The sequence below is a fragment of the Lynx rufus genome, unplaced genomic scaffold (genome assembly GCF_022079265.1).
Source record: "Lynx rufus isolate CCGP_SWC_20201006 ecotype Redwood Valley unplaced genomic scaffold, mLynRuf1.p SCAF_18, whole genome shotgun sequence".
Classification (NCBI taxonomy): Eukaryota; Metazoa; Chordata; class Mammalia; order Carnivora; family Felidae; genus Lynx; species Lynx rufus.
In genome coordinates this window covers 29,337,908-29,447,730 of record NW_025814832.1, presented here as the reverse complement: position 1 = coordinate 29,447,730, position 109,823 = coordinate 29,337,908, and the positions used below count along the sequence as shown (strand labels likewise).

General features: G+C 54.0%; 5 protein-coding genes across 7 annotated transcripts; 4 read left to right on the top strand and 1 right to left on the bottom strand.

Moving 5' to 3' along the window:
- The first annotated feature begins 3,039 nt into the window (after positions 1-3,039).
- Positions 3,040-35,147, top strand: MYO15B (myosin XVB). Its single transcript, XM_047080430.1, has 63 exons — positions 3,040-5,096; positions 5,501-5,564; positions 5,823-5,932; positions 6,103-6,179; positions 6,501-6,607; positions 6,869-6,972; positions 7,145-7,208; positions 7,401-7,514; positions 7,660-7,821; positions 8,641-8,754; positions 8,878-8,936; positions 9,012-9,144; positions 10,115-10,210; positions 10,463-10,594; positions 11,015-11,140; positions 14,804-14,881; positions 15,179-15,294; positions 15,384-15,429; positions 15,550-15,674; positions 16,091-16,208; positions 16,415-16,584; positions 20,254-20,347; positions 20,902-20,958; positions 21,265-21,322; positions 21,540-21,670; positions 22,380-22,475; positions 22,589-22,824; positions 22,908-23,086; positions 23,239-23,311; positions 23,663-23,824; positions 24,071-24,171; positions 24,273-24,349; positions 24,466-24,550; positions 24,715-24,813; positions 24,938-25,047; positions 25,147-25,344; positions 25,553-25,631; positions 25,793-26,225; positions 26,307-26,394; positions 26,511-26,712; positions 27,167-27,279; positions 27,487-27,546; positions 28,101-28,176; positions 28,293-28,411; positions 28,594-28,712; positions 28,793-28,934; positions 29,127-29,238; positions 29,352-29,518; positions 29,916-30,067; positions 30,245-30,305; positions 30,392-30,464; positions 30,879-30,955; positions 32,196-32,269; positions 32,362-32,477; positions 32,570-32,664; positions 32,779-32,856; positions 32,968-33,064; positions 33,481-33,623; positions 33,821-33,936; positions 34,271-34,404; positions 34,580-34,713; positions 34,828-34,968; positions 35,088-35,147. The coding sequence occupies exons 1-63, from the start codon at positions 3,040-3,042 to the stop codon at positions 35,145-35,147; spliced, it is 9,189 nt and encodes a 3,062-aa protein (XP_046936386.1).
- Positions 35,148-35,557: 410 nt separating this feature from the next.
- On the bottom strand, positions 35,558-71,130 carry RECQL5 (RecQ like helicase 5). The gene is made up of 20 exons (XM_047081390.1): positions 70,979-71,130; positions 70,366-70,500; positions 69,200-69,321; positions 67,731-68,249; positions 66,918-67,023; positions 66,343-66,454; positions 64,982-65,144; positions 57,169-57,248; positions 40,203-40,421; positions 39,850-39,949; positions 39,677-39,713; positions 39,496-39,554; positions 39,342-39,415; positions 38,625-38,718; positions 38,205-38,339; positions 37,351-37,886; positions 37,109-37,199; positions 36,659-36,883; positions 36,366-36,435; positions 35,558-36,273 (listed from the first exon to the last, which is right to left on the bottom strand). The coding sequence occupies exons 2-20, from the start codon at positions 70,484-70,486 to the stop codon at positions 36,173-36,175; spliced, it is 2,964 nt and encodes a 987-aa protein (XP_046937346.1). The 5' UTR covers positions 70,487-70,500; positions 70,979-71,130; the 3' UTR covers positions 35,558-36,172.
- Positions 42,323-49,975, top strand: SMIM5 (small integral membrane protein 5). Its single transcript, XM_047081391.1, has 3 exons — positions 42,323-42,884; positions 48,733-48,926; positions 49,386-49,975. The coding sequence occupies exons 2-3, from the start codon at positions 48,800-48,802 to the stop codon at positions 49,493-49,495; spliced, it is 237 nt and encodes a 78-aa protein (XP_046937347.1). The 5' UTR covers positions 42,323-42,884; positions 48,733-48,799; the 3' UTR covers positions 49,496-49,975.
- SMIM6 (small integral membrane protein 6) lies at positions 48,849-55,125 on the top strand. Its single transcript, XM_047081393.1, has 2 exons — positions 48,849-48,926; positions 54,651-55,125. The coding sequence occupies exon 2, from the start codon at positions 54,657-54,659 to the stop codon at positions 54,837-54,839; it is 183 nt and encodes a 60-aa protein (XP_046937349.1). The 5' UTR covers positions 48,849-48,926; positions 54,651-54,656; the 3' UTR covers positions 54,840-55,125.
- A 159-nt stretch (positions 71,131-71,289) lies between the features above and the next one.
- Positions 71,290-108,219, top strand: SAP30BP (SAP30 binding protein). 3 transcript variants are annotated; one of them, XM_047081389.1, is made up of 12 exons: positions 71,290-71,426; positions 73,539-73,648; positions 75,899-75,946; positions 93,445-93,567; positions 94,174-94,216; positions 100,500-100,588; positions 102,835-102,926; positions 103,721-103,781; positions 104,256-104,307; positions 105,172-105,230; positions 106,224-106,308; positions 106,560-108,219. In XM_047081389.1, exons 1-12 carry the CDS (start codon positions 71,321-71,323, stop codon positions 106,739-106,741), a joined length of 1,050 nt encoding a protein of 349 aa, XP_046937345.1. In that variant the 5' UTR covers positions 71,290-71,320; the 3' UTR covers positions 106,742-108,219. The 3 variants fall into 3 exon arrangements, with proteins under 3 accessions (XP_046937345.1, XP_046937343.1, XP_046937344.1); XM_047081387.1 differs by lacking the exon at positions 93,445-93,567; XM_047081388.1 differs by lacking the exons at positions 75,899-75,946; positions 93,445-93,567.
- Positions 108,220-109,823: the final 1,604 nt, after the last annotated feature.

Here is a 109,823-nt window from a genome sequence, read left to right as displayed (position 1 = left end):
GACCTGGTGGCTTCTTCCAGACTTCAGGGAAGGACTGTGGGGTGCTGCTGAGGTCAGAGGCAGTTCCCAGAAGTGAAAGCTCTTACCCCCAGATGAGGGGCTGGATCAGACCACTGTTATGGTCTTTATAAGCCAGGGGGTTGAGTCTACTTGATTCTACTTCATTCACCTGTCTTTGTTGAGTACCTATTATATGCCAGGCGCTTGGGGTCAGAGGTGGCCAAGATAATGTGGTCCCTGCCCTCTGAGGCTCACAATACTAACAAGGGCAGGAAATCTTAGGATGCAGGCAAGCCGGGGGCCTGTGAGAGATGCGCCTGGGAAGGTGACGTTAAGCTGGGGCAGGGACGTGACCAGGAATGGGCTGGGTGCTCCGTTCTACACAGAGGATAGAGGGGCAGGCAGCACTTGAACTGGTCGGCCTGCTGTGGGATTGTGTTAAGAGTTGAGGGTAGCTGGCAGGAAGTGTGCCAAAAATGAGACCACCAAGTGGCCGGGGCCAGACTGGGACCTCCTAGAGCCTGGCGAGGGTAAGGGTACTGCTATGTGCCACAGGAGCCCACGTGGCCTGTTGGAAGGACATGGATTAGCGCACAGGGTAGAGGAGGAGTCCAGGCCCAGGTCCCTGGATGGATACACCATGGGAGAACCCTACCCATCACCCTCCCGCCAAGCATGTGCAGCTCAAGAATCTGGGTTGTGTAACTTGGGCCACTCCAGCTCTCCTGTTCTCCTTAGAAGTGGGGGTGAGGGTGGCACTTACTGAGGCAGGAGTCCCAAAAACCACAAGGAAGGGGGAATAGTTGCCCCAAAGGGAAGAGGAACACAGACCATGGTCGCAGAAGCAGTGGAGAAGGGATGCTGGGTAGATAAAAAGACAAAGCTACAGACAGTGGGGAGTGCTGCGTACCCTGCAAGACAGTCTGGACTTGATCCTGAGACTCTGGAAGCATCTGAAGGGCTTTGAGCACAGAAGTTCCATTATGAAGTTCATTCTTCCGAAGACCACTGTAGTTTAAATCCCAGCAAGTTCCACTCGTGTGACAGGCACATTGCCTTCCTGTTCTGCACCCCAGTTTTTTCTGGGGGAACGGGATGATAAGAGTATCCCCTCACGATCTGTTGTGAGGTTCATGGGAGTCCACGAGGTTCAGGGTTTCGTGATGGGGGTGACCCTCTGTCAGGGTCAGGGAGAACATGTTAGAATGCACAGGATCTTTATTTTTATCATAAAAGAAATTAAGCCTTGTGTATATCCTGGACTGGCACTCGGTCCTCAGTCTTTCTGGAGAGCTGGACAGCTACACACACACACACACACAAGTATCAAGACTCTGAAAATGGATTTACCTCTGCCCTCATTCAGGATGAGCATTGCCTTAAGTACTTTGGGCTACAAAATATTAACTCATGTTGGTGGTTCACCTGTTTTGGTTCTAGGAAAATATTCTATTGGGAGTGTGAGATCAACAATTTTTATTGATAGGTGTGCACAAGTGGAGGAGTTTGGCACCGTCTAGAAAGTGGATTAATGGAAGCTCAGCCGGCATGGAGGGAGGTTGGAGGGCCCTGCCGCTTCTGTCCAGGGGGAGGTGGCCATAGTGGCCAGATGGAGATACTGAGGGGTTGGGTTGACCAGGGCCACTGCCAGATGGAGAAGGTGAGTGGCAGAGGTCACTGCTGACACCAAGGGCCCTGCGATGTACCACAGACAGCTGGGCACATGGTCTGCAGACTTGGATCTGAGGGTCTTCAACATCGACAGGTGGGAGACTTAAGTGTTCACTTAGACTTGGAAGTCAGGCAGACCCAGTCCTCAAACACTGGCTTCACCTGTGACTGACTGTGTGACCTTGGGCAGATGACCTCACTCTTGTGCTCTAGTTTACTTACCTATAAAACAGGGCATAATCATAGGGCCTGCCTCAGAGGGTGGTAAGGATTAAATGAGAGTCTGTAAAATCGCTCGGCACCTTAACACCCAACGAAAGGAGGTGAAAGTTACCAAGTTACGGTGGCTGGTGGTAGGGGCCAGGAGAGGAGGAGACGGTTCCCAAGGGAGGGAGGGAGAGTGGAGCATGTTCAGAGGAGGACTCACAGACTGGAGGAGCAAAGCAGGTGAAGGAAAGAATGGGGAAAGTGGGAGCCAGAGGTGAAAGCTGGGCTTGGAGGGAGAGTCCCCTCTCCCTGGGAGGCTCTGGGAAGACAGCTGGCCACACCCATGCAACTGAGTGAGCTACAGGCCCCGGTCTGGATCAATAGGGCAGAGAGGAGGGAGGGCACCAGGAAGGCAAGAGATTGGAGATACATCAGATATGTTGTAATGGGCCAACGAAAGTCAAGTTTACTGCTGACGGTAGCCCCTCACACCTGTTCTCCAGCGGGCCTTGGGAGCCGGACTGCCCGGGGTTGGCGTCCCACCTCTGACCACCACTGACACTTGGCTGTGTGCCTCAGTCACATCAGCCATAAAACGGGAATCCTTAGGGCACCCACCTCTTAGCATGCTTCCAAGAATTAAATGACTCCATAGTAAAGTGTTTAAAACAGTGGCTGGCATATAATAAGCCCTGAAGTGTTAGCTCTTTGCTGATACTATTGAGGCCAAGGGGACGAAGGAAGGAGAGTGGGTATCCCTTAGAGTCCCCAGGATGATGGCCCAGACAGGCTCATTGAAAGGGGGGCAAGCAGTGAAAGGGGAGCAGAGCACGTGGGTCCCTGCAGCTTGGCACAGTGCCAGGCTGGCCTGGCTGGCAGTGCCTCCCAGGTGGCACAGTTGCCCCGTCCTCGGCCTTTGATGCTGAAGCGTCTCCTCTTTCCTGGGCGGCCTCCACTCCTTTGTTGGTCTAAGGGGTCAGGACCCCGCGGCCAACTGCATAATTAATGCTCTTGAGTAAGGCTGGAGCCCCCAGGGGGTAGACTGCTAGTAGAGCCAGAGCAGAACGGGTGTGGGCGCTGCCAAGAGCTGAGGGCACTGCGGGCTAAGGTCTTCAGGGCGAGGACAGAGACGCCGAGAAGCCCCTCTTCACTGGGCCCGCCATGGGTGGGAGCAAAGGCAAAGCGTCCCAGCGCCAAGAGGGCCCCAGGAGGCCGGTCTCAGGGGAGCAGGAGTCCCGGTCGGGCAGCGCCCACTGCGCGCCCAGCCAGGAAGGCGGACAGGGTCGCGGTAAGGCCCGAAGGACCAGACCGGTCTTGGAACCGGTCACTGCGGGAAGCCACAGGACCCACGCTGGCCGCCGGAAGCCCACCGCAGAGCAGAAGGGCGGCTGCAGACGGTCAGGGGCTGGGCCGCCAGCAGAGGCCCAGGGGAGACTAGGCAGTGCGCGGCGTCGGGGACGCGGATCTAAGGAGAGCCGCGAGCCCCGGGAGGACCGTAGCGGGCGCCTGGAGGAAGAGAGTCTCTCCCAAGAAGGGACAACGAGTGAGCTCTGCCGCCGCAGGAGGAAAGGAAAAGGGCGGGGACCCTCGGCTCTGCAGGGCTGCCGGGAGACTCGGAGCCTGCATGGGGATACGTCGGGTGGAGACGGGGGCAGCTCTTGCCCGGACAGCGAAGCCCGCGAGGCCCAGGAGAGCGACAGCCAGAGCACTGGGGCCTCAGAGCTGCGACCCAAGCCGGAGCAAAAGGACACGGTCCCGGGAGACACCCAAACCGAGTCGGAGCCAGAGTTGGAACCCGGCGAACACCCCAGCAGCGACGGCGGGGGTAGCGCTGAACTCCGGAGCCGGGAAGGGTCGTCGGGGGTGGGACCCCAGGGAGAGAAGGAGGATTCCGGGACAGTCACGGAATCGAGTCTGGAGGGGGCCGGACCTGGAGGGGGCCCACGGACAGCCCCAGGAACGGCGAGCCAGGCCACCGAAGCCGAAGAGACTAGGCCGGGCAAAAACCCCAAGGCCCCCAGCCCCCTCGAGGGCAGCCCAGAGTGCGTCCCCCGGAGCTCGAGGGCTTCTCGGGACCCCAGGCTGGCCCGGGACACAAGAAACAGCGAGGCGCGGCCGGAGGCTGAGTCGCAGGGCGCCGAGCCGGGAAGAGCCGAGGCCTCCGGGACTCGGCGCCTCCAGGTCGGAAAGGCGGTGGGGGAGGTGCAAGTGGCGGCAGGTGAGAGCGAATCTGGGGCTGGAGCGGGAGACGGGCCCCGGGCCCCAGCGCCGCTGGCCGCCCTCGTGGCGCTCCGCAGGCTCCGCGCGAAATCCCCGGCAGGCCCCGCTCCCCAGGCCGCCGCTTCGGCTCCCCGCCGCGCCGGCCTTAAAGAGCGGCTGCGGCGCGTGGCGCGCGCCCTGGGTCTGCTGCGGTGGCTTTGGCTGCGGCTGCGGCGGCCGGAGGGCGAGGGCCGGGGGGCGGGGTCGCGGGCGGCCGGGGGGCGGGGCCGCAGGCCGGGACCCAGGCGCCGTCTCGCGCTGCGCCTGGCGGGCGTAGCGAGACTGGGGGCGCGGCCCAGGCCTCCCCCTGGCGGCGGCTCGAGCTCCCCACAGCCTTCGAAGAGCCCAGCTCCCGAGGGCCCTTCTGAGGATGAGGACCGGACTCCGGACCCCAAGTTCGCGGTCGTGTTCCCCAGGATGCACAGGACCGGGAGGGAGTCGAGCAGTCGGAGCTCAGAGGAAGCGTCCGCGGACGCCCCAGCCCGGGGGGGACGCGTTTGGCCTTGTGAAGGGGCTTCGGGGGACAGGGAGGGGCGCAGGGCGAGTGGAGAAAGTGTGGCCGGCCCCCGCCGGGGCTCTCTCCTCGGCCCTGCTCCCCGCGACGAGCCCCCACTGGACGAGAGCGGCTCCAGCAGTGAAGCGGGGCCGGAAACCTTGGAGGCCGAGGCTCCGGTCCACTGGACTCAGAGCTCAGAACCCCGCGAGGACCCCGGACTTGACACCGACGACGCGCTGCTGCCTCGACTCACCTTGGAGGCCCACCTGCGGTGGGAGAGAAGCCCGGGCCCCTGCGGGCCTCCGAGGGGGCGGTGGGTGCCAGGAGATGAGGCTGAGGAGGCGCTGGAGAGGGACCTGGAGCTGAGCCTCGGGCCGGGCCTGGAGGTACCGCCCTCCCTGGGAGCGGAGGGCAGGAGCCTTGCGGAAGGCCTGGAAGACACGGACGACCTGGCTCGGCTGCGGTGAGCAGGCGCAATTCCAAACCTGTCCTGTCTGGGTCAGAGTTCCTCATATGTCACCCCCACCTCCATTTTTATAAATTGTATTCTTAGACGGTATTGTAACTCACAAAAGGTCTTCCCGCGGGAAGAGGCGGGTGAGGGGTGAAAATCAGGTGCCCCGGCCTGGGACTTTCTTCTCTAACTGGCACAAAGCTGCCCTCTGGGTCAGCGGCCTGGTCCTGCTTGTAGCCCCCATGGAGCGGGTAACTCACTGAGCAGCCACACCCCTGTGTTATGGTCGGGGGCTCAGGGAGGATGCACGGCTTGCCCAAAGTATGTCTCCATCCGGTGACAGCGCTAACCTAAGACCTCCTTCTGCCCACCCCACCCCCATTCCCTGCCTCTCCCTCCTGCTGTCCCCACAGACCAGTGTGTAACAGCTCTGTGCTGCTGTGCCTCAAGAAGAGGTTTCACCTGGGCCGAATCTACGTACGGGGGCACCTGGGGAGGGTGGGTGGGCTGGGATTGCCTGTCCCCTGGGATCAGAGGGCTCTCTGGCACTTCTAGAACTTCTCCTTCCTTCTCCTCCCTGGGCTGGGTGCTGAACCCTCTCTGGGGACCTGCAGAGCGGGGGGGGGGGGGGGGGGGAGGAGCTGGGGGGCTGGGCTGGGGAGCACAGCAGCCCCACTCCATTTGTAGCCCCTGCTTCCTCCATGCTGTGACGACAGCATCTGTTTTTTTCCCCAGACATTTGGGGGACCCTTTCTGCTCTCCCTGAACCCCCGCCGGCCCCTGCCTCTCTTCTCAGCTGAGGTCCTGGCCAGCTACCACCCCAAGAAGGCCCTTAACACCACCCCGTACGTGCCTTTGCCCCCATCAACCCTCTGCTCACCCCCTGGGCGGCTAAGCCCCAGCATGTGCCACTGATTGAGATCCTGGGAGGACCGAGGGCATGTCCTGCCTACATGTAGGAGGGCCCAAATGCCCATCTCTGGCAACCTCATTTGCTCCCACCCCCTTCCCTCAGACACATCTTCGCCATCGTGGCGTCAGCCTATCGCTTGTCTCAGAGCACTGGGCAGGGCACATGCATTCTCCTCGGGTGAGCGGTGGGGCCCTGCTGAACCTACGGGCCACTCTGAGGGCTGGGAGGCAGGGACGTGGGGTCTGCATTTGAAGCTGTTGGCCTGGTGCCCTGCTGGGTGGCACCGCTGGACTTTGTAAGGGCTGTGCTCCTGGCTGAAGTCACCGCACGTGCCCCTTGACTGTGGCCTCTTGGCATCATCCTTCTCCTTGGTCTCCATGCCCTGGGTCTACCTTTCCACATTTCCGGGGGTAGGAATCACTTTCAGGTGGGCATGCCCCAGTTCCTGGGCTCCATGGGGTGTCCTATGTGCCCCTTCCTGAAAACCCTGTCAGCCCCTCCCTCCCACAGTGGGCACAGTGGCTCAGGGAAGACAGAAGCTGCCAAAAAGATTGTGCAATTCCTAAGCAGCCTGGAGCAGGAGCAAACAAGGGACAGAAGATGTCAGGTGAGAGGCAGCTGGGCATTTCCCAGGGTCCAAGAGGAACCATCCTTCTCCTTTGGGCCAGGTGGGCGGTCTTCAGGCCTCTGGCTTCTCCTTGGGGGCAGCCCCAGGCATTGCCTCCTGGAGGCCAGGGTGAGGTGGGGTGGGACTGACCCTCTCCAAGGATGGGCGCAGCCCCTAGGCACAAAGTATCCTCAGCTGGGATGCCTGATCGTGACCCGGCTACCACTCCTGGGGATACTTGAGTGCCCCTCCCCCACGCAGCTGGACGGTGTGCTGCTGATGCTTCGCAGCTTTGGCCACGCCAAAACAGTCCTCAATGCAAACGCCAGTCGCTTCGGCCAGGTCTTGCGTCTCTGCCTGCAGCGGTGAGCTAAGGGGGTCCTGGTGGGCACAGGGGGGCACCCACGATCAGTTCCCTTTACTGGGAACCAGAGGCTGCTGCCCTTGGGTCCAGCCCATAGTGGGTCCCATTCTGAGCAGGGCCCCTGGGTCACATGCACCCTGGGCACCCCCCCGCCCACTGTCCCGTGCCCACAGTGGGGTCATCGTGGGAGCTTCTGTGTCACATTATCTGCTGGAGGCCTCGAGGGTGGTGTTTCAGGTAAGACCCGTGCTGCTGCTCGCCTCTCTCCAGCTTCCCAGAGTCGGAGAGGGAGAGGGGCCATGCAGGGAGTGTGGTTGCTAACCCCCTTGCCCCCCACCCTGCATCCCTGCCTTTCCCAGGACTTGTCCTTGCTCCCCTGAGGCACAGGACCAGAGCCCTGCTCCCCCTAAGCCAGTCCTTCTCCCCAAGGCCCAGGCTGAGCGGAGCTTCCATGTTTTCTACGAGTTGCTGGCGGGGCTGGACCCTGTGGCACGGGAGCAGCTCTCCCTACAGGGGCCGGAGACCTACTACTACCTGAACCAGGTGGGGGCGGGGCTTGCCTGGGGAAAGGTTTGGGAGCAGGGGTCTGAGGAGTGGCCGGAGTGGAGGGAAGCTATGGGCTGTCAGGCCCTGCCCCCTCACCCCTGCCCCCTCACCCCTGCTCCCTCACCCCTGCTGTGCTCTGCAGGGCCAGGCCTGCAGGCTCCAGGGCAAGGATGATGCCCAGGACTTCGAAGGACTTCTGAAGGCCCTGCAGGTGCTGGTCACGCGCCCTGAGGAGCTGACCGCAGCCTGGGCCATGCTGGCCGCCATCCTGCAGCTGGGCAACATCTGCTTCTCCTCTTCAGAGGTGGGCTCCCGCTGTGGCCAGAGGCCAGTCTGGACGCGGCTTGTTTGCACGGTCAGGGCAGCCATGATACCGAATACCTGTGGGCCTCCCTCCAGGCCTCACGGCTGCCCCGGGAAGCAGGCAGGTTCGTTGTGTAGATGCGAGAACAGAGACCTGGGTCATCTATGCCAGTGCCAGTGCCACCAAGCTGCCACCCTGGAAAGGGAGACCTGCACTAACTGAGTAGCTCCTATGTACCTGGCTCCGTCTAAATCACTTTATATATTTGTTTTCTTTTTCTAATTGTTTTTAAATGCTTATTTATTTTAATATAATTTATTGATTAATATACAGTGTGCTCTTGGTTTTAGGGGAGTGTTTATTTTTGAGAGAGAGAAAGAGAGAGAGGGACAGACACAGTATGAGCGGGGGAGGGGCAGAGAGCGACGGAGACACAGAATCCAAAGCAGGCTCCAGGTTCTCAGCTGTCAGCACAGAGCCCCGCATGGGGCTCGAACCCATGGACCGTGAGATCGTGACCTGAGCTGAAGTCAGACGCTTAACTGACTGAGCCACCCAGGCGCCCCTCTATCTGTTCTCTAATTCGGTTCTCACGACAACGCTGGAACTTAGGGTCGTTGTTTCCCCTTTAACAATAAGACAGTGGAGACTCAGAGAGGAAAAGTCTTGCCAGAGCCAGCCAGCTAGTGAGGAAGTAAAATTAGGACTCGCACTCAGGGCCCCCAGGCTCCAGAGTCGGCTCCTACCTGCCCGGAGCTACCTGTGGGATGTGGCCGTTCCCCTGCAGAGCTGTTCCTGTTCCCTCCCTTCTCTGTCCAGTGGGAGTCCCAGGAGGTGGCTGCTGTGTCCAGCTGGGCCGAGATCCACACGGCAGCCCGGCTGCTGCTGGTGCCACCAGAGCGCCTGGAGGGGGCTGTCACCAGGAAGGTCACGGTGAGCCCCGGGGCTCCTTAAGAGGCAGGGCCAACCCCCACCACCCGCAGGCTTGGCGTGGGCCCCGTGTCAGCCTCAGTCAGACCTGATGTTCTGCATATACTTACCTCCCCTGCCCTCCAGGAGACAGCCTATGGCTGGGTCTGCAGATCTTTGCCAGTGGAAAGCGCCATTGATGCCAGGTGGCCCCAGGGGCGGGAGAGAGCCATAGCCGGGCCCAGCTCGCTTCTGCACTGGCTCACTCACCACGCCCACAGGGACACCCTGGCCAAGGCCCTGTATTCACGGCTTTTCACTTGGCTTCTGGGGAGGACCAACGCGCAGCTGGCACCACCCGGGGAGGGAGAGAGCATGGACACCGTCACCGTCGTGGACGTCTATGGCTTTGAGGTCACCCCTTGGGGTGGGGCCCAGGACCGGGTGCCCACCTCATCCTGATCATTTCTGGGGTCAGCTCTCCCTGAGGGTGGCACTCGTGAGCCCTTGCCTGCCTAGCCACGAGACAGGACACAATCCATGGGTGTGGCCTTTCTGCCCTGCTCGGTCCAGCCCTGATATCGCTTCTGGAGAGTTCTGTCCTGCTCAGCCTTGCTGAGTCTCACAGGAGCCTCTAAGGCAGCCGGGAAGGCACAGGCCCTAGAATGGGTCTCACCTCCTGTGCACCAAGAGGAGCAGGAAAAGGGACAGTGCCCTGAATGGCCCTGAGTTTTCATAAGCAGGGAGGAGGGGGCTTGGGCAAGAGGAGGTGGCCTCTTTCCCTGGTCGGGCACTGTTCACTGCTCCCTGCTCTCTCGTCTCCAGCGTGCCCTGGGGGACCAGGCCCTCTCTGAGCAGGGGATGTTTGTGGCAAGTGTGGGTTCTTGTGTGTGTGTTAGAGCGTGGCAGGGCTCTCCGTACAAAGCTGCGTGGAGCGGGGGCTCTTCCGGGCTTGTGAGTGAAGTGCTGGGGGGCACAGAGGAAGGAGCCTGTAATCCTTATGGGAGGAATGCTGGAAGGTTTCCTGGAGGCAGCAGCCTGAGGCCCTGTTTATGAGGATGTGGGATTCTGAGAGCCAGCGAGCTACTGGGCCATAGGAAAAGGCACCTTCCAGGCCACAGGATGGCTGTGACCAGAGGCCTGGAGGCTCACAGTTGTGCTGAGGCAGAGGGAAGGGTGTGGACTGAGGCGTGGGCACACTCTGCGCCTAGGCCTTTGGACTTGACCCTGGAGGCTGCAGCATCAGCCCCCGGGCACCACTCCTCCTTGAGTTCTGGGAGGAGAATGAAGGACACCAGGCCCATGTGCAGCACCGCCCCTCACGGCACCTGCCCCATGCCCCCACCTCGTGCGGGTGCCCACCTCACTGCCCACATGCCCCTAGGCCCTGCGGGTGAATGGCCTGGAACAGCTGTGCAATAACCTTGCCAGCGAGCGCCTGCAGCTCTTCACCAGGCAGACGCTGCTGGCCCAGGAGGAGGTAAGAGGAGCTGGGCCTGGCGGTGGGAGGGGGCACCCAGGCATTCCCAGAGCAGAGGCCATCCTTGGGAAACCGAGGGCGCTGAACTGAGAGCCCTGCCCCAAAGCACCCCCGGCTGTGGGCCATCTCAGCCTTCCTGGGCCTCATTTTACTCATCTGTACAATGGGAGAGCCACCCCTGCTCTGGCTCCGATGAGCTCCCCCATGAATGTGGGCATGCCCTGTGACTGGCCCAGTGCTGGCTGTTCCCAGGAGGCCTGTCAGCAAGAGTTGCTGCCCTGGGTGCCCGTTCCCCAGCCTGTGAGGGAGACCTGCCTGGACCTCCTCGTAGACCAGCCCCACAGCCTCCTGAGTATCCTGGATGCCCAGACACGGCTGTCCCAGGTGAGCCCCCGGTGGTAAGGACAAGGTGGGGGCCCTAGTGGCCAGGCCAAGGCCATCAGGGTCTCCCAGAGGAGCAAAAAGGTGATGGGGTCCAGAAACCCTGCCTATAGCCTCTCAGCAGAGCTTGGGAAGGCAGTGGGCAAACTAGGTTCAAATCCTGTCTCTGGGTGACCTTGAGCAAGATACCTGACCTCTCTGGGGTTCTTCAAGTCCTTGCTGCAGAAGGCGCAGGGTGGTGGCGACTGCACAGGGCCTATGTGGGGCCTGTAGGGGTCCCTCAGGCCTCCAGCTAGTAGAGGGCAAGCCTCAGGGCTGTGGTACAGCCATTCCACAAATACTGATGGACCCGGAAGGGATGCACAGTCCAGGCAGGGCGACGTCACGTGCAAAGGCCTGAGGAAAACTCATCTCTCTTATCAGGCCACAGACCACACCTTCCTCCAGAAGTGCCACTATCACCATGGCAGTCACCCCTGCTATGCCAAGCCCCAGCTGCCCCTTCCTATCTTCACCGTGAGGCATTACGCTGGGACCGTCACCTACCAGGTATCAGGGTAAATCAGAGACAGACTCCCGTGTGAATCAGTGGTGTCTGCTCCCCAGAACTGAGTCACTAGACAGGTAATAGGTGAGGGGAGGCCCCTTCGAGGGCTTGACTGTTAGGTTTCTACCTGTGCCCTCGGCGCTACGCAGTGTTTTCTTTTTTAAAAAAATATTTTTTGAAGTTTATTTATTCATTTATTTATTTAGACAGGGAGGGGCAGAGAGAAAGGGAAAGAGAATCCCAAGCCCGATGCAGGGCTTGAACTCACGGAACTCAGGAACCGCGAGATCGTTACCTGAGCCCAAACCAGAAGTCCAACAGTCAACTGACTGAGTCACCCGGGCGCCCCAATGCTACACAGTTCTGAGCGTGACTTACTTACCTCAGGCTGAGCACGATGGGGTAGAGGCAGTGGAGGCCTTGGGAACCTTAAGACCAGGAAGGGCAGAGCAGGCGTGTGGGACCTGGCTCTGATAACCTCAGGCTGTCTGCGCCTCCTTTTTTTTTTTTTTTTTTTTGTAAGTTTGTTTATTTTTGAGAGACAGAGCACAAGCAGGGGAGGGGCAGAGAGGGAGGGAGACCCAGAATCCGAAGGAGGTTCCAGGCTCTGAGCGGTCAGCACCAAGTCCAACGCAGGGCCCGAACCCATGAACCGTGATTTCATGACCTGAGCTGAAGTGAGACACTTAACAGACTGAGCCGCCCAGGCGTCCCTCTGCTTCTCCTTCTGAGCCTTCATTCTCTCAACTGTGAAATGGGAGTGGGAATCTGTCCTATAACATTGTTGTGAGGATTGAATGCAATAATGTGGAAATGGTCAGGCAGCTGCTAGGTGCCCACCAAAGGCACCCTCCTTTCCCCCTTCTGAGTTTCACAGAGGCTGGGTAGGGGCCTGGTATATAAAAGGTAGGACCATGTGACTTGTTTGAAGTAGGGCAAGTCAGGGAAGGCTTCCTGGAGGAAGTGACATGCTTTGGTTGTAGAAGAAAACACAAACTATCCAAGAGTTACACAAACCCAAGGGACTTATGTCAATTAGACCTCTCCCCGCCACCCCCCAAAAAGCCAATCATGCCTGGGAAAAAAAAAAAAAGAAACACAGGGAGATTGAATAGAGAAAAACGACAAACTATATTGAAACTCACAAAAGAAAATCTGAAAAAAGAGGGTCAAACCACATTGCTGGTGGGGAACCCTAATACCGTTCCTCCTTTCTCAGTTAATCTAGAAAAGCAATACAATTCCAGACGATACCCCAGTCGGGTTCTTATGGGAGGAGGAGGAATGAATTTTGACAAAATTGTTCTGAAGTGTTACCTGGAAAAGCATTGCATGAGAATAGCCAATAAAATAATGAAAAGCAGAAGGTTAGGGAGGAATTTGCTCTACCAGATATTAAAACATAGTCATTGAAAGAGTATGGTGTTGATAAGGAACAGAGCCATCAATGGAACAGAATTGTTCCAGATAAGTGAGATCTTTGTGTGTGCGTGCGCGCGCGCACACACACACACACACACACACAGTCCTTTTGTGTCTGACTTCTTGCACTAAGTATGATATTTTCCCAAGGTTCATCTATATTGTAGCACGTGTCTGATTTCCTTCCTTTCCATGGCTGAATGATAATCCGTTGTATGGATGGACCACATTTCATGTATCTGTTCATCAGTTGATGGATACTTGAGTTTCGGCTTTTTTGGCTTCTGCGAATAACGCACGGCTGTGCGAGTCTCTATTCGAGTCTCTGCTTCCAATTCTCTTGGAGTATGTACCTAGGAGTGGAAGACCTGGGTCAAAAGTAGTTCTAGGTTTACTTTTTTTCAAGGAGCCGCCAAACTGTCTTCCTCAATGGCTGCACCATTTCGTATTCCCATGAGCAGCGCGTAAGAGCTTCAGTTTGTGTCCTTGCCAGCACTTGTTATGTTCCATTTTTAAATTTTTTATTTTTTTAAGTTTATTTATTTGTTTTGAAAGAGAGCGTGAGCTTGAGCTGGGGAGGGGCAGAGAGAGAGAGAGAGAGAGAGAGAGAGAGAATCCCAAGCAGGCTCCACACTGTCATTGCAGAGCCAGACGCAGGACTCGAATTCACAAACTGTGAGATCATGACCTGAGCTGAAATCAAGAGTCAGATGCTTAACCAACTGAGTCACCTGGTGCCCCCTTATTTTCCATTTTTTAAAATGATAGTCCTCCTAGGGGCGCCTGGGTGGTGCAGTCGGTTAAGCGTCCGACTTCAGCCAGGTCACGATCTCGCGGTCCATGAGTTCGAGCCCCGCGTCAGGCTCTGGGCTGATGGCTTGGAGCCTGGAGCTTGTTTCTGATTCTGTGTCTCCCTCTCTCTCTGCCCCTCCCCCGTTCATGCTCTGTCTCTCTCTGTCCCAAAAATAAATAAAAACATTGAAAAAAAAAATGATAGTCCTCCTAGTGGGTGTGAAATGGTGCCTCACTGTGGTTTTGATTCATGTTTCCCTAATGGCTCATGATGAGAATCTTTTCATGTGCTTCTTGGCTAGTTGTGTGTCTCATCTGGAGAAGTATCTATTCAAGTCCTTTGCCCATTTTCGAATTGAGCCGTTGTTGTTGGGTGTAGGAGTTATTTATATAATCCGGATATTAATTCCTTATCTGATACATGATATTTTCCCCTACTCTGTGGGTTGTCTTTTTGTTCTGTTATCTTTTGAGGGGCACCTGGCTGGCTTAGTCCATTGAGCGTCTGACTCTTGATTTCCACTCAGATCATGATCCCAGGGTCTTGAGATCAAGGCCTGCATCAGAGGTGCACTGATCGTGGAGCCTGCTTAAGAGTCTCTCTCTTTCCACCTCTGCCTCTTCTCCCTGCCTTGCACGTGCATGTATGCACTCTGTCTCTCAAATAAGAATAAATAAATAAAACAAAAATGTCTTTTGATGCACGAAAGTTTTCGTTTTTAAATTAATTAACTTATTTAGTCATCTCTAAACCCAACATGGGGCTCGAACTCACAACCCCGAGATTAAGAGTCATATGCTCCACCGACTGAGCCAGCCAGGTGCCCCACAAAAGTTTTTAATTTTGATGAAATCCAGTGCATCTATTTTTTTTTTCTTGCCTGTGCTTTTGGTGTCCTATTCAGCAAATCATTGCCAAGTCCAATGTCAGGAAGCTTCTCCCTGTGTTTTCTTCTAAGAGTTTTAGAGTTCTAGGAGTTCTAGGTCTTACATTTAGATCTTGTTTTTTTTTTTTAATTTCACTTATTTATTTTGAGAGAGAGCAAGCAGGGGAAGGGGCAGAGAGAAAAGGAGAGAGAGAATCCCAAGCACGATCTATGCTGTCAGCACAGAGCCAGACGTGGGGCTCGAACTCACAAACCGTGAGATCATGACCTGAGCTGAAATCAAGAGTCTGGCGCTTAACCGACTGAGCCACCCAGGCTCCTCTTAAATTTAAGTCTTTGATCCATCCATTCATTTTGGGTTAATTTCTATATCTGGTGTGAGATAAGAGCCCAGGTCCATTCATTTGCCTGGGGATTTCCAGTTTTCCCAGAGGCTCTAGTTGAAGAGACAAAGGAGGCCCTTTAGCTCAGTGGGGAGAGGCTGGGTTACTTCACCAAGACCCCAGCCTCCACCCCAGCCTCCCTCCTTGGCTTCCCCTCCGCTCCCCACATTGTCTCTTGCAGGTTCACAAGTTTGTGGACAGAAACCGGGATCATCTTGACCCTGCCGTGGTGGAAATGCTTGCTCAGAGCCAGCTCCAGGTGTCCCTGCCAGCCTTCTCTGGGCCCCCACCCCTCCACACTGTGGCCCCCACTCTGCCCCGGACACTCTTGCCCAAGGGCCAGCCCCTGGCACTTTGGACCATGGGCTGAGCTCTCCAGGGTCTGGATGCTACGGACTGCTCCCTGCCCCCAGTTCTGCAAAGACAGGGCGCAGGCCCACCCCAGCTCCGCAGGGACAGGGGCGCAGGCCCACCCCAGCTCCGCGGGGACGGGGCACGGGCAGGGCTATGGAGAGGCCTGGGGGGCAAGCCAGCTCAGCCTCCTCTTGCCCTGCAGCTGGTGGGCAGCCTGTTCCAGGAAGCAGAGTCCCGGTCCCGGGATGGGCGAGGCAAACCCACGCTGGTGTCTCGCTTCCAGCATTCTCTGGAGGACCTCCTAGCCCAGTTGGGCAGGTGAGAACAGTGCCCCCCACAGGAGACCCCAGGGAGTTGAATGGAGGGGGGCTGGTCTATGCCCAAATGACCCCCTTTCCTCCCATCAGGAGCCATGTCTATTTCATCCAGTGCCTCAACCCCAACCCGGGAAAGGTGAGTTCCCCTCCACCCCATGCATGGCCCTGGAGCCTTCCCATCCACCTGCCCCGCCTTTCTCAGTGGCCCCTGCAGCTTTAAGCCCCAGCTTTCATTGGCTCTTTCCCACGGCCACAGCTTCCGGGTCTCTTTGATGTAGAACACGTGGCAGAGCAGCTGCTCCAGGCAGGCATCCTGGAGGCAGTGTGTACCCGCAGTGCCAACTTTCCTGTGCGTGTGCCCTTCCAGGCTTTCTTGGCCAGGTAGGGCCCCAGGATGGGGGCGGCCAAGGGCCCGGGGACCTCCGGGCCCGGACCCACAGGGACGGCTGGCAGACCCGGGGTTCCTTTGGGGCGGACATGGACCCACTTTCTTAGGGACCTTAGGCCTGGCTTCTGTCCTCTTCCTCGAGCTGTTCTTTCTCCTTCTCTCCTCCATCCCTCTCTCCTTCCCTGTTCATTACCCCCCCCCACCACCACCACCACCACCAAGCCTCCATCTGTCCCTCCTCCATACAGCAAAACCCTGCTGGGTGCCTGGCACAGAGTAGGTTGTTTCCAAATCGCTGTCGAATGACTTAGGGACTAAGTAGACTGAGGGGGGGGGGGATGGTCGAACAAGGGTGGAGGGAGGTCCTCGCTGTGCTTGTTCTGACCTCAGCTCTCCATCTGAGGGGCAGGTTCCGGGCCCTGGGGACAGAGGGGCAGGGAGAGTCCTCAGACCGGGAGAGGTGTGGCGCCATCCTGAGCCAGGTGCTGGGGGCTGAGTCGCCCCTCTGTCACCTGGGAGCCACCCAGGTGGGTGCACGTGTGCAGAGAGGCAGGCGTGGCTGGAAAGGGAGAGGAGTGTTCGGGGACAAACTCGGGATTTGGAGTGGGCCTGGGTGGCAGGTGTCCTGGGCTCCCCGCAAGAATGGGTTGTCCCGCTGGAAGGGAGGAGGCTGAGGCCTCAGGAGAAGAGCAGGGTGGGCCCTGGCTGCCCGAGCCCTCCCCTTTGCCCCCAGGTCCTGCTGCGGGAGTCCGGCTGGCGGCAGCTGGAGTGGCACTGGGCCCGGCGACGCTCCCAGGCCCTGCTCGCCCTGCACCGCAGCCTGCGCGCCTGCATCTCTCGCCAGCGCCTCCGCCTCCTCCTCCTGCCGCGGATGCAGGCGCGCGTGCGAGGGCTCCAGGCCAGGTCTGCAGGGGTGGGATGCGCAGGGGGCAGGGTGTGGGAGGGGTAGGGCCTCACGGCAAGTCTATCTGCCCCAGTGCAGTCCCCGCCCATACCCCTGCAACCTCTGCTTGAATGCCCCTACTCACAAGAAGCCCACTACCTGCTAAGGCCACCCAAAACTGCAGTCTTGACTCCTTGAGTGTTTTTTAGTCTGTTCTTCACTCCGCTGCAAAAAATGCTCTTTTAAAAGCATGGATCGGGGGGCGCCTGGGTGGCTCAGTCGGTTAAGCGTCCGACTTCAGCTCAGGTCATGATCTCACTGTTCATGGGTTCGAGCCCCACGTCGGGCTCTGTGCTGCCGGCTCGGAGCCTGGAGACTGCTTCAGATTCTGTGTCTTCCTCTGTCTCTCTCTGCCCCTCCCCTGCTCGCACTCTGTCTCTGTCTCTGCCTCTCTCTCAAAAATAAATAAATATTAAAAATTTTTTAAATAAAATAAAAGCACGAATCAGGCTGTGTGAGGCCCTGCCTGCCTCTCCAGCCTCTAGGTCAGAGTTTTATACTCCAGCCTCTTTGGGTTTCTTGATCCTATAACACTCCCTCCCCCTTCTCACATAATTAACTCCCATTCACTTTCACAGCCTGTCTTTGCTTGTTCACCCAACAGCTGTTGGTTGACCTCCTCCATCACCACCCACCCTCCCCCCCACCCCTAGCCAGGCACGGGGACACAGGGATCAAGGCAGAGATAGTGCCTACCGGGCTCACTGGGGAATCAGGTGCAGAGGGTAAACCAGCCACCAGGCACCCCAAAGGTGGTGTGAAAGTGCTGAGACAAAGTAAGGGCAGTGTCGTGGACACCAGGGAAGCCTTCCGAGGCAGGGCACCCATCAGCGCTATCCATTTCCAAAAATGTTTTCATCACCGACAGTAACTTTGCATCTCTTATGCAATTATTCCCCACTTGCCTTTCCCCCAGTCCCTAGTAACCTCCAGTCTACTTTCTGTCTCTACCAACTTGCCTGTTCTAGATATTACATGGAAATTGACTCATACAGTATTTCCTTTTACACCTGGCTCACTGCGCTAACTGTAATGTTTGCAAGGTTCATCCATGTCGTAGCCGGTATCAGAACTTCATGTTTTTTAAATCTTTAAAGAAGTTTTTATTTTTGAGAGAGAGAAAGCATGAGCAGGAAAGGGGCAGAGAGAGGGAGACGCAGAATCCGAAGCAGGCTCCAGGCTCTGAGCTGTCAGCACAGAGCCTGATGAGGGGCTCGAACTCACAGACTGTGAGATCATGACCTGAGCCGAAGTTGGACACTCAACCGACTAAGCCACCCAGGCACCCCTCATTTCGTTTTTTTTTTCTTTTAAATTAATTTGTTTATTTTGAGAGAGAGAGTGTGTGAGCAGGGGAGGGGCAGAGAGGGAGGGAGAGAGAGAGAATCCCAAGCATGCTCCCCGCTTGTCAGTGTGGAGCCCAGTGTGGACCTTGAACCCACCAACAGTGAGATCACGACCTGAGCTGAAGTCAAGAGTCAGCCGCTTAACCGACTGAGCCACAAAACTTCATTTCTTCTTTATGGACGAATAATGTTCTATCGTGTGCGCAGACCACACCTTGTGTGTCCGCTCATCCATCAGTGGTCATTTGGACTGTTTCCACTTTTTGGCGACTGTGAGGAAGGCTGCTCGGAACGTGAGCGTGCGAGTATCTGTTCAGGTCTCTGCTTTCAATTCTTTGGGAATTGAAAGGAGTGGAATTGCCGGATCACGTGGTAATTCTCTGTTTCGTGTTTTGAGGAGCAGTTTTCCACGGCGGCTGCCCCGTTTCCTGTTCCACCAGCATGAGCCAGGGTTACGGTTTCTCTACAGCTTTGCTGATGTTTATTTCGCACTATTTATTTATAAAGGTTATTTATTTATTTTTGAGAGAGAAAGAGAGCACGAGCAGGGGAGGGGCAGAGGAGAGGGAGACAGAATCCGAAGCAGGCTCCAGGCTCTGAGCTGTCAGCACAGAGCCCAGTGCGGGGTTCAAACCCATGAACCACGAGATCGTGACCTGAGCCGAAGTCGGACACTTAGCTGACTGAGCCACCCACGTGTCCCTATTTTCCACTTTTTAAATTAGAGCCATCCTACTGGGCGTGAAACAGTACCTCACTGTGGTTTTGATTTGCATTTCCCTAATGACGAACGAGGTTGAACATCTCGCTTTTCGGCCAGTTGTGTATCTTCTTGGAGAGATGTCTAGTCAAGTCTTCTGTCTGCCTTTTGATCGTACAGTTTGTCTTGCTGAGTTGTAGGAGTTCTTTATAAATCCTGGATATTAAACCCTTAGCAAATCTGTGATTTGCAAACGTTCCCCTGCCTGGTCTGTGGGTTGCCTTTTCACTTTCTTGATAGTGTTCTTTGAGGCCCCAAAACTATACATTTATTTTATATATTTCTTAAGATTTTATTTTTAAGTAATCTCCACACCCAACATGGGGCTCGAACTCACAACTCTGAGATCAAGAGTCACACTCTCCACCGACTGAGCCAGCCAGGTGCCTCCTATTTTTTTTTTTTTTTAAGTAAACTCTACCCCCAACATGGGGCTTAAACTCATGACCCCAAGATGCTCTACCAGACTGAACCAGCTGGGCACCTCAAAACTGTACATTTTTTTATTTACAAAGATTTTTTTTTAACGTTTTATTTATTCTTGAGACAGAGAGAGACAGAGCATAAGCAGGGGAGGGGCAGAGAGAGAGGGAGGCACAGAATCCGAAGCAGGCTCCAGGCTCTGAGCTGTCGGCACAGAGCCCGATGCAGGGCTTGAACTCAACAAACCGCGAGATCATAACCTGAGCCGATGTCAGACGCTTAACCGACCGAGCCACCCAGGCACCCCACATTTTTTTACTTTTTAATGTTAATCCTGCTTGTGACTCCTTTACTGAGGAGTCTGGTCTTATATCTGGAAAATTCTCAAAGACACAATCTCTTCTGCGATGTCTTATTGGATTTCCAGTGACGGTATTTTTTTTTTTTTCATTTTTAGAAGTTCTTAAATAAAAACATGTCAGGGGCACCTGGGTGGCTCGGTCGGTTAAGCGTCCGACTTCGGCTCAGGTCACGATCTCGCGGTCCGTGGGTTCGAGCCCCGCGTCGGGCTCTGGGCTGATGGCTCAGAGCCTCAGCCTGCTTCCGATTCTGTGTCTCCCTCTCTCTCTGACCCTCCCCCGTTCATGCTCTGTCTCTCTCTGTCTCAAAAATAAATAAACTTTAAAAAAATTAAAAAAAATAAATAAAAATATGTCAGACTCTTCTCAACATGTCGGTTGATTCAGTTAATCTTGTGGTGGGGCAGGTATTACACAAATCCTCATTTTGCAGATGGTAGGGAAAAAACAGAGAGGGAAAGTAACTTCCTCATGACCTCGAGGACTAAACAGGAGGGAAGTGAGCCCAGTGGTCGGCTCTGCTGTCTAAGACCTTAATCTCCTTCGCTGAACACCTGCTCAATGCACCTGTCCTTTCAAAGTGTCCTGTCCCTTCCCTGCTGCTTCTGTTAAGCACCTGGGGTGGGGGGCCGCTGGCCTGGGGTCAGTGTTTACGTTCATGTCTTGGCTGGGGGATTCAGGTACTGGACTAAGTTTGGACTCCTCACCACGCCCTCCTCCCCCACCCCCACCGGCCTCTAGGAAGCGGTACCTCCGGCGGCGGGCGGCTCTGGGACAGCTGAACACCATCCTGCTGGTGGCCCGTCCCCTGCTCTGGAGGTGGCAGAGACGGCAGGTGCAGCTTTTGGGTGGGGCAGCTCGGGGTAGAAGTTAGGCCGCCTTGCCGGTCCGGCTCTTCCCATTCCCCGCTGCCTGCCGTAGGCCGGTGCCTCCTGGAGGTCGCTTCCTTTATCCCTGCCCGTCCTCCAGAGTCTGACTCTCCCCTGTCCGTCTGGGGTGCCTTCCTATCCCCTCCAGGCCTTCCTTAGGGCCTGCCAGCTCCCCTCTTTTGCCTGATGATTCCAATGTGAGGGCCATAAAAAAGCTCAAAGGTCAGTGTCCACATACTGCTCCCCTGGGGCCCCTCCCTGGATGGACTTTGTCCCCTGGGATCATTTCTTCCTGCCCTCTCCTCAGTGCCCTGGCAGACGGGCAGCGACGCCCACAGCACTAAGGCTGGTGAGGGCTCTGGAGGGCCGGTGGCAGGTGGCCGGCCCCTTGGGGTCTGTGCTTGTTTCTCTGCTGGGGGCTGGCGGGGGCAGCTGAACTGCCGAGGCGGGGAGGAGCTGCTGGGAGGTTTGAGGAGACTCCTCCCCGGGACCCCAGCATCTCCTGCGTCTCCCCGAGCAGCTTGGGCGTTGGCGTGGTTGGCACAGCAGGGGGACCTCTGAGAAAGCGCCAAGCATGGTAGGTGGACTGGAAGCTTGAGGGCGTCCGCTGGGTTATGAACCCACTGAACCTGGCGTGGCTCAAGGGAGAGTGTGGGGTCCCAGCTAAGCCACCGTGGCTCCTAGCTCTCAGGGGCATCCTACGCACCCCCTAAGAAGAGCCCTGGGCTGCCCTATTTTCCCTCCGTGGGCTCCTGGGGTCTTATTTGTGTCCAGGATCAGAACCCTCGGTCTTTGGAGACGTTTATAGTCCTGGGGGTGAGGAGGGACACTGGGTCCCCGTAGCCCCTCCCTTAGCACCTTGTCAATTGCTCCTCTGTGCCAGGAGCTGGGACGCTTGGAGATCCCGGCTGAGCTGGCCGTCATGCTGAAGGCAGCAGAAGGTGAGTTTTGATTAGTGTCACTCTTGCCGTGACCCCTCTCCCCACCCGGTCTGTCTGCAGTGTGGTGGCTCTGACCCCACGGTCCCTCCCTGTGATGCGTTTGGCTCCCCTGAGCTCCCTCTGCCCCGGGGGCTGGTGGCTGATAGTGAGTGGGGGAGGCGGTGCCACAGCCCGGTGCCTGACCTGGTATTTCGGCGCCTCCCCGTGCTGTCCCCAGGCCGTCAACATGTTTTGGCTGATAGCATCACGGAGTCGATGCCCCCGGAAGTGCCTGTCCGGCCCAAGCTGACCCTCCCCCCCGACATTGACCAGTTTCCGTTCTCCAGCTTCATATCCATTAGCTTCCAGGTGGGTTTCCAGCCCTTGGCTCTTCCCGGCTGACCCCCAAGGCTCCCCAGATGTTAGCCCTGCCAGGCAGGGGCTGTGTCTCTTCTTCCTTCTCCCCTGCAACACACCCAGCCTCTCCTGTCACGGGAGTGATGGGTGTGGCTGCACTTCTAGGAGACTATCCGTTGAACCTAAACGCCTAGCCCTCTAGTGTCACTTAGATCCATGATGCCTCACCTTTGTTACCCCTGTGGCATCCCCCCCCCCCACCGCCGCTCCCGTTGAGGTCCTCTGGTTAAAGCGTGTGTAATGACGAGGCAAACGTCTGGGCTGCAGTGTTGGATACGAAACAGGATTCGAAACTGCACATGGAGTATGATCCCAATCTTGTTGACAGTGATAACAGGTGTGGGAGGGTGATGTGTGTTATCTATGCATAGAAAGTAAGACTAGAGAGACTAAAATGTCAGCTGTGGTCACGACGGGCAGTGAAATATTAATGGTGTTTTTTTATTCTTTATCCTTTTCCATGTTTTCTGAGTTTCCTGCATGCACGGGTGTCAATTTTCTAACCAGAAAGAACAATTAAGATGCACATTGCAGGTGGTTTTCCTGCCGGGCCCCCTCCGCCCTGAGGGCGCTCGCTCCTGCGGGCTCTGCCGGGCTCTGTCTCCAGCAGGTCAGCACAGACCAGCACCTGCTCAGGCACTGTCACCCTCCTTGCTTGCAGGAGCCATCCCTGCCCCACCCTGGGCAGCCACTGACCAAGCCCCTGACCCGGCTGGTCGGGGAGAACCCTCAGCATGCCCTGGATATCAACAAGGTGGTGAGTGGCACATCGGGGAGGGGACGGGGTGAGCCGGGCCCTGGCTCCTAGGTGCTGGCTGAGCACAAGGGAGGTCTGCACGTCCTGCACTCGTCCCCGCTCTGTGTCTACAGCTGCTGCGGCTCCTGGGGGACGGGTCCCTGCCCTCCTGGCAGGAGCAGACCATGGGCGAATACCTGGTGCGACAGGGGCAGCGCCGACCAGGGCTGCGGGACGAGATCTTCAGCCAGCTCGTGGCCCAGATCTGGCACAACCCGGACGAGCAGCAGAGCCAGCGCAGCTGGGCCCTCATGGCCATGCTGCTCAGCGCCTTTCCCCCAATGCCCACCCTGCAGAAGCCGCTGCTCAAGTAAGGGGCCCGCCACGCGGGGGCCCAGTGACCGGGGTCGGTGGGCTGCCCACCCCCACAGCAGCCGCGTGCTGTCCCCACAGGTTTGTGTCCGACCAGGCCCCCACAGGCATGGCAGCACTGTGCCAGCACAAGCTCCTGGGGGCCCTGGAGCAGACGCGGCTGGCCCCCGGGATGGCACGCGCCCACCCGCCCACGCAGCTCGAGTGGACAGCCGGACGGCGGCGGGGCCGCATGGCACTGGACGTCTTTACGTTCAATGGTGATGCTCACCTTCCGCTCTCCAGCGGCACCTCCTGTGACCCTGATCTCCCTTGTGTCCTGCTCCTTGAAGTCCCGTGGGGACAGCAGCCCCTTCCTGTCAGGGAGGACCTGCTGCCACTCACGCGGGCCCCCCACCCCTTGTCCCTGCAGAGGAGTGCTACTCAGCCGAGGTGGAGTCCTGGACCACGGGGGAGCAGTTCGCTGGGTCTATTCTGCAGAGCAGGTACTGGGGCCCGGGGTGGGGAGTGTGGCCAACGCTGACCACTGTCCCATCCTCCTGTGTCCCGCCAGGTGCCTCCTGCAAACCCAGGGCCAGAGCCTGCTCCCCCGAGGAGTGAGGCTGGGTGGGGGTGGGGACATGGAGGGGTAAGTGGGCTCCATAAATAAATGAGCACGTCAGAGCCGATGTAGAGGTAGAAGGCTGTGAGGTGCAAATGAAGGAGAGCCGTCTGAGAAAACCAGTTCCTAACCCAGGTTCCGCCAGCCACCTCCGCTTGGCCCGCACTCAGGTCCTTGCCCCTTCCCCGGGGGGGGGGTCGTCTTCCTGGCTGACCACTGCCTCTGTCCTTCCCAGAGGCCTGGAGGTGCCCCCCCGTGGCTGGTCCGTGTCACTGCACTCCAGGGATTCCTGGCAGGATTTGGCGGGCTGTGACTTCGTGCTGGACCTCATCGGCCAGACTGAGGACCTGGGGGACCCCGTCAGTCCTCGCAGCTACCCCATTGCCCCCCGTGGCTTGTAGGTGCCGCCCAGCGCCCCTGTCCCCAGCCTGTTCCTGTCTCAGATCTGTCATAGGTGACCCCCCGTAGCTACCCCATCACACCCTGGGGTTCATAGGACCTGCTAGAGGGCCAGCCCCCCTCCAACCTAACCTTCTCCCACCACACGGGGATGACCCCCCACAGCGGCTTCTATCCCTTGCCTCAGCCGGGGCACCACCCCCATCCGAGGCACCCCCTTAGCTGGGCCCTCTGTCTCCTGCAGACCTGAGGACATCCCCCCCGCCCCTGGCATCCAGGCCCCCTCACTGCCCCCAGATCCACCTCCGGGTCCGCCCCCAACACTGTCCAGCAGGAGCCACACAGGTAAGGCAAGAATGGACACGGTAAGGTTGGCACGTGATGGGAATGGGGGTGCAGGAAGCCCCATTCCCTAGAGTGACACTAACCCGCCTCTGGCCCCACAGCCGAGTCTCAGGTCTCAGGGAGTCTGGACGGCTTCCTGGACCACCTCTTCGAGCCGGTCCTCTCCCCAGGCCGCAGCGTGAGTGTTCTGCACACACACCCGACCCCCACCCGCCCCTGCCCCACTCGATGCCTCTCCCATCTCTCCCAGGGCTCCAGTTCTGACCCCACGGCCTATGGCCTTTGTCCCTTCAGGATCTGGAGCAAGCCTGGGCTCTGAGCAGCCGCATGAAGGGAGGGGGCGCCATTGGGCCCATGCAACAAGGCAGCTACCCCATGGGTGAGTGCAGGGCTGAGCACCTATCCGGGGTCTCCCCAGGCAAGCATGGCCTGGGACCCCGCAGGAAGCACCCGTGGCCCCTGCTCTTCTTGTTGTCTGGGGCTGGAGGGAGGTGGTCGTTGGGCCTAGATAGGAATCGACCTGGGAAGGCCCTGTGCCCTCAGTTTACCCAGGGATGATGCAGATGCCCGGATACCAGCCGGCCATGATGCCTGCAGCCATGCCCATGATGCCGGCGGTGGGCGCAGTCCCTGCCATGCCCGGTAAGGTGGAATCCCGGGTCCCTTCTCGGGTAGGAGCCGGAGGAAGGGAGGTCCGACCAGGGTCCCGGAGGGGACGGTGGGCGGAGGGCCGTGAGCAAGCTTGGCACTCGTATGCCACTTGCAGCCATGGTGGTGCCGCAGCAGCCGCAGCCGCAGCCCCTGCTTCCCGGTGTGGACCCGAGGCAGCTGGCGGCCCAGCAGCAGAACTTCATCAACCAGCAGGCGCTGATCCTGGTGAGGGTGGGCAGGGCCCGCAGATTGCCTCGTGGGGACAGGTCCGCGGGGCAGAGCCAGACCGGCTCTCACCGGGCCCACTGCCCCCTCCCTCTTCAGGCCCAGCAGATGACCACCCAGGCCATGACCCTGTCGCTGGAGCAGCAGACGCATCAGCGTCAGCGCCAGGCAGAGGCCCAGACCCGTGGAGCTGCTGCCCCGACCTCACCCCCAGCCGTCACCCCCAAGCCCAAGAAGCCCCTGGTTCCACGGGAGGAGCCGGAGCAGGAGCTGGAATCGGTGGGTGCTCGTCTGAGGGTGAAGAGCTGAGGCCAGGCAGGTGGCACGGCCTGGGGTGGAGACAGCGGGCTCCAGGACTGAGTGGCCGGGAGACCCCACGGGAGCAGGAAGATGAGGAGAAGATGCCCGGGGCCCTGGCCCCAGAGGTGGGGTGGGGGTGCAGGTGCTGGGAGAGTGGCGCCTTGGCTGGCCAGGCTGCTCCTTCACTCCCCCTTCCCGCCCACAGGAGATCTCCCAGGAGCCCCGAGACAAGCCCCGGAGGCCCAAGAGCTTCCAGCAGAAACAGGACTTTTTCCAGAAACTGGGTGAGGCCGCTCGAGGTGGCAGGCCTGTGCAGAGACCCGTCCGCCCCAGCCTGTCCAGGGCACGTGGGGCACATTCTCCTCCCCTGCGTCAATGTAGCCTGTCCAGGAGGCCGATGGGCAGGCCAGGTGGAGAGTAATAGGGCCATCTGGGGCACTTTCAGGGCAGCAGCAGATCAAGGTGAAGACAGTGAAGCCTCCGGCCAAGATACAGATCCCCCAGGACGAGGAGCAGGACGAGGAGGAGCCCAGAGCAGGTGGTGGGGAACACGGGGGGTGGGCAGGGCCCGCCCTGTGGGCGTGCACAGGGTCTCACCTGTTCCTTCTCCTCCGGCCAGTGCCATCCCCTCCTCCTCCCCCTATAGTGAAGAAGCCACTGGCACGAGGGGGGGCCAAAGCCGCACGAGAGGCTGAGGCTGAGCCGGCCCAGGAGGCGGGGCCTGGTGCTGATCCGGAGCCCGCACAGGACAGAGACCTGGTCCGCAGCTCGGACCCCGCGCCCCGACGGCGGGCAGAGCCCAGCAGGGAGATCCGCAACATCATCCGCATGTACCAGAGCCGCCCGGGCCCTGTTCCTGTGCCAGTGCAGCCATCCAGGTGGGTCCCGGGGGTGACCAGGGCTGCCCACTCCCCAGGGAGTCACCCTGTGGACTCGTGACCTCTTACTTCTCTCAGGAGGCCCCCAACGTCTTTCATGAAGAAAAACAACCCCAAGGATGAGGCTCTGGCTAAGTTGGGGATCAGTGGTGCCCACACATCCACATCGGTGAGGCCCTATCCTGTCCAGGGCATGGCTTCTCACCTTGGGAGTCCAAGGCTCTCTGGGGTAAATTTAGCCTCACCCCTAGAGCCAGCTGTGCAAATTCTCTGTGCCTTCTCCAGGTGCTGTCCCCCAGCCCAAAGAAGGGCCCCCCGCCACCTGTGGCCCCACGACCCAAGGTCCCAACACAGCTTGGGCCCTCCAACTCCATCAAGGAGGACCAGGGTCTGTTTGGCCAGACTCCGCCCACTGCCGATGCACCCCCACCTCCTCCAGCGCCCCCACTGCCTGGGGAACCAGGGACCCTTTCAGCGGAGCCCCGTGGTGAGGAACCTCTTGTCCCTCGGTGGTGGGCTTCGTTGAGACGGCTGGGTTCCGAGCGGCCTGTCAGCACTCACGGCTGAGGTCGGCCGCTCGGGGTGCTCAGGCTTCGGGACTTTGGAGCCCCAGCTTCCTCATTCCCGTCCAGGGCGGGGCCCGGGCACTCCTGGCGCCCATGTGGCCCTGAGGGACTGTCACAGGGTGGTGTCCTCAGTACAAACCTGGCAGCTCCATCAGGAATTTAGTGGCCCTGCTGACCTGGTGAAGGACAGCAGGGAAGATGAGGGCTGGAGACGGAGGCAGGAAATGGGACATGGGCAGGACGGAGGCAGCAGAGGTCGAGTGGGCAGAGCCCTCGCAGGGCCCCAGGGAGGTGAGGGTCTTCTGTCCCCATATCCCTGCCATTCGGGCCCTGGCAGCTCGTCGCCTGAAGCTCTCTGGCCCTTCCCTCTGCCAGGCTTGATGGAGCCCATGGGGGACCAGGGGGTCTCCACGCAGCTGCTCGTGCCCTCTGGCAGCGTGTGTTTCTCCTACGTCGGTGCGCCCTGGAGGCTGTTCCTACGCAAGGAGGTGGGCGCGGGGGTGGGGGGTTGGCCGCCACGGCGGGGGTGGCAGGTGGTGGGCGGGGGCCCAGCGTCTCCCCACACACGAACACTGGGGCTGCCTCCCCACAACCCACCTCCTCAGGCCTGGTTTTCCTTCTGGGTCTGAGAGGGAGTGGGGGGCCAAAGAGGGGCACCGTTGCCGACTCTTTTCCATCCCCGTGCTCTCCGACAGGTGTTCTACCCCCGGGAAAACTTCAGCCATCCCTACTGCCTCCGGCTCCTCTGTGAGCAGGTGAGGGCCCGGGCCACCTGCAACACGGACAGACAGACTGCTCCTGCGTCTGGGCCAGGTTACCGTCAGTGCAAGAGGCAGGAGAGCAGCAGTACTAATGGGGCAGGGGCTGTGTTTCGAGCCCTGCCTTTATTTAACATCCCTAAGAGCAAGGACCACTACTAGCCTGTAAGGAGGATGCAAAATCAAGCGTATATAGTCCCCAACATGGGCTCCGGCACCCGGCAGACGCTCCCCGATGCTTCTTTGCCACCGCCGAGTGCTCCCAGGACCCTAGCTCTTCCCCCAAATTCCAGAGCGGCCTCCCCCAGGTTCTGTTCCTTCAGGGGGAATTTATCTCAGGTGACTGAGGAACAGCAGCCCGCTCACGCAGGCGGCCGTGGGGAGGCGAGTGGGAGCTCCAGGTGGAGGTGGCCCTGGGCTCAGAAGTCCCACGTCCCTCCCTGCTCCACCCATGCCCACGGGGCTCTTTAGCTTTTCCTCCGCATGTGGCTGCTTCCACGGTGAGCTCTGGCTTTGGGATCTGGTGGTGACCACTTGGCTCTGCCCCCCAGATCCTGAGGGACACCTTTGCTGAGTCCTGCATCCGGATCTCCCAGGATGAGCGGCACAAAATGAGAGAGCTACTGGGTAGGGTCCAGGGACCCTGGAGTTGGGGAGCTGAAGAGCTGGAGGGGGGGGGAGAAAACTCTGGGGTCCCCCTGTGAAGGAGCCTGAGGACAGTCTGGGGCCGTTCCTGCCCACAGGAGACCTGGAGGTGGGCCTAGATTCGCTCAGTACCACCGAGGACAACGTCAAGAAGCGCATCGTGGTGGCCGCTCGGGACAACTGGGCCAATTATTTCTCCCGAATCTTCCCTGTCTCGGTCAGGGAGGCTGAACGTAGGGCTGGGGATGGCAGTACCACAATCTGGCTCCTAGCGTGGCCTGCGTGGGCCTTTGTGGCAGGGATGAGAGCTGGGGGTGGGGTGGGCACAACGGAAGGACCCCCCGGGGCATCTTGGATGGCGGTGGGGAACCGGGAGCCTGTCACCTTCCTTCCGGGCAGGGTGAAAGTAGCAATGACGTGCAGCTGCTGGGCGTGTCCCACCGGGGGCTGAGGCTGCTCAAGGTGACCCAAGGCCCCGGCGTCCACCTCAACCAGCTGAAGACTCTCTGCTCATACAGGTGAACCTGGGCCGGGGGCGGCGCTGTGGATGGCCCCCGGGGTGAGAGGGCTCCCGGCTCATGCCTCCACCCGTGCACAGCTTTGCCGAGGTGCTGGGCGTGGAGTGCCTGGGCAGCTCCACTCTGGAGCTGTCACTAAAGGCTGAGCAGCTGGTGTTGCACACGGCCCGGGCAGGTGCCATCAAGGCCACGATCGAGCTGTTCCTGAGTGAGCTCAAGAAGGCAAGCGCAAGCTGGGCAGCGGGCTGGGTGGGGGCAGGGGCTGGTCAGCGGAGCTCCCTCAAGCCACCAGGGGTCCTCGGAACTCTGGAGCGCCGGGTGGCGGGCGAGGCCAACAGGGGGAGCAGGCGAGGCGGGCAGGACCAGGGCCACAGGCAGCCTGGCTCCCTTACCTGCCCGCCCTCTTGCCTGCAGGACTCTGGCCATGTCGTCGCCCTGCGAAGCTGCATCACCGATGACCACAGCCTCCTCAGCTTCCACCGTGGGGACCTCATCAAGCTGCTGCCAGTGGCCGCTCTGGAGCCCGGTATCCTTGGGGGGCAAGCAGGGTGGCTGGCTCAGGGAGGGCAGCCCCTGGCAGAGCCTCTGAGGGGGCAGAGGGGCCAGGCGGGTGAGCCACCATCCTTGGGTGCCTTCCAGGCTGGCAGTTCGGCTCCACCGGGGGCCGTTCTGGACTCTTTCCCGCCAACATGGTTCAGCCAGCTGCTGCTCCAGACTTTTCCTTTTCGCCGGAGAGGAGTGGCCGGCGCATGAGTCAGCTGCAGCACGGAGAGCCGGGGCTGGCTCGGTGGGAGAGGGCCACGGAGGTGAGGAAGATTGGGGGGAGGCGGCGGGGGGAAGGCGAGGCCTGACTAGGAGTCGAGGAAGCAAAGGGCTTGATTGCCCCTGAGTGGCCAGGTCCACCTGCCGCCTGGCAGGTGGTGCTCGGTCTGATGCTGCCCCTCTGCCCTCTCCCAATTTCTTGCCTGGTCTCCTCAGCAAGGCTGTGAGCTCCTTGCGGGCAGGGCCTGGGCCGTATGGCCTTTGTGTTCCCTCGCAGCGTTGGCGTGGTCCCCTAGAAGATGCTCAGTAAACACCTCTTGACCCTTCTGGTGGTGTGCTCCCTCCAGCTGCTCTCCCTGGGTTGGGCTGGGTGGGGGCTGGGCATGGCCTCTGGACAGGCCCGTGGGCACTCGGGTGGCATGAGACGCCCTGTGTTCCCAGCGCCATGCCCACCCCCGGAGCCGGACACACAGTGACAACTCCGAGGCCACCAGCTCGACCCACTCTGCGGCCTACCTCTCTCTGTCCACGGAATCCCACAACTACACCATGCAGGAATTTGCCCTGAACCACTTCCGGAAGCCTCAGACCTTGTGAGTGCCCCGGGCCCACCCTTCTGCTTGCCCATCCTCAGTCTCCCTGAAGTAGGCCTTCCTGCTCGGAGCCACCAGGCCCGTGCTTTTAGCACTCTCCCTACACAGCCTGCGATGGGGGGGGGGGGGGGGGGCGGGGGCAAGCAAGCAGGGCTGTCTTCCTCTCTGCCCCCTCAGGCTGGACCAGACACATGGAGATGCTAAGAAGGCCATGGCCAGCCTGGTGCAATACACCAAGGTGAGGGGGATAGGTGGGGAGGAGTCGGGCCAGCGGATCTGCCCTCTGGCCCCCACAGACCCCCAACCCAGTCTCTTTGGCCGCAGGCTCCCGTACAAGAATCGCTCATCAGCCTCAGTGATGAGGATGCCAACAGGCAGGCTGTGGAAAGCTTCCAGGGTGAGTGGCCACAGCATCCTGTGTCCCCATATCCGTGGTGCCTTGGACCCAGGTGCCAGGTCTCCTTCCCTCCTCGAGTTTGTCAACTCAGGGAAGCTCACTGGTGGTTACTGTACCTCAGCGCCCTCACCTCCTTCTACACACACCCAAGGAGTGGTGGGTCGTGTGTGGTCTGGACAGACAGGCCGCACTGTGTCCAGCTGGCTCTGGGCCGTATGCAGCCACAGGTGCCCACGGCACCCCTCTCTCTCAGAGCCCTGTCTCCTCATCGCTGATGTGGAGATTGCTCTGCTCTGCCTGGCTGCCGTGCATTTTCGAGAGCAAGGCAGGAGACGATGGGGAAAGCCCTGTCTGGTGACAGGAGCCAGGGCCAGGCCCCCCACCCAGCTCACCAGCTTCTCCTCCTGCCTGCAGTTCTGATGCAGTTCATGCAGGACCAGCCCAAGCCCCGGGGGAAGAATGAGTCGGAGCTCCTTTACGAGCTGCTGAGGGTAAGCAAAAGCTTGTGTGCCGAAAGCTGGTTGGGGGTGGGGGGCGGGTACCATGTGCCCAAGGGTCTGTTCCGGTCTTCATGCCCGGGCCTGAGTGAGTTCCCCTTTCCCTTGGCCACTAGTCTTTCAAATGATCCAAAATTTACTGAGTCCCCATTACATGCTGGGGGCATGGCCGTGAACCAAGCAGGCCAGGTCCTCGCAGAGCTTACAATCTGGTGAAAGAGGACAGTCGCAAAACCATGACACAATGTATCCAAGAGTTCAAAGTGCTGTGGGGAATGACACAGCAGGGAAGGGGCTGCTACAATGCAGAGGTTTGGTGACAAGGTGACACCGGAGCAGCGGTCTGAGGGAAGCCGGGGAGAGAGGCACGTGTGCATCCGGGCAACACATGCAGGCGGAGAGAGGGGCAGGGGTGACGGTCCTGATCAGGGCGAGTCTCTAGCACCAGCAAGGCCAGCATGGCTGGAGCCCAGCGAGCCAGGTCAGGGTGGAGGATAAGGCCTGGGAGGGGTGGCAGGTCCAGGTCATGGCAGGCCATCGTAGGCTATTACTGGCACTCTGATTTCTCAAGAGGAGGGGCACTCGAGGAGGTTGCAGAGGGACTGGCTTACACTTTGAGATGGCTCTGGCTGTTTGCCACCCCTCCCAGGGGGGTGTAAGGGCCAGAGGAGGTTATGGCCACGATCACCAGGTGAGGGCGGTGCTGCTGGCTGAGCCCACAGGTAGCAGCAGAGGGGAAAATGCTCAGAGCAACAGGGTTTGCTATGAATTATATGTGGGGTGTGACAGAGAGGGGCCAAGGGTGTCACCGAGGCCCTGGGCAGAGCAGTGACCATCTTCAATACGAAGGCCCGAGGGAGGAGCAGATCTGGGCTGGTGCGGGAATGTTTTGGGCATGTGAAATCTGGGGTCCACTCTTCCAAGCAGGGGGCCTGGGTTCAAGGGAGAAGTTTAGGCTGGAGGCAGGCACCAGCAGACAGCAGGTGGGAGCAGCTGAGATCATCAGGACGCGTAGACAGAGGCCCGAGGGCACGGTGTTCCCTAGAGGTCAAGGATAAGGGGAGCCAGCAGAGAAGACAGGGCCGAGCATAGCCCATAAGCAGACGAAAACAGTGATTTAGAAAGTGACCACTCGGACACAAGCTGTGACAAAGACCAAGAGCTGGCCGCCTGCCCGTGGCCGTTAGCAGGATTTCTCCCTGACTTTAGACCCCATGCCACCCTGCCCCCACAGCTGTGTCGGGAGGAGAACCTCAGGGATGAGATTTACTGCCAAGTCATCAAACAGGTCACAGGACACCCTCAGCAGTGAGTATGCTGAGCCAGGGGGAGCAGGGAGGACAGCCCGGTGCTGAGGCCGGGATCTGGCCAGCCTGAAGCCCAGGCTCTCTGCCCTGCAGGGAACACTGTGCTCGTGGCTGGAGCTTCCTCAGCCTCCTCGCAGGCTTCTTCCCCCCGTCAACCACGCTGATGCCCTATGTGACCAAGTTTCTGCAGGACTCAGGCCCAAGCCAAGGTGCCTATGGGAGGGACTTCCAGCCTGGGGTCTCAACAGCTTGGCGAGGGGTTTGGAGATGCCTGTGACCCCAGCCTGCTTCCCCTCTGCAGAGCTGGCCCAGAAAAGCCAGGAGCACCTCCAGCACACAGTCAAATATGGGGGGCGCCGGCGGCTGCCCTCTCCGGGTGAAATTCAGGCTTTCCTGGTACTGGGGGGGAGGGGGGTACAGGTGGCTGGGCATCTTGGGACTCCCTGGTGGGGCATACGAAGTTGGGGCCTCTGGCCACTGGAAGACTGACCCTGCAATCTGTCTTGGCAGAAAGGGCAAGCAGTCCGCCCGCTTCTCATTCACTTGCCAGGGGGTCTGGATTACAAAACCAGTATCCAGACTTTCACGGTGAGCATGGGGCTGCTGAGGAAGAAGGGCTGGAGGAGATGGGAAAGCTGTGGCATCGGGACCGCCCCCCCCAAGTCCCCTGCCCCCCCATGGCCCTGTCTCTGTGCCCAGGTGGCAGCAGAAGTGCTGGAGGAGCTGTGCCGGCAGATGGGCATCACTGACCCCCAGGAAATGCAGGAATTTGCCCTCTTCCTCATCAAAAAGGAAGGTGAGCGGGGCGCCTGGGTGGCTCAGTCGGTTGAGCGGCCGACTTCGGCTCAGGTCACGATCTCACGGTCTGGGAGTTCGAGCCCCGCGTCGGGCTCTATGCTGACAGCTCGGAGCCTGGAGCCTGTTTCCGATTCTGTGTCTCCCTCTCTCTGACCCTCCCCCGTTCATGCTCTGTCTCTCTCTGTCCCAAAAATAAATAAACGTTAAAAAAAAAAATTTAAAAAAAGGAAGGTGAGCCCCTTGCCTGGGGAGAAATCGGGGTGGGGGGGGGGGCAGGCTGGATTCCAGGAGGTGGCTTACCTGCCAGCTGTGTGCCCGTGAGTGAGGCAGGTCCCCACGCTGGGGCTGGCAGGCCTGCGGGCAGGGTTGACCCTGGACAGCAGGGCAAGCTGTGGACCTGGGTTCCCCACTCAGGCGAGCTGGTGAGGCCCCTGTGGCCCCACGAGTACCTCAACAGCGTGTTGGATCAGGACGTGAGCCTACACAGCCGGCGGCTCAGCTGGGAGACCCAGCTGCACTTCGATCACCCCACCTACATCACCACCCACTACAAGCAGGTCAGCTGCCACCCCTGGCCCCCACCCAGCCCCGGGCAGCAACTTGCAAGCGAGCCCCTGCCGGGGTGAGGGACCTCCAAGCCTCCCTCCCCCGAAGAAGAGATGGTGACAGGACCGAGCTCGAGCCCCAGGAGCCACCACCGAGTGGGGGCTTTGAGGCACAGCTGTCCCCTCCCCTCACTGCCGTCCCTCCTCAGGTGCTGCGGGACTATCTCCAGGGGAAGCTGTTGGTCAGTCCCCAGGCAAACGCCCAACTGGCCAGGCTGGCCGCCCTGCAGCACCGCAGCCAGACCCAAGAGGACCGGCTGTCAGAGTGAGTGTGAGGGTGGCCCCGCACCTCCCGTCACCCCCCGTCCCTGCCGGTGCCGAGGCCCACCTCAGCGTGCACCCAAGGTCCTCTCCTTCGGCCCCCCACCCAATCCTCCAAGGTCAAGGCCGCTCAACTTGCACCTTCCTGGCCTCAGTGTGATGGGCCTGGAGTAGTGGAGGCTGTGTACACCTGACTTCCCCATCCCAAGCTCCTCAAGGGCAGGGCCCAGACGTCATTCGTAAGACCGGATTCCCAGCCTCACCTGCCTGTAGTAGCCTTGCTCGTTTATTTAGCACCTGCTGTATACCCAGCCTCGACTGACCAGTCTGTGTCGCAGGCAAGACCTGTTGGCTTACTTGCCAAAGCCGCTGCAACGGTTAGCGAGCACGTCAACCATAAAGAACCTGATGGAACAGGAGTTGAAGTGGATGCGAGCATGCAGCTCCCGAGAAGCACAGATCAGCTTCATTGGTGGGTCTGGGGCCTGGGCGTCGCGAGGGCCGGAGCAGGAGACCGTGAAGGGAAGGGGTGAAGGTGCAGGGCAGCTTCTCTACCTGCCCTGCCTCGCTCATCCAACCTGGAGGCCGTCGGGCAGGTCCCAGGGCCACAGCGACCAGAACTCCTCTCCCGGCCCCTCCCTTCCCAGAGGCTGTGAGCCAGCTGCCCCTCTTTGGCTATACCGTCTATGTGGTGTTGCGGGTCAGTCAGCTGGCCCTGCCCGGACCCAGCCTCCTGGGACTCAACCGCCGGCACCTCATCCTCATGGACCCCAGCTCCCAGGTGGGCCAGGCTCCCGCCCCGATGCTGGCCTGAGCACCTTGCGCCACTCTCCCACCATCCACGGTGACCCCTCCCCTGAGAGGGTCCAAGCTCTGCTGTCTCTACTGCCCCCAGAAACTGTACTGCTCCGTCGCCCTGAAGGACCTGCAGAGACTCCACCTGCTGAGCCCCCTGGAGAGCGATGGGCCCCCTGGCCTGGAACTCAACTACGGCTCTGCCGACAACCCCCAGACCATCTGGTTTGAGCTGGTGAAGGTGAGCGGCCAGGGCCTCCGATGACATCCTGGGAAGGCAGCACACACGTGACCCAGGCCTGGCGTGGGGTGGGGGTGCAGAGCGGGGAGCCCTGTCCTCATGTGCCTGTGCCCCGGCAGGCCCAGGAGCTGAAGCACACCATCGCCTTCCTGAAGGACAGCGGCACCGCTTCCAACTAACGGCTGGCCTCACCCAAGAAGAGGGGGAGAGGGGAGGAGACGAGGAAGGGGCCCCTCCCACATCCAAGTCTGACTGGGAGGGTCTCCCTTGGGTGCCATCAGGCCATTTTGGTTTGGACTCCACTCCCCCACCCCTGGCTGTTCTGGAACCTCCCACAGCACGGAGCTCCTGGCCCACGTGGAGGCCATGAGGCAGGAGCTACTACGGTGACATCAACTGGGAAAGAGAGTAGCAAGACTCCCCCCTGGGGGTTCCCGGAGTGGGGGCTGCAGGAACTCGCTTGGGCAGCTGATGCTGCCTACCCTGGGGGAGATGCCCGTATGGTGCCAGGCCCTGGCTCAACACCAGAACGATCCCAGGCCTGGGAGAAGCAAATGCTGAGGAAATAAAACTCCCAAGAGAAAAAGGCTGTGTTTGTGTTTGGCGGGGGAGGGGTGTCAAAACCAACAGGACTTTTATTTCTCAGGTACGTCTCAGTCCGGCCCGGCCTTCCTGACCAGGAACTGAGCAGAGCACAGGGCGCGGAGGCTGCCCTTCTCCTGAGCTCTGCACCCAGGGCCAGCCTGGAAGCTGGCCTCGCAAGGGAAGGGGGGAGTGGCCCAGGACCTGAAGGGGCCAACGCCTCAGACGGGTGGGCTTCACCCTGGCTTACAACTTGTTAAGAACAAGAGGTGGAGGGACCACGCCTTCCTCCTGTTCCCCTGGCAGCAGCGACACCGCCCCACTACCTCCTAACCTGGGGATCTGGCTCAGAAAACCCAGCCAAGAGAAGAAGGGAGGCTAGGAGGAAGAAGACCTCAGATTTTGCAAGCAGAAAGGTGGCTGGCCTCTGGCCTCCGACCTTGATTTAGGAGGCATCTGGGGCCATCTCCAAAGCAAGCATGGTTGGAGGGGGGAGGGACCCTGAGCAAAGAGGATGCTCCTGATGGCTGCGGGCTTTCCACCTTCCCAATCCTGAGCGAGGCCCAGGTTGGCCCCCGGTTGAGGCCGGAGGAGCACTCTGGCCCTAGTGGGCAGCAGCCGGTCATCTCTGTGGGTCACACAGGCCGTGCCAATCAGCTTCACTCTCGCACCGGGCCCGGCCATGGAAAAACTGCTTGATGAAATGCTGGGCCTCTTCCTTTACTACAGATTTGAGAAGGGGAACATGAGAGCCAGTCCCCTCCCCACCACCGAGCCCCGCAAATGCTCCCTGGCCTGGTGATGCAGGCACTCACCGCTCTTTCCGGGAGGAGTCTTCTGAGTCAGCGAGTGTGAGAGGTGGCGGGCGAAGGCTTTAAACAATTCCTGGAGGCGGAGGGTGACAGGAGCAAAGGGTGCAGACCCCTGCCCTGCCCCCACCAGTGGCCCATAGCCATGACCCAAGGGCAAGGCGGACCCGGGGAAGCAGGCAGCCGGCCTTAGGACCTAGCCTGCTTCCGCCCCGCTTTGTCCTGGCTACAGGTAGGACCTGTCCTGCGCCCAGGTATCCCAGGCCCAGGAGAGGGCAGAATCCACCCACCTACCCTACCTTGGATGCAAACTTGCCCTCCTTGTAGAAAGGGGTCAAGCATTTGACCACAACATTTGCAGCCTCTTTGAGGGAGATGCCAGGGACTGGGAGAGGACAGGAGCCTTGGGCTGTAGGGTTCAAGGTGTTCTGATCGCTGGCCGAGATGCTGTCCTCAGCTTCAGCTAAGATGGAGGCGTTGGCTGAGAGGCAAGGCCTCTTCTGAGCCTGGTTCTCTGGGCTCTCCTGTGCAGGACCCAAATGGAGCATCACTCTCGGGCTCCCTGTCACGGCCCCTCCCCTCCTTCTGGAAGACTGGGCCTCAGCATCCGCTGGCTCCCTCCAGCCCAGCCCATCTAACTCTGGGATGTAAAAAGAGGGAATGTTCCCCAAATCCCTAATCGGGAGAACAGAGCAGACACCAGCCTGGTCTATAGGCCTCCTCCCCTGTGGCCTCATCCCTGTCAGTACCTGCTGGGTTCTGGGCCGCTTGCCCGTGTGTGTCTCCTTTGTGGGGGTGGGCTGGCCTTCAGGGGACCCCTGGTTTCTGGGTGGGCAGGACCTGGCCAGGGAGGAGAGCAGGCGTCAAGGGCTCCAGGCACCAGCTGCACCCTCAGCTCAGCTGGCCCAGCAGAGCACACCCTGGCCAGGGCTTCAGAGATCCAGTTAGCAAAAGAGATTCCAAAGAATTTCAGAACTATCAGAGCCCTTACCTTGACCTCTCACTGGTGCACTCCTTGGTCTGGGGGGATGCAGCCAAACACCCCAGGACTCCATCCTCCCCTGCACACTTCTCTGGGACTGCTGGGGGTCCCCGCATTCCCTCACGGGAAAGGCTGGCACCTCCTGTCCCTGGTGCTGAGGTGAGGGGAGATGGGCTCTTGGCCCTTTGGCAGAAGCGGGCGATGTTCTGAGAATCTTTGAGGGCTGCTGCGGCTAGGAGCTGTTGCTTCTTGCTGGCCCGGGCCTTGGCAAGGGGACCGCCCTTAGAGGGAGTTGTTGCCTTCCTCTCAGGGGAGGACCCCCCACAATGAGCACTGCTTCCAGGGGCCTCTCCTCTGGGCCTCGGGAGGCACTCACTGCAGTCCTCACTCTGGAGGCCGCGGGGCTGGCTGGGGAGCTCCCGCTCACCTCCCAGCACAGGCTGGGGGGCTTGCTTCTCGGCCCACGTCTTCTCCATCAGCTCAGTGGCTGTCTGGAATGGGCAGGAGCCTTTGGGAAAACCAGCTCCCACTCGCTTGGGTTTCAGCTGTGAAGAAGAGGAGAGAGGGTTCTGACCACCAGGTCCTCGAGGACACTTACGGGCTGGTCTGGAATGGCTCTTGGGAGCGGAGGAGGGAGAAACCAGGCAGGACACTGCTAGGGGGTCAGGCTGATGAGAGAAGATCTGTGGGGGCTGCAGAGGTACAGCTGGGAGGGCAGGGAGGCTGGAGGGCCTGCCCCAGGGTGCCTAGGGCCGGGGCTACGGCGCCCAGAGAGGGCCAGTGGCCATACTGTGGCTGAGGACAAGGGGAAGTGATGCCTTTCCCAGACCCAGGTTTGGGGTGGATGCCAGGACACCACTCACCGAGTACACTTGGGAGGCCGGCCGGATGTCATACTCGGTGGGCTCTGGGGGCTGGGCCTGGGCATTGTGACTTCTGGTGTCGCCTCCCACGTCATAGAGCTGCCCCTCCTTGGAGGCTCTGTGGATCTCGGCCACCTGAGTCATGGACAGGTTGGGATGCCGTGGCACCCATTAGCTCCTGAAAGCCCCAACCCAGGCTTTCCACAGGTGGGATTCTGGGGCCTGTGGCTGAAGGTCACTGGACACTGGACAAGTTCTAGTCCTCAAGGGGTTGGCTAGAAACATCTTCAGCTGGCAAAGACGGGAGGTCAGGCTCCCCTGTGTAGGTGGCTGCCTTGCAGGGGGCAGGCAGACAGCCTGGGAAGGTAGAGGGGCCGCCTCTCCCACCCTAGCCCATAAGCATACCCTGCCTGGGCCCACCTTCTTTAGCACGCTGGCCTTGTACAGGTTGGCCACCTTGGCATTTCGGAACATCTCATATTCCAGCTCCACAGCCCTGGGCTGGAGATCGGGTCTGAGGGTAAGAATAAGCATAAGGCGGGGCGCCTGGGTGGCGCAGTCGGTTAAGCGTCCGACTTCAGCCAGGTCACGATCTCGCGGTCCGTGAGTTCGAGCCCCGCGTCAGGCTCTGGGCTGATGGCTCAGAGCCTGGAGCCTGTTTCCAATTCTGTGTCTCCCTCTCTCTCTGCCCCTCGCCCGTTCATGCTCTGTCTCTCTCTGTCCCAAAAATAAATAAACGTTGAAAAAAAAAAAAAATTAAAAAAAAAAAAAAAAGAATAAGCATAAGGCGTCAGGGGGGCCTGAGCCCTCTCTCTGTTGAGCTCCTGCTGGATTCCATCTGGGGACCCTGGAGATGGCTTCACGGCCTGGTGGGACTGGCCTTGGGCACAGGGATTCCAACCCGGACTCTGGGCACCCTGTGGCTTACTGCCCTTCAGCAGGCGCTAGCAGCCCCTTAGTCCTAGCTAAGCCTGCCCCCTGGTGGGGCGGTGAGACCTGCTGCCACTGGGAGCAGGATGCGTCACGATCCGGGGAGGGGGTACCCAAGTAAGCCAGGAGGGATGGGGGCTCTTGTGGTCTGCAAAGGAACAAGGGCTCGGAGAAGCCTCCTAGGCCTCCGTGACCTGAGACACTCACCCATCGGCGGTCCCTGTGACCTGGCGATTACTGCTCAGAGCCTCTTCCAGAAGCCCCAGGCAGTGCTCACGGGCCTACACAGGGGAAGGAATTTTGTCACTCAAGCCTTAAGATTGGGGGAGGAGTCTGGGGGACAGAGTTGCCCACCTCTTACCTTCACAGTGAGCCTGGGGATCTTCTTGCTGGAAGCCTCTTTCAGGGGACAGTCCTCATCTGTGGGGAAGAGGGGTGGGTCACTGCACTCTACTTTCTGCTTTGTGGAGTCCCCAGCCCACCGTGAGGCATCTACACCCTGGGAACAGCCCCAAAGTCCCTGAGGACACTTCGGTACTGACCTGGAGGTACGAAGTCTTCTATCTTGGGGTCTTTGCCCTGGAAGGTGACATGAAGGGCCTATGAGGCATCTTGCTTGGCTGCAGGATGGCCCCCCATCCAGCACCAGGGTAGGGGCCGAAAGAGTGTGAACGGGGGGCCACTGGAGACCCCATCAGGCCCCCATCCCCTTCACCTTGCGTAGGCTCATCTGTCTTTGGTAGAAGAGATTCCATTCCCGCTTGTGGGCCTCGTCTCTGCCCTCGTCCCCACTGCCTCCAGACCCTTCGTCATACCTAGGGGACAGACTAGGCGTGAGCAGCCCTGGGCCTGGGCTCTGCCCTCCTGTCATGCCTCTCTAGCGGGGCACTGGTTGTCTCCGAGAGCCTGGCCTCCAGCAGCAGCATCAAGCTCCTGGCTCCACCACGGCCCCCAGGGGCAAGGGGTGAACTACGACATTGGGGCGCCTCTGGTCTGGCCTTGGCACGAGGAGGAGAATGCCAGCCTATCTGCAGTGGGTTGGGGGCCCCTGACTCCACGGCCCCTCACCTGCTGAAGCCCCCATAGCCCCGGCGGCCTCCCTCATACAGCTCAGGGTCAAAGCCATTCCCCTGGGAAGGCCCGATGCAAGTCTTGCTCCAGCTGCTTCTGTGCTCCAAGGCTTCCAGCTGCTTCCGCAGGGCCACAGGGTTCCGGCAGTGGTCACAGCCCTTGGTGCAGGCAGGAGGCGCATCCCCAAAGTACTTGGCGATGGCAGCATGGCGGCACCTGACAGAGGCAGCACAACAGAGGCAAGGGGTGAGGGACCCAGACAGGCCAGCGTTCACTCGCCCGCTCCCTAAACTCTGTCTGAGGAGCGCTACGTGCTGGGCACCACACTCAGCATCTCGTACGCCTCCTCTTGTGCGAGCCTGACAAGCAAGGCACCATTTAGTTGCCCATTTTACGGATGAGGACAATGAGGTGAAGTGGTCCCAAGGTCGTATGACATATGGGGGAATCCGGAGAAGACAGGGTGGGACCCCCACTCCGTCCTGCTTCTCTATGGCTTCCTCCCCTCGGTCCCGGCCTCCCGCTCTGTGCTCTGTCCTCTGCCCTCTGGCAGTGGGGTGCCCCGGGAATAGCTCCAGCTCTGGGTACAGATGCTGACTCTGCTGCTGAGGCTGCCTCCTTAGGGAAAGCATTTGACTTCCCAAAGCCTGCACGTCCTTGGCTGTGAGACGCGCAAGAGCGCCGGGGCGTGGGGCGTCCATGGCCGGGGCGTGGGGCGTGGTGCCTGGCACACACAACAAGGGTTCTTTTTAGCACCTTCACCCTTGCCCGGAGGTGGGGGAGGGAGGGACCAGCACGAGGTAGCCCTACCCCAGCCTCAGCACTCGGCTCTGCCATCTCTTGACGGCCTCTTCCTTGTCCCCAAGAAGACTGTGCGTGCGTACGCAGTCTTGGGCCGGGGGACCGCCCAAGAGCTGGAACCGGCAGCACTGAGAGCTGCCAGCGTATGCTGGTCGCTGCTGAGGGCAATGGGAGACCAGCCTTGGCAGGAGTCTCGTCACATCGCCCGGCGCCTCAACTCCACTGCCACGGCCCCGCTGCTGGGGTACCAGACTCCAGCTGTCTCTGACTCCCAGGAGGGGGGCACAGTTGGTCCTTGAGACAGGTGCAGAGGCCCCCAGGGTGGGGGGTAGGGTGCAGATCTAATCATGGCCCTTGCAAAGGGCCAGTCTTGCCACAGGAATGTAGCAGGAGGTGGGAGAGCACGAGAGATTGGGCAGCAGAGGCAGGGCTGTCCAGGCGCCATGTCCCGAGGACAAGAATAGGTGGTGTCACCCTCCGGCCAGAATGCCTCTCGATGTGAGCACCGCAAGAAACACTTTGAGGAGCTGAGACCCTAAGGGACAGGCAACAGGAATGAGAGCTGATGTTACACAGATCCTAGGAAGTGGGGTCTGGCTGCCTTGTTTAGAGAAGGCAGCTTTGAAGGCAGCAGATGGCAAGGAGGCCCAGGCAGCCACCAGGGGGCACTGTTCCTGCCACTCCTAAAACCAACATGCGACTCCTTCCACTGCTAGTCTGTGCATCTGCACAGTGGCCGCCTGTCCAGCCTCTGGGAGGCTCCGGCACCCAAGTGGTGTGGCTATACGGTTGGCTTCCTTCCCCCCCCCCCACCCTCCCTCAAGCCCAGACTCACTGGGGTTTTGTGCTCACACTCAAAGGGCTCCATTGAGAGCTCACAGATGCGGGCTGGGGTCAGCTCCTGTCCTGCTCCTGTCCTGCTCCGGGCACAGCCTGGTCTGCTGGGGTGGCACAACCAACCAAATGTCAAAGGGCCCTGCCAGCCACTGAGCTCTGGAGCCGGTCCCTGACGGCCAGGGCCAGGAATGAAGAGACAGCCCCAGCACTCTTTGGAAAGAAGGACATCGGCAGTGTCCTCCCTCCTGGGGTGGTGGAGCACCAGACACTTCCCCCGGCAAGCAGGCCATTCTCAAGTCACCCCTAAGTTCCTCCCCAAGGGCCTGGCCTCGTGGGTGGTCCGGCAGCTCCCCTAACTATTTACTTCCTAGGAGGGGCCAGAGGGCGGGACCAGCCAGGGAGTCTCGAGAGAGACAGGTTGGCTGGTCAGGCGGATGGGCTCAAACCCCTCCTGAGGGTAGGGAGGGAGCCAAAGAACTTGAGCGCTGTGGGGCGTCCCTCCCTCCTCACTCCACGGCTCAGGTGGAGCCTCCCAGAGGGCATCTTTGCCAGGGAAAAAGAGAGCCGACCTCTTTTATCAGCTCTCCGCCCAGGCCCAGCCCACGACGGCTTAGCACACACCCGCCAGGAGGGAGAGGAGAGGAAGAGGAGGCACAGAAGAGACGGGTTCGCCCTTGCAGACCTCCCAGGGGCAGGGCAGCCACAGAGGAGTCTGAAGCCACCCTCGGAGGTCCCAGCAGGGATTCAGTCGGCTGGGCAGGGGCAGCGGTGGCACTGGCTCCCCTGCTTCAGTGGCCGCCCCTTGTAATTTGACACTTGGATCTCCAGGACGACCAACAACAAAAAAGCTGAGGCCGAGACAGCAGCTGGCTGTCAGCAGCCAGGAGCTCCACTCCTCTGAGGAAGGCGCCCAGCAGCGGGTCAGGAAAGAGGCACCCGAGAAGGAAGGAAGAGGTGGTGGCCGGGCGAAGCCAGGCAAGGGAGGCTGCCGGGCTCCCCAGCATCCGCGGTTGCCCCTCAACCCAACACCTGAGCTCCCAGGTGAGTGGTGCCGGCCACAGATTTTGGGCGAGGGGGCCAGCCAGGGCCCCCTGCCCCAAGGGTGGAGAGCCACAATCTAGCACGATCACAGGGGCTCGTGGGGGTGCACTCGGTCAGTCTCCAGACAGCCCCATTTCAATCTGGGCTCTCCCTTCTTTTGTGGGGACCCAGCACTGGAGGGACACAGGCTGAGGCTGCAGCTCTCTGCTCAGAGTGCTTTCCTCCCTGCTTGCTGAGCAGGCAGAGGGGCCCCGAGTGCCTGCTTACTCTGCAAGTTAGTTTAAGCTTTTTCTATTCAGGGGGCTTAAACAAGGGATTTGGCTGTCCTGGCCTGGGAGAGAAGGGCTGTCTGCTCTCTGGGCCTCCCTTTTTCCCAGGATCAAGGCAGAGCCCTCTGTCCCTGCTTTCTCCCAGCGGAGGAGGCTCAGGGCAGGGTCTGCCCCACCACTTCGTGCCCCTCAGGACGTGGCAGGACCCACAGCAGCTCTGCCCATCTGTGTCCTGCATCAGAGTGGCAGCTGCCACCCCTTGAGAGGGGCTTGGCCCGCTCATTGCCAGGTGTTCCTAGCTCAGAGCCAAGCCCGGGTGCTCCTCCCTGGGTCCATTTAGAATCCCACGACCCCCCAGGTCTCTCCAAATGCTGTGCCAGAAGCATGAGGGCCTGACCCTGAACCCAAGGTGGGGTGGGGGAGGAGGCGATGGTGAAACTGAGGCCAGTGAAGGACGCACCCGGTATGTGGCCCTGTGACACGCCATTGGAATGCTGACCCCAGCATGGCTCTCCAGCAGCCCCGGGAGCAGCCCCCTTGGGCAGGGCCCCATGAACGGAGGCTGCCTGCTCCTCCTGCCTTCTTGTCCTCACACTAGGGCTAAAGTCTCCCTTCCCCGCCCCCCAGATGTTTCCCCCAAAGCAAACAAACTAGTATCTACTAGGAAAGAAAAACAACAATCCAGGGAAAAGTGGAAACCAAGAATCAGTCCAAGTGTTCTTGGCTCAGCAGAGTCTGTGAGATTTGGCCTGAGTCGGTGGCTGGAGAGGCTAATGCCCTGCAAAGACGGCCATGCAAGGCAGACAGGGGACAGGCGCTGGCCTGTGTTGGAGGCAGCAGACAGGACTGGGTAAGGGACGGGCACAGTGGTGAGCCCCGGGCTACCCCTGCTGGCTCTGATCTGTAAGACGGCCCAGGCAGGCGTGCGGGCAGGGATCAGAGTCCCTGCGGCCACAGGACATACGTGGGTGGGGTCCCCAGAACCCAGGCCCTGAGCTGGAACGGGAGGGTGATACCTAGCTTCTGGGGCTACGGGAACCATCGCTAGCAGCCGGAGGTGCCTCCTCCGGTCCTGGAAAGCAGGACTGCTCTGGGTTCAAGCAGCTACTTCCCACAGCAACTTGGAGCCAAGGCAGGAAAGGGCATCGTCTGAAGGCCTGATGCGGTCAGTGCACAGTGGACACCTCTGCCTTGCTGGTCAGGCCCCCAGACGCCGAAAATCTGCCACAACCGTCAGTTTGCCTCGTGACAGCTGTTTCTCAAACAAGACAATGCCCTGTGGAGCAAGGGTGGCTACAACTTTCCATGACAAAATGACAGGGGCAGAGCAAGAAACCCTTGGGGCCCTGAGCCACCGATACACCACTTATCAGTCACAAACACACCCGCCTGCCGCCTGTTCTCTTCCACAAGGGGCCTCTGGAGTTGAAGTATCAGTTTTGCAAGGAGGAAACAGGGAAGCTTCAGTACCAAATGGCAGTTGTCCGGCCTGCAGGTCACCCGCGTGCCCTGTCACAAGGCTCCCTGTGGCAGGAGATGCCACACAAAGGAATGTCTTCTGGTCCCTCCAGCCCCTCCAGCCTTCATCTCTGCCTGGCTCACTTTCCCTCCTCCACTGGCTGCCATTCCAGCCACAGAGCACCCTTCACAGGCTCCAGGAAGGGCCATGCAGGCAGCCAAGGTTGCTCTCTCTTCCCGGGGCCGTGGGAAGTCACTTGCTTGGCTGCCTCTGACCAAAGTACTCCAGAGCACAGGGCCGGCAGGGACTAGGATTTCCCTGATTCACAGGCAGGAAGTACCGTTTTGGAAGGAGTCGGGCAGAGCGAGACAGACCAGAAAGATATATACAATATCAGTATATATATACTGATACGTACAATTATCAGTACCCCTCTGGGCTTCCCTGCCTTCCTCCCTCCAAACCTGGGAAAGTAAAAGAGATAAGAGGCAGCCAGCCTCAGAGCACCCGCTTTCCCCAGACCACAGCTGGGAACACTTACTCCCTACAGGGCAATGGCCAAGGAACATGCCGCAGGGTCACCTGACGACTGCTGGTTATATTGGGCACCAGGCGTCAGGCACCCCCTGGGCCTCGCTTTAAATAGCCCACTGGGAAGAGCGCCTGGGACCTGCTGGAATGTGCCTCCTCCCTCTTAGGAGCACAAGGCCCCTCCAGCTCCCACGGTCCCCACTAAGGCTTCTTCTGCTCAAGCCCAAGCTGGAAATGGCAAAACATCAACTGGAAAACAAAGGGCGTTCCCCTTCAGCCTTTGGGGCAGAACATCAGTGCCCAGTGGCTCCATTCCAGTTCACAGATGGACGGAAGCAGTGGGCAGCCCTGGGTGAGACCCCAGGGCTGGTACAGCTTGCCAATTCAGCTCACCAGAGGCGCCCTGGGCGCAGAAGCATGATGCCATCTGTCCGCAGCCATAAGGCCTGCCTCTGTGTGGACGGGCACTCCTCCTGGAGCGGGGCCTGGGCCCCTGGGTACGACTGCAGCATCCCCACTACACAACACCCGGAGGATGGCCGACTTCAGAGCCGAAGCTTCTGATCGACAAAGTCCACCTTTCCCGTACAGCAGAGCAACCTCGGCTCCACCTGCCTCCCCCCTGCTCTGGAGATCACACCCCTCAGACCGACAGGGTCCCCACACCACTTCTCGCTCACAAGCGGAGGCCTCCCCTCTATAACCCCTCCCCGGGGCTTTGGATGTGGAAGCACAAGTGACAAAGCTCCCGCTGCCCGCTGGCCTCCGCCCGCTTCCTCTTTCAAGGAGTCTCTGCTGCTACATTAGGCAATGCAGGCACGGGGCCAAACAGGCTGAAAAAGCCAGACCAAGTGTAGACGGGGAGGAGAAGAGGAGCCCAACTCCTGAGCCCTGTGCAGACTCTCCCCCAGGGCCTTGGCTGGCACTTCTGTTCCCTCCTCCAGGAATGCGGAGGAATATTCTCCTGGAAACGGGAAGTGGATGAGCAGAGAGGCTCCAGAACGAGAGGGGACTGCCCTCCTTGTGCGAGCCAGCTTCGTCGGTCAAAGAAGGGGGGCGCTGTTCAGTGTGACCAGAGAAGAGGGGCACCATGCTCGGGAAGGAGTTTGGTGAACCTGAGACAGACACGTGCCATCTGTCCCTTTGGCAACAAGTCACGTGTGGTTCCCAAAGAACAGGTGTGGCCCTGGCCTCGTGAGTGATGTGCCTGAATAAAGACAGTGCCCCAGACTCCTGAGCGTGGAATGGGGCTGATCGTGCAGAGCACACCTGTGCTCAAAGAGTCCCGGGGCCCTCGTCCCTGCACTGGGCCCACCGCGAGGGCAGTGTCCTCAGAAAGCTGCTCCGTGGGCTGACTTGACCTTGCGAGCCACAGAGCAGGCTGCCTGAGACAGGTCTCCATCAAGAGACAGCATGGGGAAGTAGGGGGAGCCTGGCTAGGCCCCCATCCTGCTGTGCCACCTCAGAGGAATCACTGTTTCCCATATGTAAAGGGAGGCAGGAATGAATGACGCATGGGATTCTAGGATCTCTTGCCTCTTTGCATACTTGAAAACTGGGATCTTGATCGCCTTTACAGAAATGCGCTAACCCCGGGATGGGGCATAAGAGAAGATAGAAGGCTCTACCAGGAGACTCCCACTTCTGACAGGAAGCCCTCTAATCCTCCATGGACCCATCATCTGCCGGCTACCCCCAACACTGCTTAAAATACAGCTCCCATCTCCAGCTTGCCCCCTCCCGCCCCCCCCACCTTCCTTTACCTTACACACCACAAATATCCTGGGAATGAAAGACACAGACGAAACTCCCCAAGGTGTTTGGGGAGGGTCTTTGACAGTGTACAGGGTGGGGGTGTGACTGTCCCCAAAGGCTTCCTGTGGTGGCCAGACCCCCCCTCTCCACAGACACACACCGCAAGAGGGGAAGCCCACCTGCTGGGCACAAACGTGTGCCAGGATCTGTGCTTCCTGCCGCTGTGCTTCCGGGTGTCAATCCTCCCAACAGCCTTGAAGGATGGCTATCTCATCTTATGTAAGATGAGGAAAAGAAACAGACTCAAAGAGACAAAGTGACGCGTCCACGTCATGAAAGCAGAAAGGGGCAGGCATTCAAATCCAGGATGATCCAATGTTCCACGGGGTGCAGGCGACCTTGTGGAAGAGGAGACATAGGAGGCACATGCCAGCTGCCATCCAGGTCCGGAAGGACTATGAGGCAGAAGGTGGGGTAGAAGCATCCTGTGTGACCACAGGCAGGACCAACGAGGTCAGGAGGGGGTTCCACCTTCCAACGATCAGCACTGCTCCAAGGAGGAACAGGGCAAGCTGCCGTAGCAGATGGGGCTCCCCATCTCACCCGGAGGGGGCTCAAGCAAAGGCTGCACACCAGAGGGAGTGCAGAGAGCCAGGTACAGGGTAGGGGGTTCAAGCAGATGACCTTCATAGCAGTTCTAAGACAGCTATACTGTGGCGATAGTACCAGGAGTGACCAGCTTCCAAAACTGCAGTCATCTCGGAAGAACCTGCCTGGCTAAGGCCCAGGACAAGGCGGCAGTAATTAGATCCTGAGGTCTGGCACAAGACCTTGGCCACCTGTTACGCTCTCTTGGATTAGAGCTGCCTTGGTGAACAAGTTCAGGCTGGGTTGGCACCAGGCTGTCCCTGGTCCATCCCTGAAGAGGCACTGGCTCCCTCATGCCCACAGGGGAGGCAGAAGGGGAAAGAAACTCCTGATGTACAGCTGGCCCAACTCACAGACTCAGCCGGGACCTTCACCGTCAGCCTATTGGGCACCCTTAGACAGGAAGAGGCTCTCAGTCATCACCTGGAAGGCTGAGTTGCTACATACCTGGGGCGAGGGTGGGGACACAAGGGACTCTCCTGGTCAGGCCAGAGGAGCAGGTCTGAGCCAGCAGAGGAGGGCCTGGTAAACCAGCCATGGGATGTGTGATCCCGTCCCGAGAGGCCTCCTTGGGGAAAAACTGCAGGGTACACAGCATCATCTCTGCCTCTTCAAAGAATACCATATGAGTAAAGAAACTGAGCTGGTGGGAGAAGTGGAGGGCCCTAGAGGGGCTCAGACCACCTCCCCCAGTTAGTTCTCACCCAGCTGACCCCTGCCAGGAGCCCCATGTGCCCACTCGAGGAAAAGCCTGACTCCTTCTGCCCCACTTATGATGAAAGGCAAGAGCACCAGGCTGGAATCCTAAAGCCCGGTCTCCCCACTGGGAACCCAGGGGAGGCACCAAAGTCCTGAAGGACTCAGGAGTCACCAGGGGAGCCGTGCCAGCCCAAGGCGCTCAGCAAACCCAGGAGTAGGACAGTGAAGCCACCCCACCTCGAGGTCGGAAACCTTGGCCAACCGTGGCCAGCTGGCAGGCCTCTCCTGTGTCTGGCAGTGCCACGCAGCCTCCGGCGGCAGGGCCTCAGGCTCCCTGCCATCACCAGCCTCCCTCAGTCCGGGTGGTGCCAGGTGGGTGGGGGCTGAGGGCCGCCACTGGGTGGAGGGCCCTGATGGCTCCCTCCCCAGTCATGAGCCACCAGGGGTACAGGGGTGAGACCCGACTAACTCGTTCCACTGGCTGCAGGTGGGTGGGGACTCCCAGCCCCGTCCCGGTGAGGCCTGGCAGGAGCCCGGCAGGAGCCCGATGCACCATGGCAGCCGCCAACTTTGTGCAGGAGATGCGCTCCATGGGCGAGAAGCTGCTGCTCAAGCTGCAGAAGCTGCCCCAGGCCGAGCCTGTGGAGATCGCGGCCTTCTCGGTCATCCTCCTTTTCACAGGTAAGCTGAGGCTCTCACGTTCTCCCCAGCGCCCCTGGTTCTTCCTGGCATCCGGGAAAGGTGAGACCACAGTGCTGGCCAGAGCGCTGGCCGAGGTGGCCGGGTGTCCCCCAGACAGAGGAGAGGCAGATGTCCCTGGGGGGGAGCCAGAGGATTTCCCGAATCCTTGACAATTTGCTGATGGGGTGCAGAGGCAACCCCAAATCCCAACCAGGGGTGAAGGGAGAGAAGCTCAGGGCAGCAGAGGCGGCATGACAGGGAGGTCAGTGCCTAGTGGCTGGCACGGGGACAGTCGACACCTCTTGCCAGACTCTCAAGTATTTCTGACGAAGCCAGGTCTCTGGCTAAAGGCCCTTCCCACACACCTCTGGAGGGCTTTATTTAGAAGTAAGGCGTATGTTCTTTCTCTTCCCTGCCTGAGCTTCCCGTGCTCTCTGCTTCTCTCTCCTAACCCCCCAGCCACCGTGCTGGTGCTGCTGCTGATCGCCTGCTGCTGCTGCTGCAGGGACTGCTGCTGCCCTGAGCGCAGAGGCAGGAAGGTCCAAGTGCGGCCCATGAGCCCATCGTGAGGGACAGAGACGAGGAGGAGAAGCTGGAGAGGAAGCTGCCGAGCCATGATCCCACGTGCCAGCCTGGCCCCAGCCCTGGCCCTGCCCGGGAACCCGACACCTGCAGCCTTATCAAGGAAACAAGGGCTGGTACGGCCACCAAACTCTCACCTGCCAGTGAATACTGGGTGCCAAGGAGGAGTCACCTGTTTAAAACCTGAGGAAACAAAAACTGGGGATTCTTTCCCAACTCGCACTTTCTAACAAAACACAGAAGTGGGGGCCCCATACCTGGAAGGAGAACAGCCTGCAGCGGTGGGGAGCCAGCCCAGAGGAGCAGGCCAACCAGAGGGGCTCTGTGCAACAGCTGCTGGACCCCAAGCTTCCCACCGGAGGGGAGCACGTCAGTATTCTATTCCGGTATTTGCCCATTTCTATCTCAGTAAAAGCTTTCTGGTTGTGTTTCTGCGGCGCCAGACTCCCTGGCCTGGGCTCTGTGCTTCTGAAGGGCAAGGTGCCAGAATTCCAGGGGTGTGGCCAGTGACTGTCCTTGCCAGGCCTCTATTCTCCCTGTGCCCACGAACGCTGGAAAAACACAGGCAGGAATGCCATGCAAGAGGGAACCAGGGGAAGGAGAGGGTGGAAATCCATCAGCACTGGCTGCTACCAAACTCTGGCTACAGGTGCCCCCTCTACAGTGATGGGGCAGCATTTGCCCAGGTGCTAGGCTCAGAAACGCCACTCAACAGCTTCGGCTGCCATTTACTTTAGCCTGAACACCCCACACCCACAGGCTCAGGCCCCTGGGTCTTTCCAAACTTCTAGAGTAAGAGAAGTCAGGCCCCTACTATTGCCTGCATATATATATATAGCCTGCATATATATATAACCTGCATCCCAACTCCTCTGTCCTTTCCCCCATTGTGTCCCAGGCTGTCTGGCCCCAAATCCTCACCCTGCCATTCACCAGCTGCATGAACATAGGTTAGTGACTCGACCTCCCAGAGCCACGTTTCCTCCCCTGTGGGTCGCAGCCAATCCCGGTAGCTGCCTCCTCGGGTGAGCTTATGAGGATAAACTAAGGTGACCTATAGGGAGTGCTTGGCATGGCACGGAGCATATCCTAGTCCTTATCTGCTCCTCTAAACAAGAGGGGCATGGACCCCAGGAATTAGGGTAGGGGAGGCAGAAAGCTCCCGTAGTACCTCCCCCTCCTTCCGCAGAGAGGTCTGCAGTTTTTACATGCCTCCGTCATCTTGCCCTGCCAGCCCGTGCTCTGGCTGCCTAGGGGCACGGCCCCGTCTACCCAAAAACCAGGGAGCGGAGAGGGGGATGCCAGGCTCTGCCCCTGCCCCTGCCCCTCCCCCCATCTCCAGCTGGCAGGCAGGTGAGAGAAACTGGCTGGCTGGTTTCACTTCCTGGTGTCCACTGACTTGTCTGACGGGTTTGGTTTAGGTTGAAGAAGCAGAGAGGAAGTTCTTCCATACAAAAGAAAAGAAATTCAAGAACCGGCTGTACCCTCCACCCCACACCACCCTACAAGAAGGGGATTCAGAATCACAATGATACCGTTGATAATGATGATGATGAAGGTGGTGGTGAGGATCAAGTGAGTGGAAATTTACTGAGGGCTTCTGTGTGCTCCGCCACCACCTAAAGTGTTTTCATGCAGGTGATTCCGTATAATCACCACAGCCTCAATGCCATAGATACGATCATTATCCCCATTTTGGAGATGAGGAAATTGAGCCCTAGCAACAATATGCAACTTGCCTAAGTTCAACCAGCTAAATACGGCAGAGCCAGCCTCTGGGCCCAGCCCAGCACAGCCCATCCAGCTGCAGAGCCCCTGCTCACCACACCGAGGGCCTGCAGTGCAGATAAGGCGCTGATCCCATTATCCTCCATCAACCAATCCTAGATCCCACACCCTAAAGTGTGCTAAAATCATCTCCCGGTGAGTGGGTGGAGCCCAAGAGGTAAGAGCTAGGGTGGGGCCCAACTAGGTCTCCCTCCCAGAAGAAAAACAGGGAAGGCGGGAGGGACTAGATGGGAAACCACTGCCCTTTTCAGTCCAGGCACCAATAGCTTAACAGCTGAGTCCAAATACGATGGATCCCAGTAGGCATCAAACTGGTTCACGCTGAGCCCTGCCACTAATGGCTCCCCACAGCAGTCCTGGGCAGGTTTCCATCCCATTCGGCTCAACAAACCACATCTGTTCCAGAGTGACAGCAGCCTGGCACCCTCCCAGCAGAGGTCTTCTCGGAAAGAGAGGCATGGAGAGGAAGCAGCAATCTTCCCATTGTGGGAAAGGACAGAGAGGTATAGCCACGGTGGCCACGGAACGGGAGGCCAGTAGGCTGTCTGAGCCCCAGAGAGCATCTGGCTATCACAGGTCTCCATTCCTGCCACCAGCCGCCCTGCAACGATCTCCCCTCGACGTCTGCCTGCGCTCACTGCCACACTGGTTTCCTAGCCTCTTCAGGCCTCCCCTCCACAGTAGTCTCTCAGTTCCTCCAAAGGTCTGCACTGGAGATCTGTGCATTTCACCGTCTGTATATTCTGCCTTATCAGAAACCACAGAACCGCCAGGGCAAGAATCTCATTAGCAAAAACTGGCAGAGAGCACATAAAACACTCTTCCCCTAAATCTGTTTTCTCAAGCATTAACATTTGAGAGCAACCTACAATAAAAAGTCTTGAGGACATATGTGCATGCCGGTAACACAAATCCAGACCACACAAAACGGAAGACAAATTAATTTTGTTCTTAAAGGTTCCTCACCCTCCTCGGGACCCGCTGCCTGCCATGAAACACTGCGTCCTAATCCTACCTCTCACGTAGTCTTCACATCTTGACCTAAACCTCACTCCTATAGGGTTTCCTTCAGCCCCCAGGTCAGGCTATGCCACATATACTCCAGCGCCCTCCACCTCTTTCCATATCGTTCCCTTTGTGATACTCATTTCCGTAGAATCTTCCGATCAGGGCCAGCAATTGACTGAGTTGGCTAAAGCAACTTCTGTGTACATGACACATACATTCCCCACACATCTCATTTTAAATAGAAACATATACATGCACATTCCTTGGCCAATCTTTTTGATGTAGGGCCAAGGTCTTTTCTCTGAGTGTGGGTTTGCCGGCCAGAGTTCCTAAATTGTCTATTTGCTAACTGTGGTTACTGTAAAGCAGAACAAGAACTTAAAGACATCCACAAAGAAATCGGAGTGTGAAATCCTGGATTTTTACAAAACGTTTCCATTTGTCTTGCCACATCCGTTTTGACAGAAATACTGAGTGATTCCAAAGTCATTCCAAGTGGTCAAATAGGTGCTTCTAGAAATAACGCTCTCCCTCCACTCCCTTTGAGGTGCAGCACAGAGCTTCAGAGTACAGACTGCAGCGGAGCTGAACAGCTCGGTTTAAATCCCAACACAGTTACTTCTTAGCCGTATGACCTTGGGCATGTTGCTTAACCTCTGTGCCTGTTCCCCAGCTGTAAAACTGGGGTTTCAACTATTACTGTTGCTCCATTTTCTTGTTTTATGTAATGTTAAATGCAATTATGTAATATCAATAACAAGTACAAATGCCACAAACAGGTTTGGGAACAAACTACTGACTCCTGACAAGCATCCAACTTAACTGAAGGAGGAAGTACGTGGGTGTGCTAGCGACCAGCCTGCTGGCTGGGAGCACTCAGCAGTCAAAGGCATGAGTCAGTAAGTTTTAAGGAGGGAAACTCGAAGCATCAGGTAGGACCATGATAGGTAAAAAGGACTTTACTGAACTTCCTTGTCATCTGTCTCCTCCAACCCTGGATGTACGTTAGAATCGCCTGGCAAGCTTTACGAGACCGGGGCTCTGACATGCCCAGACGGAAAGAAGTGGTACCAGGGAGGGCCTGGGCACAGGTTTTAGAAAAGCTCCCAGATGATTCTAATGAGCAAGGCTGAGGACCAGTGTGCTAGAACAGAAATCTGGGCAGGCAGGACCTGCCTCCCTTGGTTCACAACTGACACGCGGTACCTGCCGCAGTTCCTGGCCACACCAGGCACTTCAAGCCTATCTTTTATGGAATGAATGGTGGCTACCAGGTTCCCATTCCCACTTTCTAGCTGCCCATGCAGCAGCTGAGGTCATGCCTGGGAGGCCAGCAAAGGCACTAAGGAGAAATTAAGCCTCCAGGACCCTGGGGCCTTAATGGTGGTAAACACCTCCACAAAAAAACTCGCTCCAGGAGGCACCAGCCGGAGGCTCGTTAATCATTCACCAGCACCCTAGCACCGCAGGGAAAAGCCTGTGTGCGGCTCCAGCCCAGGGCTTCCCGGAGTCCTGGGCTTCCTGCGCTCTGGTGGGGGCCTCCCGGTCTACAGGTCAGCAGCTGGACAGAGAGGAGAGAGAGGCAGGACCCAGCCACGGGTGAGGCGGACAGTGGCTTGAGGCAAAGGTGCTGGATCCAGTCTCCTTCTCCACCCTACCCCAAGCCTGACTTCTCTGAGGACGCCAGAACATAGGTACCCTGAGCAACCCCCAAAACGACATCACAAAAGAACAGAACGCAGCTGAAGAGGTAAGTATGGAAGGCAGAGGAACACAGTTGCTAGGCAACAGGCCCTGGCCCACCTTTGTTCGCTCTGGTGACTGCGATGAGGTCTGATCAGGGACACTCGACAATGCCAACACCTTTTCCTCCCAAGAGTTGCTTCTTTGAGTCAGGGCGTGGCTCGGCCCCCAAAGTGCAGGGCCTGAAGGATTACCCTGATCGGCCCACTCTTAGGACACAGGAGTGTTAACAGCAGAATCAGGTAGTGACGCCTGTCTTCTCGCCATTACTCCCTCCAACTGGCTATCGGCCTGCAGCCTGCCGACGTTAGCTGTTTCAAGATTAGCTGGTTCTGTTTCCACCTGACTCCAAGGGAGTTTACCGAGGCCTCAGCTGGAGTCAGTCCACCCCTCAACTCCTATGCCGATCTCTCAAAATTCTCCCCAAATGTTTGGCAATTGAGGCAGGGAAAACAGCAAGGATCTGCAGCGGTGCATTTTAGATCCTAGCTGAGTAAATCTCAGGGATGGTCAAGTTCTGGCTCACACCAGGGCTGTTCAAAATACAGAGGCAGTCTCTGGGAGAAGCCCCTGCACTCAAGGACTCTGTCCCCTCTTTTCCAGGTTCACATGGACAAACTGATGACAAAGCAGGACATCTGGAATGATGAGTTCTGGCAGAACCCCTGGGACCAGGGAGGCCTGGTAGTGATCATTTTATTCATCACCACGATCCTGTTTCTCATTGTGTTTGCCATTGTATTTGGTTTTCTCCCTCCGCTTGAGAACATCAACCAGTGTGAAGACTTGTGACCTGACTTTCTGGAGGCCAAGAAGGGGACCACCTGTTAGATACTCTCAAAACACCATGTACGTTTTCTTCAAAGCCTTTTCAGAGTCTGCAATTATACACTTTTACTAATGTAATTAATTAATTTGTTAACTAATATTATCTGATAAGTGCCTGCCTTCCCCACTGGACCGAACACCACAAAAGCAGGTGATGGGTTTCTGCTCACCATTGTATGCCCATATCCGATGTGCCTCACATACAGTCCATTTCAAACAATATTTGCTGGTTGAATAAATGAATGAATGAATAAACGAGCAAACAAATGGATGAACAGAAGGGTGCTGGGCTTTGGCTCCCCTAGACCACAGCCCCCAGATGGACAGAGCCCAATTCAACTGAGGCCTAAACACAAAGCTATTCTGTCTCAGACAAAGTACAGAAAGGCCTCTTAGCTGGAAGTTGCTTCAAACCTAATTACTGTTCATTTCAACACTAAAAGGTACAGGGCGCGGTCACGAAGGAACAGATATACTTCACGGCCACAGTGCAGACAAACTAGCTGCACGCAAAGAGAGGAAAACCGCTGGATGCCCCACCTTGACCCCATTCATACTGAGTGTCTTTTCTGTTGGTCCCAGAGCTGCCCGTGCACCGCAGACCCTACAACGGCACTTTTGTAGAAATATACCTGCCTCTGCCAGAGCCACCATACTGGCCTGCCCCTTGCTGCCAGGTGCCCTCCCTTAGCAAACAGCTGCTTCAACTTTAACCACACACCAGGACTATTCTTAGAAAAGGAGCAAATATGTGGTGAAGGGGCGATACACCATTTATGTAGTAATGAAATGTTCCTTTTTACTCAAAGAGCAATTCCACATTCAGCTACACCAGCATTGTTTATGCCATCCTGGGAAGTCCTGGAATCCAGAACCCTCGCACATAGCAAACAAGGTAGGAGAAATGAGGCCGCACGTGACACAGCAGGAAGCACACTGATGCCCAGACCCCCTGAGGCACTAAGGGGCCCCAACTCCCGAGTGTGACACAGGAGATATAAAGGCAGAGCCCCCAGGAGGACCTGTCCTGCTGTCTGGTGGGCTACTGCAGCCCAGAGGGATACGGCAGAGCTGACCCTCCAGGCAGCCCTACAGAGCCTCCAACTTATCCCCGAAAAGAACCCAGCAGGGTTATTTCCAGCAGAAGGGACTCTGACAATTAGCAAGGATACTCGGCCCTTTCATTACGAGTGCTTTCTTCAAGGAGCCCGAGGGAACCTAGTTTAACAACTCCCTGTACTAGTGCCTGAGAAGGACTCTGGTAGTAATCGCTGTGGGCAAGGGGGCCAACCACCTCTGCTGGGCACGGCTGTGCCACAGAGGCCCAACGAGAGACTCAGTCCGGGAGCCACCAACTCTTCGGTGAGTCGGAGGGGATGGGAATCAAAACATGTGGCCCAGCCAAGTACATTTCTGATTTCCAGAGGAGAGCCCCAAACATCTGTTAAGATACCAGTTCTATGTACCTAATCAGCTCCATGCTTCAAGAATCTAGTCTTGCAGATACCAAGATGGGATTTGTATATGAAATGTGCATGTCACTAAAAATCAAATACCAGGATTAGTGGTATCTGTCTACTGTGAGCTCTATGACTGTGACCTCACTGGATATCGGTCTGTTCATTTCAAAGTCTGAAGCAGTCCCTTCTGCCTCATCTACCTCACAGGATTTTCCAACAAGGTCTGACCAAAGGGCTGCACACATGCAAAGTGCTCCCAGCTTGTCCAGAATCTTCCTGGGTGTCCCTTGTGTCCAAAACCTGTCCTGCCACAACCTGCCTGTCACTGAGCAGCCATCAGGCTCTTTCATTCCTCCACCACCAGCACATACAGATAAAATACAGAAATGGATTCCAAGTGGGTGGGCTGGCATTACGACAGAAAAGCTGACTTCTATTCAAGCTTATTATCCACCCCCAAGACATAAGCTGGGCCATGCGGCTCTGTTTGGGTCCAGGATAAGAGTGACCCCTACTCAGTGGTCCAGTGGCAAATGGTGATCACATGCTAATGGCACAGGACCAGTCACATGATTCATGACTGAGCCACCCATGGGACCAGCCACTCCAGAAGTGGAACATAATGTCGCCACACTGCCAGTTTCTGGGGCCTTCCTGGGAAGGGTACTGACTTCCAGGCTGCCTGATGGGCAACACCCCACACAGTCGCCTTCAGCAGGTAGAGGTGCCTTAGTCGCCCAAGAGCTGCCCTACATTAGCTGGTTAACTAGTAGGTGCTGGGGGAGGAAAGAGCTCACTAACACATGGCTCCACATATGAAATAAGTCACTCACCCCAATTCTTCACAGAAGGCCACCAGGGCATCAAAGGCCAAGACAGCAGCTTTATCAGATGCTTTGCTCCCTCTCTTTTCCTGGAGACAAGAAACGACCACTTAGCAAAAGTCTTACATAATTGACGTACCTTGAAGCCTAAAAGATGATGAGGGAGAAAAATATCAAATGACAGTAAAAAGGTCACTTATAACATGGTGCCCCCAAACCTGACCATGCATCAGAATCACCCAGGTAATTTTTCTTTTTAAACATTTATTTATTTTTGAGAGAGACAAAGACAGAGCATGAATGGGGGAGGGGCAGAGAGAGAGGGAGACGTAGAATCCAAAGCAGGCTCCAGGCTCTGAGCTGTCGGCACAGAGCCTGACGTGGGGCTCAAACCCATGAACCGTTAGATCATGACCTGAGCCGAATGAAGCTGGATGCTTAACCGACTGAGCCACCCAGGTGCCCCTCATGTAGGGCCCACACCCAGACCTAAATTGAACTTTCTGAAACTGGAGCTTTTGGGAGTTTATTTTCAAAAACTGCTCAGGTGGTTTCACGCAAAGGGCCCAGAGACTGGCATTTGGAAACCACTGTGTAACATGATCTGAATTTTTTTTAAACATTTTATTTTTAAGTAATCTCTACACCCAAAGGGGCTCGAACTCACATCCCCAAGATCAACAGTCACATGCTCTACGTACCTAAGTCAGCCAGGTGCCCCAATACAATCCAATATAATAGTAAATTTAGTAGTAAATACACACACAAGTGTGCGTACTTAGATTTGAAGGAACACACATCTATGTGTGTATGGAAGGATGAATACTACAGTGTTAGAAGTGATCTCTGGGCACCTGGTGGCTCAGTATGTTAAACATCCGACTTCAGCTCCGGTCATGATCTCACGGTTCGTGAGTTCAAGCCCCACGTCGAGCTCTATGCTGACAGCACAGAGCCTGGAGACAGCTTCAGATTCTGTGTCTCCTACTCTCTCTGCCACTCCCCCATTCATGTGCGTGCGTGTGCACTCTCTCTCTGTCTCTCAAAAATAAACATTAAAAAAATTAAAAAGAAGTGATCTCTTGTGTTGGGATTGTGCATCATTTGCCTTTTTGTACATGTCTATTTGTCAAAGATTCCTTTCAAAAAAAATGTGAAATTTTTTAAACTACAGAAAAAAAAAACCCCAAAAGTAAAGAAAATAAAACAGATACTGATATCTGAGATCTATTGACTCTCTGCTTCTGGAAGGTGGATCATCCCCACCTCCCAAATGCGCACAAATACGTGTACTTCTTTCACTCTGCCAATCTGTTTATATCACAATTTCTTCTTAATTTTCCCTACAGTGAGGAAACTATGGCAACATTGATCAGAGCTAAACCATTTACATTTTCACATTTTCCATGATCACATATCCTTTCTTGTACAACTTTGTTCCCTAAAATTAATAGCTGTTTCATTTTTTACTTAGATTTTAGTATATTACTACTTCACCCCCAAATGTTGTGCTATAATGAAAACTGCATGTCAACAGGGTCAAAGATAGTAGGTTCCACTTTTATTTTTAGAAACTCCTCCCCTGGAGCCCTTTTGTCCCCCTGATTCAACCCGAACTGCTGTCCTCTAGGTCTGGAGCACAACTGAGACTGCCCTTCAGTGTCGTTCCAGGACATTCCTCTTGACTCGCTGGGGGTCAGATCTCTATCTTTCCCTCTCCAATTACTGCCTCTGTGGTGGGGGACATCCTTCAGTACCTTCTCCACAGGAGGGAGCTTCTTGAAATCTTGTGTCGGAAAATGTTTTTTTTCCCCCTTAATCATGAAGTCTAATTATGGTTCAGAAAAAATTGAGCAAATAACTTTTTCTGAAAACATATACTGACTGTGTGTAGACTGCAGTTATTTGGGAGAAGGGAGCTGGTAAGTTAAACCACCCTATTTTCTATTCTGAAAATCATATAAAGTCCCAATTCCCATCTGATTATAGAGATACATGTGTCCAAAATGGCTGAGAATAAATACAACAAGAAAGATAAAAGCTGCAAAGCTAAGAGCATGTAACAGGCTCCAAGAGAAAGTCTCAGAAATACCCAAAGTGGCAACAAGGAACGTTTGGCTGGAACCTGAAGTTCTTTTCAGTCATCCTTGTCTTTGGCTCCGTGTTTAACGATGGACATGAACTCAGTGGAATTGGGATGTCCCTTCTTGTCCACAGCTGCTCCTCCGTGTAGCAACTCCACTTCCACACCTATAACCCAGCCTCCCAGCATTGTCTGCAGCCCTTAGGTAATTCCAGCTGGTGCCAGTCACTTCTTCATCAAAGCAAGCAAAAGCATTTCTTCTGGATCTGTGCCATTTAACTTTTCACCGAATACAGTGAGGAACGTGGTGAAATTTATGGGCCCTGGAACCTCACTCATCATGGCATCCAGATACTCATCAGTTGGATTCTTCCCCAGGGAGGCAAGCATATCATGCAAATCTTCCTTGACAATGAAACCATCTCTGTTCTGATCAATCACGTTGAAGGCCTCTTTGAATTTCTGAGTCTGTGACTGATCAGACATGGCGAACATGTTGGATTTTGCACGCTGCGGATGCTTCTTGGTGGTCTTGGTGTTTGCCTTTCTGCTTGATATGGTGGCAGTTAAATCCCTGCACAGCCTTGAGAATCTGAGCACTTCCGTAACACCCCCCCCCCGCCATTATCAACACCCTTCTATTCCCAGAGCTTCTAAAAACAAACACTTCCAGCCTCTGCTTAGCAAACCGGAAGTTGAAAATGTCTTTAACCTGCCTTCACACTAAACTGGCTGGCTGAGTAGGAAATTCTAGGTTGGAAACAGCTTATTTTCTAGGTTGGAAGACACTGCTTCATAGTTTCTCATTTCTGGTATTATGATGGAGAAAACTGGTGCTGTTCTGGCCCCCAGTCCTCCACATATCACCTCTCTGGGAGCTTTCTGATCTTCTCTTTGACTCAAATGTCTTAATAATGAGTCTAGTGTGAGTTCTTATAACTCACTGTATAAGTTTTAAATAAATACCTTATACCCAATCACCTTACTAAATCTTTTCCTTGTCTAATTTGAATTTCAGATAAAAGGGACAAGTTAATCACACCCCCTTTGTTCATGGCAAAGTATCATTCTTGGTCCTTGCAAAGCCCCTTCCTTCCCAATCCCTACTTGCATTCACCTTCCCTCCCCATTTATTCATTTATTTATCTATTCAAAAAACATTTATCATGCATTTACCATGTTCCCAGCACTGACCTGGGCATTACAGATACACAGGAAACTAAAGGTCCCTGCGCTCATGGAATTTACATTTCAACAGAGCAGATACAGAATAAGCAAATCTACAATGCCAAATCATAAACATGATTTACCTTGTGACTTTTTTTTTTTTTTTTTGCTTTTTAATAGTAGTTTCAACATTTTACTATTATTTATAATGGGGTTTGTTTTCACAAATTTAAAAAAAAATTTATTTAAATCTAACTTACTTGACACAGAGTGTAATAATGGTTTCAGGAGTAGAATTTAGTGATTCATCACTAACATGTAACACCCAGCGCTCATCCCAAGTGCCCTCCTTAATGCCCATCTTCTATTTAGCCCATCCCCCCACCCAGCACCTCTCCAGCAACCCGGTTTTCCGTATTTAAGATTCTCATGGCCTCCCTCTCTTTTTTTATCTTATTTTTCCTTCCCTTCCCCTATGTTCATCTGTTGTATTTCTTAAATTCCACATGTGAGTGAAATCATATGGCATTTATCTTTCTCTGACTTATTTTGCTTAGCATAATACACTCTAGTTCCATCCACGTTGTTGTAAATGGCAAGATTTATTATTTTTTATTTCCGAGTAATATTCCACTGTATATAAATACCACATCTTCTGGGGCACCTGGGTGGCTCAGTCGGTTAAGCGTCCGACTTCAGCTCAGGTCATGATCTCATGGTCCATGAGTTCGAGCCCTGCGTCGGGCTCTGTCCTGTCAGTTCAGAGCCTGGGGCTTGCTTCGGATTCTGTGTCTCCTTCTCTCTCTGTCCCTCCCCCACTCAAGCTCTGTGTCTTTCTCTATCAAAAAATGAATAAACGTTAAAAAAAAATTTTTTTTAATAAAAAATAAAAAATACATCTTCTTTATCCATTCATCAGTCAGTGGACATTTGGGCCATTGTTGACTGTAAACATTGTTGCTGTAAACACTGGGGTGCATGGGAAACGTTGTTGTTTTTTTTAAAGCAAGATACGAGCTCTCCTGGGCCCTCAGCTATGTCTATGGCCCCATAGTGAGCATGTACTATAATTTCATCACTGCTTGTGGCTGGGTATTTAATTTGTTCCCCAGCTGCAGTCCTCATGACCAATGCTACCACACAGGCCCTTGAGCCCATGAGCCTGTGCATTGCCACTTTTATTTCAGGTGATCTGATCCCAGAAACAGGGTATCTGGGGTCAAGGGTACCTGTATGTTAAAGAGTAATAATACTCCTAGAGTGCTTCCCCCAAGACTGCAAACACTTCCTTTTTCTCCTGGCAAAGTGCAGGCCCTCTCCTGCACATGCCCCAAGCAACAAGTGTTAGAGCCCTTTCACAAGTGTGTCACTTTAATTTGCATTTACCTGATTATTATTGAATTTGAACATCTCTGGACGTGACGTTTGGCTGAGCTTTACTGGGAACTTGCTTTCATACACTTTGCTTCTTCCCGTTAGCTGGTGAAAGCTCTCCATTTATCCTCAACTTCAACCTCTGGTATGGGTTTTACAGTAACTAGTTTTCCAGATCTGTTTATCTGCGGGCTTTGTTTATGGTATCTTTTGCCACATACATTCTTTTTCATGGGTTGAGGATTTACAGAAGTTCAAGAACTTCAATTAAAATACTTTTTTTTAAGATAGATTTCTGAGTTTCTAATTTTCAGTACAAAACTATTTCAAGCCTAAGGTTACACACTGGAATAAAGTCTCTTGTAAAATATTGTTTATTTTTTACATGTAGGTCCTTAATCTGCCTTCTATATAAGGTGCCAAATGGAGCACTTTTATTTTACTCCAGAGGGATGTCAGCACCACCCACTAGACCTTCCCTTTGTTTTCCATTAAACTGAACTATCGGCTTCATCAAATATTAAACTCTCACATGTTTTGGGACTCATTTCTTTCATCTTTAACATTAATTTTTTTTTTTTTTTTTAGAGAGAGAGCGTGCACAAGTGGGGGAAGAGGGGCAGAGGGAGTGAGAGAGAGAATCTTAAGCAGGCTTCGCACTCAGCACGGAGCCTGATGCAGGGCTTGATCCCACAACCCTTAGATCATGACCTGAACTGAAGTCGAGTCGGATGCAGGGTACCTGGGTGGCTTAGTTGGCTGAGCATGTGGCGGCTGATTTCAGCTCAGGTATGATCGTGGGACTGAGCCCTGCATCAGGCTCCGCGCTGAGCATGGAGCTTGCTTAAGACTCTCTCTCTCCCTCTGCTCCTTTCCCCTGCTGGCTTGCTCTCTCTACAGAAAGGAAGGAAGGAAGGAAAACTGTATCAAACATAAAAGTAATTTTTTTTTTAAGTTTATTTATTTGAGAGACAGAGCATGTGAGTGGGGGAGGGGTAAAGAGAGAGGGAGAGAGAATCCCAAGCAAGCTCTGAACTGTCAGCACATGGGATTCAAACCCACAAACTGTGAGATCACGACCTGAGCTGCAATCAAGACTCAGACGCTTAACCAACTGAGCCACCCGGGCGCCCCATTCTGGGACTTATGTCTAATTCTCTTGTCTGTGCTACCGCTTTAGTCTACTACATGGATTTGGTTATAGCCGCATCCCAGCATGTTCTGACACTGGGTTAAGCTCGTCGCCTTCACCATTCTTGCTCTTAAGACTTTTCCTGGCTGTTCTTGGGCTCTGATTCTTTCATACAAATTCTAAGATTCTACTTCCCAACAGAAGTCTTTTGGGATTTCAACTGGAACTTCATTTATATTAACTGTGAGGAGAACTGACAGTTTTATACTTCTCACTCACTTTTGGTACCTGCTCAGAGCTTGTTTTCTTTCAATGAGATACCAGTTTTCTTCAAATCAGTAGTCCTCCTCCCTGGCTATACATCAAAAGCACATGAGAAGCTTTAAAAAAAAATGTCTCTTGTTAACAGCCTGTAACATTTACTTCTAGGTATTTTATAAGTTTCATTTTTGCAAACTAAATATTTTTTCATTTCCACTCCTAGATATTCATGGTAATGTGGAGAAAAGCTAGGCTTTTTAAAGTATTTCCCTTTCATTCAGCCACTTTGCCAGGTTTCCTTATGAATTCTAATAGATTTCCAGTAGAGTCTGGGGTTTTCTAGACAGACATCTGTTGATATTTCTACCTGCTGGTATCTTGTCTTTTGTTCCCCTCATCCCTGTGGGTTTATATATATTTTTGTCCTCTTACCGTCATTTGGTAGACATCAGACAGAAGTACTTGGGTCCCACAGTTCTTATGAGGAAAGTCTACATGTAGCCATTTGTAGCCTCACAAATTATGCTTTTGGTGACTTTATCCATGTTGATTAATGCAGATTTACTGTGTCATTTTCAACTGCTCTAGACTACTCCACTGTGTGACTAAGCCTATTTATCCCATACCCTAAGGAGGAAGAAAGAGTTCATTATGCGGGAGTTGTAGCAAACATCCCTGTATGGCCTTGTACACGTACATCCTTGTACACATGACAACTTGTCTACCTAGAAGTGGAATTACTGACTCACAGAGCACCAGTACCCTCTCGCTATACGTATCACCTCGTCTCTCTTCAAAGCAGCCATACCAGTTCATCTTCCTGACATCATGCATTCCCCTTTCCCCACATCCTCGCCCGCAGTGATTATACAGATGTCGCACGTTTTTGCCAGTGTGACAGGCATAAAGCGACAGCCCATCTCCTTTGCATTTCTCTGATTCCTAAGGGAGGTTGAGCGAGTCTTTATACCTTTGTTAGATATCCTGGTTTCCTCTTTTTGTGAAATTCACACGTTTTGCTCTGCAGTTGTCTGCCTTTTACAGATTTACCTGTAGGACTTCTCTGTGTATTCAGTCAATTATGTATATTGCAAATCTCTTCCCCGACAATGGATCATTTTTTTCACTTTGTTAGTGGTATCTCTCGTTACATGGAAATTTTTAGTTTGAATTGAGTCAAACAGATCACATCTTCCTTCATAGTCTCCACTTTTAAAATCTTGACATGCTCTTCCCTTTGTCAAAGGAACAAAGATATTTTCCCCCAATTTTACAGCTTTTTTTTGAATTCTTTAATCCACCCATAACTTATGTGTATGGTAGAGGAAATAAGTATCTGATCTTATCTTTTTCCAGCACCAATCATTCAACAGTTCATCCTTCTCCTGTTGATTTATAATGCTACCTCTTATACATCAAGCTCACTTATGTACTTGGATCTATTTCTAGGCTCTGTGCAAAACATGTACAACCCGTAAAACAAAACAAAACAACTGAGAACAAAAACAAAGAACTTTCAACAATATGGGAAAATGCTTGTGTAACAATGCTAATTAAAGCAGAATTGATCTTGACTATGTAAAATAACAGGCACACAAAATACTGCACATATAAATGGAAACGTCTAACCTAGCTGTTGCAAGCTATTCACCAGTATACCATTCCCCCCCCCCACCCGCTATACCTTCTAACCCCAGGAGCACCCCTGTAGCTTACACAAGCTCTACCTGGGTTCAAAAATAAGCTACATGAAACTGGAGAGTGGGGGGTTTGGATGAAAAGGGTCCAGGCTGCCCAGGACCTACCTGGAGTTTTGCGACTTCCTTTCTGATCAGAAAACTGACTTGGTCCCTGTCATTCCTGGAGTAATAGAGACGGCACCAGGAAGGCTTCCCGTCCCTGCCAGCCCGGCCGGACTCTTGGTAGTACCCAGCCATAGACTTGGCAATATTCCAGTGGGCAACAAACCTGTAGGATCCAAAGGGATGAGCGGCATGAGCTGTGGCAGAAGAGACGAGGGGAAGAGGTCTCCACAGTGACCAGGAGCAGGGAGGCTAGCAGCTTCCAAGTAAATGTGGCCAAGACCCCTGCACCCCATCAGCAGGCCTCCCGGCCGTGGAACGGCTCAGGTTAGAGGCCACAGCAGAGTTAAGGGGGGCAATTCCAGCACATGAGAAACCAAAAACACTCACAGAGGCCCAGAGGCAAAAGCACTGGGCTTAAAGCAACAAGAGTAGGCCACTAATGAGCTGCCCAACCTCGAGTAATCCTTTAACCTCTTTGAAGAGAGAAAGGGATGACATTATTAAACACCTACTATGAGCCAGTTTACCCATTTGTCTCATTGAATTTTACAGTTACTATAAGGTGAGGTAACCCTGTTTTATAGACAATGAACTTGAGATTCAGGAAAATGTATACAAGGTGAAATAGCAAGGGGACAGCAGGGGTTAAGATTTGGGCCTAGGGGTGTCTGACTTCAAAGTTGGCCCCCAACAAGCCACCGCAGCCCCAGGGTCCAAACTCAGATTCCAAAGCCTGTGTTCTCTCAAATGTAAGCGCACAGACTCATTCCTCCACTGACCAACTCAGAGTCCCTGTGAGTCTTACTGAGATCATGTATGCCCAAGTGCTCTGTACATCATACAAAGCATTATTGTTGGTGTTAATGAGAGCAGACGGCTTTAGGCTGTAGCGCAAAATGTCTCTGGAAGGTTGGGGGGGCTAGAGATAAAGACTCCCCAAGAGTTTGCCAGGGTGGTACTAGAAGGCTGGGTGGGGTGAGCCCCACCCATCTCTTCTAGACTGTCGAAAAGCAGTAACAAGGAAGGCTGGGAATAAGACACTGACTTTGATATCCCACAGGGAGCAGCTTAAGACAGTTCATTCCACCCCCTCACAGGGACCATGTGCTAGATGCACATGCTGCGTTACGGATGGGCCTGATGGCCTGTGTGCCGCCCTCTCCTGGGGGATGACAGAACCCTGCGATGCAGTCACCTGGGAGTAGGCTGCACAGCACCTGTCACCATGTGGGCTGTGCACCAGGGACTCTCTCCTGGGGCCCTAGAAGGAGCCTATGGACTTGCTCCTTGAGGCACAGCACCAGGCAACCCACCTGAGCCAGGGCCTTGACTGGGAAAGAAAGGCAAGAAGCATCACTCACCTGACATTGGCTTTATCCACTCCCATTCCAAAACTAATGGTTGCAACAATGACAGGAACCTTCTCCTCCATCCAGTCGTTCTGCACCAATGTTCTCTCAGAAGGCTTCAGCCCTGTAAATGAAGGCAAGGTGTCAGAGGGAACCCACATCTTCCTTGGGATCTACCTTGGGCTTGACCCTGCCCTGGGTGCTGCACACACACCTTCAGTCCATCACTTACCAGCTGTGTGGCACACAGCGCTCAGTAAGTGTTAAGGCAAGATTCAAACCTCAGTCCACTGGCCTTTAAAACCTGTGCTCTCTCTACGACACTAATACCTAGACTTAGAAAAACTCATCACTTGCTGCTGGGAGGGCTCAGGGTGAGAAAAGGACTTCAGGAGTCACAGTCCTCATTTTAGATCTTATTTGTGTCTAGACTCCTTTTTGTGGACGTAAGTGAATTGCTTTAGCTCTGTCTGGGTGTCTGGAAAAAGATGACGGACCATCTGATTATACAGGATCTTTAAAGAACAAGAGACCCACTGAGAGGCCTCTGAGAGGGAAGAGGAGCACATGGCCCAGGCGCCCCTTACCTGCGTGGTATGCCTTGGCATTCACACCCCTGTAACTGAGCTCTGTTGCCAGCTGCTCGCAAGCCTCTCTGGTCCTGCAGTAGACAATGCCGCAGCCAGAGAGTGACTGAATGAGAAGACATGGGAAGACAGCACTGAGAAGAAAGAACAATCTGCCCATTATATTGTGGACTGCTTTAAAAGAAGCTTTTGCTCTGGAGTGCCTGGGTGACTCAGTTGGTTAAGCATCTGACTCTTGATTTCAGCTCAGGTCATGATCTCACAGTTCGTGAGTTCGAGCCCCTCAGAGCCTGCTTCACAGAGACTGCTTGGGATTCTCTTTCTCCCCCTCCCTCTCTGTCCTTCCCCTTCTCTCTCTCTCTCAAAAGTAAATAAACTTTAAAAAAAGAAGAAGAAGGTTTCCCTCTTTCTCATGTCAGTCTCACAGGCTCCTCTGAGGCAGGCCACCAGCAGGGCTCTGCCACTTTGTAATCAAGCAGCTCAAAACCATAACCCATCTAACTCCTCTGCTTCTTGTCCTGAAGCCTTGGATAGGTCTGCAAAGGCCTCACTCAGGGTTGGCTGCTCACCTCCCACAGGAGAATGTCAGGACAAGGGGACTCCATTAAGAGGAATAATGCCAGGAAACCAAAGGAACAACTCTCAGAGTGCAAGTTTTAAGAGGCGGCAGCTAGTTCTGGCTAAAGCAGCGAGAAAAAGCAAAGGTCCTAGCAAACCAACATCCACCTCTACACTGCAAGATACCAGCTCGGGGCTCTCGAGGCATCTTGGCCCGCCCCCTCCCCCCACCCCCCCCGCCCTCAGGGCCCTCACCCCTTTAGCAGTCTTCTGTCCAAGAGCCTTAAGACAGAAGTCCTTCAGGTTTCCATAGGGATCAGAAAGCAGTTCTTTGAACTGCACATCATAGAAGAGGTTGGCCCGAAAGCAGGGAGTCTTGAAAGTGGCAACCGGTTGCTTCAGGTGCAGGGCAGCAAACACATCCTCTTGGACCTGCGGAGTGGCTGTGGCAGTCAGAGCCACACACGGGGCATGTGCCAGGCGGGAACGGAGGGTACCCAGACGCAAGTAGTCAGGACGGAAGTCATGCCCCCACTGGGAAACGCAATGAGCTTCATCCACCACCAGGTAGGAGAGCAGGTGGCGGGACAGCAGTGAGTTCAGGGTAGGCTGGAAGGAGGCTGAAGCCGCCATCTCCGGTGTGATGTACAGAAGTTTGGTCTGTGGCTTTTCTTGCTCCAGGTCCGAGAGCAGCTCCTTCTTTTCCTGTGCTGAGAGCTTTGAGTTTAGAGAACTCACTCGTACCTTCAGGGCCAGCAAGTGGTCCACCTGGTCCTGAGGGTAGAAGGGAAACAGGCCACAGAGCAGAGGACACAGTGGTAAATGTCATCTTGACTCACTGGGCATTTCCCAGCCATAAATGCCCTCCCCCCAACCTCCAAGTTCTTCTCTCTGCACACAAAAAGTTCAGAGGGTGAAGTGGGTGACAGCACAGGCTCTGGAGACAGACAGACCTGGCTCATTCCTGGCTCACTTAATCGCCACACACTCTTTGACTGGCTCTTAGCCTCTGAGACTCAGTTCTCTCTCTCTCTCCCCATCCCTCCCTCTTGTAAAACTGGTAACTATCTAATAGGATAGTTGTTAGCATTAAGTGAAATTTTACACTGCAAAGGTGAAGTGAATGCACCTAAGGCACTTAGCACAAAGCCTGAGACCTCGTGTGAAACTCACGAAGCACTGTTATTCCGTTTCTCTTCATGGTGGATGACTCTTAACCACATAGCCACACTTCCTCATTTCTGATTCTATCAGCCCATCTGCAAGCCTTAAATATAGCCAGAGGGGCAGAGCAGATGCTGACAACATCCCAATCAGTTTATATCATTTTAGCTCTCTACCCGTCTGCATCTTCTATCCTGTCAAGAGTGCCCATGTGTGTACATGACACAGTGTCTATGTGTATACAGATACATTTCCACACTCCTCTGGGTGAAAGGTAACAAAGGAGAGACTCTGGGCCATCAAAATACAGAAAACTCATTCATAACCTGCCAGAGTGATATGCACTAGTGGCGATGATGACACATTTGGACAATTCAGAAACCCGATATAGAAAGGGAAATAGGCAAATCAAAGGAAATAAAAGGCAAAAGACCAAACAAATGAGACATGACATTCCCAGCGGGAAAACAAAACAAAACCAAAACCAAAACCAAACAAACAAAAAGGCCCACCTTCCCCTAAACTTTTTGGGTTACTATCTTCATCCCCCTAAGGCTCACCTGAATCAAAGCAATGAGTGGAGAGATTACAATGGTGATGCCTTTGGCCAACACAGCAGGAAGCTGATAGCAGAGGGATTTTCCTGCCCCTGTGGGCATGCACACAAACACATCCTTGTCACCTGAAAAAGTGCAAGATAATGATATCTAAATGCTTCCTGCCTTTTATCTTTTTCCTTGTCAAGGCTGCTGAAAACTAAATGAGACTTTAGGGAAAGCGCCTAACAGAGTGGCACATGTAAAGGTAATAATGCTAATTTCCTTCCCATCCTTCTTGTGCTAAGGGCAGAGATCCAGAGAGATTTGGAAATGGACACAAACCATTTCTAGTAATGGCAATGACAACCATAAGGGTGAAAAGTCTGAGTCTGTTGGGATATGGATGATTGAATTAAACAGCCATGAAAGTTGAATACTTCTAGATGGAGTGGGTATACCTGTGGAGACATGGAAGCCACATCACTTAGAAGACTTTTGCATAGGGACGCCTGGGTGGCTCAGTCAGTTAAGCGTCCAACTTTGGCTCAGGTCACAGTTTGTGGGTTCGAGCCCCGCATCAGGCTCTGTACTGACAGCTCAGAGCCTGGAACCTGTTTCAGATTCTGTGTCTCCCTCTTTCTCTGCCCCTCCCCCACTTGCTCTCTCTCTCTCTCTCTCTCTCTCTCAAAAATAAATAAAACGTTTTTAAAAATTAAAAAAAGACTTGCTTATAAACGTTACAATGTAATTAATGTTACATTGTTACTACCCTCTTGATAACCTCCATTGTCAATATGTATCAGATTTATAATATTATTACTCCTTCCTTCCCTATTTGGGATGGAGACCACTCAATCTTCAACAAAAGGCTTAGAAGATCAAAGACTGGATTAGGCCATTCCTGCCACTCCCACTACTGCCTACACACAAACATGAACTGAAATCTATGAACTGCTTTCAAAGACAATCTGCAGCTCTAGCTATGAAATGTAAGAACCAGAACAGCTGGGTGATTCTGCCAATAAAACCGCAAGTTTTAAGTGACAAATCTACAAGATTTCCAGCAATAATTACGGACCAAGAGTGGGGAGGTAGGAAGGGTCAGAAAGAGAGTGTTGGCACCCTCCATGGTAATGCTACAGTATAGCCAGCACAAATGTAAACACAGGTAGTTTTAGCAATGTTACCTTTCACTACAGCCATGGTCGCACTCTCCTGTAATGGTGTCTTAAAAGAGTCAAACCCAAAGACCTTCTTCAATGTGCTCCGGACTCGACGTTCAGGGTCAAAAGAAGGGTGGGTGCTCATCTTAGCGACAGACAGTGGCCAAAAGTTAAGGCATATGGTTGCGATGAAAACCCCCTGTTCTGCTTTTAAAATACTGCTTTTCTCTAAGTAAAATTTGCTTTATTACTCTCAAGCAGTATATTATTTCCAAGTAACATAGCTCCAGGTGAACACCCTCAAGCAACATATTCCTGGGCAATTAACATGTCCACTTCTATGCTGAGGAAAATAAAAAACATTGAACTATGCTATGCAGCGGTATGGCACGGAGCTAGAAATCAGATCACGAGAAGAAACACAAATGTCTTTGGAATCCTTTGGAGAAGATGGAATTGTTTTTCTAAGATCCACCTTCTGCTCCTTTTATAAGTGCTGCTATCACGGCCATTCTACCCCGACCCCTTCTTCCCACCTCCTGGAGGAGAGCTCATCGCTTTTCTTCCTCTGTTAAACCCCCGTTAGCTCTTTTCTCCCTTCCCCAGCCGAACCCTCCCTCTCTTCACCCCAAGATATCAGAGCTGGCGGTGGGCCACCCCGGAGCGAAGGACTCTTGCCGGGCCGCTGCTGCCCGCTGGTCGGGAACTACTCGAAGACCCCCATATACCACCCCAAACTCTGAGAAGCCAAAAGGCTGGGGATTCAGTGTCAGCTAAAACCCACACAACCTTACATCCGTCGCGCAGTGATGATGTCACGGCAGCCTGGCGGGAGGGGCGGGGCCGGGCCCAGAAACGGCCGTTTTGATTGGTTTCTGGTCAGGAACCGGCGCGGGTTCTCCTGGGATAGGAAAAAGTCGTCTTTCCGCACGGAAGTCGGCTTCTTTGAGTCATAAGACTGAGGCGCGCCGGGAGTAAGATGGCGGGGAAGAAGAACGTTCTGTCGTCTCTGGCAGTTTACGCGGAAGATTCAGAGCCCGAGTCTGACGGCGAGGCTGGCGTCGAAACAGCGGGCAGCGCGGCTGGTGAGGCCTGAGTAGGGAGCTGGAAGGGGAGAATCAGGTGTCTGCTCGGAAAGCTGCTCACCTAGCAGGGCGGGAGGGGAAGAGATGGTCATTGTGCCCCAGGTATCGGGCCCCGGAGCCCCGAAGCGCGATCGAGACCCTGGTTGGGACAGAGTGGACGCCCTGGAGTAAGAATGGACCATCTCCTTCCGTTGATTCGGTTATTCTGCCGTAACTTAATGAAAGTCTTCTCCATGCCGGGCATCGTGTTGGGCATAGGGATGGGCGAAAGATGGAGAGGATCCAAAGCTACGGATCCACCACCTGTTCCTTCTGGGCTCGTTGTGTAATGGGGGGAGCGATGCGTAGAACGTACGTGGAGGGTGGTAAAGGTTGTGTCTTGTTAAGTTTATAACTTTGCATTAGGAATGTGCCCTAGACTCATATTGGAGCTTTTAAAAATCTGGTCTCGCTGGCGAGAGTAATTTGTAGATTTGGGGTAGAATCTGGGCATTTTGTAGCTTTTTAATACTCTTCAGTGATTCCAGTACTTTGTAGGCTGTTGAAGCCCATCAGTGATTTTGTTGCCCTACTCAGGTTGAGAATCACAATGTTAGGAAATGGGAACAGATTTCTTTGGCATCATAGAAAGGGCAGCAAGCTACCTAACATATCTGGGACTTCCTTTCCTCATCTGGAGGTTAGCTACTCTCAGTTTTGCATGCCCTCTTCCAGTCAAGAGGTTCTCTGGTGGTTTCCCAGTAATTGTAGCATTTTGTATTTTTCTTGTTGTTGTTTGTTTTGGTTTAAACATAGAAGACTTTGCTTCTCAAGTAGGTATGATTGGGAACTCCTCTCAGTGCCCCCAGTTAAAATTCCTGTTCCTAAAGGAGAACACAAAAATGACGGCAACAGAGTCTTTATCTTGTATAAGAAGACAAGTTCTGGTGCCTCGGGTACAAGGTAGAGATACACATATCAAAAGAGGTTTTCCAGGGGCGCCTGGGTGGCGCAGTCGGTTAAGCGTCCGACTTCAGCCAGGTCACGATCTCGCGGTCCGTGAGTTCGAGCCCCGCGTCAGGCTCTGGGCTGATGGCTCAGAGCCTGGAGCCTGTTTCCGATTCTGTGTCTCCCTCTCTCTCTGCCCCTCCCCCCGTTCATGCTCTGTCTCTCTCTGTCCCAAAAAAATAAATAAACGTTGAAAAAAAAATTTAAAAAAAAAAAAAAAAAAGAGGTTTTCCAGGGGCGCCTGGGTGGCTCAGTCGGTTAAGCACCCGACTTCGACTCAGGTCATGATCTCATGGTACGTGGGTTCGAGCCCCGCGTCGGGCTCTGTGCTGACAGCTCAGAGCCTGGAGCCTGCTTTGGATTCTGTGTCTCCCTCTCTCTGCCCCTCCCCTGCTCATGCTCTCTCTGTCTCAAAAATAAATAAAAACATTAAAAAAAATTTTTTTTAATTAAAAAAAAAAAGGTTTTCCAGGCCCCTGAGTGGCTCAGTCGATTAAGCATCTACTCTTGATTTCAGCTCAGGTCATGATATCAGGGTCATAAGCTCGAGCCCTGTGTAAGCTTAAGATTCTCCTTCTGCCCCTCCCTTGCTGTCTCTCACCCTAAAGAAAAAATAAATTTAAAAAAATTAAGACAAAGAGGTTTTTAAACAATGTGCAGTAATAGTTCAGAGAAGAGAAGCCTTCAGTTGTCATACGAGGTGGATTAGAAGCATGAGAGAAAGGGGGTGCCTGGGTGGCTCAGTCGGTTAAGGATCCAACTCTTGGTTTCAGCTCAGGTCACGATCTCACGGTTCATGAGCTTGAACCCTGCATCAGGCTCTGCGCTGACAGCACAAAGCCTGCCTGGGGTTCTCTCCCTCTGCCCCTCCTCCACCCTGACTCTCAAAATAAATAAACTTAAAAAAAGAAAAGCATGAGAGAAAGGATTTAGTAGTTGGTTTTCTTCCATGTTCTTTTAATGACTTTATCTATTGTGCTCTTTCTGAAGGCAGTTTCTGGGCCTATTCACGGGAGATTTAGGCTCCCCTTTGATCTTCAGAGATAGTTCTGGCCATTCAAACCACTGAAAGGTTGTCTTTCATTTTTGTATGCATTTATTCATTTTTCTTTTTCCCTCTTTCAGAGGAAAAAGGTGGATTAGTATCTGAGGCCTATGGAGAGGATGACTTTTCTCGCCTTGGAGGTGATGAAGATGGTTATGAAGAAGAGGAGGATGAGAATAGCAAACAGTCGGTAAGTCAGTCTCTTCCCAAATCCAGAGTTGTTCAAAGCACCATTTCATTTGTCAGAAACTTTCTGAACTGTACCGACAGTGTTCCGTTCCATGGCCAACGTCATTTCCCCCTCTTCCCCTCCTCCCCCCCTTTTTTTTGTTTGGTATCAGTTGAAAACTGAAAACGAAATTTGTTTTCATCTGGACCATTTTGTATTAACTTTTGAATTGAAATTGGGGGGAAAAGACAGTGGACTATTCTGTTTAACCCAGATATCAAAGAATGTTTCGTGTTCATTTTCTTTGCTAAGATAATTTATTCCATTTGTGACAACACATTCCTCCTAACCGATTTATTATTTATATCTGCAAAAACCTCTGCGTTATTTTTAATCTTGGTTTAAATCTTTCAGCTTATTAAAAAGATTAGGAAGGAAAACTGTTTAGCTTTTTATTTTTGGTTTGATCCTTCTGAACTTCTTTCTTGACATCTTACTTGGCACTTTTTATCAGAGTGCCTTTGGTTCTTGAGCACAAATCTTGCCTGACATTTAATATGTGCTGGCAACAAAGAAAGCTGTCTTAATTAACCGGAAAGCCTGTTGATACACTATCACCTGAACCTCATGAGCCAGAATTTAAAAGGAGAGAGAAAACAAGGGTTCAAGCGGGGGCTTAGCACAAAGATATACTAAGTGAAATCTGGATATAGAGTCTGGCTCTTTAGCAACACCGTTAATTGAAACAGTGTACTTTATTATTTGTTTGAAAGCTTTCTTATGCATTGATATGTAATTGTTAGCGTTAAAATGCTTTCTAATGAAACAAAAATGCGTTTTGTATTTGATGCTCTTTTGGAAGATATTTTCGTGCCCTTAGCCCCACGATTAATGCTGATAATTCAGAATTGACTAAAATTGTTTAGAAAAGCTTTGCAAATTGTTTTCTTTTCCTGACTTTCTCACATGCACACATACTGGCTTAACACCATAACTGTTTTCTTCAATAATTTTGCATGATGTGTTTCTGAAGTGTTGTTCCACATTGGCTTTGCTTAGAATTTTCATCATGTTTACACTTTATTTCATATTCTAGTAAAGTCCTCTCATCAAATTCCAATACAGACGTTCTAAAATGTGATTGTCTTTGGCTGAGCTACTTCTCTGATTATTTGGTGTGACTGATTTCATTTTAAGGAAATCATGGAGATTGCATTTAAACCCTTGGACTCACTGGCACCTGACAGGACAATTCAATCTCAAACTCATCAGTATAATCTGTTCGAGTCTCGCGGGTGATGTTTATGTTAACATCTGGGGCGCTATTTATGCTTGGGTTAAGGTGTAGCTCGATTGAAAAAAGCAATTTCAAATGAAACTTAATTTTTTTTCCTGGGTGTTAACTTAAAAGGCTTTTGTGCATTGGGGTGTTCTGGGAGCAGATGTGGATATAGCTACCTAATAGGGTAGCTGATCGTTGACCTTCACTGGCATTCAGTGGAATGGTGGGCTAGCTTGTGTGAGGCCAGTGCACGCTTTGGAGAATGCCTTGTTCACATGGTGCTTTGTGTCAGGCAAGCTGTTTGGATCAGGAACAAGACTGGGGAGAACGGGTCAGTGGCAGTTCTGTGAGAGCCTGGATGGAGGCAGGGTCTGCTCAGCTGAGACCCAGGAAAGGCTGGCTGTTGCTCTTTAGTCCTTCCCTGGGTCACTTGCCCTGGTCATTTGATGCCTGTCTTCCTGCTGTTCATGTAGCTGTGAATGTTCCTGGGCTGGAGTGCCGGGGTGTAGTTATACATGGGTCATGGCACTCCGACCGTGAACAATGTCACGGTAGATCTGAGTCCAATGTATTTGTGTGTGTGAAAGTCAAAGAAGGAAGAAAGGTTCACGTTCCTGGTTTTAAATAATTGATACCTCATTGAAAACACTGTGCCCTTTTTATCCTGTGGGGCCTGGTCTTCTTTTCTGAAACATGACCGCCTTTTTCCATTTTTATATATGTGATTTTTAATCTCGGGCATTTTCATCGCTGTAGACTGTGACACTGCTGGAGTAACGACTTTGAGCTGCTAATGTCCTCCCTCCCCACCCCCGGAACATCTCCTTCTCCCCTTCTCTTTCTCTATCTAGTTCTGGGTCATAGGGCAGGGGAGGGGTTCTTGGTGGGATGGCCCAGGCTGGGTAAGTTACTCCAGCCCCTAGTTATGCATGTGAGAACCCTCAGGCCCACTCCTTTAAGCTTAATCCTCTAAATTCTTTGTCTTGTAGGAAGATGACGATTCAGAGACTGAAAAACCTGAGGCTGATGACCCAAAGGTATTTGGTGTTGGCTGTGGTGGGGTGGCTGGATGCGAACAAGGCATTGTAACATTATGTCTCAGTTCCTGTGTCTGGTCAAGATTGGCCCCACTAACACACCCTGCAACCACGTGTAAATATTCTGGGATGAAACTAGCTTTCTAAAGAAGCCTGGAGGTCACCATGGAATGAGGAAGTCCTGAGGCAGTTTGGATTTCCAGAAGCACAGATAGTGCCTTATCTCCAGACTAGAAAGGGGAGAGGCCTGGCTGAGTGTAGCCACCTGCCTGTGCTCTACAGCCAGGTGAGCTTGGTGGGGTCACTGTCCCTGCAGGTGGGTTAGACGTGGGAATATTTCTAGAATCAGGAAGCCCTAAGGGCTGCCATTTGTACTCTTTAATCATCTAGGTCAAAGTGAGGTCTCCCCAGCTGTTGGAGAAGCTGCACCTAACTCTTACTTCCTCCGGCTGGTACCCATCCACTCTTGGGTAAACAGAATGGTCTTTCGGGTGTATCCTTCTGATAGTTCCTTCCCAGTAGCAGCTCAGAGTAATTAAAGACATTTCCTGTCATGCTCCCTGACCTATTGTGATGATGGCTAAGATCTCATTCCCCGTCCCCTGCAAGTAGGCTTACTGTGCTATGCACTGGGCATCAGTATAACTGTGCTTGTTAAGAACGCGGTCTTTAGGAAACATTTCTCTTTCAAAGAGGAAGTCTTAATTCCATCACTCTAGGCCTGGGAAATATGGGCCGACTTTTGTGATTAAAAACTGCTTTGAAACCAACTGAAGCCTTCAAGGCAACGTAGTGAAACTCTAGAAAATGGTCCCAAATTGTAATCAAAATGGTAGTATGTCCAAAAATACAGTTCAAATTTGAACTGGTTCTGTGTTTGGATAGAACTGTGGCGACCATTGGAATAAAACCCGTGAAAAGTTGTGGATGATGCAGATAACACATTTCACCAGGAAAGGAAGTTTGGGCATCAGCATGCAGAAAGAAGAGAATATTGAGCCCTAGGCACAGCAAATGTCACTCCTTTCTGTGCCAAGTAAGGAACCCAGGCTTAACTCACGCAAGCACTACAAGCAGGGGGGTGGACGTGTGGCCTGGATCACAGGTGGCCATACCTCTGCTTGGGCTCGCAGAAGGAAATGGCCAGTAGTAGCAGGAATCTTCTGTCTTAGTAGTCGGGAGTGTGTGGGCCTTAGAGCCCACGCGTGAAGTGAACCCAAGGAGCTGCCAAGTGCTGGGGCTTCAGTGTGGAGGGAACGTAGGCAAAAGGCTCAAAGGCCTCCTGGGGAAGTTGGCTGGAGAGAAAGGTGCAGGTACTTTACTGTCAGCCCTTCTGGAAAAAACAGCAAATCCCCTGGGAATGAGGAAGAACAGCCAGGGCTGGGGGTGAGGTGGACAGAATTGGGAAGTTTGTTGATGTGTCTTCTGCTCAGTCTTTCTTGGAACCACATGAAGGTTGGAAAGACACGTTTATACTTAACCCCTTGACTGATGTGCTTTACTGTATTTCATTCAGTCATTTGAACTTTTAGTCTGTTGTAGAATGAAAAGCTTTCTGAGACAGTTTTTGTTCTTAGGGAGCCCTTGGAGAACAGGACAGAACCTACTCTCACAGTAACTTGACATAGTTCTTTTGGAGGCTGAGTGTGGAAGGGGTCAGACAGAGGTCTCCCGCTCAGAGATCCTCAAGTCCAAAAATCATGAGTGTTAGTGGCATCTCCAAGGACTAGAAACAGTCCCCAGCATGAATCTTCTGTGCTCCCATGCCTTAGTCCTGGCGTTGGCTTCCTCTCTTGCCCTGAACTGGCATCAGACTATCTTGAGGTAGTGGCCTAGACCTCAAATGCCTCCCAACCCTCCCTCTACTCCAGATCTTTTCTGGCGCATTTAATTGGCTTTTAACAATATTTTTATCTTCCACGTCTTGAATTTTGAGTATTTCTGCCTTCGGTATGTGAAATTTCTAACAATAAGAATATGTCACCAGGATGGATTAGGGGTGTCATTTATTTTGGTTGTGAATGGATTGATGTCATAACTGTCTTTTCCACCAGATGGCACTCCTTCCTGCCTTGGCCTTTTTTTTTTTTTTTTCTTTTTTCTTTTTTATTTATTTTGAGAGAGAGAGTGCAAGCGAGGGGGGCGGGGGCAAAGGGAGAAGGGGAGAGAGAATCCCAAGCAGATTCTGCACTCTCAGTGCAGAGCCCAACAAGGCCTTAACTATGAACTGTGAGGTCATAACCTGAGCTGAAATCAAGATTCAGACGCTTAACCGACTGAGCCACCAGGCACCCCAACTGCCTTGGCTTTTTAAAATCTGCTTTTGATTTTTTACTACAGCAGTTCTCAAAACATTTTGGTGTCTTTACACAATTAAAAGCTGAGGATCCCAAAGAGTATCACTTCATTTAAAATTGAGAAACATTTGGGATGCCTGGGTGGCTCATTTGGTTAAGCGTCCAACTTCGGCTCAGGTCATGATCTCGCGGTCCCTGGGTTCAAGCCCCACATCAGGCTCTGTGACAACAGCTTGGAGCCTGGATGGTGCTTTGGATTCTGTGTCTGCCCCTGTTTCTGCCCCTGCCTCACTCGTGCTCTGTCTCTCTCTCTCAAAAATAACATTTTTCTTTTAACTTGAGAAAATTTTTAAGTATTTGTAATGTTTATTTTTGAGAGATTAAATAACACTAAATTTTTTTTGAGAAAATTTTTAAATATTTTTTTAATGTTTATTTTTGAGAGAGACAGAGACAGGGCATGAGTGAGGCGGGGGCAGAGAGACAGGCAGACACAGAATCCAAAGCAGCATCCAGGCTCCGAGCTGTCAGCACAGAGCCTGATGCGGGGCTCGAACTCACAGACCGTGAGATCATGACCTGAGCCGAAGTGGGACACTTAACCGAATGAGCCATCCAGGCGCCCCTTAAATATTTTTTTAAGGTTTACTTATTTATTTTGAGAGACATAGAGTGAGCAGGGAAGGGACAGAGAGGAAGAAAGAGAATCCCAAGCAGGTTCCACACTGTCAGCACAGAGCCGGATGTGGGGCTCGAACTCACAAATTGTGAGATCATGACTTGAGCCAAAACCAAGTCGGACACTTAACTGAGCCACCCAGGTGCCCCAGATATTTATTATTTTAAAATAATTAAATCCATTACATGTTAATATAAGTCACATTTTAACAAAAAATATTGCTGAAACCAAAGAAACTGAAACTGAAAACACAAAGACAGGCATTGGGTCTCCTAAAGGTCTAACATCCAGTTTAACGGACAGCCAGCTAGGTTCTCTTAAGTGCTTCTGCATTCAGTCTATTGCAGTGCGTTGTTTTGGTTGAAGTAGTTGAAGAAAATCTGGTTTCACACACAGGGCATTAGAAAGAGGACAAGTATCTTAATAGCCCTTTAGGTGATTGTGAATCTTCTTCTTTGATACTAGATCAGAATTCAACAGGCAGTGGTTTCCTAAAAATTAGCTGCACTGTAGATGTGAACCCTTCTCAGTGAACTTTCTGTAGTCTGCTTCATTAACCTCCACGGGTCTGCCTTGCACTCTCAGTGGCTCTTTTAGCCACACTGGTATTGCATCCTCCGGCACTGGTGACATGGAAAATGTTGGTTCACTGAGATCTCCAGTGATGCATTTTGTCTTATAATATCCAAAAACTTATATTTGTTAATGACATTACCTACCTCATCAGACAAGCCATTAAGTATTGGAAAGCTGTCTGCTCCCAGTGGGGATGTATACATTTTCTAAGATGCTAGTTTTTACTTGAGATCTTGAATTGCTTCATTTTTTTAGGAACCGTCTGCCAGTTACTCAAATCTGACTAAGCATCGTCATTCTTTCAAGTAAAAATGGCATTCCGTGAAGAAAGCAACTAGATCAGCTTGTAACTCCCTCACTTAAGTGCTTTTCCTTGAGGTAACCATTGGACCTCAGTGAGCAGCAGAGGTGTTTATGTGACCTCTCATGTCATCACACAAAATGCAAAAAAATAATAATAATTAAATTTGTACTCAAAGGTCAAGACTTAATAAGGCGCATCATTTTTACTGCTTCCCCAAGGCTATATGTATATATATATTTTTAAACTGTATTTATTTTGAGAGACAGGGAGAGAACCAGCAAGGAAGGGGCAGAGAGAGAGGGGACAGAGAATCCGAGGCGGGCTCTGCCCTGACAGCACGGAGCCCGATGTGGGGCTTGAACTCAGGAACCGTGAGGTCATGACCTGAGCCGAAGTCAGAGGCTTAACCGACTAAGCCACCCAGGCACCCCAGCACCAACGATATTTTTAAGTGAAATTGGCTTTTTTGGTAACTGCGAGTGTCCCTACGGCCAAAACTCAGTGCAGCTGCCTTGATTTGTTCTAAAAGGCCAGCAGTTGCCCCCCATTGCTCCTGCCAGTGTAGAACAGTGAAAAAGGCAAGTGATGTCTTAGTACTAGGAAAGTAGTTTTGACCTTACAGACCTCCAGGGGTCCACAGATCAACTTTGAGAACCACTCTTCTTCAGAAGCCAGAATCTTGGGTCAGTCATACTAAGTAGTTGTTTGGTGACTATTTCCACTGCTCTGTAAGTGTCCAGTGAGCTGTCAGCCCTGCGGGACCTTGAGCTGCCGTGAGGGGGGTAGCATATCCAGAGTAAGACAAGACAGCCCCTGTGGGGTGGAAGTTAAGGTTCTGGAGTCATAGACCTGAATCTGAATTCCAGCTCTCCTTGGAGAAGTCCCTTAACCTCAGAGTTTGCCACCTGGGAAATAGGCTTTTTTTTTTTTTTTTTTTTTTAACATTTATTTTTGAGAGAGAGAGAGAGTGTGTGAGGGAGGGGCAGAGAGAGGAGACAGAGAATCCGAAGCAGGCTCTGCACTGTCTGCGCAGAGCCCAACACGGGGCTTGAACTCACAAACTGTGAGAGCGTGGCCTGAGCCGAAATCGAGAGTCAGTCGCTTAACCAACTGAGCCACGCAGGCGCCCCAAAAACAGGCATCTTAAGAAAATCTGCCTCATTCATTTTACGTGAGTTAACTGAGTAAACCTGAGTTGGTAATTAGCTTAATAGTGTCGGCATGTCCATGTTCAGGAGCGTTCGTTGCAGTGACCTATGCTTGCTTCCCAGGCTGGTCACCCTGTCATTGGGCTTGTGTGGGAATATCGAATTCCACATTTGGAAACTGGAATGCACTCAGAGGAGAGCAATCATGAAGGTGAAGGGACTGGAAACCACATCACATGAAAGGTTTAGGAGCTGGGAGAGGCAACCAGGGAGGAGCCTGCAGTGTTATCTGTTGTTTGGAGGTCTGCTAGAGGGAGGGGAGGTGGAAGCCACGTGCTGAACTTGAAGCAACATACAGAAGAATTACAGGGACCGCGTTTGTCTTCGCATAACGAAGAACTTTTTGTTATCTCTGACCAAACGTGGGCTGAGCTGCTTTTTAAGGTAGTGAGCTCCCTGTTTCTGGACCTTTTTCAAGACAAATTTTTGGGGGGTTGAGTAAGAAGTGATAACTCCCGGGGTGCCTGGGTGGCTCAGTCTCAGGTAAGCATCCAGCTCTTGATCTCAGCTCAGGTCTTGATCTCAGGATCATGAGTTCAAGCCCCGTGTTGGGCTCTGTGCTGGGTGTAAAGCCTACTTAAAGAAGAAAAGAAATGATAACTCCAGACCCACCTCTAGAGAGAGCCTTTGGTCCTGATCCATCCACCTGAGGAGGAGGGATTGAGCTCTGGGTGGCTGAGTTTGCCCTTAACTAGAGAAAAGAATGTGGCTGAGCATTCCACGGGAGGCAGAATGCTTCGACACTTCTGTTCCGTCATGTCTTTTCCTCTAACTTCAATTTTCTGGTCTTACCTCCTCAGTAAGCAACCCGACTCAGCCCGACTCAGATCTGACTACTCAACAGAAGGTGGCACTGCTGTCCTAGAAAAAGAGCGGAAGTGGCAGACCTCTGTTCAGCTCTTTAATGCAGGGACAGGGGTGCCAGATGGCTTAAGTGTTTCCTCCATCTGTTTGCCCTTGGCATATGGGCTTCCTTTTCCCACTCTCCTTTGTCTGTGTTCTACCTCGGTTGCCCTGGAACGTTTTCCCTTGTTTATTTTTTTCCCCACTCCCACAGTTCCTGTGGATGAAGGTATTTCCACTGGCTTACTGTCTCTAACACACCCTTCCTTTGAAAACAAACACGGGCATTGATGACCTGGCACGGGAAAGCTGGAGCGGCCCGTTGCCAGCTAACTGGGAGGGCTGGCTTCGCTATGTGGGGTGGGAATGCCGGCCTCCCTGAGGTGTTGCAGTCCCAGCTTTGACCCAGGGAAGGAATCCTCTTGGCCCAAAGAGCAAACATCTGTCAAAACAAAATAGCCTCTCTGGGTCAAGAAGGTGGCATCGGGTGGGGGAGAAATGGTTCCGGCATTTTTTAAAAGATGTGCATGCATAATCCTAGTTAAGACAAAACATTTTTAAGATTCTTGGACCCCGAAATTAGTGCAGAAATGTGAGTTCACACCTTCGAGCCAGGCTAGTGGACTTGGACCCAGAAGACCTGGGTCGAGCACAGGCTTGGCTTCCCTCCAGCTGTGAGACCACAGGCACATAGCTTCGGCTGCCCTCGGCTCATCTCTGATGCCCGCTTTACCAGGTGATGTGATAGCTACAAGAAAGGATGCATAAGGCCGTGTTTTTCACAATCTAAAATGCAGTTGTTGGCACTCCTTGGCCTTTTTGGCAAAACTGAGTCGGGTCAGATGTCCTCATCCTGTATGTCAGAAGTTGCCACATTTTCTCAGTTCGTAGCACCCTTGGCGTCTCAGGAATTTTTCACAGAACTCCTAGGCCAGGGGTGCCCCGCTGGCTCAGTCAGTGGAGCGTGTGATTCTTGATCTCCGGTTTATGAGTTCAAGCCCCATGTTGGGTGTAGAGATTACTTATAAAAAAATCTTTAAAAAAAAAGAACGAACGAACTCATAGGCCAAAAGAAATACCTAACAATTAGCTCTAAAGAATCAACACGACAATCCTCAGAATTTGATAGCCACTTGAAAAAATCCACATGAATTTGTGTGGTATCTGATAGATGTTGAGTAATGCTGTGTTTTCCTTGAAATTTCATGTTGTGTGCACCTTTGTGAATTTGCTGTAGCTCCCTGGGGGTGCCCTGATGGCAGTTTAGGGACTGTGTTGGTAGATCGTCTCTGAGTTCCAGAGCAGAGGGACTTGATGAGTCCTCACTTACCCTCCCCAGAGACCTTGGCTCGGCCAAGTAAGTGGGTCTCACCTTTGGTGACTGTACATAACACACTTGAATTCCTTTAAGAAGGTCAAGTGTCTCAGTCGCCAAGTGTTATTAATTGGCTTGCAGTCTAGAGGAAGGATCTGCTTTGGGGTAGAAATGACTCCGTAATCTCCCGCTGCTTCTCCTCTCCAGCCTCTCCCCCTACCCAACATTGTTACTGATCTTTGCAAGTTTCAGAATGCTACGCCTGCTGACTGAAAACTGCCCAGGGAGCTTGTTTCCGACGAATCCGTTACAGACCACTGATTTTTTTCGGAGAACTTTCAGGAGCCTGCCGGCAGTTGCACGTGGGCAGCACTTCCGGTTGAAACCCTCGATTCTCTGTATCAACCGTGTAAGGAAAGAGGCTCTGGGACACGTGCCAGCTTCTTCAGGACTGCCGCAGCACACGTTTTCCCATTTGGGCTTTGAGCGTGTTCACTCTACCTCCGGGACTTTGAAATCAGAGAGGGAGATGCTCAGGCTTTTCATAAGCAAGCAGCATAGGGTTCTGTTCATCATGAAGGACACCCAGAGGGGCGGGTTGTATGGTGTGGTAAACGATCCACGAGTCCCTTTGTAGCCTTCACGCGTGGGTCATCGTGCGCCTTTGCTGGGTGAGCTCTGGGAGAACCCACACTTGTGGAATGGTCCACTGAGAATTATTTTTCAGGATGGTACACCGAAGGTTATCTGTTAGAGCATAAACTTGGGCTTTTTCTTAGAGTTCTTTGACTTGGAAAGAATTGCATGGTACTGTTTTTCTGGTGGTTACCTTATCAGGGGTTTGTTTTGATTTTATTGTCAAATTATTATAATAGCAAGAATTGAAAATTTTGAAAAAAATATCATCTAATTCCACAGTCCTCTAACAGGTGTCCCATTTTCCTTCTTCCATCTTTTTGTTTGTCCGTATGATAGCGTACATGTGTTTCTATCTGAATATTAAATGTTTTCTGTGTTGTTACAGTCTGAGTAATTATAATAGCAGGACATAACTGAAAAATTAAAAGCTAAACACTTAGGGGTGCCTGCGTGGCTCAGGTGGTTGAGCGTCCAACTCACAGTTCAGCTCAGGTCATGATCTCATGGTTCCGTGGGTTCGAGCCCTATGTCAGGCTCTGTGCTGACAGCTTGGAGCTTGCTTGAGATTCTCTCTTCCTCTCTGTCTCTGCCTCTCCCCTACTTGTGCTGTCTCTGTCTCTCCCAAATGAATACATACATACATACATACATACTTTGAAAATTAAAAAAAAAAAAAAAACAACTAAACACTTAAAGGGTCACCTAGATGGCTCAGTCAGTTAAGCTGCTGACTCTTGATTTTAGCTCAGGTCATGATCTCACAGTCAGTTTGTAAGTTTGAGCCCCCATGGGGCTATGCGCTCACAGCGTGGAGCTAGCTTCAGATCTTCTGTCTCCCTCTCTCTGCCCCTCCCCTGCTCATGTGCGCATGCTTTCTCTCTCAAAAATAAATATTTTTTTAAAAAACCTTTTTTAAAAAAGCTAACCACTTAAAAATTGTGTGGGATGTGAGTTATATCTCAGTGAAACTGCTACAAGAAAAAAGTTTTTGTTTTTTTGTAATTTTCTAAATACCTTTAAACGGGAATAGTAAGGAAAGGTTGCAATCCACCAACTTTTTTTCTAGAAGTGAGACCAGTCATTAAAACACTCTTTTTTTTTTTAAGCTTATTTACTTCTGAGAGGGAGAGCAAGAGAGAGACAGAGTGTGAGTGGGTGAGGGGCAGAGAGAGAATCCGAAGCAGGCTCCATTCTCTGAGCTGTTAGCACAGAGCCCGATGCAGGGCTCGAACTCAAGAACCACGAGATCATGATCTGAGCCAAAGTCGGTAGCTTAACCGACTGAGCCACCCAGGCACCCCTACACTTTTTTTTTTTTTATGTTTACTTATTTATTTTGAGAGAGCACGAGCAGGGGAGGAGCAGAGAGGATCCCAAGCAGGCCCCACGCGGAGCCTGACGTAGGGCTTGATTTCACGACTGAGATCACAACCCGATCCAATATCAAAAGTTGGACATTCAACTGACTGAGCCACCCAGGCACCCCATCAGCACACTTTTTCACATCAATTCCCGTGGAGCTAGATAGAATAAAACCAGACTTAGTACATTACAGTAGCAATAAAAGTATTTGTAGCTACTATCGAATAAAATACCATGTAAGCGGTTTCTTTCCAGTTAGACTCTGGTGGACGGAATACATGCCGTGCTCTTTACGTGGGTCAGAAGGAATAATGAGTTCCCATTACAGTCATCACGATTGTTCACCCAGTACAGGATGAGGGCTTAGTGGTAGTCAGGATTTGGTAACATTCCTTCTGTCAGCACCCAGGAAGTCCCTAGGCTACGGACAAGGGTGGTGGCACCCACTTGGTTGTATGATTAAGTTTTCAGGACCAGTTGTTCCATTCAGATCAACTCAGACATTACTCACCGGAGCAGTAGGGCCTCTGGAGCTGTCGGCCCTGATCGTTATAGTTAAAAGGTAATAACTTCTGGCTGTCTTCCCCTTAAGTTGAGAGCTTAACACTTCGTTTGCCCTGTGACCTGCTACAGAGTCATCCCTGAAGAGGTATTTTTCCTTCTTGGTCTTTGATGTTGGCTTCCCCGGTGGTTGAACCAGAGGCTTCCTAGAAACTGTCATTATCTGCCGCCTCTTAGTCGAGAAGGAGATCAGAAGTTGGGAAGCAGTTATGACTAGGCTTTAGAGTCAGACAGGCTTGGGTTTGGGTCCCAGCATTGCCACTTCCTGGGCAAGAAGCTGCTTTGTTGTGCTTTGCCTCGGTTTAGTCATCTGTAAGATGGGAATAATAACATCTGCCTCGTGAGGTTACTGAGAGATTTGGATAACGTATGTTAGTTTTTAGTGAGTTCTGTTGTTTAGGGTGTGTGAGCGAGAATGTGTACTTGGTCCCTCCATCTTGGTTTTGTTATCCTACCTTCTCCCGTGTGCTGCCTCCCATATGTACCCCATAATGCTTTTGAGTGCTGATTAGAAAAAAAAGTTACAGCATGACTCACCCAGGACCAGAGAAGGAAATGGCCCTTGACCATTGCTGGATTGGGAGCCATCCACTCTTCTTGCTGGAAGTTGTAATGTGACCTTTGAACTGCTGAGAATGCTCAAGCCTTCTTAACATTTCACGTTTCCTCGTTCTCATCCCGATGAATGGCCAAATGGCCTTCTTTAATCAGGCTAGGGTCGCCCTTGCACAGGTGGGAGACAACAGAATTTCCATGCTGAGGAGAACACCCCCCAGTACACGCTCCCAGCCGGGGTCTGTGGTTCTAAGTGGTGACCTGATATAAGAAGCAGACACGACTGAGGTTGGGAGAGGAGGAGGGTGCACGCTATGGAAGTAGCTCTTTTGTTGTCCAGACTGAAAGAATTCCAGGCTAGGTCCTGTGTCGAGCTGCCTTCCAAAGAAGGCCTGGTAGAAAGGGAATCGCTGCAAGTGATCTCCGGCAGAGGGGAACGGCCATTAGTCTCCCTCTGCCCTCCCCTCTCGGCTCCACCGAACTGCCAGCAGGGCCCTCTTGACTGCACTCGCTCCTAGTCACCTGAGGATCAGACTCCCAGCAGCCTCACCCCGCTCCTTGTGGTTCTGCAGCCGGGGCCTGCGCATGCCCGGTCGGCCCGCCTTCGGCCATGCAAGCCCCAACATCGTTCTCCCCTTCGGGCCCACATGCCATGGATTACTAACCAAGGTGTGGCTGGGTGCCTCCTTCCCTAGTCAAGATTTATCTTTTTGAAAAATTCTCTGATGCAGAAAGCAAGCTGCCCGCCCTTCGGGATCCAGCACTTCCCACCTTCCTTCTGTGTTCTGATCCTTGTCTCCTGAAATACTGCTGTGCAATTTCTGGGTTCAGTGTTCAGTAGAATTTTGCTCATTTGCATTCCTAACTTTGGAGTTAGGTACATTTTTTCTAAGCAGTGCCTGAAAGATACTGGCTTTCCTTTTAGCCCCGTAGATGGTTCATTCCTGTTCCTGCCAGTGTGTGGATGGAGACCAGTTTGCATTTCTAATCTCCTGGCTTTCTGATATCTCAGTAACTTTTGCCTTATATCTTAATCTCACACCTCAGTTTGGTGGCTGACCTCTCAAGCAGGATAGTGCCGTTGTGATTTGGTGGCCGTGTTATGTGTCACAAAGACTTCACTTTTCTGTCCCCAGCCTCACAGAGCTGTTTCCCTTTGTCTTGGCTGGCTCCAAGTCCTCCCACCCCTGCCCCCAGATAACAACCTGAAGCACAGAGACACTGTTTTTGTGGGAAACCTTTCAGAAAAAAGTGCACCCTGGCCCACCACTGAAGGCTTAATTCAAAGTCTTGATGTGAGATGACCTCTGTACCTAAGCACAAGCCTACCCAGACACCCTAGGTGTTAAGAGAGGAATGGAATGGCCCTCTCTGAATATCTTCTGCAACTTTCAACAAACCCAGAATCTTCACGTCTTGACTCAAATGTGAGATTACACTTGGGATAGTCAGATAACAAAGGCTCCCCTTTGGAGATGGCTGCTGGCCAGAGCCTTGCGTTGACATCGAAGTCTGGTTGGTTCCACGTGGCAGAGCGTCGCACCACACAGCAGTGTCGGCTTTGTTGAGCTCGATGTTTCAGAAGAAACCGTTCCCTCTTTTCTTCAGTCTACGAGGCCAGTTCTAGGGCTGGCTTCATTTGTCTGAGCGGGTGCCTCTTTCACCCTTTCCTGTAGAAACCTCTGCTTGGGGAACTGAGTCTTTCCCATCGGTGAGCTGGGGGTGAAGGTGAGTCTGTTGGACCCAAAGTGACCCCACCAACTTGCGCCCATTTTTCTGATAAATTGAGTGTCTCCATCCCCAGGTAGGCAGTGTGCCGTGTCAGTGACCCAGTCCTGGCCAACAGGATACACCTAAAGGAAACGTGCTGGCGACCGGCTTTCTCGAAGGCTCCCCTGTGTGGGGTGGGGGGTAAAACAGGGCACGGACGCTGGGCATCCGTGCCATGGAGGGCTATCTCCTTGCAGCGTGGGGCTCGGTGACTTCTGCTGAGCCTGGGGATTACTGACAGCCCTCAGCACGCCCCACCCTTGTCTGTCAAACCACAGTAACTTTTTTTCCTGCAGCTTGGAGGTGTTTTGACAAAAGTTCCAGCGTTGCTGCTTTCTCGGCACCTGAGCTGACTCCCACGCGTGTGTCAGTTTGATGCCGTCAGGGGGGCTTCCTGGGCCCACTAGTCATATCTGAAGCCGCAGCGTTGTCCACTCACACTTCATGGGGCTGTGGTGACAGTGAAGTGATGTTTCGTTGAAGTACTTAGCGGAACACCCAGGATTTCTCCCCAAGATCGGGTTGTGTTCACATCGTATCCCCAGTGTTTGGCCCGTTGCCTGATACGTAATAAAGGCTCAGTCGATTATTTGTGGAACAAATAAACGGACTAACTCTACAGTAATTCTGTCTTTTGTTTCAGGATTGGGAGCGACAAGCTAGGTTTAAGGGTTTTTTAATTCAGTATTGATGCCCCCACCACCTTCTTCCTTCTGCCTGTCATTAGCCTTGTATCACACGTCTGGCCCCTTCTTAGTTCCTGTCCTGCTGCCTCCCTTTCCGACATTGAGTTGCACGTTGGAGCTGACTGGGGGCCTCACTGGAGTCTAGGGGGACAGCGCTGCAGCTGAAGTGGCTGTGGAACACGTAACCTGGGCTGAAAAATGGACCACTGGCCACTTAGAAAGGAGAGTGTGTCTTTGTACATTGTGTGTGTGTGTGCGCACGCGCGCACACGCACGTTTCATCAGTGTTTGAGCACCTGTTGTGGGCAGGGCATTAACCTGCAGGTGATAGGGACACAGTGATAACTAAGACAGTGAGTAAGAGCCCAGAATAGAGCAAGGTCCTCATTGGCCCGGTGCGGGTGGGGCAGATAAAGGCTTCCTTGAGCCGAGGACTGAGGTCTGAATAGGGCTTACTTTCAGCAACAGTGGGGAGGAGGTGTTCCAGGGAGGGCCTTTACCTGGGCCCTGCTCCGGCTCTGTGCTAGGAGGAGGAGGAGGCTGAAAGGGCCTGTTGGGAGTCTCCCAGGGCCTCAGGCCACAGTAAGGAAACTTTTTTTTTAAGTTTTATTTATTCTGAGACAGAGAGAGGCAGAGAAAGAGAAGGAAGGAGAGAGGTTCCCAAGCAGGCTCTGCACTAAGAGTGCAGAGCCTGACACGGGGCTCGAACTCGTGAACCATGAGATCATGACCTAACCCGAAATCAAGAGTCAGACTTAACTGACTGAACCACCCAGGCGCCCCAGTGAGGAGTCTCACTTAAGTGAGATCTCACTAAGACTTAATAACTACTTGGGAAGTGCCAGGTCTGAGAGGAGAGAAGATTTAGAAGGCGTTGTTTTATTAATCTGTCTCCCCAGCTGCCACCTGCTTTTAAGATGTAGGATTACATCATCTATCAGAAAATGTAGTCCGTAGCGTTCTTCCCCCAGCAGCACGGAGAGAATGCCCTCTGCCCTCTGTTCAGAGTACTTCCTCTGTGCCTGATGCTTCCAAAGCTGGGGCAAAAAAAGCAACATTTAGATTTGGCAGAATCCAGCTGCTGGAGGCCGCATTGCTTTGTCTCCAGTTGGACGCTGGACCTTTGAGCGTGCTTTGTGGGGCTGGCTCGGGAAGGATTGACAAAGTGTTGTTGGCTGTAAATAAACCTCCATTCTCTCTACCAGGATCTGGTACTTCTCTGCTGAGCAAATCCTCCCAGCTCAAATGGCAGCTTATCCCGTGTCATGGAGCCATATTGTTTCTACTTCCTTCCTCTGCTCCAGTCATAGTTTCTGGATGGCTGGACTTTTTTGTATTCTCTGCAGGGGAACCACATTCCAGACTCTACAGTCCCTGAGAACGAGGCCCCTGTTGTGGCTGCTGCGTTCTTACAGGTCTCAGACATAATTGATTAAGGAACCAAAATTGGCAGTTTCAGATCATTGTTCTTCGGGGCCATCCCTGGCCGGTCAAGGCCACTTCATGTCCTGCGCCCTAGTGAGGCTTTAGGCTCAGGTGAAGCCTGGGGAGGCTGGATGGGTGTGGACAGTCGGGAGGTGAGGCCTTGCCTCAGCATTTGTTTCTTTGACCAGCTCAGCCCTCCTTTCGTGCCTTTCCCGTGGTCTCACTTGGCTTCTTCAGAAGCTGTGCGTTTTGTTTCATTTTTCTTTTTGTCTTAATTGGACTTGAACTGGAGCGCTGAAGTGTTTACCTGGCCTTTTTTCCCAGGAGCTGCTAGGTGAGATGCTTTGTTTTTGCCTGCCTAGTGAACTGGGGGGAAACCTCTCGGCCTGCTGAGTCTGGGGGCCAAGCTCTCCTGTATACAGGTCTGTCCAGGTCTCTGGGCTGTGGGTTCCATGCCTCCCAGCTGACTCAGACTACAGTCTGGTGCATAGATCTGGCTGAGTTCATGACTTAAACCAACTGGGAATATCCACCTGGAGGCCAGAGGGTTGGATTCATACAAGTCAAGACAGGCACCCCCTGTGCGTTCCAAAACACCGCTTTGGGGCAAGAAAAGGAACAGTGGTTTCTTGTTGCTTTTTACTTATATCCTAACTGTTCCTTCCTGCCTCCTTAAGGGCACAGTGAGAACCTATAGCCAATTTTTTAAAACTGCTGTCTTGAACGGCTGGCAGTTTAATAATGTGGACCTTCCATCTCTCTCCTTGGCTCTGTCTTAAGTGCTTCATCAAATGGTTTTCTTGGCTGGCTGCCAGGGTAACTAGCATGGGTGTTTGGTTCGTTTTGTACTGAATTCCTGGTATCTGAGGCATGTCTGGTAGGAGCGTGCCTCTCTGGGTCTTCATCTCAAGTGTGGACCACCCTCTGCCCTCAGTCCTGTCTTCCCCCGGAGGCTGCTTTGATTGGATGAAACTTGCTTCAATGGACAGTTGAGCGTAAATGGTCCTGAAATTTATGCGTCTTTGGGGTATTTGACAGCCATCCTCCGTGGTCTCACCAGACACCCCAACTCTCCTTCCTTGCTGACCTTCCTTCAGCATTGTTTGAAGTCCTGGAATCATCCCCCTTTGAAGAACCCGTGAGACTGTGGCTCCAGGCCCTTTATTGTGGAACTTAATCAAGCCTCCTTCTCATGCTCAGGGCAGGATGTGGGGTTAAACTGCTTTAGGATCCAGAAGAACCTGGCTTGTTGGCTTTCTTCTTTGGGGGCACCTTTGCACAGTGACACGTGTCCGGGAGCTCAGCAGGCTCACAACCCAGCTTATTTGTGTCTGAGGAAAGAAGAATTATATTCTAAAGCCTAACAAGATGTGGCCACCAGGAGGCACAGATTCCCGTGGTCTCATCGTCCGGGGCCTTAGGAGTCCCACCAGTGTCTGTGACATGGAGGAGGGATCTGAACAACCAGTTTCCGAAGTCTTTCCAGGAGAACTTTGTGCAGAACTACATGGCTTCCAGTCTATGGTGGCTCATTTATGTTGTCACTTTATAAACTTGATTCTCTTAAGGCCAGAGAATCTTGCACTTGAGTTAGATCGATGGTTCATAGGTTGGCACTTTGTTTGGAGGGATCATGGGGCTGAATTCCACTGCGGGGAGGGAGGGGGTTGTCCCTGGGGATGTTGAGTTTGGGATTGAGTAAGAGCCCATAGCTCCATGGGGCTCCAGGTACACTCTGGACACACCCCATCCGTGTATGTGTGTGCATGCGCACATGCGTGTTGTAACATTAAAAAAGCAAAAGACTAGACTAGTTAGCAAGTGGAAACCCACTATCAACTTTATTCCTTCTTGTATTTGTGTAAAATGATCGATTTGAGGAATGAGGAACTAAGCCAGAAAAGGAAAGTCTGAGAGATGAAGGGATGCCTCCCCGCTGGTGACTTTGCTCCATCTTTGGTTTTCTCCCTGAGAAAGAACCTTGTGAAACGTGGGAATCCCCGTCCCTCCCATTGCTGGGGGCACAAGCTTTAGGAGGCGCAGTGGCTGACAGCCTTTCACCCTGCCCAAGGAGCCTTCGGGTAAACAAGTATTTTCCTCTTACAAGAGACACTTCATGTTTGGTGACTAACTTCCTGTGCCTCTGGAGTGGCCCCGGTAGCATTCCCATGTGGATATCGTGCCTCCTTCCTCGGGCCGGGCTGGCTGAGGGGCTGGCGCCCTGCGGTGCTTTGGGAAGGAGCCCCCAGGGAGCCTTTGAATAGTTAACGGTCAGTCCTTGGATGACCAGCCAACTGGCCGCGGAGGGGAGGTAGGATGTACCCAATTGATGTTTTCCCACAATTAGTACCCAGAAAGCTGTCCCCTAGAGGGAAAATTTAAGGACCTTTTACAGCCCCACGTTTTGTTGCTGCCACACTCTTTTAACATTGGTTCCTCCGGAGTCACTGCTACAAAGGGATTGTTGTGGGGCCCCTGGAGACGGGCACTCTCTGTAGAGCAGCTGATTGATGACCAACCTGAATTCGGCATGGCAGTCTTCCAGGCGGCCTCCCAACCCTTCTGTTCCCTAGCTCAGGCCTGCCTCCTCTTTGCCCACCTGACTGGCAGGGGGCGAGTAGCTGGAGGAGACAGGTTGCTAAGCAGCCTGGCCTGGACGCTATGCCTGTTTCGGTCGAATGAATAGCTGCAGTGTTCAGAAGAGCGAGGGGGTTTGGGCCTTTCCCAGAATCAGGAGAGACTTTTTGGGGAAGGGGGCTAAGAACTACCATTCTTAGCACAGAGCCATTGCATGGGAGGGCTTCTGGCATCTTCCTTTCTGAAATGTTAACTTGCTGTAACATTTCTTCCCGGAAGTGAAGTACCCAGAGCCCTGCTGCTGACTCCATGTGCCCATTTTGTTCCAGAGTCGTTACTGTCTTAGACACCTCCTCCCCCACCAACCAAAGAGAAAAGAAATGAGGTCCAATAGCTTCCCCCGAGCGCAGTTTCTGCCACTGTGATCATTAGCATATCGTGCACTTGAGGCCCCTGATCTGAGCGTGTGTGAGGGGCCAGGTTTCCCCAGAGACGGGGAAGACAGGTATGTTGTTGCCGTTGGACATTGGGGGCAGTGGAATCAAGGGTCGGCCTTCCTCCCCACCCTGCCCAGGCTTGTTTCAGAGGCTGGGACCTTCGCCTTCTCCAGGTTGATCAGGTTTAAATGAAGCACTTACTCTGAGCAGTGAAATACAGAGCAAGTCCAGCAAAACGTCTGATAAGAAACCTTTGCTCTTAAGTTTCTGCACTCGGCCAGCACTGAAGGACCTGTAGAAGTGGGCGTTGCAGGGCGGAAGTTTGCACTAAGGATCAGAGAATGCTTTTCTTTGGAGAGATACAAAGCCATTGTAAAGAGCCAAGAGGTGAGCCAAGAGAGAAGCTGCCTCCGTGCTAGGGCCTTTCTGGGGGCCTGGTTCAGTCGCTTGTTAAAGGCACAGTACATGCCTGCTCCAGGGTTCCACAAGCTAGCCCGTTATGATAAAGTCTCTCTTTTTTCCTTAGACTGAAAGTAAGAAAAATCTCTTGGGAGCAGGTAGTCTTTTGTGCTTTAGTCTTGGGATTCTCATGTTACAGAGTTGCCACCTCTTGCTTCCTCAGTACTGGGTAGGGGTGGCAGTGTTCTGGGATGGCTGACCAGGCCCCAGGGGAGACAGCGGGCAGGGTCCAGGTGTACAGGTGACGAAGGCTGGCATTGGCTCTGCTTGGCATTGGGGGATATTGGTCCCCACTGGGGGCCGCGGAGGAGAGCCTGAAGCAGGCATCCAGAGCATCTTGGCTGCTCTGATAAAGGGGGATTAGGAGGTTCAGGGGTCCCAGAAGGCCGCCAAAGCATCGGCTCACTCTTAGGTTCTTTGTGTTGCTTTTACCTTTTCTCCTCCCTTAAAGTCCTGAGTGGTTTCAGTGAAGAAAGTAACTGTGTGGGTCAGGAGCCCCGGGCTTACCTCCTTGTATTTATTTCTCTTCTGCAGGATAACCCAGAAGTAGAAAAGCGAGATCCTCAGGAATTAGTTGGTGAGTACCCCAGGGGGAGCCTCGGAGGCGGATTCCTGAGTCTTGCCCGGAGCAAACTGGCTTCCAGCCATGCAGGGCCTACGCCTGCATGGGGCTTCTCTCTGCTTCAGCCAAGGCAGCCGTTCTGCTGAGAGCCTGGTCCCTTCATGTGCTCTCTCAGGGCCTTTGACATTTCCTAAGATGTCTGAGTAAGACGCCCAGGGAACAATTCTTCTTTGAAAAGCATATTCATGGTGCATTTCACTGGGCTGTGGTCAGTTGCCAATGTTTTCAAGATGGATTTAGGGCCCCTTTCAGCTGGGAGCTCGTTCCAGTTGTGCCCTAGGCTTGTCCTCTGTCCTTGTACGCCCCCTCCCCGCTTTGCTGGCATATTCGTGTACTCAAGAAGCAAACATGTGGCCTCTGCTGGCACTTTGCTCTGTCCCCAGGAGGGAACATGCCTCGTAGCCCCAGAGTCCAAGACCCTTTTGGCTTGTGGGGCAGGGCAGTTCTGTTTCCGAAAAGTGGCATCCCAGTCCCTATGCTAACTCTGGTCTCTTAATCCTTTTTTAGAAAGTACCTCGACTCTGTCAGTTTGGTCACGGACTTTGTAACAGCTCTGCCAAAGCCTGTGCAAACGTCATGGAGAGGGCGACCCTCCCTCCGTGTGGTTAACTGTGACCATCTCTCCCTGCCTGCTCTGTTAATCTTCACAAAGCAGGGGTTCTGCTTCAAAGGCAGCCTACGGAACCTTCCCCTGTGCTTCCAGATGGAGGCTTTGTGGCCTGCAGGCCCTCGAGCCCATCCTTTTTTTGGACGGGATCCTCTCACGGGATATGGGAGGTGGAAACCTGTCCTGTGTTCCTAACTAAAAGGATGAAAATTACCCCATTACATTTGTTCTCTGAGCAAGGATTGGGTAGGAAGGAACCCTCAATAAGCAGCCTCAACCCTCAGCAGGATTCTGCCTTTAGCGCTGAGTGTTGTGTGTGATGAACACAGTAGGAGTCTTTCAAATCCTATAAAACCCAGAATTTTCCTAGACCTCAGAGTTCACTGCTTAGAAAATGGCCGTGTAGGGATCGTGCCAGCTGGCTTTGCAAACAGGGGAAGCAGAGCACAGTGTCCTCCCCGTGGGTAATGCACAGGGGCATGTATGGATCGGAGCCTCAGTCTCCTGTTCCTTCCTGGCCTTACCAGTCCCTGCTGTAAACTACCAAGAAATGGGGGCTAGGGGTCTGTGGGGTCAGAGCAGCCGGGAGCCCGATGCAGCAGTGAGCTCTGCCCACAGTGCTCGGCAGTCAGTGGAACTGGGGGGCACATCAGCACCTCCGCCCCAACTTCCACCTTTTCTCTCCTTGCCGTTTTGTGAAAATAGTTTTGTTGAGGTGTAGCTTACATAGGGTGAGGTTTGCCAATTTTTAGGGTGCCATTTGATCAACTTTGACAGATGCGTGTAGTCACCTATAAACTCTCAACTCTAACACCTATAAACTGTAAAACACTTCTGTACAGGGGTGCCTGGGCAGCTCAGTCTGTTGAGCATCCAACTTTGACTCAGGCCATGATCTTGCTGTTTGAGTTCAAGCCCCACATTGGGCTCTGTGCTGACAGCTCAAAGCCTGGAGCCTGCTTCAGATTCTGTGTCTCCCTCTCTTCTCTGCCCCTTCCCCGTGTGCGTGCTCGCTCACGCGCTCTCTCTCTCTCAAAAATAAACATTAAGGGGCGCCTGGGTGGCTCAGTCGGTTAAGCGTCCGACTTCGGCTCAGGTCATGATCTCACAGTTCGTGAGTTCCAGCCCCGTGTCGGGCTCTGTGCTGACAGCTCAGAGCCTGGAGCTTCCTTCAGCTTCTGTGCCTCCCTCTCTCTCTGCCCCTCCCCTGCTCATGCTCTGTCTCTCTCTGTCTCAAAAATAAATAAACATTAGGGGCGCCTGGGTGGCGCAGTCGGTTAAGCGTCCGACTTCAGCCAGGTCACGATTCGCGGTCCGTGAGTTCGAGCCCCGCGTCAGGCTCTGGGCTGATGGCTCGGAGCCTGGAGCCTGTTTCCGATTCTGTGTCTCCCTCTCTCTCTGCCCCTCCCCCGTTCATGCTCTGTCTCTCTCTGTCCCAAAAATAAATAAAAACGTTGAAAAAAAAATTTAAAAAATAAATAAATAAATAAACATTAAAAAAAATTAAAAAAATAAATAAACATTAAAAGAATTTTTTAAGATCCACCTCTTTGTAAAGTTTTTTTTTTTTTTTTAATATTTGTTTTTGAGAGAGAAGAGTGCATGAGAGCAAGGGAGGGGCAGAGAGAGAGAAGGACAGAGGATCTGAAGCAGCTCTGCACTGACAGCAGAGAGCCCAATGTGGGGCTCGAACCCATGAACTATAAGATCATGACCTAAACTGAAGTCGGACTCTTAACCAACTGAGCCACCCAGAATCCCCATGAAACACTTCTGTCGCTCCAGGGACGCCTGGCTGGATTGGTCAGTGGAGCGTATGACCCTTGATCTCCGAGTCATGACTTCAAGTCCCACACTGGGCCTAGAGCTTACTTAAAAATTCATTGATTAATTACTGTTTAAAACAATTAATTTCCTTCGCTCCAAAATGTTCCTTATACCTCTCCTCACAGACGATTTCCTCCCTGGGCCTCTGGCAAGCAGTGTTGTACCTTCTTCACTACAGTTTTGCCTTTTTTAGAATTTCATAAAGATCAGGATTTCTCAGCCTTAGCACTATTGACCTTTTGGACCGGATAATTCCTTGTTGTGGGGGCCTGGCCTGTGTTTTACACGGTGTTTTAGCATCCTCGGCCTTCTGGATGCCAGTGGCACTCCCCTCCCTCTGCCACATGTGCCAAGGAAAAACGTTTCTAGACATTGCCTAATGTCCCCTTGGGGATTGGGGGGAACGTAATTGCCCCCAGTTGAGAACCACTGACAGAAATGAAAGTGCCATCTTATTTTTTGTCTGGCTTCCTTCGCTTCCCATATGGTTTTGAGATCCTTCTGTGTGATTGAGCGTATCCGTAATTTCGTTTTATTGCTAAATACGTTATTTTATTGTAGGATTACCGCCACAATTTAATCTGAGCACCACAGTAGGTATTGGAGCCTCGTAGTCTTGTTTGCTCCTACTGTTTCTCACTCAGGAGGTGGTACTTGAGGTCTGCCTGAACTCAGCTCCTTTTGTTAATAAAATACCTCTGGAGATAGGCCTCTCGGGTTGCCCCCCTGGTATGGGAAGCATTTTCCTATATGTAGGTGGCTCCAGGTTTTGTTTTCTTTTTTGCAATTAAAAACAAATTTTTATGTGTTTTATTTTCTATTTGAGAGAGACAGAGCACGAGCAGGGAAGGGGCAGAGAGACAGAGACAGAATCCGAAGCAGGCTCCAGGCTCCGAGCTGGTGAGCACAGAGTTCGATGCAGGGCTCGAACTGAAGAGCAGTGAGATCATGACCTGAGCCGAAGTCAGACGCTTAACTGACTGAGGCACCCAGGCACCCCTTTATTTTTTTTTATTATTATTATTTTTTAAGTGTATTTATCTATTTTGAGAGAGAGAGGGAGAGAGAATCCCAAGCAAGCTGTGTGCCATCAGCCCAGAGCCCGATGCAGGGCTCAAACTCACGAACCGTGAGATCATGACCTGAGCCGAAACCAAGAGTTGGACACTTAACTGACTGAACCACCAAGGGGCCCCTAGGTGGCCCCCGTTTAATGGAGCAAATGAAAGCAGAGCAGCTGACTCGGGTTCCTCCGACACTGTGGCCGCTTGACAGCACTGAGCACGCGTGGCCAGTCTGTCCCCTCCAGGCAGCCGACGGATGCCCCCTCGTCATGCCTGGAACTGTGGCCTGAGGCGGTAATCCAGTCGGCTTCTCCGTGTCTCTGGTGAACTAGAGCGCAGTCCACTGCCTCCTCCCCTCCCCACAGTACCCCCCAGGCACTTCTTCTCTCCCCACCGTTACGTAAGCCCAGCCGACTAGCTGGTCCTGCTCAGATTCGTACCTGGCCGTCACGCATACCATGACCGTTTTTGGCTTGGATGTGCACGGGGTGAGTCACCGAGGTAGACTTCTCAGATCCTGAGTACGGCTGCCCTTCTAGAATGCCCCCAGTAGACCCCAAGGGCAGCCACAGTACTGGGAGCTGCCCCCAAGGGCCTCGGCACCTTTCTCCATGGATTTCCTGGGAGGATGGTTTGAGGCCTTGTGGCCGCCCACATCACCATATGTATGTGGGGTTGATGTCGTCTACTTTAGATCATCCTGGGCCTTAGGAAGGAATCGCCGAAGGATGGCTTCTGAAATCACTGAAGGAAGCTGTGGGAAAACTTTTATCTAATTTTCTGACTATATCCCTTCACTTGCCAGTTACTGCGGAGGAGTTCTTTTGTTCCTAACCGGGGAGCTCAGGAGGGGCCCTGTCACACTATATACTGTTTGAGTCCTAGTGTGGTTGGGTTGCTGTGGCAACAGTGTCACACCCTGTTTTTCCAAAAGGCTTTCCTGGCAAATGCCAAAGGGCATTCTTTGTCTCTCCATCACATGCACACATACATTCTCCACCCCTTCTTGTGCCCAAAGCCTGCCCAGGCCCTCCTTGCTTTTGCCGTCCGGAAATAACGAGGGCCAGCTCACCCCAGCTCATTCCACTCTCAGCTGGCCTCTGCAGCCTGCATGAGCCTCAGGCTGAGACGGAGGGAGAAGCCAGGACGAGACTTGAACTCTAGCCAGATAATGAGTGCCACCATCGCTGCAGGCGTCAGGAGACAGAAGGTGCTGGGCAAAGAGGAGCATGTAGTCCCCTGGCGGAAACCGCTCCTAGGCCGCACTGGTGTCCCGGGTCCACAGCAGGACGTGTCACCCCGTGTCGGTCCTCGGGCCTTCACCCAAAATGGCACGCCTAGCGCTCTGTTCTCAGGGCACATCCAGTGAGAACCCACTGCCGGCCGTGGGAGTCTGCACGCGTAGCGCGTTATGAGACTCCGCCCCAGCCTCAGTGCAGGGTGTTTCGTAGCAGTTGAGACTGGCAAAGCCCGTGGAGCCATACCCTCAGCCCTTCTCGGCACTGAGTTCTTCGTAGTAACAGCACAACTCAGTGGAGATCAGAGCGCCTTATCTGCTAAGAAAACATTAACCCAGCCCCGGTAGAAAAGAAGGCGAAGGCTGTGCTAGGCTCTCATCACGCCGTCCCGGCAGCCACTCAGGGCTAAGAGATAGTATGGCCCCGGGCCTGGCACACAGTGGGTACCCAGTAAGTACTTGCTGGGTGTTCTTGGTGCTGGTTTGTTCATTCTTTCCCTTCATCCTGCCCCACCCCACTCCGCCTGCTGTTCTCTCATTGTATGCTCCTTTTCATGAGAGAATGTTTTCAAGAGCGCAGACAGAATCTTACAACAAACAGTGCATTGTCTGAGTGACCCAGAGCACACTCTGCGGGCCCAGGGTGGCCAGAGGCTACAGGGAAGGGAGCGGAGAGTGGGAAACTTGGGTGGGCAGCGGCCGATTGCTGAGGGAACTAGCCCTCGGGAGTTGTGGTTCTTCACATCAGAATCAGGCCCTTTGTTCCCAAGAACTAGGCAGACCAAAAGAGAGTTGATTGGTTTGTTTTTAAAAGACTGAGCTAATAAGCAGCAGGTAATGTTTGAAATATTTATGCACAGGGCGGTTTTGAATGCTTTGAATCCCACAGCCTAGGGAACCCCGAACGCTGCTTCTCCTGTATCTTGGGTCGGATGGCCTAAGGTGAGAAGGATGACATACCAAGCAACTCTGCGAGTTTCCAGGATCCTGGGATGGTGTTGTAGGAACACAACCGGGCGGGCTGGAGCTGGCTCACTCCGTGAGCCAGTGATGCGCCCCCCACCTGGGCCTCGGTCCAGCGACGAGAGAACGAATACCCCGGAATCTGGCAGACGCTGTAGATCACAGCTCTTCCCCTGCTCACCTCCCACCCCCCAGCTGGCTGTTAAACATTTACCAGCACACCCTGCACGTACCCTTTCCTTCAAAGTTAACTGCCGGACGTGGTAGCATGCATTCTTGACACTTGTCCCCTCTTCCCCCGGGTTGGCACATGCTGGTTCCTTCTGGTCATTTGATCTCAACTCAGATGACACCCGCGGAGAAGCCACTGGGAACACCATTGTACCGTTTCATAGCCTTTATCTCTCCTGGAAAACGTATGTGACTTTTTTTTTTTTTTTTCCTTTTTAAACTTCATGTCTGGCCCTGATCCTTCCCCCGTCCGCAGCCATCCCCTGACATCCACACTCAGAGAATTTTTCTCTCTCTGTCCTCCCACAGCCTCCTTTTCTGAAAGAGTCCGGAACATGTCGCCTGATGAAATCAAGATCCCACCTGAACCCCCTGGCAGATGTTCAAATCACTTACAAGTAAGTACAGAGCTCGGCTGATGAGGCCTGTGTAGATGAGAAAGCCTGGGTCAAGTGTCTCGTTTGGTCCGACTTAAAGAGCCCTTCCGTAAAAGAAACAGCCAGGTGGGCAGGAGCGTGCAGTCCTGGTTACCTCTCTTAGCCTGCCATCAGGAGTTTGCTCTGTCCCCACCGCCACCCTCTGCCTCATCACCTGATGCTGTTCTAGCTGGGACCCCCTAGCTCGCCCTCAGGTCTGAAGCCGAGGCAGAGAAAATAAGGTACCTTCCATGCAACCCAGCTGAGCCAGTGGGGACCTTTGCCAAGAAACTGAGGGACCATTAAAATGTAAAATAAACAATGTAGAAACACCAAAACACAAGCATTTCTGTGCCTGAGATTCCTGTGCTCCTATTCCTGACGTGGCAGTTCACTAGCTCGTCTGACAGAATCGCAGACAGACGTGGCCTGAAGTTCTGAAATCCCAAGGAGGTAGACTATTTCGTGCAGTTACTCCATTGAGAGCAGGACCTCGGGGGGGGGCGGGCCCTGGGATTTGCACCTCCTTTTCAGCCCCTGTGATTGTTTCCCCTTGTCCTCTGGGGGTTCCCCTGTGTGTGGAACCTTGCGACAGACCATGGGGCGGACACCCAGGGCTGCCCACTAGTGGCATCGGGTCCCCCTGCTCTACCTCTCATCCCACAGATTCTGCTGGTGCCTCTGGCCACACCACAGGCCCGTGGCACCATCCTGACGGATAGATGACTAAGGGGACCCGGGGCTCTGGAATGCAGCTGGCTGGGCAGGGCCAGAGTCGGGGTTGGGGGCACAGTACAGATTCTCTTCCTTTCCCAGAAGTCTCCTCCCTTTGCTGAGTTGTCCACCCCCCCCCCCCCCAGGATAGCATCTCCCCTCCCTGCCAGGCAACAAGCCGCAGCCTGGAAGGACAGTCTGGCGATCTGCCAGACAGAGACAACCGGCTGGCTCAGCCTTCAAGTTCAGTGTATTTCTCATTTTTAGATTCTCCTAATCGTGGAAACCACGACATCAAGTGAACGCTTTAGTTGACTTGAAATGGGAGAACCCATCTGATGGCCCAGAAAACCCAGAAAAGTAATCTGTAAGATACAGGTCACCCTCCATTTGCCAGGTCTTCTGTGGAAAGCCTCCCTTTGCCCTCGAAGAGATAACGTTGAAGTTTGTGGCTCTTGGTTGTCTCTTCCGTGGTAAATGTATTACAAACCTCTCTCTGCACTTCAGTGCTTCCTCTGGCCAGTCTCGGCAGAAAGATTCAGCCTCCTGACAAAGGGAGTGGATCACCTCTCCTGATGTTCCCAAAGGGCGTCACACAGGACCTCCGGCCCTGCCCACCTCCTGTCGCAGGTGAAGAGTGCCCCAAATGTTTTCCTTCTGGAGAGTCTGTGCCTTTAGCCGCCACTAGTGGGGGAGGCTGCAGAGAGACCTTGCCCTGGGCCAGCACCAGCCTTGCTGGGTAACACTGGTCCACCTCACAGGTGGCTCTGTCCTGAGACTCGGGTGTCTGGGGCCTCTTCACGCGCTGGAAAGTGTGGAGGCCATCTGCTGCAGGGATCACCTGTGGGTCTTGAGATAACCTGTGGGACTGGTCTGCATTCCTGCCAGATGACCCTCCTATTGCCGGTTGAAAGCCAGAGAGCAGGGGTTTTGGGGGCGGGGGAGTTCTAATGAGATGAGCTCTTGACCCCTGACAGTGCCTCTGCATAAAGTGGTGGGGACTGGCCATCTGTGAGCCTCCCTACAAGGGACACCGTAGGAAGCTTATGAGACCAAATCCAAAAAACTCTACTCCTGCCTTCCTCCGCAAGAACTTAGCCTTCCCAGGTCTCCCACTGAGGACTTGACCCGGTGTTTAAATTCAAAACCAGCATGGAGCCCCTGCCCATCCACTCTTTGCCTGAATCCTCTTTGGATGATTCAGGAGCTGATTCACAGGTGGGGATACGTTCGTTGTCTTGTCCGCGGTTTCTCTTCCTCGACCTTTTACCACCCCCTCTGCCAGCCATCCAGAGGGAGGAAGCAAAACGAAAACAGACTGATCCCAGTCTGTCTTATTTGCGCTCCGCGCCGGTCACAGGCTGGGTGGAGAAAGACAGTGTGGCTGGAGTAGGGCTGCGCATGGCTCTGTGGGTCTCCTGCGACCAAGTGTCCCCACACAGCACGTGTGACCACAGACTGGGATTGTCGGTGGTGGGGTGGCGTCATGAGTGCCCTTCTGTTTCTCCGCCTAGGACAAGATCCAGAAGCTTTATGAGCGGAAGATAAAGGAGGGAATGGATATGAATTACATTATCCAAAGGAAGAAAGAATTTCGGAACCCCAGGTGAGTTTCCCGTGGGCCTGCAGGGTCAGTTGAGTCGCTGATGTTGGACTGGGGACTGGGATGCCCCCATGGAGGTGGCAGGGTGAGGCTCGGCTAAGATCCCCCCTCTGTCCAAAGGGGCCATCGCCCAGACTGCAGTAACACGGAAGCCAGGGTGTGGAGTGGATGCTGAGAGACCCGAGCTGGGCTGGAGGAGGCCTGGCCGGGTTCTCTTGCTCGCCCTACTCCTAAGGCACACAGCCTCACAACGTCTCAGTTTCCTCATCTCTATAATGAGGGAATTGGACTTGGCCATTCCCGTGGGCTCCTCTTTCACTTCCAGAATGTCACTGATTCTGCGTACAGGTGACAGGTTTTGCGAACAGAGCTGTGTCTGGGTCTTACTCTCTCCAGGGTCTGAGCAGGTGGTGCACCTGGGAAAGTCTGGTATGGTGGTGACCTCAAGGACGTGCCCCGGCCCTTATGTGGGCCCAACCCGGCCACACAAACTGAGGGTCAGATGTCTAGATAAGACCGAAAACAAAAACAAAAAAAAAGCCCACGGCCCTTGCCTGGACACCATACCCGTCCTGGCTAACGGTCCATCTCTCTGGGAGTGGGGAGGACGACGAGTGACTTCGTGTCAGGCCAGTGGACGTTTCCCGTTCTGTCGGGAAGCCTGTTTACAACAATTCAGCTGGGTTTAAAGGGTTCGTCTGAGCCCAGGAACTAGACCGTTCTGGCCTCTCAAATCAGGTGCCACACAGGCCACGGGACTAGGGCCTGCTCAGTGCCTTCTGGCATTTTTCTTTCAGCATCTACGAGAAGCTGATCCAGTTCTGTGCAATTGACGAGCTCGGCACCAACTACCCAAAGGTACGTCCCGTGTGCAGAGGCTGAGGGTTGAGGGGAGGGTACCCAGGGCCCTGTGCTCACCTCGCTGGATTCAGCCTGGAGCTGCTGAAAGGCCCGTGTAGCGGCAGTGCTGGCTGGAGAGCACAGTTCCCTGCTTCCTTGTCAGGAGTCCCCGCTGCTCTGGAATAGTCCGGGGAGAGATTGCGGTGACAGACCCGGCCCCAAGCCCCAACCGGTCAGTGAGGGTGGACTTGGCTGTGCTCTGATGGCACAGCCCGTCAACAGGCTCGTCCCTGCTTCATATTCCCAAGGGCAAATCGGCCACCCCTTTGGCTAGAAACCCAGGATAACATCTGAGTCCCTATGCCCTTAGAGCAGGGGGAGTCCAGGCCAGGAAGATCCATTGAAAGATTCGGGGAGAGGGGACTTGGGTTTCTAAACCATTGGTCATCCAGTGACCCTTGCTGGCTGCAGCATTAACTCCTTCTTTTTCAGGATATGTTTGACCCCCATGGCTGGTCCGAGGACTCCTACTACGAGGCATTAGGTAGGTGGCCGTCCATCCGTCTATCCTGTCTGTTCATCCAGTCAGTCAGCCAACATGTATTTCAGGGTCCCCACTGTGTCAGGCCGTGTCGGAGGAGGTAGGTACACAGTGTTGAACAAGACAGACCCGCTCTGACTCAGGAGGCTTTTGATGCAGCACGGAAGGCAGAGCGGTCCTAGCAGTGAGCAGTGTTGGGGGACAGCGCCCAGGCAGGGCCATCTAGCCAGCCAAAGGGGTGGGACGGCCTTGCTGTGGGGGCCGTGTTCAAGACGAGGTTTGAAGACGTACAGAGGCCAGTCTGGCAGATGCAGACAGTGTCCCAGGCAGGGGGACGGAGTGTTCTGAGGCCGGTGAGAAAGCATTTTCTCAAGGGTCCCAGTAGGGAGAACTGGGAGGAATTACAGAGTCCAGGCCCTCAGATGGCAGACCTGAATCGGCAGCCCATGGGCCAGGTCTGGCCTGAAAATGTGTTGTGTTTGGCCCACACGTCTTATCTTGTTTTAACTTGAATCAGTTGCCAACGTTTTACCTAAAATCCGTAACGCAGCTGCTCTTGGTCAGCGGGAAGGTATTCCACCCTGGCCCTGCGTCCCCGTCCCCGCACAGTGACAGTCAGCTAGGGCTCAGGGGCAGCTCACCCCTCCAGACGAGGTCCTTTACATCTGAGGCCTCTGCTCTGTAGATCTAAGGCCGCTTCCCTTTGCTGGTCACAAAAGGACGGTGAGACTGTGCGGCCTCGAGGCCACCTGTGCGCGGGGGTGGGGGCGTGACAAGTGCTGTTGTGGGGTCCCTCCGCCTAGAGTGTCTCTTCACGTGGGAGCTGTCCCAGGGCTGCTTTTGTTACAACTTCTCTGGTCTCTGTAGCTAAAGCCCAGAAGATCGAGATGGACAAACTGGAAAAGGCCAAAAAGGAGCGAACCAAAGTAAGTGGTGGACAAGGGTCCTGAAGGAAAAGGCAGGTGTCTAGGGTGTCGTTTCCCACCACCCCCCACCTTCAGCTTGAAGGTGCCTCTCGGTTACTTCCATTTGGTTTCTTGGGGTCTTGTGGTTTGCTGCGCGATGTCCTCCTTGGCCTCCCCCTTCCAGCTGCAGAGCCCCGGTGGCTTTCTCTTTAGTGTCACCAGTGTCCTCCCTGAGAGGTGTATTCCTTCCGAGAGTACTTACTTGGCCCCCAGATCTGATCTGCACAGCCCGCCTCAGTGCTTCCTTGTAGGTCCCATGTCTGGTGTCCGGGTGACCCCTCGTTTTAGGGCTCTGAGCACCACTTCTTCCCAAGCAGCATGTTCTGGATCCTTTGGGGAACGGAAATTTGGCTCTGAGACTAAATGAGACTTGTGCCCTTTGTGAGCAGTCTCCGAGACAGAACACTGGGCCTCGGGGCACCAGCTCTGCCCACCCTTGGTTTGGTCTGACCTCCTGCAGCAGCTGTGGCCTCCAGGATGTGCCCCTGACCCCTGAGCAGAAAGGCTGCCAGCCCTCTGGGAGCCGGTGCAGGGGCGATCGGGTCTTGTCGTTCTTAGCGCTTGGTGAACTGCCCCTCTCTCTCTTTCCCTCCCCATTCCAAACCCCAGGCTTAGTGTGGGACGTGTCCGCGGCGCCTGGGGACCAAAGCTGCGCTTCTCCCGTGCGGGTGGGTGCGCCTCCATCCCGGGTGCCGGGCGCAGTGGCGGGCCGGGGTGCCCTGCACGTGCAGAAACTTGGAGACACCGGGAGCATTCCGTGTCAGTTTGGAGGGCTCTCCTCAAAATGGTAGAAGTCCCTCCAATGCCTCTCCCTCCCTCAGACAGCACGACAGGGCTGCCTCCCAGTGCCTCCTGTGTATGGTGCCAGACTCTGCCGCCCGGGAGCAGACGCTGGCAGAGGATGCGGATAAACAGCTTGGCACAGGTTTTCTCTCTTTCCTCTTCCCCCTCCAGATCGAGTTTGTGACAGGCACCAAGAAAGGTACCACGACCAACGCCACGGCCACCACCACCACCACGGCCAGCACAGCGGTTGCAGGTAGCAGGCTGCCTCGTTTGGGGGAGCAGAGGCCATGGGGACCTGGGCCCAGGTTCCACCTTGCTGTGCTTCTTTCCTGACCCCAGAGTTTGTGAGGCATCTTGGGAGCCTGGGGTGGGGTCCCCGGTTCACCGGCTGCCCCTCGCACTTCTGTGGCAGGCGGCCCCGAAGCTCTGACCGCTGCCTGCTAGAAAAGGCAGCGTCGCTCTTTGGTCTGTCTTGATCCTGACTCATCCCTTGCCTTCCTCCAGATGCCCAGAAGAGAAAGAGCAAGTGGGATTCGGCCATTCCGGTGACAACGATAGCCCAGCCAACCATCCTCACCACCACGGCCACCCTGCCAGCTGTCGTCACGGTGACCACCAGTGCCAGCGGCTCCAAGACCACGGTGATCTCTGCCGTGGGCACCATCGTGAAAAAGGCCAAGCAGTGACCCGAGGGAGCAGCCCGGGTGGCTCGGACACTCTCCCTTCCATCGAGGGGAGGGGCCGCTCCAGGACTTGATGAGAGTGCGCAACCCGGGGACCGACGCGGCACAGAGGTGCCGCTTTGTGTGTTTCAGGACTGGGATCTGCTCCCGCGACGCCACCCCAAGAGGAGCCTCCGTGTGTCATCCCGGCCAGGAAAAGGACATTGCCGCAAAGGAGTCGGGTGCTCCGGAGAGCGTCCACACACCGCTTGGGGTCTGGTGCCCTATTAAAAGTCCTGTGTTCTTACATCTCAGCATCTTGGATGCAGTGGCCTCTGCTGTGGTCCGTTTTCAGGCACGTGTGGAAGTTCCAAGTGTCCTCTCCTCTTCCCTGTTGGGGTTATTACCTCAGGGTAGGTAACAGAGTGGCCGAAGCCTGTGGCGCTAGGGGAGGCCCCGTGTCCCGGCTGTCTGCTGCCCTGATCCTGAAACCCGGCTGGTTATCAGACGAGAGCCGAGGCCTCTGCTCCCTTGGGGGCAACTGAGCCCTCTCGGACCACTTTTTGGACACACCCAGGCTTTTGAAGTCAGCCGGTTACCAGAAGGCCTGGGTTTGATCCCCAACCCACACAGCCAGAGGGGCCTCAGCGCCTGGCCAAGGTTGCCCCGGTCCTTCAGTGCCCGCCGAGCGCGGCCAGCAGGCTCCTCGCGGCGCGGGACATGACTCACCTCCTGCGCTGGCCGGCGGCAGCTCATTGTTTACGTGCGAGCCAGGCTCCTGGGAGGACCCTGCCACCCCACCTTTCCTGTGCCTGTTATCTCTGCCCCACAGCAGCATCTGGGCAGCGCCAGCGGCCGCCGGGCTCCTCTTGGGGCCAAAACAGATTTCCCAGCCGCCGTCGGCCCGAAAGCCGGGAGGAAATTCGCTTGCCTTCCTTGCTGTTTGGCAGCTCTCCGGTCCAGCGGAAGGGCTACGTGTCAGAGAGGGAAGCCGGGCCGTGAAGAGCCGGGTTGCTTCTGTGGCACGGGCAGAGCTTTAGAACGATGGTCCTCAAAGTGCACCTGGTAACTGTTGCATGACCAAAGGAGTGTGGTGATCCTGCCCTGCCGTCCCCGAAAGAAAAGTGGACTCACATTGGTCCCTTCCCCCGTCCCCCCAGCCACACACACTTGGGCACCAAGGGAGGTCCGTTGTCCCCCTCCCCTCCTTTGCTGGGACTTCGCGGGCCCCGGAGAGGAGCTGCTGTGCCCTGAGTCCCAAGAGGGTCTCTGAAGGCTGGCTGCCCTGCAGCCTCCAGCAGGGGCACCTCCGTAGTGTGGGGGCTCTGGGGCTCGCGCGGGAGGCTGTGTGGCACAATGGGAGTGGCACTGGACGCAGACTCGGCCCCTCTGCCCTGGATCCTGGGTTAAACTTGAAGTTGTGTGTTGGTTGGTGTGTCTTGGGCCATTGTCTCTGTGAGTCCCCTCTGTCAAATCACCGTAATAAAGCTTTGTAAGGTGGTTGTGAGGAGTCCGTGAGCTGATGCGCGCAAGAGCTTTATAAACTGTAAGGGACCCTGCAAGTGCGTGTTGCTGGCCTATCCGGCGCCTTCTTGCTTTAGACCAAGGACAGAAACTCCACAGCTGATAAAAAAAAAACTCCAAGGTCATGGCCCTTTGCTGTCCTCTGGGCACCCACTGCCCTCCCATTGAGCAGTAATGACCACTCACCCAATGAGTTGGGCAGCCCCAGGGTAGCCCCCCGGAAGCCTTGTGAGTTGGGTCAAGGACTCTAATCCCTCTGAACTTTACTCTTATTGTAAAACAAGATCAGTGCCTGCCCACCTTAGTCCCACTGAGGGTGGCACGGGGTCAAATGACCAGTTTCTGTGGAAACGGTGTCACAGGCACTAGGCACCAAGTCGTTTCTGCCTGGTTTGCTCGCAGAGAACTCGGCCTGGTCAGCCGAGCTCTCCCACCCACCCAGGCATCCCTGCCTTCTTCCTGTGCTTCTAGGAGCACGACCTTATGATCTGTCCTGGGCCAAGAGCTCCACACCTGAGATCCTGTGCTGTCCCCACATGTGGTGGGCCACTTCGGAAACCCCTTCTCTGTCGCCATCACTCCTGCTTAGTTCCGGCCCTCGTCCCTCTTGTGGCAGATTGCTCTGACCTCGTCTGTATGTTTTCTCGGTCTCTCCCGCTCCCATCCAGGTTCCATCTGGCCACCTCCTCCTACACCCCCTCATCACAGGACTCTCGCCAGGTCGCGTGGCCCCTGCTTTCCCCCTCAGAGTCCCCCTTGAGTGTGGCAAGGGAAGGACACCAGTGGCCTCGTCACCACTCCCAGCCTCCCGAGGCCTCCAGCTCCTTTTCTCCACTGCCCTTTGACCATCCCCACCTCTGCACATGAGGCACTAACAGATGCAGCTCAGGCCTTCCTTCCCGGTCTCCCCTGGGCGTTCATCGCTCCTTTCTCCGTGCCTTGTAACGGCTGAGCACACGTTGGGGGCCAAGACCACTCGTCTCTCCCTGTTCTCCTTGTGAGTGGAGAAGAGTGGTCAGCCACCTTGTGCCCCAAGTGCCCAGGTGACTGGAGGGACAGGGATGGAAGGAGAGGTGGTTCCTGCCCGCTCGGTCACTGGTCTGAAAGCTCCCAACCCTCATCCCACCCGCACGGCCTTCTGTTCTGGATTACCGGCACATTGGCGATTGTTGAGGCCCAGTGATAGGCACAGAAAGGTTCATTCACTATCCCCTCCAAATTCTGTGTATGTTTAAAATCTGTTAAAGAAAAAAAAAAAAAAAATGAAAGGGCCGTTGAGCCAGAAAAGAAGAATGAGGAAGATCTCCATGGACAGATCTGGAGTGATCTCAAGGAGGGAGAAAATGACAGGGGCAGGGTGTAGAACACCACGTGTCATACACTGCCTGTTGTGAAGAAAAGAGGAAATACAAAACAAAAATGAGAGCAAAGAGATAAAAGAATAAACTCCCAAGAAATTAAGAAAATTCTCTAATGTTTGGGAAACATCAATATGAATTCATGATTCCAAAAAAAAAAAATTTCCCAGCTATGTCCACTGGAAGGACCCGGAAGCAGTGGCCCATAGGAGCAGTCAGTAAAG

Excerpts from the sequence above, each read along its gene's own strand:
- MYO15B (XM_047080430.1), top strand. The coding sequence starts at position 3,040 with ATGGGTGGGAGCAAAGGCAAAGCGTCCCAGCGCCAAGAGGGCCCCAGG. Across the intron at positions 6,608-6,868 it reads CAAGGGACAGAAGATGTCAG|CTGGACGGTGTGCTGCTGAT; the intron begins GTGAGAGGCAGC and ends TCCCCCACGCAG. Across the intron at positions 10,211-10,462 it reads CGCTGCTGGCCCAGGAGGAG|GAGGCCTGTCAGCAAGAGTT; the intron begins GTAAGAGGAGCT and ends GGCTGTTCCCAG.
- SMIM5 (XM_047081391.1), top strand. The coding sequence starts at position 48,800 with ATGGCAGCCGCCAACTTTGTGCAGGAGATGCGCTCCATGGGCGAGAAG. Across the intron at positions 48,927-49,385 it reads GGTCATCCTCCTTTTCACAG|CCACCGTGCTGGTGCTGCTG; the intron begins GTAAGCTGAGGC and ends CTAACCCCCCAG.
- SMIM6 (XM_047081393.1), top strand. The coding sequence starts at position 54,657 with ATGGACAAACTGATGACAAAGCAGGACATCTGGAATGATGAGTTCTGG.
- RECQL5 (XM_047081390.1), bottom strand. The coding sequence starts at position 70,486 with ATGAGCACCCACCCTTCTTTTGACCCTGAACGTCGAGTCCGGAGCACA. Across the intron at positions 68,250-69,199 it reads CACTCATTGCTTTGATTCAG|GACCAGGTGGACCACTTGCT; the intron begins GTGAGCCTTAGG and ends TTCTACCCTCAG. Across the intron at positions 39,950-40,202 it reads GGCTATGGGGGCTTCAGCAG|GTATGACGAAGGGTCTGGAG; the intron begins GTGAGGGGCCGT and ends TCTGTCCCCTAG.
- SAP30BP (XM_047081389.1), top strand. The coding sequence starts at position 71,321 with ATGGCGGGGAAGAAGAACGTTCTGTCGTCTCTGGCAGTTTACGCGGAA. Across the intron at positions 94,217-100,499 it reads AGATCCTCAGGAATTAGTTG|CCTCCTTTTCTGAAAGAGTC; the intron begins GTGAGTACCCCA and ends GTCCTCCCACAG. Across the intron at positions 106,309-106,559 it reads GGCCAGCACAGCGGTTGCAG|ATGCCCAGAAGAGAAAGAGC; the intron begins GTAGCAGGCTGC and ends GCCTTCCTCCAG.